This window comes from Podarcis filfolensis, assembly GCF_964270895.1.
Source record: "Podarcis filfolensis genome assembly, chromosome: 6".
NCBI lineage: Eukaryota > Metazoa > Chordata > Lepidosauria > Squamata > Lacertidae > Podarcis > Podarcis filfolensis.
The window spans coordinates 77848805-77992983 of NC_139609.1; the positions used below are offsets into that span (position 1 = coordinate 77848805).

The following is a 144179-nucleotide window of genomic DNA, read 5'->3' on the forward strand; positions in this document are numbered from 1 at the left end:
CAAAGGAGAACAGTTGTCAAGAGTAGCATTGAAAAGGGGATTTCAGAAAGTGAAGCTTTTGGGACTTTGCAAGTTGGCTAACAACATCTGGGGCCAGGCAGAATAAACCTGCACCTAACAAAAGCCCTTCCTTCTACACAACGATTGCCGCCAATCATTTCGCCACATGATTTCGCTCACTCAGGGCCGGCCCTAACATTAAGCAAGAGTGGGCAGCTGGGGTGAGGCAACTGTGCAAAGCGAACACTTTTGTGCACACAGCGCCACAGGCAATTGTGCATGTTAAGAGTGCAACCTCTCCTACTCTTCCTTTTTAAAATTCATTTACTTATTAGAGAATCCTGCTCCTCCTATACATGCTTACTCAACGACAACCTCCACCTAAATCTTAACAGCAGTGAACACCTAAGCGTGACGAAATCAGGCCAGGGGTATTCAGCAGGCGCAGACGGGAGGTGCCTAAAGTGACGGTTAGGATTCGCCGCGCGCGGGAGGCAGCGGCATGCGCAACCCGAGAAGGCGCCTGCGCAGTTGGGAGGGGAAAGGACAGGCCGACTTGCGGCGGGGCGGGGCCCGAGCGACGCGCGGCTGTGACGCAGCACGTCCGCCGGGCGTCCTCTTGGCCGGCGGTCACCGGCTGGCCGCCCTCTGCAGCGGCGTCGAGTCCTCCTCGGAGCCTTGGCGATGGAGTACATGGACCGCTCGGCGCGCTTCTTGCGCCCTTACCTGGTGCGCGACGCGGCGCGGAGGACGATGCCTTTGGGGCTGTTGGGCCTCATGCTGGGCGGCTGCGTCATCAAGGAGTGGGCGCCGCTGCCGGAGACCTACATGAGCAACAAGCGCAACCTGCTTAACATGTGAGGGGATGTGAGGAGAAGGAGGAGGGGCCTGGCGTTGATTGACAGGGCGGGGAGGGGGCTGAGAGGATGGGGCAGCTTGACATGGGGGGGCACTTTAACCGGGGGGGGAATCTGAAGGGAGGGCAGGGCAAGGGGCGTATCTTACCAGGAGCTGTTGCATGAGGAGGTTGTTGCCCTTCTGCAAATAAGCGTGAGACCCTGTCAGAAAAAGCGGCTTTTGTTTACTGGGGTTTGATTTTATTAGTGCGAGTAGCAATGTAGCCAGCAGTGAAGCAAAAACCAATAAATGCAGTAACCGCTTGCCTAATCCCAGATGTGGAGAAAGCAAGCTGTCCTGAATAAACGGATTATCTTTCTAGGTGTGGCAGTAATTTTCGTGATGGTAGTGGATTCTCTCCTGGCCACGTGCATTTAGGAAGCTGAGTCCATCTAGTTCATCCATGGCTGGGGGGGACTTTGGCCCTCCAGATGTTGCAGTCCAACAACATCTGGAGGGCCCAGGGGTTTCCTTTTCAGTAGCTTTCCAGGTTTCGGACAAGGGTCTTTCCCAGCCCCACCTGGAGATGGTGCAGATTGAATTTGGGAACTTCTGCATGCATGTGCTCTGCCACTAAACTCCAGCCCAAATTTAGAAGCATTAGCTGGGATGCTGGACCCTCTTGCAGATGTCCCTCTTGCTGCAGGTCATTCTTGATCTGTTTCCTAGCTTGCTCCTCCTAGATACCTTTAGCTTCCTTTGAACTAATTTAATTTCTGAGAAATAGTTCATTTTGAATTTTCAGATTTAAATAAATAAATTTTATTGGGTTTTATTGTGGTAGCCAAAGGCCATGGCAGCATCCAAAGAAAGTAAAGGAAAGCAACAACAACACAACATTTGCTACATATGCAGTAAAGCTTTGGTCAGTTTTCAAATTAAACAGGGCACTTCGATTTTCGAGGCTGTTTACAACTTGCACCTGTATCAAATATGATAGTTTTGTGATCACTCAAGAGTTTTTTAAGGCTTGTACCAGATCCTGGACACTACTTTAGTGCCTCTTGTGTGGGAGGATCCATAAGTGTTTGGTACAAGCCTTGTCCAAAAGATTATGAGAATTAAGTAGGATGAATTTGGCAATATGCAGATGGTATAATTTTGTAACTTCTTTGAGCACATGTCTCTTACCTCCCTGGAGCTTAGAATATTTCTTTTCAATTTCTCCCTGGCAGGTATTTTGTTAAAGTTGCCTGGGCCTGGACCCTTTGTCTGCTGCTGCCTTTTATCGGCATCACTACCTACCACGTCACCCGGAGCGTTGCGGTGGTGGTTCGACGTCTCAGTGCTTTGCTGGTTGGCACTGCCATTTGGTATTCATGCACTGGGGTGTTCCTGTACATTGAGGACCTGACAGGCAGCTGCTACAAATCTGTGGCCCTTGATGTACCACTGAAGGAACATCCCAACAAACTACAGTGTCTAAAAGCTGGTGGCTTCTGGAATGGCTTTGACATCTCGGGACACTCCTTCCTTCTCTCATACTGTGCCCTGATTACTATAGAGGAGATGGCCGTGTTGCACATTGTGAACATCTCCCAGAACTCCAGAATGCACACTGTGGTAAATGGCTTTTTCCTGGCCCTGAGTTTCTTGACCATGATTTGGTTGTGGATGTTTTTTACCACGGCTGTGTATTTCCATGACTTCTCCCAAAAGTTATTTGGCACGTTGGCGGGTCTCTTGGCTTGGTATGGAACATACAGGTACTGGTACCTAACTCCTTTGTCTCCTGGACTTCCTCCGGAAAGAACTAGTTGGAGTTCCCGAAAGTCCAACCGTAGCCTATAAAAAAAAGAGTGCCTATGAGTCAGATTTTGTTTTAAAGAAAATTCTTTGCTTGATAACTAATTTTTAAAATAATTATTTTCAGTATATTTAAAGAGAGGAGTTGAAGACAAAATATTTTTTGATTCTGTGTAGAGGTTTGGATTTATTTCCTCATAAAAGAAGGCTGCTGTTGGAGTCCTACTAATCATATGACAGTTAACCGTTTTCACTAATTCAATGACAGCGTTAGTGATTGTGTTGGCAATGAAGTCTAAATTCCTTTAACTGGTGGGGCAGGGGAATGCATTCTCAAGGTTGGTTCGTTGGCTATGGAAGAAGCTAACATCTTAAACTACACAAAAAAATAGAACTTGTTAGAAAAATATTAACAAACAGCAAGGGAGAACCCATTGTTGGTTTGGGCAGATTACTGGCTAATGGAGCTCCCTGGACCTGTCCTGGTCATGACACACCACAGTTTTATTTTTTATCATTGCTGTTATGCCCCTAAGTCAAGGATAGCTTGATGCAGACAAAGCTTTCTGTTAGTATGAACCAATATGTTAGGGTAAGGGAGGGCTCTCTGCTGAGTCAGCGATAGTTTGAGCCACTTGTGGATTAACAATACAGAAATGTGGCTATAAAACAACTCTTAATTCTGTGAATAAGCATCTGTTCCAGCTGTTAGATGCCTTTAGTCTCCAGTTCTGCCGATCCATCCTTTCAGACTACCACGAAATGCATTTCCAGATCATTTTCTTTAGACAAAACAGCTTGCATAATCCAACCTTTGTGTTGGTATTTATTTTTTCCATGTAATTAAAAGCCTTTGAGTATCTTGACATTTACTACAGTAGCAGTGTAATATCCTTGATTATTGCAACACACTTTATATTAGTAAAGAAGGGTGTTGGCTGCAAGATTGCTGCACTCACATTCTTCCCTCTTGCCTTAATCTGTTTAATGCTGTAAGATGTCCACAGTCTGCAGCAGAAAGGCAGTTTGTTCTTTTATGGGGACTAATGTTCTTTTTATATTGATTCCATCAGCCGTTTCTTGGCATTGGGGAAAATTTATAAATGATCTTGTTTCAAATGAAATTTTGTAGGTGCTTTATCTGTCCCCACCCCTCAATGACACTAACTTTAAAACACAATCTACTTTTACATAGTTTTACTACATTGCTTGCTTCAGCTCTGTGACTTGGCTGTCTGCTTTGAAGAAGAAATGCAATTATTTTTAATTCTGATTTTAAACAAACAAACAAACTTGCATCTTAGCAAATGGTACTGCTTTGTACGTTAATACCTGGGGGTCTACTATCCTTTTGGACCAAAGTCTGCAGTCCTGCAATGGAATTTTCAAGAAGTGGTTTGAATCTTCATATTAAGTATATGATGTTTAAGCTACTTAAGGTGGTATACTTAACACTAACAGCTCAATCCTAAACAAATTTACTTACTTTGTAAGTACCTTCTTTTTTCACAGTACCCGCAAGAATAATTAGATGGAAGTTACTCCAGAAATAATCCAGTGGTGCTTATTTGGATTTTTAGATCCAAAATCCCTTTAGCAGTTTCTGTGCATGAAACTCCAGGATGCTTTAAAAAAATTCTTCCCAAGTTAAAACATGTCTTGCATGAAAGAACACGTAGAATGCAAATGTTCATCTCATTGACTTCTGTGGGGTTGAGATGACTTTTGCAAATATGTCAAATTTAAATGACTTCCAAATGGCAGATTGGGGTTGATACATACCACAGTATTCCCACGTATAAAAACAGTTTGGTGCCTTCCTCAGTTGTTTGAATATCCGTCAAGAATAACTTTAATGAATAACTGTAGCAAACAATTAACAGTCAGCAGTTAGACTGAACTAAGATAAAATGACTGCAATTCCCCAAAAGAGAATTGGGAGATGGCTATCTGATGGCATGTGTCATTTAGAGGACATGGAAGCAGCCTCACTTGATTGTATTTTTAAGTTGTCCTGTGGATCCTTCTGGATCAAACATCAGAGTATAATTCAGATATTAATAAATGTGACTTTACGCACACATGAAGGGCAATTTCCATGCCTGTGGGAGCCCTTTTTCCCTGCCAGTGTAATCATGGCAACCATTATTGCTATAACCAGTTTAGCAGCCAAGTTCATGCTGACTTTCCACTCAAGGAAATTAGTCTCCTGAGGATGGTTCAAGGCAGCTTGCGGGTGGTAGAAAAGTGCTAAGTGAGAACAGATCCCAAGTATTATTTGTTTCTTTTGTTGGCATCTTGTAAAAGTTCTATAAGCTGTAAGATTCGGTACATTTATTTTTTATGTAATATTAATGTTTTAGTGTTTTGCATTTGTATTATTTTTTTAAAAAGACAGCATGCACTGATATATTTGATTGCTATTATTTATCTGCATGCATTTTATATGTGTGCATACTTTCTGCTGACTGTATGTGCTAAACATTGTCGGTTGCATGGCTGAGTTTCATTACACACAGCATCAATGTTGGTAGTAAGCAAAAACCCTCCTGTGGTTTATGTTCTCTTTTGTCCTCCATGGAGTAATTATTTGGAATTCACATTCACTTCATATCATATTTTCTTCTTGTCTACTCAGACATGAAGACCTGCTTCAATGGCTATTGACAATGAGCAGAAATATCTAGCAGCCTTCATTATTTATCATTATCTTTAATAAACTGCTATCTCCACTAGCATTAAGTAGAAGTGACTAACCTATGGCCCCTGAGATGAGTTGGACTCCAACTCCCATCATCTCTGATAATTGGCCTTGCTGGCTGAGGCTGATGGAAGTTGGAGTCCAACAGTGAAGGGCTACAGGTTAGCCACCTCTTCATTAAAGCAGCGTCTTCGTCATACATTAAAAAATGTTTATGTAGGAGGATTTCATTCCATGTAAAGGATCAGAAGCACTGGAACTAAATATTTTGCTGCATTTCAACCAGCAGCTTGTGCCACAAACAGCTGCTTCTTGTCTTTTTACTGTCTTCAATGGAGAGCAGGTTTGTGGTCCTGTTGACACTGACTCTCTATAAAGCTCTGGGTATCTCATAATTTAGGTTCTTTGGTGCAGATTCATGACTTGGAAGTAAACAAACATACGGTACTTGCATTCTGAGTTGTTGTGCCAAAGCACCTTTGAGCTGCCTTTTCTGAGTATGACATGAGTTGAGGCTGCATGCAGCTTGTTTGCTTTTTAAAGCCTATTGACAACTGCTGTTATATAGTTCTGATCTATGAAAACAATTTAAAGGTTTTTCCATTGAATTCCTCAGGAGTGGGCTGCATCCTAATTTTGCATGGCTCACATTGACAAATATTTGCTGGTTTGGGAATCTTACCTGGTTTAATCAGCTGAAATATGAACCAGCCTTCAAACCATGGCATCATATCCTGGTTTGTTCCAAAGTGGTTAACCATCGTTTCACTGTTAGAATTACATAAGAAATTTATTGTTAACTGAAGATTTTGGGGCTTGTTTGCTCCCCTGAAAGGAAGAACAAAGGGGCTATGCACACATTTACAATCCCCATTCACATGTCAGCGTATTAAGCCAAAATAATGATTGGCCAAATTCAGGCATTGTATGCATAAAATGTAAGTAAGGGATGGGGAACTTGGGACCTTCCACATGTTGGACTACCAGTTCTGTCAGCCTCAGCTAGCATGGCCGATGGTCAGGGATGATGGGAGTTGTAGTCCAGCCACATCTGGAGGTCACCAGTTCCTTATGCCTGATGTAGATCATATTGCTTTTTTAGCTTTTAACAACATGCATAAAATATTCTAAATAAAAAATGGTACTTAAAAAATAACACTATATATAATATATAGATGCGTTATTGACAATGTATTAAGCAAGTGCCTATTGCAAACCTTTAAAGGAAAAAAATGGGTTTTGGAAAGGTCATGCTTGCTTGTATGTAGTCATGAGTAGTAATTACTTCTGATTCTAACCACAATTTGGGACTAGGCCCCAGTGATGTAACTGGGATTTACTTGCAAATGTACACATTCAAGATTGCATCATTAAAAGAGCCATGCCATGAGGTAGGCAGGTCACGTGGTTAGTTTTTGGAGAGGAGCACTGGGGTTCAAATAGTTTTTAAAAATAAAAAGCTATGGGGAAGTTAGAATGAATTACGTTGAGATTAACTGCTTCTTTGAGCAAAATGTATGGATTTAAATTATCCAGACATTTTTTGAGAGTGCCCAGCTTTGGTCTAGTTTTAGTGAACATTTGAACAGCCGCATGATGCTGATTCATCTGGGTGCATTCATGTGAAAATTGCTCATTTGGACAAAATGCAGCATCCCAAAAAACACTCCTGTGAATTGTAACGATTGTTGTACCCTCTGCAGATAACTCTGCCTGGATAGTTCAGATGAACAAAACATCTTCATTTGTACGTGAGCCTGGGAGTTGCTTCCAGAGCCATCCATGCATTGTAACCATTATACTGGAAGTAGTCTTCAGTTTCCTATCTCAAAACAATAGGACAGCATGACAGACAGCTCTATATAATATAAATTGAGGGTGGGGGAGCTGGTATTCTTCAGGAAGAAGTCGTTCCATTTATACATTATTGCAGAAGACCTGGCATGAGGAAGGATGTGTGCACTTTTTTCTTGGTTTGCAGACAACCGCCTGATTTGTGAACACACCTAGTCTTGGTATATGGAGCTATAGTATTCAGTGGACTGGTGAAATGCTGGATGATTGTTCTCTTGTGTCTTTGCTTGCATTTGAGTCAGATAATTCCAGCTGGCTTATACTATGCATTATGCTAATAACAATCTCTGGAATTCAAGGGCACTGAACCTTCTGCCCAATGGTCTGTTTCTTTGTAGGAGGAGGGATACTTAATACAATATAATTCTAACCACTGAAGTATAAATAAATTCACCCCAGGATCGGAAGGATTTGACATATTTGGCAAAGCAAAAGGCTGGATTTGAAATGGATTTTTGTTAAAGACCTTGTTGCCGATACCTGGTTTTTTTTCCTTTTAAAAGAACTGATGTATTTTGAATGGAATGATGGAAACAGAGCAAGTGTAATCGTGACAATACTGGGCAAAAACAACATTGTCTTGTCTCAATAAAGTTAGTTCAATGTAACTCCTGTCATTTTCATTTGTGCAGAAATTATGAAATGTAAAAAAAGTTTTGAGATTGCAAAATATATCCCATATTCTAATAGCAAGCACATTCTCTTGATGTTGCTCTTTATGCAGCCAAAATAGCACATTCACTTATAAGAGACATGTTTTTGTAGAAGTGCAAACCATCTATGGGGGGGGGGGGCTAAGCGGAAGATGCCCCCTGCACAAGAAAAACCCAACTCTGGACTAAGCATGTTGAATGGATATGGAATTTCGACTGACTGGGTTTGGGACCTGAACACAGCAACATTTTGTTGGAAGTCCCACAATTTTGCTTCAAATGTAGTTTATTTTGTAAACATGACACTATATATTAAAGGTGTAACACAGTAACATTTCAATGCCTGCAAGCCCAAAAGCAATTAAGGAAACCCTGTTGAATTAGTCTTACATGCACATGTTTAGCAGGTTGCATATTTTGATTGGCTTTAGTTAATTCGGTAGGTAAGGTTGATAGACAAAATATCATTCTAGTCATTGAGTAGGCAGTTGAATCTTGTTTGGATTTTCACTGATTTCACTCCCTTTTGTCCCAGTTTATTGGATTTATGAATGTCATACGAAGCAGATGGGTGTCCCTAGATGCACAGCCAAATTTTCTAGGGACAGAAATCTGCTTCTTTTCTCTTTGGGGTATGTTGCTTGATTGAGTGCTGATTGGTGGCCTGGCCTTTTTGGATTGTGTATTATCTGCCTTTGTATTGCATCCTGTAGGAATGAAAGCTTAACATCGCTCAAGCTGGCAGTAGAACATTGAATTGTTCCCTAGAAAATCAGGAGGCTGCCAGAAAACTAGAACAGGGCACGTCCGGAATGTATGGTGGTTGGAGCGGCTTTCTAAACAGAAGATGCTTAAAAAAAACACACAGTTTTTGTCCTTCCTACAATGTAGTGTGCTGTTAAGGGAGTCAGGAGGGGGTATTGCATGACTCTACAGATTCTCTGGTGATCAGGTTGCTAAAATGGATGAGAATCTTGGATAACCAGAATGCAGTACAACTGAATTCCACATAAAGGCTTGAGGGGTGGAAAATACCTAAAATGTTAAGATGATTAGAATGGTGATTTAATGGAAGATTTGTTAATAAATCAGGCCCCTGAAAAGTCTCTCTCTGGAAGGTGGGGACCCCTCCTGAACAATGTGGGTGGGGTGTGAGGCTCAAAACGACTGACAGCTGGGGGAGAGGGTGGAAGAAACCTTTCTTCCATGAACTTCCTTAAGTTCACACTGGCTTGGAGATTCCTGCATTGTAGGGGGTTGGATTAGATGAACCTCGGGATTCCTTCCAACTCTACATTTCTATAATGTTTAGAGTGGCAGCGAGCAAGTTCCCCTAGGTTCGGATAACCTATGGTCAGCTAATAGGATGTAACCAAAAATGCAAAGGAGTAACTAAGATGGATTTTAAGCTATCTTTGACTGGATCAGCATTTGCTTGCAGGAAGCATGTTTCTCAGCCATCTACAGACTTGCAAACTGGGTCCCCTCACCCCGCCAAGTTACATTTATGGTACTGGGTTGTTGCAGTACTGGTGTGGCTGAAACAGCTAAATACTTGATCTAAACATCATTGGTTAATAGGCTATGATGTAGAAAACTGTCATCACACATGGACATGTGTGTGTACAAACACATCTGCTTAGTTCCAACCACCCTAAAAATAGAGATGCAGCTGGTGGTGGATTAGCATGCGCAAAAAAAATGTGTTTATTTCTGTTCACATGGTGTCTTATATCTTGAAGAGGGGAATAAATGCCTCTGGTCTTGGTACTGCATCTCAAGGTATCAGCATGTGATCCAGTCTGCATAGCGCTCCACACCGAATAGATAAAAAAAGCTTGGTTCTGCACATCTAAAGCTATGAAACTTTTTTTCCATTTCTCAAACCTTGCCACAAACAGTAGTTCTAAATCTCTTAAACCAGGCTTCCTGAAACTCGGCCCTCCAGATTCCCATCATCCCTGACCACTGGTCCTGCTAGCTAGGGATTATGGGAGTTGTAGTCCCAAAACATCTGGAGGGCCGAGGTTGAGGAAGTCTGTCTTAAACTGAGGCTGCGTATACACACCATATATTTACAGCCCTCCACCCTGAATACAGGGGGAAGTATAGTTTCCCCCTCAAAGCTATAATTCCAGCACCCTTAAAATAGAGTTCCCAGGATTCAGGGTGTGTAATTTAAATATATGGTGTGCATTCAGCCTTCAGCTTAGTAAGCTGTTTGCCCTTCCCAATCTAACTTTAGTTCTCTGTAACAATGGTTAAATTATATGTGATGCTTGCTAATCTAGGGATGGGGAGCTGTTTTCTATTTCTGGATTACTCAAAAGAAACACCTGTTGTTTCTTGCTGTTCAGAATTGGTTTACAGGTTATTTGTAGTTCTAGGAGCTCTGTTAAGTCTCCTCCATTTCAACCACTGTTCTGGTGCATTACTGTGGTTTTAGCGTGCCCATTATTTTAAATAAAGAAATATCAGTGTGGGACAATAATGTAATAGATTTGCATGCACTGCTCCATCAGTTTTGAGTGAACGTTTAGAAAGTTTGAAATGTAGAAGAGGACAGTTTAGAGACAGATTTTTGAAGTGTGTGTGTGTAAGTGTATTATGAGAGATTTGGCTGTTATTCCCAGCGGAGCCTTTTGATAGTATGTGCTTTTGGGTATGGTACTTAAGAGCTCTTCACAGTTAGATGAACAAACCAGTTAAACAAGTTTTTATAACTTCTTTATCCATTAAAAGTAGTGGGAGTAACAGTTGGAGCCTATGCATGTTTACTCAATCCCACTCAATTTAATAGGATTTAACTCCTAAACAAGAGTACAGGTAACCCCCAATTTGTGCAGGGGTTGCATTCCAGGTGCACATACTGAACGCATGTAAATCAGTCGTTGCCTGTACATATAGCCATAATGTTAGCCCATTTGAACTCAGTGGGATTAATGTCTGAACGTGCATGTATCAGATCCCACTGTTAATGGCCACCAAGATCATATTTTAAAAGAGTGCTATTCTTAGCAAGAATGTCATGTTAACCCCTAGTCCCAATTAAGGTGGCCATGGGGCCATATCTTGCATGGCATAATGGTTAGGGGAGGGCAAGCAGTCTTGCTTGGGCTTGGGAGCCTGGGAGAGGGAAAATAAAAAATTCTCTTAGGGTTTCACTGCTTTAAAAAATGTGTGTCGCAGTATATATGCCAGAAATGCCATGACAGTCAGTGGGCATTCAGGTGGCCGTGCTGCTAATTTGAGATGAAGACCGTTGCCTTAAGTAGCTTTCTTGCACATCTCACCAATCACACAAGGGCTCCAGCAACTGCAGCTGACTGAAGAACAAAGGCAGGCTGAAGCTGACCTAGCATTCAGGAGGGCCAAAGGAAAACCAGGAGCTAATTGGTATTCAGAGCCCTGGCACTCAATTGGGCAGTCCTCCAGATGGGGCAGGAAGTGCAAAGAAGATCAAATTAAGCCCCTGCTCCCGGAAGTGAGGTTGTCTGCGAGGGTCAGAAGATGGCAATAACATTGAAATGGAAGCTGCACTGAAGCTGGAAGGCAAAGCAGGGACGAGCACAAGTTCAGATGGGGCTAAGGATGATTCGAGGATCTGCTGCAGCAGTTTGCCTGATTCCTGGAGTGAAGAACAGAAAACTATACCAAATGTGGGTGGGTGGGGAGGTTGCAATGGAGAAAGCAACTATAATTTATACAAAGCTGAATCAGACCATCTGGCTGAGTTTTGTGTACGCTAACTTGCAGTGGGCCTCCAGCATTTCAGGCAGGTCTTCCCCAACCCTACCCAGAGATGGCAGAGAATGAACCTGGAACTTTTTGCATTCAATGCATGTGCTGTACTGTTGAGCAACCGTTCTTCTCCCAGCTAATTAAAAGAACTTCAAGAAATTTTGCAAAGCTTTGTACAGTGGTACCTCGGGTTACATACGCTTCAGGTTACAGACGCTTCAGGTTATAGACTCCGCTAACCCAGAAATAGTACCCCGAGTTAAGCACTTTGCTTCAGGGTGAGAACAGAAATCGTGCTCCTGCAGCACAGCGGCAGCAGGAAACCCCATTAGCTAAAGTGGTGCTTCAGGTTAAGAACAGTTTCAGGTTAAGAACGGACCTCCAGAACGAATTAAGTTCTTAACCCGAGGTAACACGGTATTTGTGGGAGGGGTGTGTGGGGAGAGCAGTATGAGGGTTTACAAGTTTTAAATGCAGTTAATGTCTCTATCAATCGCTGGTAGGAGGAGAGAGACACAACCCACACAAACTGTTAGCAAAAAATGGCCTACATTTTTTTCTTCACAATTCACAATGCATTCAAAATAACTGGAAAATCAGCCTTTCAGGCCTGTGTCAACATGTTCTCCTAAATATATCCTGGAGGGAAACAGCAGGTGTGAAATTTAAGACTAGAGATCTTTAGCGAAATGGGTAACAATGCAATGGCTGGCTTGTCAACTAGCTTGTCGTGCTGTTATGGACCGGCTGGATGTAGAGGAATGGTGGGAGGCACCAGCTGGGGAAAAGACAACTTCCTTCCCTACAAACCCTCTCAGATGCTAAGATGGGCAGAGGGGTCCCTGTTGGTGGCAGCGGTGGAGCATATGCCTGACGGCTCGGGGTAGGCTTGGGAGTCGCAGGCGTGCGGTGCACCAAATGTCACCCCCCTCAGTGATTGGTGGTTCATCTGTTCTCAAAGGCACTACAAAACAACAGCAACTGACTTTTTGCAGTGAGGGAGCTGACACGGTCACATCCACACCATATGTTAAAAGCACTTAGCTTCCACCAAAGAATCTCAGAAACCATAGTTTGTTAAGAGTACTGGGAATTGTCGCCCTGTGAAGGGAAAACCATGGTTCCCAGGATTTGGGCAGGGGTGGGGGGAAGCCCTGGCTGTTAAAGTGGTATAAATGTGCTTTCAGTGTATGGTACAGAGGTGACCCATGGAAATGCATGGAAAAGTGGGGAAGGACGAATGATTTAAGAGTAACATGTATAAGCACTCTGCAAGCAACTAGGGATGAATGCAGGGTGAATGCCCTGCAAACAAATCAGAATGAATGCTCAATAGAGAGCATTCCCCATGCAATCTAACCCCTGTGTAAGGTTTCTGCAAGCTAACCAACAAGAATGCTTAATAATTGCCTGGAAGAGCACTGAAGTCGAGGAAAAAACATGCATCTCTTTGTTAATACAGTCGTACCTTGGAAGTCGAACAGAATCCATTCCGGAAGTCCGTTCGACTTCCAAAACGTTCGGAAACCAAAGCGTGGCTTCTGATTGGCTGCAGGAAGCTTCTGCAGCCAATCGGAAGCCGCAGAAGCCCCGTCAGATGTTCAACTTCCAAAAATAGTTTGCAAGCCGGAACAGTCACTTCCGGGTTTGCGGCGTTTGGGAGCCAAAACAATCGAGGACTAAGCTGTTCGAAAACCAAGATACGACTCTACTTCCTATTCATGGAGTAAAGCATGGCAAATTCTGAGGCTAAGCCAACCCCTGACTATATTAAAGTAGAAAAAAGGCACAGTCAGTGTGTGCAGACACATTTACTCCGGGAAATGAGTCAACTGATGCTAAACACATTTAGAAATGTAAAGCCATTACTCCTCCCATATGGTTTATTTAGGTTCTCAGAGGGTTTTTAAGCATGAGAAGCAAGTGATGCTCATTACTCTTTCCAACATGCAAAAGGCACAAGAAAGTGAGAAAGGTGATTTTCTGTGCAAAGTGTTTCTAAGAAAATACACAGCAAAAAAGTGACTTTAAAAAAAAATGCTCCTCAAGGAAGGAATGGCGGGGGAAAAGGAAGAAAGAAATGAAAACACATCCTTTGGAAATGGCTTGAAACTTATGAAAACAGTCCTGTTGTTAGAGTCCGGCAAGGCTCCTTTGGTGAACGATGCTTGGCAACTTCATGAAAGGAACTCGAGGCAAACACCTCAGTAAGACAGAAATTCATCTGTGAAATCAAGGATACAATCAGAAGAAGCCCACTGGCTGTCAACAATTAAAAAAGCAAATTAAAAAAATATAGAAGTAGAAAGTGGATACATTCTAAGCGCAAGTCGATTAAAAATGCTTGATTGAATGGAAATGATGGTATACAAAGAGAGAAAGAGACACAAATAATTCATTTCCACCTTAAGCTAGAACTTCACAAACTACTGTGGTCTGACTGTGTTCATTCTATTTCTGTTGTGTGCGTGTCTGTGTTTTGTTAAAAAATAAGCCTATGTCATCATCACACCACCACAACAGCTCTTATGAGAGAAAAGTCCCCGCAATTTGCACCTGTGGGAAAAAATGTGCTATGTGGCCAACAAACATTGGAAAAAATGTAAAGGTGCAGAAGATAACCCCGTCTTTCCATTTTGTGTTGTTGGGGGTATTGTTGCTTCTCTTCTAATGGCGCTTTCCTGTGCTAGAGGGCAGTTTTGCTCCACAGCGGTTGTGTAAGCATTAACACAACCACTGTTTACAGTTGTATAATACTTAAACCTAAAAAAAAGGCATTGTACAAGTTGAATTTTTGTTGTTGTCGTTGATTCGCTTTCCTTGCAGTATAGGTTTTTCTACTTCTAGACTATGGAATGTTACATTAACAGTATAGTTATTCATATTGGTTTCAAATTTCATTACAGTTACTGAAGATTCATCATGGTTTCACACAGCACAGAGACACCAAACTAAACACCAGAACAGCCAGCATTAGATGTATTTTTTCTTTAGATACCAATACGCAAAATACCCCATCCCCCCTAGAGATCCCATGAGGAAGGAGGCTCCGAAAAAGGATGGTGGTTTCCGCTTGACCAGCCTAAAGGCATTGGGTACCACTGCCGAGAGGAGGGTGGTGTGTATGTCTCCCAAAACTTTCCTGAAGGCAAAGCGTTTTTGTATCCTTTCAAAGAAGTTCTGTAGGTTGGGTCTACTGCCATCTTCCCAGTATTTCTTAGAGAGTCCTAGAAACTTGAGGCGATGCAGCGTGGCTCCCAACAAGATGTCAGCCAAGGTGAAGACACACCCACAAAGCCAGAGTTCACACTTCTGCCCTGGAGAGCAAAGACAACACAGAAGCAATATATCAGAAAAGTTTTGTCACACCTAAACACTTAGGAATGGAGACAAAGTCCAATCTTGGAGCTTATTGACTTCCATTTTTGGCTGATGTAATGCATACCCTCCAGTTTTGTTGTTGTTTACTTGTATGCATTTTGTCAACTCTACACTTGTTTTCCAGTGGATAGCCTTGTGTCCTACTTTACAGAGGACAGTCCTCTGTAAGGGTGCCAAAGGGCAGTTCTCCATTCCAAGGTCCATCTGCTATAAAGTAGGCAAAGCAGAGGCCAAATCAACTGAGCAGGGACATAGGGCACCCAGTTATGGTTAGATGTACTCGATTGCTATCTGAATTACTAAATTTGCATATATGCATATCAATCAACACAGAGATTTTATGTAAATTGACACCCACTTTTGTCTTCTTTTCGGCGAAGCCTAACTGGCCACTCTAGATTTTCACCAAATTTGGTACAGAGAAAGAGAAAACCAGCCATTCCTTGCAGCCTACATGGTGGGCAGCTCTTCAGTTTGGGGCCAGTTGAAAAATGCAGGGGCAGAGACAGAGGGATTTTAATTTGCAATTAAAATTTAAATTTAATCAGAGGTCATTTGTCTGGTGTGAAAACTCCTTTAACCCGTACTAGAACAAGAAGATAGGCAGGGCAAGGCTTCCCTTTCCTGCTGTGTTGCCTCTTCCCCTGCTGATCTTAGCAGAATTTGATGAATCTAACGTGAATGAAAAACCTATAGCAACAGCATTTGCAGCAGACTTTGAAACTGTGAAGTCATCCATCATCAAAATCTTTGTGGCGTCCGGTGGCAATTCTGAAGGTTATGGGCCTTCCTAATCCCCCAAAAAGGTGGGATGTAATTTCAAAAAATTGCAACACCTTGCTTGTTTGTTTTGGTTCTCCAAGCTAATCTTCAGCCCAAAGAAAAACCTGCAGTGAGGCAGTGGAGAGGGGAGCCTTCAGGGTGAGTCATACGAGGACTCAATAACGTTTCCTTTCTTTGGAATGGAGCAATTAACCCCACTGTGCTGGCGAATTTGTTAGGCTCTTTTCTCCCAGCCCAACCTTGGCAGCTGGAATCCAAGGTCTCTGTCGGTTGCCAATTAGCTCCCCACCCCCTGCAAAAGTGAATACTAGCCTACTGCCTGCATAGTGAAGCCTGTTGTCAGGTTTCATTCCCAAAGGGAGAAAATTCACCATGTGATACACAGACACCCCACTTCCTGAGATTAAGGGTGCCTCCGTACTGTACTTTAAAGCAAGTTGCTTTCTCCAAATAAACCTTAGAATCCTTAACAAGCTGCACTTTCCTTCTGTTTCAATTTATTAATATTTTGCAATTTACATCAATGTCTCTAGAAAGGAGATATAAATACTTGATGATGGTGGTGATACTAATGATGTTATGAGTTTGGTGTAGGGAGAAAGCTGTATGCCTAGACCCTTCTAATTCCTGGATCCAGCAACTGTGAAAATTTAAGCAAAGGTTCAAATTCCTGGAATAGCCGGACTAGCTTCCTAGTGGAGGTGGTAGCTTGGGTATTGGGCCATTAAGGAAACAAAGGGAGTGGCTCAGTGCCAGGAGAAAAATGGGTGGAGCCCCCTTCTTTAGCTGGCTGGTATCTAGAAAGACAAAGGCCAGAGTTGAGAGTGGAGTGATGTGAGCTAGAAGCAAGGAAGTAGCAGGCTGGGAAGCCAGAGAGCCAGAGCGATGCTTGATTTCTTATTGAATCCAAGGTTGCAAGCTATGGGGGAAGCAAGGCCCTCTTTGGGTGATTATGCTGTGAACCCCTCCATCATGGGCTCAGGTTGTATATATGTGTAAATAAACCATATATCATAAAGACACCACAGTCTCTGCTGTGCCTCATTCCAAAAGGAAACACGAACCCTGAGTGTTTGTCTGGAATCCCTGGAATCTCGCACCACTTGAAGATTGGGTAGCAAGCCACAACAATGATAATCAGCCAGCTGTCACAGGTGGCATCTGTCACCTTTTTCTAAAGAACCTTTCAAGCAACCCTCTAGGTCTAATGCCCCACATTAACACAATGCATATGCAGGTAATTGAAGTAGCTGCACCTTCTTTCCCAGTTTACTCCTGCCTGCACGTCTCACTGCTTCTTCTGTAAAGTCCGTGCATTAACACGGATGCCCGCTGGATGCAACATTTATCCACCGCCCACTCCAGAATTTAACTTCTAGAGACAATAAGGAAGAAGCTGGACACTGAAGAATGAAAACATGAGCAGCTCTCGTTATTATAACAATGGCACATTTTTATGCATAAAATGTCGTACCCAAAAATAGCTCTTTCTCTGCCTCCTAATTTGCAGCATATTGCACTCATAATTACTGGGTGCCTCGCACTGTCATGTCTGTCACCTTGGCACTTTTGCATGTGGCTCGACCAAGCCTGCTAGGATACTGTATATTTTTTCTTTCCAAGCATAGCCTCTGAGAGAATAAGAAGCGGCTTGAGAGATTAGAACCTGGCTGACTTTCAAAGCCAAAGAGAAAACCCCTCTGCAGGCCAGCCCTGGGATACATTGGCAGGTGCAGTTATTAGAAATGTCAGTCTTCTGCAGAGAAGGACTTGTTTTTAATAGCCATTCTCTCTACCAGAAAGGCTGTTAAAAATGTCTCTCCTATGTGAAAAGTTCCCTGCTGCTATTTATTGGGCAGATATGTATTCACAAACTCTCTTCAGGTCAAAACTACCCACATCTTTTCCCCAGTGGGAGCAAAAGCAGCAGGGGGTGGGTGGGGTTTTCAACAGAAAAATTGTGCTGATCTTCAACCTCAGACTGCAAGCTCAGTGGGTACATTGTGTTAGGAAAAAACAAACACGCCATAAACTGTAAGATTCTAGGAGTGTGAAGGGAGCTGGCAGAGATAATTTTTATTTCAGAACTTCTGTTTCCACTTGGCTTTGGGTGCTGTTTTTTCTCGATCTGAAGTCACTTGCCGTATTCATATGAATCCCTGCCCCAATAGTCCTCTTGAACCCAGTGCTTTGTTCTTCCTCTTCCTTTCTCTTTTCTGTTTGTCCTGCCTCTTTTGATGCCTTTGATTCTCCAGATATGCCTCTGTTTCTTATTCCAAGTGAGTCAGTTGTCAGGCCCTAAATTTACACAGCTGTCTATGACATCAGAGAATCAATGCCAGGGTTGTCATATGTCTGGGATTTCCCAGACACATCCAGTTTTTTGGGGCCAGCACCATCATCTGGGCGGATTTTTGCATTTTGGATTAAATGTCCAGGTTTGGGTTTTTTCTGTTTCTGTTTTTGTTGTTTTTTGGGGGGGGGACCTGCATGCTCAGAAGGCGCTGTGCCCCAGAACAAGAAGCAGGCATTGGGTGGCCTGGAGCGGCTTGCTGGGGGTCGTGCTAGGCCTGGTGTTGTTCCTGGCGGTCGCCTGGCCTTGCATGACCTTCCTGGGGCCACTCAGCCTCCCATCATGAGCAGGAGGCTGAAAACAGCAAAGGTAAGAGGGGAGGGAAGAACGGGGGAACAGGCAGGCGAGGAAGGGGTTAGCAGCAGGGAGGGGGCGAGTGATGGAGAAGCGGGATGGTGAGTGGAGTAACACGGTGGGGTGTCTGGGTTTTGATCCCCAGAATATGGAAACCTTAATCAATGCTGCACTAGGGTGTCAGCACATCTTTGGCTTCAATTGGCTCAGGTGACATGACATACTGTAACATCACAGCCACCAGAGCTTTGATGTCATATGGAACCCTGCAAGCTTTGGAGCTGAAGTGAACAGAGGCAATGGGCAGAAAGCAGAAAGTTAGACTGATTGATTTAAAAAAGCAAAACCCTTCAACAAGAAGTAATTGTTTCATGAGGTTCTTCTTGTCCCTCTAGTACTATGAATTTTGGAAATGGTGCGTGCAAGCTCCCTAACATTATGATTAAATTAGAAGAACCACTAAGGAAATAACCACCCATAGAACGTTCATGTTGCAAAACATAGTATAAACTCCTGCCTGAGTATATATCACTGTTTTTTTTATCCAGATCAAGGTAGTCACACTTAGGTCCCACTGAAATAAACAGAACAAGTTAGTCACAACTAGCATTTCAAACTGATTTTGTTGCAACTAAAGTGTGACTAACTGGGTGTGGATTCAGCAGTATGGCAGGCATAGCTGGCATTAATTTAGCACTTGGGATGGGTAGATCTGTCAATTCTGGCTTCCTATATATATATATATATATATATATATATATATACCGGTATATATGTTTTTTAACATATCCTTTTCAATAGTAATTAAACATACATATATATATATATATATATATATATATATATATATAATCAATTTTTTAACACTGTCAATTCTGGCTTCTCATTTTTTCCAGTGTTAAGTACGGTTCTCCATATTTCCATATCAGTTTGCAAAGTATTTTTCTTAAGGCTTCATGAAAATTCTTCAGCAAATTTATCCTAATATACAATTTTTGCAAAGAAATTTTGGGAAATATGCACCTTTTTTGCAAAGCGATTTTGCCTAATATGACTTTAAGTTTGTTTGTTTTTTTACAATCAAGCAGTGCATGAATTTTATGAAATAAAATGAATAAAAAAATATGATGCATTTTTGTAGTTTTCACCAACATAGGCATTTTTATGCACCTTTTACCCTAGTGTATGCATTTTTGTACACGTTACATGGGTGGGGAACTACACCGCAATATTTGGTGAACTGCGAAAATTCTGAAGGGCGGTTGTGTTTCAGTTCATATATGGTTTTGTAAAGTGCAAATAAGGTAGTTTTGCCTTTAAATGTGAATTGAATCAAACTTATCCCTGTACTTACTTAGCACATTAACAGAAGTGTACATTTGTACAGGAAACTCTCACGGTGTGCCTTCCATCTCTGGGCTTGAGCCTTTAGCTGGTTCACTATGTTAGGGTTGCAATATTTCAAAAAGTAAAAACCAGGACACCCCAAAAGCGCTGCTCTTTGGAAATCCCCCCGGACATTAATTCCGCCTTTCAAATCCCAGTAATGTCCGGGAAAATCCGGATGTCTGGCAGCCCTAACTAAGTATTATAGGTGCCCTCTTTGAAGCATGATATGACAATGCGTTAAAGAGTTGCTGCAGTCAGTGCAACAGTCAAGGTTCATCTGGGAAAAGTAGCAGGACCCTTATAGAACATGGAACCCTTCTGAGCCATTCTCAGCAGGAGATTTTCAAAGCATACTCATTGCTCTCTCTCTCTCTCTCTCTCTCTCTCTTTCTCTCTTTCTCTCTTGTTCCTAATGTATTTTTCTTGGCACAAATACACAGTCAAACCTGACTCACAGCTGGACGCAAACAAAACAAATGCCTGCTGGTCTTGATCGAAGGAGATGTGGGCCTGAACTGAGGAAGAGGCTTCAAATGGTTTTGATGTTGCGGAGGGAAGCAGCGCTAGCTTAATGCAACTATATTGTCCTTGAGATGTCTACGTCAGAGAGGGATTTAGGGCAACACGGCTGGTTCCCCCATATCGGGTGCCAAGCTTAGGGGGTGCTGCAAGGTGTTGAAGTATGATGTAGTGAATTGAATTGGACTGAATGGAAGGTGAGAGGTGTCGGGGGGGGGGGGGGAGCCGAATTTTGGCCTTGCACAGGGCACCACACACACACACACACACACCCCTCCTCCATTCAGGCAAGCAAAAGCCGTGGTTCAATTACGTTTTCCAACCAGGCAAAAGTACTAAAGGAGGGCACAAAGCAAGGTGGTGAAGGGAATGACTTGGGGAGAGAGGGTGCAGCCTGGAGAACTCCAAGCATGGCATTTAGCCCCAGGGTCTGAGGTTCCTAGCCGCTACCTTCAGTCTTTCTTTAGATGCAGCCTCTGCACTGCCTGTTTCTTTGTTCCGTGAGTCCCTTTGTCCAGTCGTCTGCTATGGCCAGCTGGACTTGCCAAGCCTTAGTGATGATAACATCACAGCAGATAAATGATACTACTGCTACTAATAATCATTAATAGTTGACAGCAAAATATAACATCCTTCTGATAATGGATTGTATCTCATCTAACAAAATCTGCTCTAGCTTTACCTGCCAAATAAGGTTTGCTCTCCAACAGTCTCTCACAGCAGACTTAGAAAATAATGTCCCCAACAGCAATGATGCCTACCTTGGTATTCAATTTTTCTTTTCTCCAGCTCAGCTTCAATCTGATCTAGCACCATTCCCAGATCACCCAGGATTTTCTTCAAGTAGTTCACATTGTCATGTTCCAGGATCTTGGCCTAGATATAAACAGTAAATGTTTACATCAAAATTGAACACGAAGAATGTGTTTCCACACAATTTGAACGTAGTGGATATTTTACAAACAAACGACTTTGAAAAGCCTCATCATTGTTTTGATCAATCTTGTCAGGGAACTGCCATCAGCTCAGACGTGAGAGGTGGAAGGGCAGTTTTGTTATAGGGAACCTCTGAAAGTCCTGCAAAGCAGTTCCTCCTCTGGTGAGGAGGAAAGCCCCACCTCCAGTGGGGAGGAGCTGGTGGGACCAGGGGATGCTAGGGAGAGCCTCAACTCCGACCCTGAGCAAGCCGGAGAGGAGGGAAGTACCCCTTTGCCAGCGCCCATTCTGCGCAGTAGGTTTCGGCGCAGGGAGGGGAGGAGAGGGTTGGGGGCCAAGCAACTGTTATGCTGGGGGAGATACAAGGACCGCCCACTCCCAGATTCTGCTAGCGACTGAGCCAGACATGAACTTGCGACGCTCTTCACTGTAAATAGTTTTGCATTAAGAATAAAGCCTGGAAAAGACAGGTCGGAGTCTTGCTTGTTTGCTCTCGAGCAACCACACCACCATCTGACAAATCTGTTGTGAGAAGAGGTGCTCGGAAGGCCAAATATTCAGGGTTGTGTTCATAAAAGCAACTTCCAACCTGTGCCAGGACTGCACTAACAGAGGCATTGTGTCTAGGTCATGAGAAGCAATAACTCCGCTTTATTATGTGCTGGTCAGGTGCTATCTAGAGTACTGGGCCCAGTTATGGGCACCACATGTTAAAGAGGATATTGGCAAGCTGGAGCATGTCCAGAGGAAGACAACTGGGATGGTGAGGGGTCTGGAAATGGAAGTCCTATGAGGAATGGTTGCATGAGCTGGGTGTGTTTAGCTTGGAAAAGAGAATATTAAGGCAGGAGAGCGGTCTTCAAATCTCTGAAGGGCTGCCAAAGATGGAGCAGACTTGTTTGCTGCTGCTTCAGAAAGCAGAACTAGAACCAGTGGGTGGGAATAGCACGGAAACAGATTTCAGCCCAACCTTAGATATTCTTCTGCCTGAAACATCACAGCGACCGATGCCAACAGATATCGGCACACTTAGGGATCCACAGAGTTTGCGCAGTTGCGTAACAGACCTCAGCAACTCAGCATTTTGGCTAATCTATTTTATTTACATATAAACACACGCGGAGCACTGCAACATGGCTCCCTCTCTCTCTGGCATCAGACAGCAAAGAGAAAAAGAACAAAGGACAATACTTCCACTTCATGGAACACAGTAACACAAACATCCTGTCTCCGTCACTTCTCACTCTGCGGAGTCAAAACATACACCATCATGTGATAGACAACAATCCCATGACTGCAATCACAGAGCGGAAATTCTAACAGGAACTTCCTAATGGTAAAAACTGTTCAACAGTGGAGCAAACTGCCTTGGGTAGTCGGCCCTCCTTCACTGGAAGTATTTAAGCAAAAGTTGGTCAACCACCTGTCAGGGATACTGTAGTTGCATCCTGTGTTGTAGATCCTGCATTGAGAAGGTAGCTGGACTAGACCTCCAAGGTCCCTTCCTTCCAACTCCAAAATTCCTTCTTACGTACATCAGAAATCCCCCCTTCTGTACAGCTATTAAAGTGCAGGAGCCTTGTCCTCTTTTGAATCTGGTCGCCCTGTTAGGGTAGCGATGGCAGGCAAAATGGCAAGCAGCAGCACTGGTAATGGATCTGAACTGACAACCCCATTTGTGAAGCTTTAGTTTGCTAGAAAACACTCAACTCCAGCACAACTGGATTCGGTTAAACATCTGCCGTCTTCAGTACCAACAGCCATCCAAATCCGCATGCCACTTTATTGTTTAAAAAACCCCAACACACCTCATAGAAGTTTATGAAAACAATAAAAGTATTATTTAAAACAGTTATTTAAAACACTCAAAAAAGAATTAAAAACAATGATAAACTAAAAACAGATTGAAACAGATTAAATGTTGTGTGTGTGCTGCTATGAGCATCTCACCATGAGCTTCTTCTGTTTGGAAAGGTATGGCTCTGATAGCTGTGGCTCCTCTTCATGGTCTAATTTCATCAGGTCTGAGCTGGCATTAACTAAATGTCCTGTGGAAGTAGGAGAGAATGGATTGGGGTTAATTAGTGACCAATCTTGCCTAGACCCATGGTTCCCAAAATTCCCCTTCCCCACAGACTGCATGAAAATTGCTGAGGGTCTCGGTAGACCACTTAATGATTTTGTTTCTGCCTGTTGCAGCAATTGTAATGTGTTGTACCAAATACAGTGGTACCTCAGGTTAAGTACTTAATTCGTTCTGGAGGTCTGTTCTTAACCTGAAACTGTTCTTAACCTGAAGCACCACTTTAGCTAATGGGGCCTCCTGCTGCTGCCGTGCCACCGGAGCACGATTTCTGTTCTCATCCTGAAGCAAAGTTCTTAACCTGAAGCACTATTTCTGGGTTAGCGGAGTCTGTAACCTGAAGCGTATGTAACCTGAAGTGTATGTAACCCGAGGTACCACTGTAATCTTCTAATTGTGTCCTTTTTGCTTCTTTTATTTATTATATGGAATTGCATGCATTTTATTGTGTTACAATTTGATTTCTACAGAATTCAAATTGTAAGCTTTCTTCACAAACACACTGTGGTCCACCTACGTGAAACTCATGTGGTTTGCAGACCACAGTTTGGGAACCTCTGCTCTAGACACATGGCTATCTTTAACAAAAATGTTAAGTGTCTAAAAATGTCTCACCCTTCTAAGAATCTGCCTTACTGACTTTAATTACGGTCTTCAGACAACAATACAGTTTGAAGGCACATGGGGCTACCACCTTTCTAAAGCTAAGCAGATCTGGGTCTGGGCAGTGGGTTCCTTGATGGGAACAAGATGGGATATAAATATATTTTATTTCTTGCAGTATTTTCACTGTCAAGGGGTGGGAAAAGTGCTTGTGGGATTTTCTGCCCCAGCAGGTTCCCAAAGTAACTTGACCAGCCTTGAAGAGCAGGGTTCGTATATTGTTTTGGAAAGTGCAGATCTGGTAGATTTGCCTTTAAATGCAGACAGAATCAAATTTCTTCCACAATACCATTCAGATGAAAAACTTAAACGTTACAGAAATAATCTCCAGGTTGGGACCTGGTAGCTCTACCTCTAATAAGTGCAAAAGCACAGATGTGTCCTGATTTTGGTTTGTTTGATATTTATAAGCAGCAAACACCAGTATAGCACCTTGCCTCAGCCTAAATCCTTGTGACTGGGTCTCACATTCAGGACTGGGAGGGCTATTGCACTAGGACTAGGCTATGGTTGGAAGATTCACTCATCACCTTAGAAAAGTCCTTTGCATATGATTTTTTTAAAAAAATAAATCTTGAGACCTACCCTCTTCTTTCCAAAGTCTTTATTTTTCCATTGTGAATTAATATATTAATAGCTGCTACCATTTTACAGAAGCTTTTCTGTTGTTGTTGTTTAGTCGTTTAGTCATGTCAGACTCTTCGTGACCCCATGGACCAGAGCACGCCAGGCACTCCTGTCTTCCACTGCCTCCTGCAGTTTGGTCAAACTCATGTTGGTAGCTTCGAGAACACTATCCAACCATCTCGTCCTCTGTCGTCCCCTTCTCCTTGTGCCCTCCATCTTTCCCAACATCAGGGTCTTTTCCAGGGAGTTTTTTCTTCTCATGAGGTGGCCAAAGTATTGGAGCCTCAGCTTCAGGATCTGTCCTTCCAGTGAGCACTCAGGGCTGATTTCCTTCAGAATGGATAGGTTTGATCTTCTTGCAGTCCATGGGACTCTCAAGAGTCTCCTCCAGCTCCATAATTCAAAAGCATCAATTCTTCGGCGATCAGCCTTCTTTATTGTCCAGCTCTCACTTCCATACATCACTACTGGGAAAACCATAGCTTTAACTATATACACCTTTGTCGGCAAGGTGATGTCTCCTTACTGTGACCTTATCCCAGACTCAGCAAAGCATTTGCAGGCCGCGGGTTAGCCAATGTGTTTGTGCCAACATAGGGCACCATTTTCAACTGTCATTTGCAGCAGCTAAATGAAACTATGGCACCTTGCGGCCTTGGCTTAATGATACCCACCCTGGCTGGATGCCATTTCAAGTCAGAACAGGGGGGAGAGACAGATGCTTCATGCTCGGTTGGTTCAGCTAAGAATCCAGAAATTTATGTTCATTTCCCAGCACATTACTCTGGCCTTCTCTTTATCTTTCCCTATGTTCCTTATTAATCTTCTTTCCCTACTCCAGCTACCAAGTGTCTCACTTAAGCACCTCTCCATTCTGTTCGGCTGGCTACTTGAACAAGGACATGAAGGAATCTTATTGTCTAATTCCCCATCTAGCTGGTTATGCAAGAAGCTGGAACCCATGATGCAGTGTAGGAACTCACCAAATGTTACTTGGGAGTAGCAATGTAGGATAAAGTTCGTTTGCTGTGAATTTTAACGCTAAGCTACCTAATCCAAATCAATATTTCAACTGAAAATCAGCTAACCTTTCAAAATTCACACTTCCCCAAATTTCTTGATGCAGATACCTGACTATATGTGTACAAAAATGCATGTATTAATGGAAAGTGTGCATGAAAATGCATGTAATATTAGTAAAAATAACATGCAAAAATATGTTAAAGGCAAAGGGACCCCTAACCATTAGGTCCAGTCGTGATCGACTGTGAGGTTGCGGCGCTCATCTCGCTTTAGTGGCCGAGGGAGCCGGCGTACAGCTTCCAGGTCATGTGGCCAGCATGACTAAGCCGCTTCTGACGAACCAGAGCAGCACTCGGAAACACCGTTTACCTTCCCGTCGAAGCGGTACCTATTTATCTACTTGCAATTTGACCTGGTTTCGAACTGCTAGGTGGGCAGGAGCAGGGACCGAGCAACGGGAGCTCACCCCGTTGCAGGGATTCGAACCGCCAACCTTCAGATCAGCAAGCCCTAGGCTCTGTGGTTTAACCCACAGTGCCACCCGCATCCTCCAAAAATCTGTTATAAAAGGAGAATTGCTTGCAAAACTATACAGACTTGTCAAAATTTCATCCAAACACGTGTTTATTTGGCTGCTAAATGTATGCAAAGATGATGATGGGTAGCTCTGGAGAGACTGGTTATGTTATGGAATATGGATAGGAGTTAAGATTAAACTTTCATGTTAGGGTATTATGTCCATATCTGTCTAGCACTGGCACTGCTTTGCCAGGAGGAGACAGCACGAAGTGTACCTCAGTTCTGATCCAGTCTGGCACTGCAGAAATTCAGCAGAACTTTAAGAGACAGCATGATAAGGTTGGCCCTGAAGCTACAGGGAAACCTTTTTGTAAAAGACCTATCATCAAAGAGACTCGTGACAAAATAAGATACAGATTGAAGGACCTCTGATTAAAACAATTCATTACCTTCCACTCTAATTCTGAACTGGGAAAGGATGTGGTATAGTTATTTGACACCACCCATTGCAGTCCTGGCTGAGCATTCATTTGCTTGGCTAGATGTGGATATTCACAGGGCAGAGGTGCTGCAATTTATGTTTGATATGGACAAGGCAAATGAGAGGGTAGTCTAGAAAATCCAGTTTGCATTCTCGCTTTGCTGTGGGTGAAGTGCCCCCTGTCAAAATGACCTGTGAGGTTTGGGCAGGGGCACCCACTTGCCCCCCTACATTGAGGGGGCGTGGTAATGTATAACACGTCATGTCATGCGGTGTGCAGAGGGTGATCTCCGCGCTTGCTTTACTCAGCCCCTGCCTTGCTCCTGGGCTGCAACTGGGATGAGCGAAGCAAAGCTCTCCTGTGCCAGGCCTCCTGTGCCAGGCGGAGACTGGGGCTGGGGCTGGGGCTGGGGCTGGGGTGTGTGGAGGGTGCCTGGTGGGGGTGTGTGGCTGCTCCTTCAATATTGGGAGAGCTTAAGCCCCCTCCACCCCCTACACCTGGCACCGCTGGGTTTGGGTATCCTAAACATCCGGCCTGCTCCCTGGAAATGGTTCCCCACCCCTGGTATACACAATACTTTCAGAATGGGTTAAGGGAACACAAATACAGTGGTACCTCGGGTTAAGAACTTAATTCATTTTGGAGGTCTGTTCTTAACCTGAAACTGTTCTTAACCTGAAGCACCACTTTAGTTAATGGGGCCTCCTGCTGCTGCCGCTGCACCGCTGCTGCACAATTTCTGTTCTCATCCTGAAGCAAAGTTCTTAACCTGAGGTAATATTTCTGGGTTAGCGGAGTCTGTAACCTGAAGTGTATGTAACCTGAAGCGTATGTAACCCGAGGTACCACTGTAGGCATAAAATTAATACCTGGGCAGTATTTAGCTGTATTCACACTACTGTGCCAAAGTGGAGTTTTCTTGCCATAATGAATGAGAGGTAGATTGGAGCAACTTTTGGCTTCTTGGGGCTATCTTCCTTTCTCCAGCAGCTATTATAGATTCTCAAAATAAACACCCCAAATTGATCAACTGCAACCCACCTGAATGATTTTAACTTGCACAGAGACATCAGCTTTTATGATATCTCAATAATGCTTTAAGATCAGAGGAGTTACAAATTGTGCATTTAAAATTTGCTTTCGCATTTATTGTGAGCCCAGAGATACCATACTTTTGTATAGTGTGAAGGTGATTGCTTCACGTCCCCCTGGCAATGGATGTTTGCTGGCATAGCATCACCTCCGTGTGGAGCTCCTTAGGTTCTGCGGTCACTAGTCAGATTCAGAAACTGACTAGATCATCAAGGTTTCCTATCATGCAACAACAACTCAGTTGAGATGTCATCCCTATAGCTTCAAGCTTCTCCTGACACCAAAGCTACAGCAAATTTCTACAAATGCCACTATCATGCTCATTCATCATCTCTCTCTCTCTTATAAAAGCCCATTGACCTCATCTGTGAAAACTGCAAGGCTAAATTGGAAAAGCTGTGTTCTCTGGCCTGATTCAATCAAGTTCACCATGGAGAAAAAAAGAGAGTAACAGGGCTGCTCTAGTCCTTAATTACTTTGGCAATGTTGAGAAATAAAGGGCAACTAGGAGGCTGATTTACAGCCCATTCCTTGGTTTTGCTGAGCCAATGATGCTGTGATAATTAAAACTGATTACTTAAGGGAGGTGCAATGTCAGGACAGGAGAAGGATAAACATTGGTCATTATTGGCCTAATTAATCTGCTCTTTAGCCTGGAGAGAAGACGCTTGCTAATTCATTCACTCACTGCTCACTGAGCATTTTCCTTTGTCTAGAACTAGACATTGCTGTACACTTGTTGACTACTGCAATTGCACCATACATGGGGCTACCCTTGAAGGCTCCTCTGAAAATGAAAGCAAATGCAAATTACAGCTGCCTGTTTCCTGGAGGGAAGGGCAGCTAAGATCACATGACACCAGGAGAGGTATTGCTAGTAATTAAAATACTTGGCGCACAGGCCCATGATGCTAATTTGCATATAAGGGCTGGGTACAACTTTGGTGGCTAGGGGCCTTCTCAGTAGTGGCACCCGCCTTGTGGAATGCCCTCCCATCAGATGTCAAGGAAATAAACAACTATCTGACTTTTAGAAGACACCTGAAGGCAGCCCTGTTTAGGGAAGTTTTTAATATTTGATGTTATATTGTATTTTTAATATTTTGTTGGAAGCTGCCCAGGGTGGCTGGGGAAACCCAGCCAGATGGGCGAGGTATAGGTAATAAATTGTTGTTGTTGTTGTTATACAATCACTTGTAGCTGAGTAAGATTTTCTTCCATGAACATGGTTTTAACAGTGAGTCCATAAGTGACTGTGGAGGCCAATTTTAAATCCTTCCACAGTGGGGACATAGGTTTCCGGGTGGGAGTTGATCACGGTGAGGGTTTGCCAAGCGTGTCTTCCTCTTTGCACATTTCTCCCTTTTGTCCTGAGTTTGAGCGTCTTCAGGTCTCCACACAAAGGAATCTCTCCATTCTTCCTTCACCAATTTAAACCAGAATTTCATCATCCAGTACTTATTTTCCTTTGTAATCATCCTGTCAGGCCTTTGGTTTGATTTCTTGTTTCCCTTTTTGAGCATGAAGTCAGGCCTCTGGCTCTCCTTTGTCATTTGCAAGGTTACAGCTCCTCCTTCCTTCTCCTCAGGAACAACATATATCTCTTTCTCCACACTTTCAGAATTCTCAAAGTCCTCTTTTTGTCCAGCTGCATGGGCTTCCTGAGTCAAGTCCTTATCAAGTTCCGTAATGTTATTTACTTTTAAATTCAAGGTTGTTACATTTGTAGACAAAACCTCAATTTGGCCATGTAACTTTCCCAGGAGAACAAATATTCTGTCCAGCCCAGCCTGAATTTTCCCTTTTCCAGCCATTCTTGCAGTGTCCCAAATCCTCCTCTAGAGGGATTTAGTAACTTAGTATTCTTTCCAGTTAAGATCCAAAAGTCAGGTTAATTTGTATCAGTTCTTACTTATTTTCAACAAAATATAACCAGGTTGCAGCAACTGTATCCAGCAGAGACAGCAGAAACAAAGTTCTCTTTTTCCTTTTTGACAGCTAAATTTGACAGCTGTCAAACTTCTCTATGTCTCCTCAGCAGGCTCTCTCGCGAATCACTCCTGGGTCGGGGGGGGGGTGGAACTTCAACTCTCAAAATTAACTCTTATCCTCCAGCACAATTACTTATACTTGTATCGCCAAATCGTGAAATTGATATCTTTTATCGAAAAGACAAGTCTCTCGACTTTAGTTAACTAGTCCTTGCTTTAGATCTTTTACAAGGCGGGGAGGCGGACTTCCTGTTTGCACCTTCCCCGATCATGCCAAATTCCAAAGAAATTTCCTTAAAAAGTCCAATTTCCATACTACTCACGGGTTGTTACTTTTAGGGTCCAATTGTTCACAGGAAAAAGTCAGCGCCCTCCGACCATGGCTCGCGGCTTCACTCCCCAGGAGAAGCAGTCGACTCTCAGCACCGCGCCACTCACCCCGTCCCCCATTCCAAAGCCTTTAAAAAGGCTTCTTCACGGATCAGGGGGGACGCAAATGGTGCCCGCCGAGTCACCAAGTTCACAGGCTTCCCTGCCTGTGATTTCTAAGGGTCCCCGCATCGCCGCAGCGGCAAGACCCCGCTCCTGAAGAGCCAATTCCCTCCGGAGCTCGGAGGGAATCCGCCATTAGTCGTTCGCGCTAACCCTATGGATTACAAATCTGATTAAAGTGGAAGCTGGAGTCTTGGTGACAATTGGACTTTTGGACCTTGCTTTTAAGTATGGAGGCCTGGCTGGAAGAAATTTGGATCTTATTGAGACAGAGCTCCTCCGAAATTTGGAGTTTAATATTAAGGACTATCAAAAAAACCGGCAGAGAGGGACTGAGAGAGAATTAAGAGCCTCGGACGTGAGATCTCCAGGCTGATAGAAAATTAAGACTGGACATTTGTTGGGGATCAAAACCGGGAAAGGGGGTGGTGGGGTTTGAGAATCCAAAGGGTGTATAATTATGATCTGTCTTACTTTTTTTTTGTTTGGTTATTAATATGAAAATTGGGAAATTCATGGAATGGAACTAGGGTCGACTTTAGGAAAAAGATTTGTGTATTGAGGTACAAATATTGATGTTTATAAGTTAAAATAAGTTAAAAAAATGAATTAAATATAAAAAGGTTAAAAATTGGGGATAGGAACTTGTTGAACAAACAACTTGAATTGGAATGCAAGAAGGGAGGTGTGGGGAAGTCTGGGAAATATGGCAATGAAAATATGCCATGTATCGGTGATGCCACCCCACCCCCTGGTTTTTCTTTTTTTGCATTTTTTGTTCTGTTAGTTTTTTTTTCTTTGAATTGAATTTGAAAAACCCTAATAAATATTTCATTAAAAAAAAAAAGAGTTTGAGCATCTTCAAACCCCATGACACCTTTGGTAAAGGTTGCTCTCCAATTGGAGCACTCGCAGGCCAATGTTTCCCAGTTGTCAGTGTTTATACTACATTTCTTTAGATTTGCCTTGAGAAAGTCTTTGAACCTCTTCTGTTGACCACCAGCATTACGCTTTACATTTTTAAGTTCGGAATAGAGTAGTTGCTTTGGAAGACGATCACCAGGCATCCGCACAACATGACCAGTCCAACGAAGTTGATGTTGAAGAATCATTGCTTTGACACTGGTGATCTTTGCTTCTTTGGCACAAAATCAGACTATATTGTGTATAATGTATATGTGTGTGGCCATGCAGCCCCACTGTTGCAGCAAGATTAAATGTGGAAGAAGCCTCCTGTGCTTCTTGCACCATGGCACAAAGGCGTGCATTTTTTTTTTTTATTTATTTTTTTTTGCCCTTCCTCCTCGCCTTGCCTTCACTCTGGATGCTTCAAATACCTGGGTCATGTAAAATGCAGTAATTTCTAATGTGGCTATTGTAGTAAAGTGCCTTTTTTCAGGGGGTGGGGTGGCATCACCGATACAGCTCCTTGCCAAGGGCACAAGGGACCCTAGGTACACCTCTGTTTATCAGTAGCAGGTGATGACCACTGGACTTGATGGTTTGGCCAAGAGAGTTTCCGTAGGGTGTGACTGAAGGAATCCTGAGGCAGAGCCAAATTTTTTCTGGTTTTCTGACTCCGCTCTCCTTCTCCCTTCCAAAGGTTTTGTAGACATGTAAGCGATAAAGTACTGGCACAATTACAGTGGTACCTCGGGTTAAGAACTTAATTCGTTCTGGAGGTCTGTTCTTAACCTGAAACTGTTCTTAATCTGAAGCACCACTTTAGCTAATGAGGCCTCCTGCTGCCGCTGCTGCACAATTTCTGTTCTCATCCTGAAGCAAAGTTCTTAACCCGAGGTAATATTTCTGGGTTAGCGGAGTCTGTAACCTGAAGTGTATGCAACCTGAAGCGTATGTAACCTGAGGTACCACTGTACTTAGCATCTAACAGAACTTAATCCTGGGAGGTAGGTTAGGCTGAGGGAGTCTGTTTTGAGAATCCTCAGCTTTTAAGTATATCGTGGTACATTTGTGCCCACATTCTTGTGGGCTTCAGGAGGCACTATCTGTTCTTCTGGGGAACAGGGAATTGTACCCAGGCCCAGAACAGGTGACTAAGTGGTAACGAAAGGCATTCCCGTGGAAATCTGGTTCAGGTATAAGGCAAGCCTAGTTTCATTTTCAAATCTCAAGCCAACTTTAGGGACATTTTTAAAAAATGCAGCTGTAAATTGAGCAGTTGGATCCAGAGTTATCTGGAGCCGCTAAAGTGCAAGACCCTGCGGTGACATTGTGACAAAGTCACTGTCCAGAGCAGAAGTGCATATTTAAAGAGACGTCCTTGTGGAGGAGTTATATTAGGCATTGTCAATGTTTCATGAATGCTTGTAGGTCAAGTACAGAGTCTGGTGCCAATTCGTCCTGTCTCTGAAACCTAATCTGCATAAATTTTCATGCCAGAGAGGCCAAAATCCAGTCAAAGACCCTCAGCCCAGCTCTCGTATACGACATGATCCATCAAAAAGTTAAGTATCTTCCAAGTCCAATTGATTTTACAGAGATAAAATGATATAGAGTTGTTGAGTTGGAAGGGACCAAACGGGAATCTTTTGCTCAACGTGGGGCTCAGACCCACAGCCCTGAGATTAAGAATGTCATGCTCTACCAAGTTACAGATAGGTAGCCGTGTTGGTCTGCCATAGTCTCTGAAGAAGTGTGCATGCACATGAAAGCTCAAACCAAGAACTAACTTAGTTGGTCTTTAAGGTGCTACTGGAAGGAAAAAATTTTTTTTTATGCTCTACCAACTGAACTATCTATAATTGGATGTGGGGGGCAGAACAGCTGCAAGGTGGGGGGGATCTGGCCCCCTGCAATACCAAGGAGCAGTGCAAGAGCATTTCCTCACAGGAACACTGATGGCATCATAAGAGACTTAATTCCAGAGAAGAACCGCAGTACAATGGTACCTCGGGTTAAGTACTTATGTAATTCGTTCCGGAGGTCCGTTCTTAACCTGAAACTGTTCTTAACTTGAAGCACCACTTTAGCTAATGGGGCCTCCTGCTGCAGCTGCGCTGCTAGAGCACGATTTCTGTTCTCATCCTGAAGCAAAGTTCTTAACCCGAGGTACTATTTCTGGGTTAGAAGAGTCTGTAACCTGAAGCGTATGTAACCTGAAGCGTATGTAACCCGAGGTACCACTGTAGTGGTTTATTGTACAAGAAAGAATACAGTCTTGTACAACTATCGCATACTGGAAAAAGGTTACTCCCTCCATCATTTATAATAAAATGGAGGCCTTCCACCCAGGGGCAGCACATCCTTTTTCACTGCTTGGTGAAATGGGGAGTGCTACCTGACCATGCTTCTGCTGCCGCCATACCAACTACCCCTCTTCCTCTGCCACCAGGCTAACTGACCCAACTGAGCTAACTGTCTCAATTACCATTTCCACACAGTCCTATTCCCTTGGCAACAATTGTGAAGATTGTCGGGAACTATCTCAACCACAACTAGACACATTTTACTTAATCCCCCATTTCCCCCAGGAAACAAGACTTGTGAAACATATTAAAACCAAAGCAACATACAAACATCACATCACATCACAAACCACCTGATCTGTACAGATATTTGTAGATTTTTTTTCGCCTCAAAGAACTATGGTTCCCAGAGTCTTCCCTTGGAACTGCTGCTCTGTTGGGGGGGGGGGAATAGGGGTATCCTAACAACTCAAGACGCGGGTGGTGCTGTGGTCTAAACCACTGAGCCTTGGGCTTGCCAATCAGGAGGTCGGCGGTTCGAATCCCTGCGATGGGGTGAGCTCAGGTTGCTCGGTCCCTGCTCCTGCCAACCTAGCAGTTCAAAAGCACGTCAAAGTGCGAATAGATAAATAGGTACCGCTCCGGCGGGAAGGTAAACGGCGTTTCCGTGCACTGCTCTGGTTCACCAGAAGCGGCTTAGTCATGCTGGCCACATGACCCAGAAAAACTGTCTGTGGACAAACGTCGGCTCCCTCGGCCAGTAAAGCGAGATGAGAGCCGCAACCCCAGAGTCGTTCACAACTGGCCTTAACTGTCAGGGGTCCTTTACCTTTTAACAACTCTCAGCACCTTTAACAAACTACAGTTTCCATATTTATTTTGGAGAAGCCAGGACTGCTTAAAATGGTATGATACTGCTATAAATATATAGTGCAGATGGAGCCAAATATACATACATGCATCTACCATGCAAGCTCAGCTGAACGCTTTTTCTACGGTAACACCCACTGGGTTAGAAATTACTTTTTAGAAGCGTCAACAATTCACCAATAACAATCCCAGCAGCATTAAATCATAATGCCTTTTATATGATGACAAAAGAGGTGTCTTTCAAAGTCTCTTTCCCCACGGATAAAACTTTTGCAAATATGCCCTGTAACTGAAAGCAAAGGGCATATCTCTGCACACACAAACACAGACCAGCTTTACTAACCTGCTGCTTCCAGAGAAGCTGGTGGAAATTAAGGGGTTCTGAGGAGACTTTTCAGAGATTCCTAGCTCTTCCAGTTGGAATAACTATCAAATAACTTCCAAGCCATTAGCATAATGCAACCTGCAAATGTGCTACTCCTGAGTGTATAGAGGTTTTTGTTCTCTCCGTCATACTGTGATGGTCTATTATTCTTAACTCTCCCTGCAGACTTGCAGTTCAGCTCTTTTGTCTCCCTTCCAATTATTTATTTATTTTATCCTGTTACTGCTTTGGCCATTCGCAATCTGGATTCTTCAAACTGTAATTGTCTTTAATTAATTACAAGAGCTGCCAGCATGCATAAACAAACATCTTTAATGGCTGAATGCCTAGGATGTAGGTAAAATGATGTAATAATAATACTACAAGTCATTCAAGGCTTTGAATTGAGTTTTCACAAGACAATGGCTATGCACACATTAGTAGCTTAAAACGCAGTGAGGTCATTTGCACCCGCTGTGTTTTAAGTTGCATTTTTATGCTGTTGTGCACGCCAGAGAGGGAGCAGGGATGTCTTCACCTAATGTGCATTATCTGGCTTGTTTCCCTGTGCCAAATTCTTATTCAGTGAAGCCAGTGGCGTAGCGTGGGGGGTGCAGGGGGGGCGGGCCGCACCGGGCGCAACATCTGGGGTTAGGGCAAATCCATGGGTTAGGGGGCGCAAATCCACGGGTTAGGGGGCGCAAATTACTTGCCTTGCCCCGGGTGCTGACAACCCACGCTACGCCACTGAGTGAAGCTGTCATCTGCACATGCACAGCCACCTGCATGTGCAATGGCATTCTCAAATGCGCATACCTCAGCTTAACCTTGGCTCACGTTTTCAAATTTGACAGAAGCTGGTTTGAGGGGAAATGCCTCAAACAGCAGTATTTCTTAAGAAACTATGGGACACATATGGGTTGTGGCTAATGCAACGTATATGTTAAAACTTCAAACACCAGTGGTGGAAGCATGCTGGAGCTAGAATAAATGGGAATGTGTACACAGCCTAACATTTCCTACTAGCCACAGTACTTGCATGCAGAAAACTGCACATGTGCTTTGTTGGAAATGACAAATGTATACATGCTGATTACTTCATGCAACAATTGCATTCCCTGTGTGCATGTGCGCTTTCCATGATGGCAGTGCTCACTGCTGGCGATGTTCACTGCTCACATGCTGCCACTGGACACTTGCTCAAGAGGAAATGTGGTCCTAGGCTGAAAACATCTCCCCACCCCTGCTCTATTTATTATTTATTATTATATTTACATACCACCTTTATCTTCCAAGGATCTCAAGGTGGTGCATGTGGTTCTCCTCCTTCCCATTTTGTCCTCACAACAAGGTAGGTTAGGCTAAGAGGTGGTGACTGGCCCAAGGTCAGACAGAGAGCTTCATGGCTGAGTGGGGATTTGAACCCTGCTCTCCCAGGTCCTAGTCCAATGCTCTAACCATTACGCCACACTGCTCTACTCCATCTCTTCCATTTAATATGCCCACTTATAATTTTGTAAGCAATTTATGCTGTTGGGTGCTAAGGGGGATCTTGCATAATTTCAAATGGATCAACGGATGCAACACGTTGCAAAGGCCACTTACTTCGGATCTCGGCTGTAGCATACTTTGGAATCATAGAGTCCATGGTGAGCTCTGGGTGGAGAATGCATCCGTGTGTATAGGCATCCATGGGCAGGGAATCCAGGATCTCTCTGTACTGCATCACTCTGGAATGAAGGACGCTCCCCGCCTCCGGAATTAGCTGGGTAACGTGCTCTGAAATGTAGCAAGAAAAACTAAAATAAATGCATTCTTTAGTTACACGCAGCACTTATATGAGGGTTTTCTCTTTTACTTCAGATTTTCTATTCTTAAAAAAGAGAGGACACAATTTGAGTACAGTCATACCTCGGAAGTCAAACGGAATCCATTCCAGAAGTCTGTTTGACTGCCAAATGTTCGGAAACCAAGGACCGGCTTCCGACTGGCTGCAGGAAACTCCTGCAGCCAATCAGAAGCCACAGAAGCTGCATCGGACATTCAGCTTCCAAAGAACGTTTGCAAACCGGAACACTCACTTGGCATTCGGGAGCCAAAACGTACAACTCACAAGGCATTCGGGATCCAAGGTACATTTGTTGCATTTGCTTAGTTCTTACGGGTTGTTTTGCATCCAATATTTAAAATGTCAAGGAACTGGGACTTTTGGCAAAGACTAAGAAGGTAACATAGAAGAAACAGGCAGCACAGAGACAGTAGTCATATGTGGGATAGCTTAGTTGGTAGAGCAGGAGACTCTTAATCTCAGGGTTGTGGGTTTGAGTCCCATGTTGGGCAAAATGATTCCTGCATTCACCCTTGCGGTTCCTTCCAACTCTACAATTCTAAACCTCCAAATCCTGCACCAACAGCCTGAAATCATAACCTTCAATAATGATGGTACCTAAATTTGAAATTTTAATAATAATAATAATAATAATAATAATAATAATAATAATAATGTGCTTGAGCCCAGCCAGGGACACTATAACATTACAAGGATTTCAACTAGGGCTGGGGAAAAATTAATACAAATTAGAAATGCAAGACATTATCTGCATTTGTGTGTATGTTCACTACAGAATGGTCTTGAACATTTATGCCCGGGTTTGGGCTGCAATGAGTCTGATTCCAAAGCTTGGAAAAGAAATCTAACATTTTTTGGGGGAGGGGAGGGATTCAAATCTTGTAACTAACTGTGAGTTTCTTGAGCATAAGCCCCATAATTCAGTACTTTTAAGTGTCCGTATTAACTACATGATTCGGGATTGCGCATTTGATTTGGTAACGAAAGACTTGTTACGATTCAACATGAATTTGAGTCCAGGTCTCCAAATTTATCTTTTGCTGCCTCGCATCCAAGACCTCGAGAGTTCCTACATCAACTCATCACTTGCAAGATCTTCTCTGTCAGGTTTGTACATGCACTGTCTCTGTGTCTCATCCATTCAGCCCTTGTTCGGATGTCAAGTGTCCCTACAGTTGCTGGCCTTATTTCTCCCAAGTCATTCCACGACAGCAAGCATCCATCTTTCAATTACAGTTACTTCTAAAAGCGCAGCGGGGACAATGCTGGAAGAAGGAAGATGGCATTTCTCTTCAGAATATCTGGGCCATGTTTTACAGAGGCATTCATTTTTATCGGCTCAAGAGATAGTACTTAATGGACAGTGAGTAAATTTACTGGCATGTTTCAGTGGTGCAGTATTTTTTGGGTAGGGGCGGTTAGGTCTTGCTGTTGTTTGCCAGGGCCCAAGCGTGGAGGGAGCAGGTTGGAGGCGCAGGGAAGAAAGGGGATGTTGTTGTTTTTTCTAGACCTGGAGGTCAGTGGCATCTGATCTGGGCTGTAAGCTCATTACTGCGAGCAAGAGAATGCGGCTAAATCATACAGCATGCTTTTCGGTATGTTTATGCAGATACGTTTTCCTGCATCTATATGGGGTGCCCAGACTTTGTGAGCTTTGCTGGAGCCAACAGCCCCCTTGATGTGTTCTACATGTGAAGAGAGCTCTGTCTTGTGATCAAGGGGCAGCCTTGCCCCTGGGCTCACATGGCTTTTGACAACTGGGTGGCAAGAACAAATTTGGCTGAAGATGCTTTTGTGAGTCTGCAAGGGGAAACCTTCCCTTCTGAATTTCTGCTTGTAATGCGTCTTCTGAAGATAGAGAAGTGGAGCAGCTTTAGGGAGCTCTCTCGTGCACCCAGACTTGCTGCGTTTGGCTCCACACACAAGGTGTGGGAAGGATTTTTTCTTCGAGATGTTTCCTCCCTTAAATATTTATTTCAGGTTAACACATGCAGAATATCAATGCATACCTTAACAGATAAACAACTACTGAGCATTTAATTGGGTGGAAGGCCCCTGTTTATTTTTCTCTTATTATACCTTTCTAGTTTAGAGATCTCCTGGCTCTAATCCTAATAGAATATTGCAATTCCTCACCCTAAGCCTCTTGATTGAATTGGCCCATATAAGGTTTATTCAACGCCAAAACCCTTTAATGGATCGTTTATAAGACTGCTGATAGCAAATAAAGTGTCTCAGTTGTAAATAATACCAATATAACAAAAGCTTTTTCTTTCCAATCTTTCCCCTTTTCTCATTAAAAGAGAGTGCTCAATTTACCAAAATAAGGAGTTAAATAAGGACATCTCTTTGCTAATAGAAGGGAGGCATTCGAAAAATGGCTGTGTACACACTCTCATTTACTCTACATCCAGTGAGCTCTACACCACAGATTTGGGAAGAGGCATACACATTATGTTAACCCCAATCCATATATCTATCTTGTTATTTCTTGTGAATATTGCATGTTGATGTGTGTGTGCCCCCCCCCCCCGGTTTGTTCCAAATTGAGAAAAACAATAACAACCACCTAGGTGTGTGAGGCCAATAAGGTGTACACTGACTTTGAAGTGGTAGGAAACACTCCATTCTTAACACCTTAGGGTCCTGTCATGCCATTCTGCTACAATGTGCAGAGCAGGCTTTAGAGTTCGGTGTGGGACCTCTAGATGTTGCTAGACTACCATTACCATCCTCCCTGACCTGGAGCTCACTGAATGGGGCCAATGGAAGTTGGAGCCCAAGGACACCTAGTGGAGGGTCACAGGTCAGTCATCACTGCTTTAGAGCCTAAGGTTTAGGCTCTAAATAGATCTATTGGCCCAGCAGGCCAATAGACTTTGCCCTCCTGGACATGGGACTCTGATCCAGTGACCATTTGACATGGTGACCCACAGGGAACTTTGACAAATGGATCAGACTGGGTTCCGGACCGCAACACTTGCTTCACAAAAGCAAGGGGAACAATCACCGGTACTGATTTACTGATTTATATAAAGACATAAAATACAACACAGTCCTTAAATTGTGGAGTGTGGTGTGATTAGGCAGTGTAGCCACCAGAGCATGATGTTGGCGGTGAGAAACTGTGCTGTTCCACCCTCTGCATTGGCAAGGAACCTTCTTTTGGCTTAAGATACATTTTACACATCCCAACAAACAACTGAAACAGGAAGCACAAGTGAGTTGCACCTCACGCTTTCACGCTTTTTCTGCGTGAGATTTTGCACTCCCCAGATAGATCAATGTTGGCACCCTTGCTGCAGAGAAAGCGCATAAGTAATCTAAACATGTTTACTCAGAGGTGGGGGTGGGGGAGAAATTTTATCAAGGTTGTGCGATTGGTTTTGATGTTTTATTAGGGTTGCCATATTTCAAAAAGTGAAAATCCAGACACACGAGTTGAAGTTTTGGAGCTATTTTAAAGAAAATTTGCCAAAATATAGACATAGATTGCCATATGTCCAGATTTTCCCAGACATTTCAGCAATTTCCGCCTGGACACTGTTTACGACTACCATATTCTGGCTGTGTCCAGGAAATTCTGGATATATGACAACTCCAGATTCGTAAGTCGCTTGAGAATTACCTTAGCATTAAGCAGTATATAAAATTATCATTAATTTTTTAAAAAATATTATTATTACCACCACCCACCCTTCACCCTAAGGTTGCCACAACAATAACAAGGAGCACCCAACCTCTGAAGAACTGTTTTGTTTCATGGGAGGGAAAAGCATGTTTTGACTGAATCCCAAAAGCCATTTCCAAACTGGTCCCACAGTTTTTTTTAAAATGTGTCTGTCTCCATGTTTACATCCAGGTAAGTATATGTAGAATTGGAGCCTCAGTTGTATTTTTAAGGGGGACTCGGCAAAAAGCAACTCCTTCTACTAATCCAAGATCTCATATATCATGGGCAGTGTTTCCTACCCCTGCTAAAATTTGCTGAATGCAAGAAAGGGCGGGGGAAGTTCATTTGGATGCAAAGTACTTGAACACAGAAGCTGCCAAGGCTCCTTTTTCACGGATCTATTTTAAGGCCATTCTTAAAGCTTCTGCTTGCATGGCTGACAGGATCTGTGATATCAGCTGTAAGACCCCATTGAAATGTCCCTCTTAAGCCTTTGAAGCCTGACAATTCTTTGGAAACAGAAATAAAAACTGGGAACGGAGGCCATAGTGATGACATTAACACAGAGAAGTAGATACAGCTCCCTTGTAAAATCAGCTCTCATGCCCTCCAACATTTCTCTGATGAAAATAGATGTCCTATTCCATAATGATGTTGATGATGATGATAAATAATAATTTATACCCCATCCATTTGACTTGCCCCAGCCACTCTGGGTGGCTTCCAACATATATAAAAACCATAATAAAACAATAAACATTAAAAAATGTCCCTTTTGCTGGGCTGCCTTCAGATGTCTTCTAAAGGTTGTATAGTTACTTATCTCCTTGACTCGGGGGTTGCATAACCTCATACCCTCCAATATTTCTTTGATGGAAATCAGGATGTCCTAAGGAAAAGTGGGACGTGCCAGGGTCAAATCAGAAACCAGGGCGGCTTCTGTAAATTAGAGACTGTCCCTGGAAAATAGGGGCACTTGGAGGGTCTGAGTTCTTCCGCCAAAATTAAAAATGAGACTGTGGTTGTCACCTTCCTTAAACAATGACCGGATTCACAGATAACACAAATCCATGGTCGAAACAAAACAAAAAAAATTCCTTCCAGTAGCACCTTAGAGACCAACTAAGTTTGTTATTGGTATGAGCTTTCGTGTGCATGCACACTTCTTCAGATACACTGAAACAGAAGTTACCAGACCCTTATATATAGTGGGAGGGTGGGGAGGGGTATTACTCAGAAGGGTGGTGGGAACGGGTGATTGGATGATAGTGTGGTAAACCTGTGGACAACTGTTAACGACTGCAAGGGGTGAGATGGCTAAAAATAGCTTAATCATGTATAATGAGATAAGAATCCAATGTCTCTATTCAGACTAGGTCTCTCCATGGTTTTAAGTTTGGTAATAAGTTGCAATTCAGCAACTTTTCTTTCCACTCTGTTTCTGAAATTCTTTTGTAATAAGACAGTTACTTTGAGATCTTGTATAGAATGTCCTGGGAGATTGAAGTATTCTCCTACTGGTTTCTCTGTCTTGTGATTCCTAATGTCAGATTTATGTCCATTTATCCTTTGGCGTAGGGTTTGTCCTGTTTGTCAAATATAGAGAGCTGAAGGGCACTGTTGGCATTTGATGGCATACACAATGTTAGAAGATGAGCAGTTAAATAGTCCTGAGATGGTATGTTTGATGTTGTTGGGGCCAGTAATGGTGTTGTCCGGGTGTATGTGGCAGCAAAGTTGGCATCTGGGTTTATTGCAGACTCTGGTACCAGTGTCCATGTTAAGTCTGGTTGTTGTATTATTGTGGGTGAGGAGTTGTTTAAGATAGGGTGGCTGTCTGTAGGCATCCATGGGTTGCTTAAGCCATGGGTTGTTTTAACTAACCACAAATTGTCTCACAACAATTAAGCAAACTATGGCTTGTTTCTCCAAAGTTGGTTGGTTTCCCAGCTGCTCTTGCCTCATACCTTTGTAGATCAGTGAGCATTTAAGGTGAGGTGGCCAAAGAAACTGTGCTTAAGGAAGTGTACTGAGCTTGCAAGAGATAGGAAAAGCAAAACAATGTCTATAAATCAGCAGCAAACCATGTGGTTTGTTGGTATTATAATTATCAAAAGGGAATTCTAGCCGGAAAAAGTTTCTAGAATGTTACCTCCTGTGAAGTTCTTCTCCATGTAATCGATGATCTGATTATAGTCACTGATGATGTTGTCACCGTGGATGATCACAGGGACCTCTTCCCCAAGATTGAGACGCATAAACCATGGCTCTTTGTGCTCAGTCAGTGGCATGCTCACATCCCGCTCTTCACAGGGTAACCCCTTTTCTGCGATGACCAGGCGGACCTAGAGCAAGAAATAAGTGGAGATATGACTCAGGGCTGCCTCCCAACCTCCTGAAGCATACGCAACGAAGACTTAGGGCTGCTCCACATGACCTGTATCTTGAGCATTGCTTACACAGCACTTACATGGAGGTTGGATTATATTGTTGGATAAATTTAAAAGGGGGTGTCTTAGACTGGAGGTTACCCTTGCAGAAACCCAAATAAAAAGGATGCAGGCTCCAAGTGAAAAGATGGGCATTTATTGAAGTATAAATGCACATAGGGACAACCTCAGAAATAAGGCGGAGGCTGCAAAGAACCACATCCAAAGCAATGTTATTGATACACTTCCAGATCACACATACATCAGTTCATTTTGCCAATCAAAGGATCACAACAATCTTCATAGCTGCAACCCAATGTCATTATCTTGATCCAATCAAAATTATTTAGCTCTTTAGATCATCGTAACATCATGTGATTACCGGTACATATAACCGTTTTTTCAGTATAAGTCTTTGACTAATTTTCCTGTTCATTAAAAGTCTTCCAATGTCCTCTTTCATCTGTCTGCAAAACAATACAAGACCAGTCACAATTGCCATGCCCAGCTGATTCTCTTTTCATGCATACAATGACCACCATAGAGCTGAACGGTTTGTTCTTCTCAGTATTCTGGAACAGACATTCACTATGTACAGTACCTAAAAGCAGCTAGTTCTGTACTATAAAAGTCAGGTACAGGTCCTTTTAGTTCAGCTAGGCCACAGACTCAAAAGAAAACAGAATAATCAGGATACAGTTTTATGAAATTATTATTTTCTCCAACAATGTATCTTGTCTTACTCGTGCATTTGTTCTGATTTGTTTGCATGGCGGTTATACAACAATGATTAACTTTTTTCCTACATTTATTCTGATTTGCTTGTGGGGTGCTTATACACTGTCCTGTTAATTAATCATTTGTTCATTGCACACTTCTTTAAATGCATTGTCCCATCACTTTCCAAAAGGCAAAAGGTCCAGTTCTTAACCAAAGTGAATTTATTGTGCTAGGACCACAGAGCCCTTTAATACTTTTAGATGTGCAAACCTAGGCTTGTATCCAATGCGGCACTATATAAGCATCCCATCAACACAAGGATTCCCGCTTCTGCAATGGGACTCCTTCTTCTCTTCTCCCAGTGCAGTCCCTAAATCTGTTTTGGGTCCCCCCCCCACCCTCTGGAACCCTTTGGGTATGGCGTGTGGGGGCATCGGTGGGAAGTCCTGTGGCTGAAGCAGAAATCCTTGTGCTGATTGGATGCTTATGTAATGCTGCATTGAAAACAAGCCTGAAAGTTTTGATATGCATTTGAATTTCTCCCACAAAATTCCAACAGACAGTCTGGAAGCTCCCTTATCCATTGGGGAACACTGATTTAGACCATGTGGTCTTTATAAAGATCCCATTATGCATTTTTGTTTGTTGGGATTTTAGGGTAAAGAGTGAGTAAGGTAAAGGGACCCCTGACCATTAGGTCCAGTCGTGACCGACTCTGGGGTTGCGGCGCTCATCTTGCTTTATTGGCCGAGGGAGCTGGTGTACAGCTTCCGGGTCATGTGGCCAGCATGACTAAGCTGCTTCTGGCAAACCAGAGCAGCGCATGGAAACGCCGTTTACCTTCCCGACGGAGCGGTACCTATTTACCTACTTGCACTTTGACATGCTTTCGAACTGTTAGGTTGGCAGGAGCAGGGACCAACCAACGGGAGCTCACCCCGTCGTGGGGTTTCAAACTGCCGACCTTCTGATCGGCAAGTCCTAGGCTCTGTGGTTTAACCCACAGTGCCACCCACGTCCCTAAAGAGTGAGTAAATAACAACAATAACTATAATAATTATTTTAAAACCTTTAAGTCCCTTGTACCCCCAGTCATTTTGTGTGTAGTTGATGCAACTACAGTAGTATTCTTTAAATTGTTCATAGTTGTACATCATGCACTAACCATGATCTCAGTTCTCTGAGTGCCAAACTCAGAATGACGTATCATTGGAGTTTGCAGATGTACGAAAAATCATTAGGAAAAAAGCTTAAGGAGTGTGGGGGGAGGTGGACCCAAAACCAGAAAAACTGGTCGAAGAGGGAATGGAATGGAATGTCCTAAAAACACCGCTGTGTTTGGTTGCAAGTCATGAGACCCCCTAAAGCATTTCAAAGGAATAAAAATGGAGTAAAAATATATATGTGCCATAAAATCATAATGAAACACACCAAAAAATAAATACATAATCAACACAAACAATGATGCAATTTTTAGCAAAAGGAGAAAAAAGTCATTTCAACTCAACCGCTATAGAGAAAATTAAGCTTCTTATGAAGCTAGTATTATTCAGATTTTTCTGCAGGTAGGGGAGCAATAAGCTAGCCTGGAGACAAAGGGCTATATTCAGCATAGCGCTAGCGTTAAGGTTCCATTAGTGCAGGGATTTCCCTTGTGTGACAGAACCTTCTCTCACTCTCCTCACCCCATGCACCCCCTAAATCTGTTCCAGGGGTTCTCCGAACCCTTCAGAACAGAACTGAGGATTGCACAGGTCATGCATGTGGAGAGGAGAAAAAGGAATTACATCAGTGGGAATCCTTGCAATGGCTTCTACTATTGTAATGATTTAGGTGAAAGGGGATCAAAGGTTTTGAAAATGCTTTGAGAAAGCTCTCATTCTAGGGGGGTCATCCGTGGCAGCCAACAGGGCACAGCTGGGCATGATGGCATCACAGAGGCAGAGTGGGGGGTCAGTAGGGAGGGCAGTGCAGTGGAAGGAGTGCCGGATTAGCTCTGCCACTGTGCCCACACTGCCCCAACCTCTCCATCACTTTCCTACTCTTCCTCTCTGTTACCAGCAAGTGACCTCTGTGCTGGGAAGCCAAAAATGCCATCCCACTCCACGAGCTGCTATTGGTGGCCCCATGCAGAGGACAATCCTTTATTTATAAGGGCTATCAGAGGACAGTCCTTTCCTTTGATGGGCTGTCTGGTTGGTCCACATCCAGTTTAGAGATAAAGAACTATAATAGCAAGGGCACTGGAATCACCCATTAGCTGCTAGACCTGGCTAGCAGACTGAGGAAGCACACAGGTCACCCAGCCACAGCCTTCCCCACTGTGGCAAGAGGTATTTTATTTCTATTTAAACTGTCATTGTTATTTCTCTATTGGCACCAAGACCCGGCAGAGAGGAAGGTGCCATTTTGTGGATCACCTCAGGTGCCAAAATGTCTTGGGCTGGCTCTGGGTGGGTGATTCTAAAAGAGAATGCTCCCCCAAGACCAAAATTCCCACAGTGGATAATTAGTACACCGAGGTGAAGGCTTAGGCTAGAATCCTTCTTCCTAACAGCAGCTTTTCTAGGCAAGAATTGTTTTATATTATTTCTTTGCAATGGGGTAGCATTCAAATATGCAACAGTCTCTGCCCTGAATCCTGAAGTGGTACAGACCCTGAAGGACTGTACCACATGATTTTTCCAATTCAGCCTTCTGCTCATAGAGCTGATGATACCTGGTGTCAGGGAACTGTCATCGGAAGAACTGGGGGTGCAAGGGCTCCCAGAGGTTGAGAGAGACTTATCAGCGGAGGAGGGAACCAGCAGGGGGGGAGAAAGAGCTCCAAGGGAAAGCGAGTCAGAAGAATGGCTCAGAGACAATTCCAGCGAGAACAGCGAGGAGGTTTCAGGACCTCCTATAGGGACACCCACTCCTCGCCGGAAATTGTCACGTAGAGAGTCCAGAAGACGTGTTTCCGTTAAGGAGCTGTTATGCTGGAAGAAATTCCGTAAACGCCCACTGTCGGATTCTGCCAGCGACTGACGGAGCCATGCTTATGGCGCTCCGTTACAGACAGTGGTTTGTGGACTTAGCCAAACACTGAGGGACTAGGAACTTTACGCACAAGCAGCTCAACATCCCATCACAGCAATCCGACAGTCCCTGAAAGCAGCTTGTGCAGAGAAGGCATCATGAGCAACCCAGCCGGAACCGCAGATGCAGGAGGAGCTGGAGCCGGTCCAAGCCTGGAAGAAAGGTACCGGGTGTTGGAGGTCCAGCTAGCGCTGCAAACGGCGAGGCTCGATGAGAGGAGGGCTCAGGATGCAGAAAAGGCAAAGGCCCCCCCACAAGCAAGAAAGATGCCAGGATTGGTGCAGAAGTTTGGGGGGGATCCCAGGAACTATCAAGCCTTTAGGACAGAGATGCAGTATGCTCTTAATCTGCAGTTTGATGACTTTCCCAACGAGGAATCGCGAGTGGCGTTTGTGGTTAGCCATCTCGAAGGAGGGGCGAGAGACTGGGTTAGACCCCTGATGGCAGGGCATAATGAAGTCTTGAAAGACGCACGGAAGTTTTTTCGCGCCATGGACCTGATGTTTTCCAGCGACATTGAACAGGGAGTGGTGCGCAGACAGTTGATGGCTTGTAAACAGGGGAGCCGATCTGTCCGTGAGTACTGGACTGAGTTTACTATGTTGATACACAAATTGGGGTGGGATTTGTCAGCGGAACCCATTCAAATGCTTTTCGAAGAGGGACTTTCTTCGGCTGTGAAAGATGAACTTTCCCGGGTGCCCAGGGCGGAGTCTATGGACCAGCTGACCAAATCAGCGCTGACCATTGGAGCACGCCAGGAGGCTAGAGCCTTGGAGAAGCGGGAAGGGAAAGGGGAGCGTTGGAGGGATTTCCGCATTCCAGAGATTCCGGAGCCAACTTTCCCGCCCGCAGAGCCGATGGAAGATGGAACAGCGCGCGCGCGGGCAGTTTCAAATCCCAGTGAAGGGCGGAAGAAGGTGGGGAAGAGCCCCAAGAAATGTTATCTCTGCCAGCAGCCAGGTCATTTTGCCAGAGTCTGTCCACAAAGAAAGGAATGGCAAGGGATGGCAGGAGCTGTTGGGGGGAAGGAGGAAGAAGGGCAGGACCAAGTAAAAGCCAGCGCCTGACTGCCACCATCAGGGCACAGCAGTCAGGCCAAGGAGCAGTAAAAGTGCCCACGCCGGAACCTCCGAGACCAGCCTTAGTGATAGAGGTGTTGCTAGAGCTGCCAAACGGACATCCCTTAAAGATAAGGGCGCTATTGGACTCAGACAGCTCCTGTAATTTTATGAGCAAGGAGTTTGCAGCAGAACACCAGATACAGACTATCCCTTTAAGCAACCCTTTGCAGGTGACCACGATCGATGGGAGAGAGCTGTTGGGAGGAGGAGTCAGCTTACAGACCGTCCCAATGGTAATGAGGGTAGCCAGGCACACCGAAAGAATAGCGTTCCATGTGGCCACCTTGGGAGGGACTCCCATTATTTTGGGGATGAGCTGGCTAGCGTTGCATGATCCGCTAGTGGGTTGGCATCAGAGAGTGGTCTCCTTTGGGTCAGCACATTGCCTAGAACATTGCAAAGAGGGCAAGGCTCCAGAAGGGGCAAAGGCCTTTCTAGCAGGAACAGAAGTAACGGACAAAGGAAAGGTGCCCAAACAATACGCTGACCTGAGCAATGTCTTCAGCGAAAGGGAAGCAGACAAACTACCACCGCATAGACCCTTTGACTGCCAGATCAATCTAGTCCCTGGAGCCCAGCTCCCTGTGGGCAAGCTGTATGCCATGTCAGACAGGGAAATGCAGGAGTTGAGGGAGTTTATTGACAAAAACCTGAAGAGAGGTTTCTTCAGAGAGTCCAGAGCGGTGGGGGGCAGCCCAGTGTTTTTTGTGGACAAAAAAAACACGGATAAACCTAGACTTGTAGTGGACTTCCGGAGCATAAATGCAGTGTCGGAACCAGTGGCTTTTCCCATGCCCAGGATTGATGACATTTTGACCCGGGTGAGGAAGGGAAAAATTTTCACTAAACTGGACCTAAGGGGGGCATACAACCTGATACGGATAAGGAAGGGGGATGAATGGAAGACAACGATGTTCACCCCCCTAGGGGCTTTCGAATATCTCGTTATGCCCTTTGGATTACAAGCAGGCTCAGCATGTTTTCAATCGTTCATGAACCACGTCCTGGGACCTCTGCTCTACAAGAATTGTGTGGCCTTCCTAGATGACGTATTAGTCTATTCAGAGAATGAGGAGCAGCATGTAAAGGACGTCAGAGAAGTGTTGAGCCGACTACAAGCAAACCAACTGTGGGTGAAATTAGAGAAGTGTCAGTTTCACACCAAGGAGGTGGAATTCCTGTGGTACCGCTTGTCAGACAAGGGATTAGCCATGGATCCAGGCAAGGTCCAGGCAGTACTGGAATGGAAGACACCGAAAACGAAAAAAGATGTGCAAAGATTCTTAGGGTTTGGGAACTTTTATCGGAAGTTCATCAAGAACTTTGCCCATTTAACGGCTCCCATCATGGACTGTCTCAGCAGCAAGAAGAAATTTGTTTGGACAGCAGAAGCGGAGCAAGCATTCGAAGAATTGAAAAAGGCCTTCGCTTCGGAAGAACAGCTCCTGCACGTGGATTTACAAAAACCCATGAGAGTGGAAACTGACGCATCAGACCGAGCGGTGGGGGCGGTGCTTCTTCAGCCGGGGAAGGATAAGTCGGAGTGGAGACCGTGTGCCTTCTTCTCGCGGAAGTTAAACAAATCCGAGAAGAACTACACGGTATATGACCGAGAACTACTCGCCATTCACGAAGTGTTCCGGAAATGGAGACACTTACTAATTGGTGCACAACACAAGGTGCAAGTATGCACGGACCACAAGAATTTAGAGTACTGGAGAACGGCACGAGTGCTCAACCAACGGCAAGTGAGATGGGCACAGGAGTTCTCCAAATTTTATTTTGAAATTTGCTATGTGCCAGGCCCAGAAAACGTCAGGGCGGACGCTCTCTCACGCAAACCAGAGTATTTGGAGGGGGAGGGAGCACCCGAAGAGAGACATATCATCCCAGAGGACCGCTGGGTGTGTGGGGCGGCGTTGGTGGGGCAAAGGGAACTGGTAGAGGAGACGCAGAATGATGAATACGCCCAGAATAAGCTCCAAGGTCTAAGGAGGGAGGGAGAAAACTCCGGAGGTTTTGAAGAAAGAAACGGGGCATTGTATTACAAAGGGGCACTATATATACCTGAAGGGGAATTGAGAGGGAGAGTACTCAAACAGATGCACGACAGCCCTACAGCAGGGCATTTTGGGCAACACAAAACCATGTGGTTGGTTACCAGGGAATTTTGGTGGCCCAGGGTGAGGGAAGATGTAAGGGAGTATGTAAGAGGGTGTGACCAATGCCAGCGAGCCAAGGGAGAAAGGCGGGCGCCGGCAGGGTTGTTAGAACCGTTGCCCACACCAGAGAGGCCATGGGAGGCGGTATCGATAGATTTTATGACTGATCTGCCGAAATCCAAGGGGAAAACCGCCATACTGGTAGTAATAGACCTGTTAACTAAGATGGGCCACTTTGTAGCTTGCTCACATGCAGTCACGGCGGAAGAGACAGCTAAATTGTTTGTAGAACATATTTTTAGACTGCATGGCGCCCCCTTGAGGGTGGTCTCAGACTGGGGCAAACAATTCACGTCCAGGTTCTGGAGGAAGCTCATGAGCTTACTGCACGTGGAGGTCAATTTTTCGACTGCCCGGCACCCAGAAACCAACGGGCAGGCGGAAAGAGCAAACGGTATCCTCCAACAATATCTGAGGTGTTATGTCAATGACAGAGAGAACGATTGGGTGGAAAAGTTGGCGCTGGCGGAATTTGCCTACAATAATGCGGAGAATGTGTCCACCGGGATGAGCCCCTTTTTGGCTAATTATGGGTGCCACCCCAGGGCATTTCCAGGGGGAGGAGGGGAGAGATGGAGCGTCCCAGCCGCAGAACTTTTTGTAGAAGAAATGGAAGCGATCCATCGTCAACTCCAACTCAACTTAGAAAGGGCCAAAGAACAATATAAGAAGCAGGCAGACAAGAACAGAAGGGAAGGTGAAACCATAAGGGTGGGGGATCAGGTGTGGCTGTCCACCCAAGGACTGCCGTTCAAGGGGGGTTGCAAGAAATTGAGACCCAAAAGATTGGGACCATTTGAGGTCATTCAACAGGTTAACCCCGTAGCTTTCAGACTCCGGTTACCGAACCACATGAAACTGCACCCAGTATTCCACAGGTCATTACTGTCACCGTATAGGGGGGGGAAAAGAAGGGGTTTCCCCACAGGGACCAGTCTTAGAAGAGAGGGAAAGCAGCAACCATGTGGCGGAAATCCTCGACTCCAGGTGGAAGGGTAATCAGGTGGAGTATTTGGTAGCGTGGGAAGGGGAACCGGAGTCAGAAAACACCTGGGTAACGGCAGAGGAAGTCAATGACGAGGTCTTGATCGAAGCTTTCCATCAAAGGTTCCCCAGGAAACCTCAGTCAGTAGCGAGGTTCCGGAGGGAGTACTTTGGCACCACCGACGAGGAGGAGGAATTGGAAGGATTCACGGGGTCAGAGTGGGAAGAAGGAATAGATTCCGAGGAGAATGAGTACTTAGAAACCCGAAACAGCAACCGGTGGAGGAAAATGTTCGAGACTTCGGAAGATGAGGGAAGTTCTTTCAGGGGTTTTGCTCCCTCGCCTCCAGCAGAGGAAGGGAGGGGAGGGGGTGGAGGGGGCCCTGGAGGGGAGGTGGATGTCAGGGAACTGTCATCGGAAGAACTGGGGGTGCAAGGGCTCCCAGAGGTTGAGAGAGACTTATCAGCGGAGGAGGGAACCAGCAGGGGGGGAGAAAGAGCTCCAAGGGAAAGCGAGTCAGAAGAATGGCTCAGAGACAATTCCAGCGAGAACAGCGAGGAGGTTTCAGGACCTCCTATAGGGACACCCACTCCTCGCCGGAAATTGTCACGTAGAGAGTCCAGAAGACGCGTTTCCGTTAAGGAGCTGTTATGCTGGAAGAAATTCCGTAAACGCCCACTGTCGGATTCTGCCAGCGACTGACGGAGCCATGCTTATGGCGCTCCGTTACAGACAGTGGTTTGTGGACTTAGCCAAACACTGAGGGACTAGGAACTTTACGCACAAGCAGCTCAACATCCCATCACACCTGGCACCAGGCTGAGATATTCTAAATGCATAGACGGCTCTCAATAAGAAACGTGTGGGGAGGGGAAGGGTTTGTAGATGAGATGTGCAAGGAATTGCATTATATAGAGCAAGTACCTTGCTAAGAGCCAAATTCACTCTGTTTAATGCCTTTATCACACCAAAGGGATTGGCTCTTTCCGTTTCCTGAGCTGTTTTCATTCCAACCATGGTTGGTTTGCTGCCTTTAGCTGTCAAAAGCCAGAAATGTGCTTAAGACCCTTAAGCTTCCATCTGATTGGATTGAGGGCCTCAATGCCAGATTATCTAGCTGCAGGACAGTGAGAGAGGCAGTTACTTTGGCTTAGCCGGATGGTGAATCCCTCCAGCAGGTGCTGGGATCTGCTGAGCGAAGGAAGATATAGCATGCAGTCCTTCATCGCCCACGCTGCTCAGAGGGAGGGATAGGAAGCACAACTTGGCTGCCTCAGCAAGACCCCTCCTCCCCCTCCCTCCGCTTGCGTATATAAGAGTCAGAGAGTCACTAGCACATGGGTAGGCAAACTAAGGCCCAATCGCCTTCTAAATCCAGCCTGCAGACGGTCCGGGAATCAGTGTGTTTTTACATGAATAGAATGTGTGCTTTAATTTAAATTGCATCTCTAGATTATTTGTGGGGCATAGGAATTCGTTCTCCCCCCCCCTTCAAAATATAGTCCGTCCCCCCACAAGGTCTGAGGGACAGTGGAGAAAGTTTGGTGACCCCTGCACTAGCAAGAGAAAGCACAACTCAGGCTTACTGACTTGTAGATGCTGTACATTTTCACAGTGTTGGCCCAAAACATTTGGCTGCCCAAGGGAAAAGGACACAGTGGTCGTCTCCATTCTTCACACAGAAGTTCATTAGACTGGCAATTGTACCTGGTAACAGGACAGCACACCACACCTGAGGGCAGCAGGCTAGTTAAAGGTATGCAATGATAGCCTGTGCACGGATCTCCATCAGAAGGGAGTGGCCAGCGACTCAGGAGGAAGCTCAAAGTTATTGAGCTTTTTTTTTTTAGTAAATCCTCTCAAAAGAGGACATTACAGCAGGCTTTGGTTGCCAGGGCAAGTTTCTCTGGAGGGACTGGGCAGAACCTCAGTTAATTGAGTATTTTCAATGCTTTTTATAATTTTTGTGGATCTGATTTGGTAATTTTTGTCCATCCCCTACTTGGCTACACCCATGGGAAGATATGCACGTCCTGATTTAAAATCTCCACTGGGGTGAAGACCCCACAATCCCTCAGCACAACTGATTGCCAACCAATGGAATAAGTGGTGTTTGCTGTTTAAAATGCACTACGGCTTATTCTTTCCCACCCCCACACATCAAGCGCTGCAGCAAAAGCTGCATTATTTTGGTGCTGTTGGTTTCTCACAGCTCTCGAGGCACACAGAACAAAAAGCCAATTATGGGGAGTTGAACGAAAGGTAATGAACCGAAAGAGACGAGCCTGCAAGCACCGTTTGGGCAGCGCACTTTGCACACTACCCGGCGACACTACTGGTTTCAGACCTGCATTGGCCACAGGCATGTTTGGAAACCTAACAGTGTAATATTGGCTTTCCCATTTATTCTGGGGGGAAAGCTCATCAAAACACAGGATGGCTATATTTTGTCTTTTCTGAATCTTCAAACATTTAGCTTCACTGGATGCGCCTAAGTTCTAGTGCTACAAGAAATGGAGAAAAACTTCCTTCTATCCACTTTCTCCACACTGTGCAAAATTTTATATGCCTCTATCATGTTTCCTCTTGCTCACTCTACACTTTGAAAATGCTGATGTGTTACAGCCAGTCAAGAGGAAGCCCCTTTCAGGCCTGAGAGAGGACTTAAACCCACCAAGATATGTAAGGAAGGGCCAGTTCAGATAGGAAGCAGAAATGTGATTCCCATTTCATGTCCACATCTCATTTGATATGCTGAAAAAAGCAGGTAATTATCATGGGGAGATTTTCCTCCTCCTGTGGGCAATTTGTATCTCCCCGGGGAAAACACACGTGTCTCACGCTCTGGCACTTCAACTGTGCTGCAGAAGCACAGCTGGAGGATGCGTGAGTCACAAAAGCTATCACTCATATATTATAAGGCTGAAACTAACTGTGGAGTCACCTCACAGCTTCACGACACAATTTGCCGGTTAATATGTTATTGATAGCCCTGGGGGGCGGGGAGCCAGTCAAATGGATGGGGAGGGAAAGAGATCTACTTCTTCTGAATATGAAGGATCTAAAGCCCTACAGATATGGAAAAGGCATACATTGGAACTGGACTTCATAAAGCGGTCGGTTGGGGAGTGTGAACACACACCCCTTACACCATCGGGCTCCAATGAGACCTTCTATTGGGTAGGGGCATTTATTCTGTATAACTTCCCCCATTTAGTATCAGTAGTTCTCATTTGTCTATATCGGGTGCCTTTTAAGACACAGAAAATCAAGAGACACACTACTAACATTAAAAAAATTAAATAAAATCCTACAGCACAAATACAAATAGCATCAGTACTGCTATTACCAGGGCTGGCCCAAGGCATTTTGGCACCTAAGGAGAACCACTAAATGTGACTTCTGCCAGGGAAAAAGAGGACAGTGAAGTTCTGCATCAGGAATGGAGTGAGGAAATAAAGATCAACATCAGGAACTGGGGGGAGGACAGCAGCAATGCCTCTATTCACTGAGAGACTGCCGTGGTGGCAGGTTTAGGAGGTGGGCTGTGGAGGAGGCTGCAGATCCGGCCTCCAAGGACTGTGCTGTAGCTGCTGCTGACACTGTGGTGGCAGCAGTGGGTGATGCATCCCTTGGAAGCTGGGTTTGCCACCCCTGTGGATCCTGCCACCTGAGGCGGTCACCTCACCTTTCCTCATTGGTGGGCCGGCCCTCACTATTACTTCTACTACTGTTATTGTTGTTTTTATTGAATACCACAAATTTTCTAAGTTCTGTGTATATATTAAAAGGTAATTTGGTATCTGCCCACAAGCTTACAATCTAATACAAATAGAAAGTATTGCAGCAGCTGCTCCTTTACTGAAACAGGTAGAGTGATGTTGGTCTCCCTCTTGCCAGGATGTTGTTGCTGAGAGGCGAAGGGTGCAGCCCTAGGCCTCTTGGCTGGCAGCAGAGATCAGAGCACGACCTCCCCTCAGGCTTCTACAGTCCCAGGGATCTACCATGGTATTAAGTTACAACTCGGATATTACAGAACACAAGAATGGTACATAAATCACAATGCACTCCAACTGTCAAAACCTGCAACATAAATCTGTCTGTCAGCTGGAGGCACTGCATTTGTGGTGATTCTGTTCCTACCAGGTAGGCAGTGCACAGAAGGTGCTAGAAGCTTGAGGCCCTCTGCTCCACCTCATGATAGGTTCTATCTTGCCCTCTGTGCTGTTCAAAACACCTACTTCAATGTAGTCACAGGATTTCAAGTGGCATATTATGACACCCAGCTCTGCTTCTCCTTTTCATCTGAATTGGGTGAAATGCTAAACCAATGCCTAGTGATGGACCGGATGAGAACAAATAAAGGTCACATTGGCACACCACCATTTAAAGCACATGGCTTCTCTCTAAGAATCCTGGGAGCTGTAGTTTATCCCTCACAGGGCTGCAATTCCCAGCACCCTTAATGAACAAAGGTTCCCAGGATTCTCATGTGCTTTAAATGTATGGTGTGGATGTGATCAAAGCGAGAATCAAAATAAAAGACAATAACTTAATGTAGGTGGGGAGGCAACTGACTCTGGAGTACAGTGGTACCTCAGGTTAAGTACTTAATTCATTCTGGAGGTCCGTACTTAACCTGAAACTGTTCTTAACCTGAAGCACCACTTTAGCTAATGGGGCCTCCTGCTGCTGCCGCGCCGCCAGAGCATGATTTCTGTTCTCCTCCTGAAGCAAAGTTCTTAACCTGAAGCACTATTTCTGGGTTAGCGAATTCTGTAACCTGAAGCGTATGTAACCTGAGGTACCACTGTAGTGATAAGCAAGGCTCCCTGGGCTCTATCTAGAATAGACCCACCTAATATAGGCTAACCTGGCCTTGATTTGGATTGGTCTTGAATTAGATTACTTTAAAATCAGGCTCATATCATAATTCAGATCTTGCCATGTCCCTGAAGTAACAGGGGGCATGAAGAGGTCTGGATGTCTCACCTCCCTAATATTCTTATAAGCTGTCCCCCACTGGAGAACATAATGAGGCAGGAAGGCCTCTCCAGCTCGTGCCACTACCCCCTAAACTTTCATGATGGAGGAAATGAAAAGAATGTTGCAATGCATGTGACAGACATATTCTTTGATTCAAGCCAGCACTTCACAGTGCCCTGGGTTAGTCGCAGCTGAGTCCATCCCAGGACATATGCTAGCTAGGCTGTGGAAGACATTATGTTATCAGCAGTTTTATTTTCAGTTCCTTTCCTAATGATCCCCAGCATGAAATTTTCCTTTTTTCACAGCTGCTATGAAAACACCACAACAGTACTGCATGAGGAGGCCTAAGAGGAGAAAGTAGGAGACAGATGATGATGCCTACATCAGGGCCTGCTCCAGTTGGAGTTTCCATTTCCTGCTCCTCCTCATGCGAATGATTGATTGATAATATTTCTATGCCGCATTTCATCCACATGAACCGCAAAGTGGCTTACAAACAATAAATAACAATAACAGAACAGAGCATCGCAAATACAGCATAAACCAGATAGAATAATTACCAAGCCATCAGTAAAATCATTACGATCTATAAAACACTGTTAAGAAAACAACTGCAAAAATAAGCTACACAGCACAATTGCAACAAAAGTCATAGGATTCACTAAGTACTACACTAGTAATGATGTAGAAAACAATCTTAACATTAACAAAATAGCAACCAAATAAAAAATAAATAAAAAAGGCTAAGCACTGTTGAATTCATGCACACACTCTCCCTACCGCCATGACTCATAATCTTCCATTCAACTGTCCTGTGGGAAGCGTTCTTGGAAAAGGAGGCAGGCAAGCAAAAACCACTTCAAGGCCTACTCAGGCCAGACTTCTCTCCCACTCCTGCAATGGCCCTTGGTGTCCATTGGGACTGGTAAGGTAGAAGGCAAGGAGACCAACAGTAGGTGGAGGTAGAGCCAATGAAAGGCAGTGCCACCCCCTGGAAATAAAGAAAGCAGGCAGGTGGGGACTGACTGAAGTCTGTGCCCCATTTGCCCTTATTGACCAGGATCCACTGCACCCCTGTGAGAAGGATCCGTGCATATTTTAAAAATATGTAAGTCAATGTTACTTCTCCACCTTAGAACTAGACCTATCCTCAAGGCCTACGCGGTCATTAGGCAAGGTGAGGCCACCGCCTCAGGTGTCAGAAGACCCTGAGGTGGCACCACTTGAGGTGAAATGGGAAGTGCTTGCCCTGTCATTGCTGCTGTCACCTGCACCACCCACCACCTCTGGCCACCTCAGCGCTGATTTCCAACAAGATCTTGCCGAACTCACACAAGAACTTGCAAAGTGTATGAGATCTCACCTGAAATGGGTGCAATCTTGCCCAAAATTGGCACTGACGCTGGTGTGGCAGAGGTGGTAGGGTGAGTAGCTGTGGCAGTGGCAGACAGCACAGCACTTCTCGTTTCGCCTCAAGCGGTGAAACGGGATGTGCTGCCGCTGTCTATCCTGGAAAGCAGGATAGAAATAGTTGTAATAAACACAGGCCAAAATAGAAATTACACTTCAAACATGTGAAACAGTCTCCTGAGACGGAATGAAATTCCAGTGACTGCAACTCTGCAAGAGGCATTGTTTCTAAGCTTCTGAACATAGATTCAGGAACTCCATCTAAAGAGTTAAAAACAGCACCCATTATGCAGCAGGTGGCTAACAAGCAACTCTTAATGTCACATTATGTTCTTAAAATTCCAGCCTGCTAAAACAAAATAATAAATATGTTTACAAGAGAACCCCTAAAACAAAATTAGCCATATGAGATTAGCATTTAATTTATACATGGGGCTGTCAATTTAGATTATAATGAAATGTAAACAAGGCAAACAAACTAATTAAACAAAGAGGTGGCAATTGCCCCGAAAAAGTGATACTTATATCCAATAGTTTTATCCACATCCAGTCAATGAGCTGTGAACTTCATAGTCACAGATGGAAGTCAACAGAACTCATGAAAAGGTTTATGCTGATCCCACCATCAGCTGAGGTGCTTCCCAGTCAAAGGCCTGATCATTCCTTTTAACAATACTGGCAGTAGATTTGGGACAGTCAAAAGAAAGGGCTTCTTCACATAGTATAACATTAAATTATGGAATAACAACAACAACAACCAGCCCTTCACCAACAGGTCCCAGGGTGGGTTACAACAATTTAAAATTTAGAATTAAGTTAAATCAGGTGGGCCCTGAAAACACATATCTCAGTTGTCAGAGGCCAGGGTAAAGAGGGGTATATTCAGTATTCAATGAAAGCTGTATAGTGAACAAATCAGACACACCTCTGTAATGAGGGAATTCCACAATTTAGGGGTTGCCACAGAGAAGGACCTCCCCAGGACCCCCCCCCAAAAAAACCCTTCTGTGGGATGATGCAAACTGTGCTGATAGCTGCTGGCTTTAGAAGATTTTGAAAGGGGAGCAGACAAATTCACAAAGAAGGTTATTAGCCACACCAGCTTCAATTAGCTGTTGCCAGCTTGATGGTCTTCAGTTATTTTGGACTACATGGCTTTGCTGGCCAGAGTTGGTGGGAGTTGTAGTGCAAAGCAGCTGGAGGGCACTAGGTAGGGCTGCCATATGTCCAGAATTTCCTGGACATAGCCGGGATCAGTGGCATAGCGTGGGGGGTGCAGGGGGGGCTGGCCGCACCGGGCGCAACATCTGGGGGGTGCGCGCTCGCACTCGCAGCTCTCTGCCCCTACTAAAACCCACGGGTTAGGGGGCGCAAATTACTTGCCTTGCCCTGGGTGCTGACAACCCACGCTACACCACTGGCCGGGATTCAGCCACTGGAAACAGTATCTGGACGGAAATCGCCAGAGCCAGGGCTTTTTCAGCCGTAGCTCCGATCTGGTGGAACGCTCTGTCACAAGAGACTAGGGCCCTGCGGGACTTGACATCTTTCTGCAGGGCCCACAAGACAGAGCTGTTCCACCAGGCCTTTGGCCAGGGCACAGCCTGACTCCTTCCTTTGGCAATCCTCACAGAACTCTAGCCCAATGATTGCCATTAATTTGATTGGAATTAATTTTATAATGAAATGATTTTAGAATGTTTTATCATTTTACTGTTGTTAGCCGCTCTGAGCCCGGCTTCAGCTGGGGAGGGCGGGATGTAAATAAATTTTATTATTATTATTATTATTATTATTATTATTAAATGTCTGGGAAGATCCAGATGTTAGGCAGCCCATATCGGAAGTGTAGATTTCGGCGAATTTCCTTTAAAACTTCATTTATTATTAGTATTAGTTTTGCAGCAACAACATTGGACAAAACCAGATTTTCACTTTTTGAAATATGGCGACCCTACACTAAGTGAGTGAAGCCTGTCTGAAATGGACCTCTCTGAATACCAATTGCTAGGTGCTGTACAATGGAGGAAGACTATGGCTATGGCCTTCATTTCCTGCTTGCAGACTTCTCGGAAGCATCTGCCTGGAAATGGTTCAAAAACAATGACCAGCCTACATCAGGAGTGGGGACCCTCCGGCCCATGGGCCAAATGAGCAAGTCTCCTTCCCTCTGGTTTCCTTCCATAGATACAGGGCTACATTTGTCCTCACATCTATCATGACATGTAGGCCCTGATTCCATCTTTTCCCCACTCCCAGTTTCAATCCTCCTTCTTCCCAGGACTCTGCAACTGTCCTTTATGCTCAGGTAACATCACAGTAACACTGCCACAGACTCGCTGAATGACTGGTAACAGCCAACCTCTCTTTATTACCTATTAGCTTCCAATGAAAGGGAAGGTATCACCAGAGAAGACACCTAAGGAGGACCAGAACTCTCCTGGTCTGAAACTCGAGAGAGAGAAGTGGTTGTGACTTGAAAGTAGGGCTAGCATCCCCAGAAGCTGAGGGTCTAGCGCTAACCTGCCCAAATTAAGGCGCGCGTGCACACACACAATGGAGCATTCTCCTCACAATCCTTTCAGGAGTAAGTAGATTTCTACGTATACTTTGGTGTTGTAATTACTGAATGGAGGAAGTTTTGTTTGAAGGTGGGAAATAAATGGAGGAGGAAGTTTTATTTGTTGAATGTGGCCTCGATTTTTGGCCCATGTGCATTTTTCTGTGAATCAGAATGCCAAACATTTTCAGCCAAAACAACTTCCCCTGGGAGTACATCTTCATACTTATTTGTTCAACCTAGCTGGAATTTCTTAAAGAAAAATAGGAAATGAAAATCAGGAATGGGCAAGATTTTGCAAAAAGCCTAATTTCAGATTTTTAAAAATTCACATCACAGTTAATGCATTGACTAGGGAATGTGAAACGTCTCATTAATGTGAAATTTATAACCCTGAGTATCACACATTTCCTTTTTAAAAATAAAGGATCTAATTCTCTTGAGAAACCCAAAACTGTGTTGCTAGTTTCTGCTCAGTTAGAAAACAGATGGCAGTCTTAGCCTTCTCTAGCTGTCACAGCTTTCAGTTGTTTCTTTTGTCTTCTAGCTCTTTTTTCAGATATGGTTTATAATTTGTAGCATTCTATCTTTCCTAGACATGTTTTATGCCAGGTAGGAAAATAATATTTTAAAAAAATGGATATTGCATTTACAGAGATAGCATAAACGACTATGATTAATGTAATGGAAGCAAATTTTCATTTGAATATTTTATTCCTCTCGCAGAAGTTGTACTTTATGGTTGCAGAATTTAGGGCAGAATTCCAGGTGTCCTGTATATAATTTATGGAGTATAAGAAAAAAGGTCCAGAGCTTTGTTTTAGAGCCTGTAAGACTATTTATCTCTGGCGTTTTTGGTTTATACAAGAAGTGGAATTGACTCCTTAGTTTGCAGTGGTTTTTCTCTTCTCTATTTGTTGAGAGAAAATTGGCTTTTGGAGAATATTGGCATATTCATTGTATGCTCTGGCCATGGTACTGAAAGAAAAGGAAGAAAAGCTACAAGTCACTCCCTTAGTGACACTCTGATCCACTGTGGCATCTCAGCCCTGTACATGCTCTGCAAAGAGGAATTAAATCTTAAATGTTCTGAATGCATGAAGATTTGAGTTTTGATCCCTGTTCTGATATACAGTAATATAGGGAGTGGAGCTTTTTTGTACATGCATGGAGGCTGAATTCTAATTGCTTCTACAGCAGGGGTGAGGAACCTGTGGTCCTCCAGATGCTGCTGGACTACAACTCCCATCATCCTTGACCATTGACTGTGCTGGCTGGGGCTGATGGGAGTTGGAGTGCAATATCATCATGAGTTCCCCAACCTTGTGCTGGAAGAATAAAACTATTAGAATGAGGGTGTTCTGTTCTGAAACACACCTTGAATTATTTTTCTTCTACCCTTTGCCACACTGAGCATTCCTCATATGCTCTGTTTATGCACTTGCAACTCCAGATTTCACCAGGAAGCAGGCATGTACCTGGGAGTGGTGGGAACCCTTCCTTCTCTGCAATCAACTAAACAACAACAACACCAAGTGGGGGGACTTGGATACGAATGGCACATTTATGTGCTGTCACTTTAAGGGTTCATTCTGCTGCCCCGTGGAGTCCCATCAATTATGGCAGAGGTGGGGCTAGCACTGGATTAGTTGTAGAAAAGCATGTATGTGTAGCTATTTAACTGTTTCCTTGCCCAAGCAGAGAGACAAAGGCACAAAGTAAGTTGCTGAATGGGGGTGTTACCAGGAGATAAAATAAAAGGGGAAGAGCTGTGTTAGCTTGTTTCTCAGGCAGAGCAACTAACCTTATGTATGACTCACCTATCCAAAAAGAAAGAGAGCATTTGCCTCCATTCTTCCCTGGTGTTTTTTTTTTTTTTTTAGATGGCTGAAATAGATTTCTTCCTTTCCGAAACATTCCAGATTCCCTGTTGATTGGTGTGGGGTTGCTTTGAGATTACATGTGTACTGGGCCCTTGCTCCACCTAGCTTTCTGCTCCTGGAGAAATGAGAGGCCCTCACGCCTTGAGGAAACCTGCCCATTCATCATCTTCCCCATGCATAATTCAACCCCCATGTATAATGAATGCTGAAAGAAATGGCTGTGTGTGAATGTGTACCTAAGAAAGATAAAGGTCAGATGTGTTTCATCCTTTGTTCACAACTACCCTGAGCTGCCCAGGGAGCATGCAGACTCTGGGGTTGGGGTTGGGGTGCTGCCACATGCTCTCGGTTTGAAAGACAAAAGCTGACTCCATCTGTGCACCGACTCCAAGAGTCCAGGAAGCAGGATTTCAATCCTAGTGCTGCAGTGTCAGAAGTCAATGGATTGTTTGGTACAGGTTCTTCAAAGACGATATGCCCAGTCCAGCCCTACAGAGCATATACAAGGACCCAGATCCTTCTCTCCATCGTTATAGGAGACAGATGACCAGGATTCGTTTTCCCCCTCCCTATGCTTCTGTCTCCCTCCATTCATCCCATCCTTGGCCCACAGAAACCAAGGAGCCTCTCCAAACACAACATGCAAATCTGACCCCCAAACCAGACAGAGGCAGCCAGGGCTCCCCTCCCCCTGCTTTAGGCAAATGCTGTTGGAAAATGCAGAAATGCAGACACAAAGCACACCTCCGCTGGAGCACACCGCTCCCTCGTGCATCCTCGGGGAAAAGCGACCTGGTCTCCCCCATCCCCGCTGCCTGCATGATTGTCAGGAGGGCAACATCCAGGAATTTGCCTTGCCATAATATTGGCTGTCACAAAAGCCCTCCCTTCCGAGCCCAGCGTAGCGTTTACCTTCTGTGAGCTGAATGACTGGGTCCAATGGTACAAAACCAGCCTGTCCTTGGATCTGAAGGCAGGGTGTGCCGGGTCCTGGTTCGCCTCGTCCTCCATGGATTTGCCTGCATCGTTCTCCAGGGCTGAAATGGGCCACCAGCTGCAGTTGGTGGGAGTAACATTGTTGGGAGTCGCCATGACAGCCTGTGCTTATGGAAGAGCAGGAGAAGGAGAGAGCTGCAGCCGCTGTACTATCGGAGCATCACATGGGCTCATGGAAACAGCATCACTCCCGGAGCCAAGGGGGTTCGGTTTCATTACTCACCCCAGATTTGCATGGCGAGCCCAGGGCAGCTGGATCAGAAGCCGCATCCAGCTTGAGGAAGAGAAGGTGTATAGCTCTTTCTCTCTGTGTGTGTGTGTGCGTGCGCGCGCGCGCTAAATCACAGCCCCTTTACATCCATGGCAAGCTTGCGAGTGAGGCACATTGCTGCACTGCTCATGCATTGTTCTAAATCACAGACACAACAGAGCGTCGATGCCACCTGACGGCGAACCTGAGACTCCACATGCAACGGGAGATCCTGCATCTTATTAGTAACAGAGTGCATGCAGCCTCCTTTATCGGGATGGTTTGCGGAGGGTGCCCGGATAATCCAGATAAATAAGACTGACAATGAACTCTTAGGGAAGCATGGTTTTGCTTATAGGAAGAGTCAGGTCCTACAAATCTGATCTCATTTCCCCTCTCCCTCAACCCCACAGGCAGGTTAGGCAAATTGCCGAGACTTTGTGCTGAAGATGAATGCATTGATGAAGGCTTGCTAACTTTTGAACTTAAAACGTTTCGGCTTCCAGCTTCAATATCTGGTGAAAGGAGAAGGCAGCTTCCAGCTGTGGTAGGCAGAGCCATCATTATTCTCCCTGCAAAGCAAGCCCCCAGCAGCACTGAGGACTGGGGCACAGCTGAAGGAGGGAGAAAACCTCATTGAAAACATTTTGCTCAAGGGTCTATCAAATTCTGGACCTCACACTCCTAACAAATGGCCTGATTTGGGATCTCTCTTTTCTGATCCTGAAGAGGTCTTTCAGTCCTGAGCACATATAATCCTATAGGTAAGGTAAAGGGACCCCTGACCATTAGGTCCAGTCATGGCCAACTCTGGGGTTGCGGCGCTCATCTTGCTTTATTGGCCAAGGAAGCCGGCGTACAGCTTCCGGGTCATGTGGCCAACATGACTAAGTCACTTCTGGCGAACCAGAGCAGCGCACGGAAACGCCATTTACCTTCCCGCTGGAGTGGTACCTATTTATCTACTTGCACTTTGAGGTGCTTTCAAACTGCTAGGTTGGCAGGAGCAGGGACTGAGCAACGGGAGCATCACGGGGATTTGAACTGCCAACCTTCTGATCGGCAAGTCCTAGGCTTTGTGGTTTAACCCACAGTGCCACCCGCGTCCCAATATATAATCCTATACTTATAGCCTTATACTTGGGTGGAAGTTCATGTAAAGAGTCCATCAGGGTCAATACAAATTTGTGGTTTTTTGGGTTTTTAAAAAGTGGTTGCTCTTATAAAATGCATAGAAACCAAAACCCAGAGAGGACCAAGCTTCAACTTTTTGCCTCCTACATTGCTGGAGGAAGTATATGGATCTTCCCAGAAAGTGAAATCCGAAATAGTTGTTTAGAAATGAGTAGAGAATTGGAAAGTTGAAAATTGGAGGTTCAGAATCTTAAGTGGAATAGAGTTGGAGAGTTCCATTCAACTAAGTCAATGGAAAGTTGCTTTAGCATCTATATTTAGTGTTTCTTTAGATTTAAAATTGAGATTGAACAGTAACTGATGTTCTGGATATATTGGACTCCACAGTATCTTTATAGGAAGGAATTGGCTAGTTCAGATAGAGAATGGTGGTGGTGATGATGATCATGATGATGATGATGATGATGATGATAATAATAATAATAATTTATTTATATCCTGCCCATCTGGCCGGGTTTCCCCAGCCACTCTTGGTGGCTCCCAACAGAATATTAATAATATGGTGATGTAATGCATTTGAAGCGTATGTTGTAGGCGTATCCTGTAGTGTCTTGTTTCTGATCAGAAATCCAGTTGTACCTTGGAAGTTGAACGAAATCCATTCTGGAAGTCCATTCGACTTCCAAAACCAAATCGTGGCTTCTGATTGGCAGCAGGAAGCTCCGTGGAAGCCCCATCGGACGTTCGCGTTCCAAAAGAACGTTCACAAACCAGAACAATCACTTCCGGGTTTGCGGCATTTGGGAGCCAAAACATCCAAGTTCCAGGGCGCTGGGGATCCAAGGTACAACTGGATTGCTTTGCTTTGGAGACATCTTTGATATTTGTGGATGTTTACTCCCTTCTCCTTGCCAACAGAAGTATATTAAATGTCTTTCTTTTTAAAACTGCATTGTTCAGGCAGCCTTTTTGAACATTAAAAAAAAAATTTCTGCTAGTTTTTATGCAATATTTTCCAGGTTGTTTTTTTAAAGAACATGATAGAATCTGGAGTACTTTCATCCCAAGCTTTATTTATGGCTGTGTCTCCACAGTCTAATCTCATACATCTCGTTCTGCATTGCCCTTTGTAGCAGCTCAGCCCCCAATGTTTGCATGAAAGGCCCAAATGTCAGTGGAAGAGCGTTTGATTGGCATGCAGAAGATCCCAGGTTTGAACCTAGAATTCCCAGGCAGGACCTGGAGAGAACCAGGCCTGAAAACCTGGAGAGCCACAGCCAGTCTGTGTAGACAATACTGAGCTAAATGGACCAATTGTTTGACTCATTATATGGCAGTTTCCTAGGTTCCTAACACCTCTTTATAGTGTCCTACATCCATGGAGCAGTTGACACCAGCAAAATGCTGTGGCTAACGTTCTCATGCCACTTAAAACCACAAACTTCTTATTCTTTGCTAGCTCATCTTCTTTACTCTTAACAACAGAGCTGTAGTTTTTGTGGGAAACTTTGTTTTCTTCCGTTTTGCCTTTAAGCATTATTTGCAAAGTGGTCCTGGATTGTTGGCATCCGTCTGTCTTGAGAGACAATGGAGTGCGTCTCCAGGGGTGAAGTCTGGAGCACCAAAGTGACCTCCCCGGGGTGCAAGCCGGGCAATGTGTATGGAGGTCCTGGGCTGCCCAGATGACAAGACCCCCTCTCAGCCTCACTGAGGTGGTCCAAAGGAAAGGAGATGTTTGGTTGCAAGAGTTGCCAGAAAGAGGTGTATAAGGCAACATCGTCTTAGGGACTCTGATCCAGATTTGTTTACTCCTTGGCCTTTTCTTCTCCCGAAGATACCCCACAAGGCAGGTTTAGGATCAAAGTTTTCCTTCTTCCAGATGGCCTACCTTCCCAGGTTGATGAGCCTCATGTGCCCCTCATTTCTCTCTACAGCAGAAATGGCCTTCTTGACCATTGGACCCACTATTGGTCTTGTCTGCTCGATCTGCCAGAGCCTGTCTTCACATACAGGGGATGTCCCTAACTCAACTGAGGGTTTGAGACCCACTGTCTGCCCTCACCTGGTTTAGCCAGCCAGTCGAAGCCGTATCCTAGGGTGTGGCCACTGTCGCATGCTGACAGCTTCTAGGAGCCACAGGTGAGAGCTGAGTGCAGGATAGGGATCAAAGACAGACAAACTACCCCAGCAGCATGACATGCCCCCCACCAAAGGTAGTACCTGTTGGAGTGTTGTGGGTATCAAGGAATCAAACTAATTGGGAATGCTGACTCAGCAGCATGTGATGACTAAGCATCAGGAGACATGGGGCGTTGCCTAATTGTTCCATTGCCAGCTAGTATAAAGAGGCATGGTTGGCTTCCCACTTCAGTTGGTAGGGGTGGGAAGAGGTGACGACTTCTCCTTTGAATGTAATTCCACCTGTATGCTGTGTATCCTGAATGTAGAAAGACTGCTTTACAATGCTGCAAGACTGCAACTGAATAAAGCCTTACTGAAAATACAGCTTGCCTCCTGAACGCTTCCTGTGGGGCTCTTGTACATCACAACAGTAAAAAGCAAAGGGACCCCTGACCATTAGGTCCAGTCGTGGCCGACTCTGGGGTTGTGGCGCTCATCTCGCTTTATTGGCCGAGGGAGCCAACATACAGCTTCCGGGTCATGTGGCCAGCATGACTAAGCCCCTTCTGGCGAACCAGAGCAGCGCACGGAAACGCTGTTTACCTTCCCACTGGAGCGGTCCCTATTTATCTACTTGCACTTTGACGTGCTTCCGAACTGCTAGGTTGGCAGGAGCAGGGACTGAGCAACGGGAGCTCACCCCATTGCGGGGATTCGAACCGCTGACCTTCTGATCGGCAAGTCCTAGGCTCTGTGGTTTAACCCACAGCGCCACCCCTCCCCTAATACCCCATACACCCCGGATTTTACCAATAACACACAGGCATGCAACAGTGTATTATTCCAATGGGGGTAGGGGGAGAGGATGTTTTCCTAAGACCAAAATTTTCATATGGCCTGCTCAACTACTGGGAAAGGTGGTGAGAAGGGCAGAGCAGTTTGCTGTGGGAGGACTGTGCTCCCTCCCTCCCCTGGGCCAACAACTCTGTGGAAAGGATGGCAAAAAGAGAGAACTAGACTGGCAAAGAAAACATCAGAAACTAGATCCTGCTCCAGCTGGACTGCCCCCTCCACCCACAGGACCATCTACCATCACCTGTGCCCTGTGGGAAGGATCCCGATGAGTTGATATATGTGCGTGCAAGCCAAATGGAAAAATCTGTATCCTGAAAGGTGAGGTGCTCAAGACAACATGAACGAATAAAGACTTTACACATACATATGCACTGGCGTGTTAGATACGCTGGAGTCAGAAAGATCTAGGTTCACATTTTTGTTAGTGAGGATGCTCATCGCATGACCTTGAACCAGTCTTTGGCCCTGTTTGTACATAACATTAAGCCCAACCATAGTTTAGTGCAAACATGCAGGTTCCTGGAATGAAGATTGTGGCTGTTGCTCTGCTCCTGTTGCTTCCTCTGCTCCTGCAGTGCTACCAAAGGCCAAGCCATGGTTTGGCTTAGCATTCTATTTGAATTCAGGCTTGTGGTTTGACTCCATCAACACAGAAATCTTTTATAGAATTTCCTTGAAATATAGCTTTGACAAATCAGTTTTGAAAACTTGGGATTTCAATGCCAAATTTTTAACTATTGACACCACTTTCTCAGATCTTGCTCCAGGCTTTGTGTTTTCAAAACCCAATTTTTGCATTTAACTAGGAAATGGATACTGTAGCACTGACATTTTTTATTGTTTTTACTAGCTATTTCCAAAACTCAGAGACTTCATCCTTCTCCTTTGACCAACAATGCCTGCAAAATAAGGGACAGACAATTCTCCTTTTTGCCTAATATTTGACATTTTCTTCCCCCACACAATGTTAGGATAGGTTTTCATTGCCTGCAACAGTGTGTCCGGACACTGTTCTTTTGAAGCTTCTTATGCAAACACTACTAATTAAATGGCGCAGCTTTAGATTTAGGTCATCTGGAAAAAACCCAAAGAGCTACAATTCTGAGTACGGTAAGTTCTGTTGTTGGGACTAGAAAAAAATAAATCTTAAGCACTGTTCTGAAAGCTCCATCTAGTGGCTATTTATTAGACACAGTAGTGTAGGAAGTTGAATTCTGAATGACTGCTTCATTTGTCCTCTAGAATGCTGTAGGTATTCTTGTCTCCACACTTTCTGATATTTAGTTAGGGCTAAGGAGAAGAACTTGCTTAACCAAACCAGGGGAAGTTAGCTGTACTGCATTGTATCCTTGGTTCCAGAACTGTTTTTTCTTGCCCTCCTTCTGTCCTAAAATGGGAAAGAGACAATAAATCTAAAGCAGATTATGTGCTTGAGACACTCCTTTCAAGTAGCACTGGTTATCTTTTAATCATACAATAGCAAGGCAGACTTCCTCTCGAGAAAAATGGGAATGGAAGGGCCATCTGGTCAGTGCTTTTGGCAGTGGTTTGATTTGATTTCCACTTTGGCTAGGTGTAAAACAGGCTTGATTTCTATGGCTACAAAGTCAAGTTTTCTCTCAAAGCAATGGTTCTGCTTTCCATCCTAGTGTATATTTCCCCTATAGTGTAGGAGATGCTCAAATACAGCGGAAATTTGCTAATCAGAAAGAAATAAAAGAAGTTAATTCAATCCTTTTTCTCTCACATACATTAGCATATGGAGGCCCCATGGTTCCCTACCGCTGAACAAAATGGCACTAGTTGAGAAACCAATAGTAAAAATTCATGGCAAGCATGCAAAAAGCAATATGTATTCACTAAAGTGTGGGGTGGGAGGTAACTGGGGGGGAAATCAAGGGATCTTGACTTTAGTCAGCTATCCCGACTTAATAATTTGCAACTTATAATTTCTATTCCTTTTTAAAGGTGCTAATAGAAAAGCATAGCAGATCTCTCAAATTGTAAATAGCTTTCAAGAGCCAACTGATTAAGCATATGTGTTATGTGCAATTGATTTTTTCATCTGTTCTCAGTCATTTTAAAAGCATCTATCTTCATGCATGACCGTTAGAAGGCTACTGGGAGAAAGCCCGTGCTTGCTTACGCAAAATGTCTTCTTAGAGTTCCCTATTAGTAACTTTTTGTATTTTCACTTTTGGCCCTCACAAATTAAGTATATGAATAATTTTAAAGGAGTACAAATGCTCTAAAAAGTAAAGTTACAGTGGGACAATGGCTTGAAGGATTACTGCATACTTTCCAGACCTGTGCAAGGAAAATTTGTATCACTTCAAAATTATTTGCAAGAAACTTCAGGTGTGGACTGCTAAACAGAAATGGGTGGCAGATTGGGGGAGTGTGAGAAAAATCTTATGCAAAGCAAAACAAAAAACTGATTTGGGGGATCCTCCACAGGACAAACATCTAAGGATTTAAGGAAATCTAGAAGAGTTTCAAACTAGCAAAAGTTGCTTAGAGGAGTGTTACACATCCCTGACTTACGCTAAACCATTTCTTAGGTATTCCTGTTCAAGATGGTGTAGCAGTATGCTCTACCTAAATTTTTTTTTTTAAAAAAACCCCCTGCAAAGACGAAGTTCAGCATTTCAATCCTTTGAAATGGGTTGGCTAAAACATAATCCAAGTCACAGTAAATGTTATTTTAAAGAGAGCAATATTTAAAAGATGGCTACTTTGAAAACAAAAGAATTAATAAAGGGTAAAACTCTGTCCAAGATCATTCTTGAAGATAATCTTATGCACCTTTCAGCCAGAGGATATTATCTCTTTTTCACTTTATTTAAAAAACTACACTGTATGGCGCAAATAAACATTTGATCAAACACACAGCAATGACAACTGACACATTTCCAACTATGGCACTGAGGGAGCATCTCACTACCACCACTGAATTTCCAACTCATGATTCTTATGTCAAGTGTACATCATCTCTGCCATGTGGGACATTTTCTTGGGAATATATAAGTAATACTCCATGTACCCTGAAAGATCTTCAATAGTCACATCATCCACAAAGACTCGAGCTTGCTCAGAACAAGACCGGGCAGAGCTTGATGAACCCATCCCAGAATGCGATCGGTTTGGCAAAGATTGCGAATGTGCTTCCAGGACTGCCTTTTCACATTCCGAAAGGACACTCCGCAAACCAGAAAAGGAGTATGCTTCTATTGCTTGCCATGGTTTGCACTGACATTCTTTGTCCACGCAAGGGCATTGCTTCTCGTAACTCAGCTTGGAGAGTGACTGGAAATCTGAGGGTTGGCTAGGATCCAGGCTGGTTTCAAAGGTCAAAGAGAAAGCAGGACAACTCTTTTGCAAATTCTCTGAAGGTTGCTCCCTTGAGAAAGTGCTCCGCTGTTCTGCTCTGGCCCTCCTGCAGTTGCTGCTATCGAAAAGGGGGCATCTCTTTCCTCCCAAATATGGCTCTTCTGTAACACTGGGGTCTGGACTGATTTTGTGCTTTGAAGAATCCATCTGGCTTTTGTGCTTCAGCTGGTTACTTGCGGAAGATGCCTTCATGCTGCAATATGTAAACTTGGGAGGATGAAGGACAGGAGATTTAGAACGCCTGCGGCGCTGCGGTCTTGTCGCCCCTCTCAAGGGTTTCCTTGCACACCTGGAGTAGAGAGCAGCAATGTTAGCAGAAACTGACTCTGGAACAAAATGCACTCCAAAATAAGGTAGTGTTGTCTGTTAAAATTATTTGCTGCAGTTCTGTGGAAGAAACAGCTGCATCTCATGCTTTCTCCTGATAATTTCCCCCTGATATATATCAAATCCAGAAGAAGACTGTGATGCAACTGTAAACTAATCAGAAACTGCATTATCTTTTTCAGCCTTAACTGCAAACCTTGGCTTTTCTTCCTGTCATGTATAAGCTAAACTTATCATCAAACTAAACATTAGACGAAGGCAGCCACATAAGATAAGAGAAATGGAGTACAGTAGGCTATACCCTATTGGCTAAACATTCATTATAGCCAAATACTGGGAGATAAAAGAAGGGTTTAACTCAAAGGTGTTGAACATAATTACTAGTGAAGTGTCTTACCCATGCCAGTTCTCTCTCGAACAGACGGTTTGATGCCTGCCTCCATCAACAGCAGCTCTGACTGGAGCTCTCAATCCCATGCTGTCACTCACAGATGTAGAAGTTCTGATTTAAGAGGCAAATGACATATTAAAGTATGATTCTAACACAAAGTATCTACAGGCTGATTCCCATACGGTGTCCCCCTTAGGATTATCCACCTATATTAGCAAACAAAATGGAATATCTCCCCACCATTTTCTTGCTTATCTACAGACAAACAGATAAAGGAAAAGGCTGCCGCTCAGTGGTATTCTATGCAAAAGATCCCAGGTTAAACCCCTGACATCTCTAAGTAGGGCTGGAAAAGATCCCTGCCCTAAAGTCAGGATAGCTGCTGTCAGTCAGTGTAGACCCTGAGTGGGGAATCTGGCCTGCAGGCCAATACTGGTCCATAAATTTGGTTCACAAGGCCATTTTCTCCAAGCCACACCCATCAGCTGACAGGAGGCTGGGGTTCGGTTCTGCATTGCTGTGGGTACCTGATCGCAGCAGGATTTAACCCCCACTCAACAGCTGATAATCCTGCTCAGTTTGGCTGTGTGCATCTGTTCCCTGCTAAAATCTCCTGCTAGACCATCATTTTGGCAGGGGATTCCATGCAAACCTGGATCCGCTGCTAAGATGATGAGGGAAAATCCATCCCTTTCAAGTGGAGAATCCCAATACACACAGACCTCCCTAAGTCAGGATCAGACTCTTCTGCTAAAACTGATGGGTGTTTTTTTACCATGTTGTAGCAGGGAACTGCTGCTAAAGTGAAGGAAGAGAGATTCCCTTTTGGCAGCACCTTGCACGTGACATCACTGTGATATTATGTGACTGACAAGTGGGTGGCTTCACTGTTAGGGTTCAAATCCCCATTCAGTCATAAAGCTCATTGGGTGACCTTGGGCCAGTCACAGCCTCTTAACCTACCTCACAGGGTCGTTGTAGGGATTAATTGAGGAGGGGAGTGAACCATGTACTCCTTGGAGAAAAAGGTGGGATATAAATACAATAAATCTCCACATAGCTGCAACTGCACCTGAGCCAGTCACAAAATGTGCCTAGGGAATTTCTAACACTGCTTGGCATGCCATTCTCCTTGCAAACAAAAAAGTAGCCACAATACTAGCTATTCTACAGGTACAACAGCCCAAACACCAATAAGAATATCAGACCCATATTGTTCATAGATGCATAGAAGTAATGTAATGCTGATGCCTTTCTTCAGAGTCAATTCTATAAAAATGGAAAGACACTAATACAATGCTAAAATAGTCAAATACACAGGAAGAGTAAACAGGACTGCTGTTACCTACCCAGTTGGATCCACTCTCAGCTTTTTGAAAGCTGTTTGCAGGCTTTCTTCCTCTCCTTCTTTAGTTTCTGAGTCCATTTGCAGAATGCTAGAATGTTATTGGGCCTGCCATATAATGAATACTAACAAAAAATAAATCAATTAAATTTGTGTTGATGTGGAGAACACCAAGTGTAGTAAGCATATAGTAAAACTCTACACAACTGAAATTAAATATATTGCCTCATTCGCCATCATCCAGCACTCAGACCACATTTTGACTCACATCAATAGTTATTTGATAAAAGGATTCCATGGGCAATTTCTACTGGAAACTCAAGACAACCAAGGCACACATTTTCTGCTTTACTTTGAAACCTTTTGCCACATGGGTTGATTTCCAGCAGAGAATAGTGGAATGAACTACGCGAATATTAAGTAAAGAGTTGCCTGATGTAAAGGGACAATTAAAGTGAATTAACAATAGGGCCTACTCCCAAATAAGTGGGATTTGAATTAGGATTGCAGCCTAAAGGATTTCTCCCTTCGTGTAAAGCTAGATTGTAGCAAACCAAATCCTACTCAGAGTAGACCCATGTCCATTAATTTAAATGAATCTACCTTGAGTAGGACCAGCATTAGCTGCAACTCAGTTTTTCTACACAGCACTAAGGATAGGCTAGAATCAACAGACAATATTTCCCCCCTTTTCCCAAACCAATCTTTAGCCACAAATTAATTGCACTGGAGAGAGGATCTATTTAATAGATTAATAAAATATTTATCATACAAGCCAACATTCAAGGCAATCTATGATTAGAACCGGGGCTGAAAAAATAGATGCTTCAAAAACTGGAAAGATTGAAGCTACTAAGCAGAAAGATTTTTCACAGGTCAGATGGGCACTACTCACATATATGGGGGGGGGGGAACGGGACGACGACGACAGGGGACCCTATATTGCTCAGTACAAGGAGACAATTGAAAATACTCAACAGAATGCCCTAACCAAAACACAAATACCCTTACGTGAATTTTGTTGATATTGATTTTGAGGACACCATGGCCCAGATCTGAAGCTGTGGTACACAGAGGGTGACTAAAAAGCCAGGGCCTGAGATGAAGACCTGGTAGGTTCATATGGGTAGAGTCCAGTTGTTCCCAAATGTTCCCCAGAACAGACCACTTGAAAAATGCTGAGGATTCTAGCAAACCACTTAATGAAGCTTCAAGTTGTATTTAAGCAAAACCCCACATAGAGGGCATTGCAGTACTGTACCCCAATTTGAATGTGAAAGAGACCAAGTCTACACTAAGTTTAGGAAGGAGCCCCACCCCCATTGTGTAGTTAATCCTTTAAGTCTAATTCACCAGCAAAACTAAATGTGTTTCCATGAGCATTTCCCCATTCTGACTGTTTAGATGCCATCCTAGCTAAGTATGAAATAAACACACAAGACGTATTATTCATGTTATTGTAATTTGGAATGGCTCCATGTGACTGTCATGTAGAGCAGAATGGAAGGCATCATGGGATTCAGAGGCATAGAAGTGGGAATGAACAAAGCTTACTTGATTGGAGGCTCTGAAAAAGTACAGTGATTTATATCCATGCAAAATGACATCCACACAGTGCTTTTGCAGCCGCTTCTCACAGCGATGAACACACAATTACATCAGGATCAGGGTGCTGGTGCTTTCTGAAGGACTGATTATTATATACAACACCACTGCTAACTTAAGGAACACTTTAATCTACAAAAGCATGCTGCATTTTATACGCTAAATGAAATTGCTGAAGATTAATTAATGACAAAGTATCAAGCCCTGTCATCTTATTTGACCTTTGTCCTACCTGCCTTCTTTGGGTTCTAAGCCCTTTGGGCAAGGATTATGCCCCATTTGCATGCTGTATTCTAAGCAAATAGCTAGTCCTACTAAACATAGTCGTACATGATTAACAAGGCTGTTATGAAGTCAGGGGTGTAAAATTCACACACAGAGAAAATGGACACCACACTTCTTGAAGCAAGCACCCTCTATTTTTCAAGAAACTGCAAACCATACGAATACCGACTCTTTACAGCTAACACATGGGCACATAATGAACTTTGAGCCAACACACAGGGTTTGAAATGTACTTAATGGGTTTATTTTATGGTCATAGAGTATATATAGCAGCTCAAAGAAACAATGATTTGCCGTAGAAGGAAGTTATTTGAATTTTGCAGCTGAGGACACCCAAGCTGAAATTATATTTCTGTAAGCAAACAAGTACAGAAATAACATTTAATACTTGTGTAAATCTTAAACGACCAGTAAGGCTGTCAACTAAGAAGTTTTGCAAACTTTAGTGATTATCTTTCAGAATGAAAATATAGTGATTCATTTATATTAGAAGAGTTCCCAAAACCCATCAAGGAACCAATAGTGTAAGAGTCTTGAGAAATTTCTAGCAACCCATGCATGAAGAACTTCTATTAGTTTCCATTAAATGTTTCCTCCTGTGAATATTTTTAGTTTAGCGGAGAATTTATTGGGTTCCCAGATATTGTTGGAGAGCAATGTCTATGCTGGCTTGGTCATGTCCACAGAATGAAAGATAGCAGAATCCCCAAAGATGTGCTCTATGGGCCACTGGCTTTAGGCACTAGGCACTTTAGCAGACCGATTATGCATTACAAAGATGTCTGCAAACAAAGATATCTACAAATGTGACATGAAGACTGGCAACATCAACGCTGCTGTGGGGGAATCCCTTGCCTGCGACTGCAGTGCCTGGAAACAGGCAGTCAGGTTGTGAATTAGTAACAGGGACCAGAGGAGAAATGACCGCTGGGAGGAGTGGAGAGAGAAGAAACATCATGGTACATCTACAGCAGTACAACCAGGCACCTTCATCTGCCCCAGGTGCAACGAAACATGTCTCTCCCGTATTGTTCTCAACTACCACAGCAAGTGCTGCAACCTTCCAAAAGTTTGATTTCATCCCCAAAGGGGCACTCCTCCAGTGCCTCCCAAGACAGATGGATGCAAACAGGAACAACTCCCATCATCTCTGACCACTAGTACTGAAGGCTAGGGATGACAGGATTTGTAGTCCCAACAACATCTGGGGACCCCAGGTTGGGAAAGACTAATTTAATGCACTATTTTTATTGGTGGTTTATTACTTCTTTATAAGTTTATAGTAGTTGTTTATGAACTTGTGGGGATGAGTTCTGCTGCTTCTCATTGTCAACCTGCAGTGACAGTGTATGCCAGACTCCACTCTGCTTCGTGCTGATGGACAAAGTGGGCCATTTGATGCATGGGTCAAACTACCCTAACTTTCAAGTGCTTAGTATGCCAGACATTGCAGACTTCTTGGAAAGAGGTGCCATATGGTGTACTGGAATATTCCACCAGAAAAAAGCACTGCTCCTTGCCTGCAGGGATGCAGCCATCATTTCTGCTCCCCTACCTCCAAATCCTTTTTCATAAAACTGTTACAAATATTTTGATCTTCATGGATTTCGTTTATCAATCTCTTATATAGAAGAAGGGGAAGACAAAACTCTTTAAGTAGGGAATAAACTTAGATTACAAACTTTTAATTTTTAAACTTTATTTTTGAGTGGAACAGGGTAAATCTGTTTCAGCAAAAACAACAGTTTTATACCTTTGTTACAGCATGTTATGTGCCAACTCCTCATAACCTGATGCCCTCCAGGTAACTTTGAACTACAACCCCCTTCAGCCCATCAGTTTGGCCACTTGTCAGGGATGCTGAGGAGTGTGGTAAAAACAAACAAACACCAAGAGGGCATCAGACTATGAAAAGCTAGCACGTAACATGCCGTAACAAAGGTTTCAGGGTCTTTGTGACAATGTGAGCCACCTTAAAGGCTGTTTTTAACCTGGTGCCTTGCAATGTTTGCTAGAGCAGTGGTTCCCAATTAACTAAGTACTGCGGATACACATACTATAAAATTCACACGCTATAAAAACATGTTTTTCCCCTGAAGTCATCACAACTTAGGAATTCAGACTTAGGCTTAACTGGAAGCCTAGCAGCGTGATCTTTGCATGCGTACTCAGAAATAAGTACCATCGAATTCTTACCAGCAACAGGGTAGTAGCTAGAGGAGCACCAGACTAAGATATGGAAGATCCAGGTTCAAATTCACACTCTGCCATGAACCAGTTACTCTTTATCAGTCCAACTTAACTCAACAAGGAACTAAATTAGTTGGGCGTGGGTTGTGGGGGGGGGGGAACCAACAATTTATAATGACCCTCTACCAAAGAGCAGCATAAAAATGAAATTAAGCTGTAGGCCAAACCCTACAAGACTTCTGAAATGAAGGGTGGTGGTAACCCAGGACAGGACCTATTTCTCTTCGGGCGCCCTGCTTTTACAGCACACTCTCCAGGGAAATTTGCCTAGAACCCTCTCAAACCACTTATGCTGCACTGCATTCTTTTTTACTGAGAGGATTATTATTTTATAGAACTTTGTAAACCAATTCGGGTACTGTATACCTAAAAAAAAGGAGGGGGAATATATAGGTGCTTAAAATAAGAGAGCTTTTTAAAACGTCAGGATAAATCGGCAAGTACTTTAGATCTAGCAAACAGATGAGGCAAGCAATCGTCAATATGTTTCCCCCCTCCATCCCCACAACGCCCCTTTACTTGTTTTAAACCAGATGAGCAGCTAAAAGAGCAGATCTAGGCTTTAAGTAGGAATTCTGTGGATATGAAGGGCTACTGAGGGGAATAAGAGAACAGGCACAGTGGACGGTAGTGGCGTTCGGTCGGGGTCTTGCCCTCCGCCCGTCCCCCGTTCGGCTCCCCTGAAGGCGGCTCCGCTGAGGCGAAAGGCGCAGGAGACCGACAAGGGACGACTGAGACCCGCCGGAGTAGATCCTGTCGAGGAAGAAGCCTTCACGCCCAACAACCTCTTCCCGCCTCAGGCTCCCAGAAACGCCTGAAGCGACGCGAACCTGTTTCCCTCGTCGCACCCCCTCCCCGCTTTCAGGTACCCACTCACCCGATCAGCCAAGGGAGCCACTGCCGGAAGTGAACAAAAAATCAACAGGAAGTGATGACACTGCGGGCGCATGCGCTCAGCAGCCGCGGGGCTTTCCCGCGCGTTTGCAGCCGTCCTAGTGGGCATTCCGGCGCCTTCGCTTGTGTAACCGAGGACGCGCTCGGCGACGCGGCGCATGCGCAACGCTGCCGCCAGGTCCGAGTTTGCTTTCTAGCGCCCTTACCGGTTCCTAAAGGAAGGCTCGTCTGCATCCGGGTCACTCGCGCGTCGCTCCCTCAGGAAAAGCGGCGGCGCTCGCCGCGCGGGAAACGAAACGTCCGAAGTTCTGTTTCGGGGAGCGGTGGGGCCTCCGCGTTTCCTCGTTTGCCGAGTAAGTATGGTCCTTTCCGGCCGCCTTCCCCTCCCTCCCGTCTCTCCTCAGGGGAAGCGAAGCTCCGCGGCGCCGGGTCCTGTCTGCCGAGGGCGGCTCTTTTCTGCTGAGTCACTGCGCCGGGTGCTCGGCGACGACTTTTCGTGGCCCCGGAGGCCTCGACGGGGCTCCTCGACCGCCTTGCCTCGCTAGTCCAGCTTCGCCGCCGCCGCTCCTTACAGAGCAGGCAGATGTTCCACTGGCAAAGCTTTCCCTTACGGTTTCGGGAATGTTAATGTGCCGTTTAGCGCTCATCAGTACAGTGGTACCTCTGGTTAAGTACTTAATTCGTTCCGGAGGTCTGTTCTTACCTGAAGCACCACTTTAGCTAATGGGGCCTCCTGCTGCTGCCGTGCCGCCAGAGCACGATTTCAGTTCTCATCCTGAAGCAAAGTTCTTAACCTGAGGTGCTATTTCTGGTTTAGTGGAGTCTGTAACCTGAAGCGTATGTAACCCGACGTACCACTTTAGTGCGTTAAAAGTAAGAACCGTCAACGCAGAAACCTTAAAACGCAGAACCTTAAAAGGCTTAGACTGTTGAGCTTCCATTGCACACTGAGGTGCTCCAAAGACACGGAAGTATTGGCACGTTTACAGGTGCCGCATGATACCCGCACCCGGATCTGTAAGAAGAATTCGACGTTTCAAAATTATGCTTGTCCTTTTTAAAAATGTTTTCTCTTTTTTTTTCTAAACTGCTTTGAGGTTCCATGAGTACTTCCGTTAGCAGTGTTGGTCTACCAGCGAATGGGGACAGGCAGATTGAGTGGACTGAGATCTTCTGTGGGACTAGCTTCTCACTTTGAATTTTGTTAGCTATTAATGACTGACATTCTCACTGTGGCATTTTTTAAATGTTTGCCACAGATCTAATCTGACAAATAGCCTTTTATGGCCAAAACTCATGCCTCCAATAGGAGCCACAAGGGCCTTCAGTGTTTGGGGGCTGCAACAGGCTAGCACAGTTATTCCTTGTTCTTGGTGCAGTATAAGCATTCAGAGCAATTGTGAAACGAAGATTAGGAGGTGTTAACCTGCTATGTCTAGGACAGGCATATCCGACTTAAAGTCGGCTTTGATCTACGATCCAATATAAAAACGTAGTGATCTACCACCCAGGGGTGGGCGGGTGGGCACTGGCTGCTTCCCCTGAGGGGGCAGGGATGGGTGCAGGGTGGGTGGGTGCTGGCTGCTTCCCCTGAGGGGGCAATTGTGCACAGTGGCAAACGTCCCCTCTTGTGAGAGGGGCTTGCCTGCTGCTTTTCTAATGCCTGGTTCTCCGACAGGGCAGGCGCGTGCAGCGGCTAAACATTTCCTCTTGTGAGAGGAGCTTGCCAGCTGCTTTCCCGACTGCGCATGCATGGTGTCAAAACAGGCCTACGATCGACCAACATTCATCCTGTGGTGCCCTGATCAATCATGATCAACGCATTGGACATTCCTGGTCTAGGATATTCTTAGTGGTTTGTCTCAATTAAAGGTCGGGCTTCACTTGGTCTTCATTCTGTTATTACAGAAATTGGCCCAACTTGCCAGATGGTTATCTCCACCTGCTGTGGGCCAAGTTTGACAGGTAGGTGGAACCCCCCCACCTATCAGTCAGTTGATAGCAAGTGACTTTTAAAAGCCTACTTTAAAGCAAAATAAAAAAAATCCGTCCAGTAGCACATTAGAGACCAACTAAGTTTGTTATTGGTATGAGCTTTCATATCTGAAGAAGTGTGCATGCACACGAAAGCTCATACCAATAACAAACTTAGTTGGTCTCTAAGGTGCTACTGGATGGAATTTTTTTTTTATTTTGTTTCGACTACGGCAGACCAACACGGCTACCTACCTGTTACTTTAAAGCACTAACTTGATAAGGGCTTCTTGGAGTATTGCTGACAGCCTTCAAAGGGCTATCTTTGGAATGCTTTGCATAGGGCTTTTCAGGCACCATCAGTCAGCTGGCTGGTGGTGCCTGCAAACCTTTTTAGGCTGAGCCGGGTTTTACCTGCCCTTGCCTGTTATGGCAGGTGGGCATGGCTAGGCTGAAAAGACCCTGGCCAGTTGCGGGGTCCTGTCAGGCCCAGTTTGGCCTGTGAGCCAGAACATAACTTGTGTCGTTTGGGTCTGAGTGTGATTGTTTGGCTTTCTGTTTTTGAAAACATTTGGAAAAAGATAGGTGAATGTATCAGGTAGTGGTAATGCAGAGAAAAGCAATTAGAATAAGCAAAGTTTTTGTTACAATGTGGAAAGTGTCTATTTTTTTAAAAAAATACCAAACATTTCTTTGATTAGGAAATCAACCTTTCTGCAGCAAAAATCATATACAGTTATATCATGGTTCTCTTCAGTATCAGACCACATGTTAACTTGCTAGAAACTACATTCCCCCCCTCCCATTTTTTAAATCTAGCCATATACATTTTCCACACTTTATGGGTCTGGATAAAAGTCAGATCTATCAAATACAAAATGAATAATTTTGTTTTCACATGATTTTTGCAGACAATATCCCTCAAACAACTATCAGATTCAGATCCCATCTGTCCTCACATATGGAATGGTAAAAATTACAGTTGCTGGAGAGTGCTCTTGTGCTTAGGTCCTGTTTGTGGGTTTTCCACAGGTATCTGGTTGGTCACTATGTGAACAGGATGCTGAACTAGATGGGTTGTTGGCCTGATTCTGTATGCTTTTCTTAGATCTGTGACTTTTTAGTGCAACCTTGATGCAAAAACATGATTCTGGCTTTTTACACGGGATCTTCTAACCACTGTCAAAACACACCTAACAATTGTTAATAATGTTTGGGGTTGAATGTGCTCCTTCCTTTTCAACTTAATGATGTATCACAATATATTGTGATGTTTAGCTGGTGATACATTGCGATGTTGAAAAGTTTATATCGCCCAACCCTAACAGCTGTACAGGCAGTAGGGCAAAAAATGTTATCTTGCAAATGAAGAGGTACTGCTTAAAAATAATGAATTAGGTTTCAATCCCAATCCCATTGGCCTCGGTGTAAACCCTTTTGAATTCAGTAGTATCCATTTCTGTGTAGAAATGGTTAGGACTGTGCTGTTAGGGCTGTTTTTCCAAGAATTTTTATATAACAGACATATTTAACTGACTGCAGTACTTGCTGAAGCTGCAGCATAACATTTTGGGCTAAGAGATACACACACACACACACATGCAAACATAACAGAATTTATAAATACTTACGGTTGGCCACTATTGCTGAGGCTGAGCACCGTTTAGTTTGTGGTGTCCAATTAAGAACTGTTTTGAAAAAAATAAATGGAAAGTGCTGCTGCATTGGGTAAAAATGGTGACTAGCCATTCTGTTTTTGTTTCTGTTACCCAGGTTTCAGGAGCCATTTGGCTCCTAGTGTTTATATCTCAGTTTCTAACATGGCTGCTGAAACAAACCATAGTTGTCACTAAATCACAATTCAGCTTAGGGTGAAAGTCCAGAGCTTGCTCATGGTGCCACATCAGCCCATTGTGTGAGGGTTTAGTTTAAATTATCTGGAAGTTGATATATTATTAACTTTTAACTTCTAATTTCTGTCTCTCCTTTTCCTTCATCTATAATTATTTTTTATTGTAACCCCCCCACACAGGATTTGTTCTCATTTTAACAGTACAGTACCTAATATTTGAGACGCTTCATAAAGTATTATTACTGCTACTAACCATGATTTGCACAAAGTATATACACTTCTGTTTTTATATCTTCATTGTGAATAATAAAAAGTGCGAGCTTGCCTCAGGCTTTCAGAGGGTCTAGTATGCAATTAAGTTTTCTGTGAAAGAAGCTGTTTTATGTACCTTTGTAATCCATCTGTGTGGCGGATTGGAATTCAGAAAGCAGTCTTGTAGTTCATCACTTCCTTTTGTGTCTTCCTTGTTGCCTGAGTCAACACTTAATACGTACATCAAATGCATTATGACACACTTCCATCCTTCTCGATGTGTCACAATGACATCTGTCAAGCAAGTAGCTAAGGCACATGTCTGAATGAAATCATTTCAGAGCAAACAAACATCAGCTGAGTGGAGCAGGGAGGGAGTTCTGTCCAAGTGAGCATTTTTCTGCCACTTTCATTTTATTGCCTTTATCTTAGTTTTTCAACAAATGTGAGGGCTGCAAACTTTGAACACCCCAGCATTTTCATTTTAGAGCATATGTAGGTAGCTTAGGTGTGTCAACCTAATATTCGTTTTAGTAATTTTTAAAATAGTTTTTGTATGCCTTCTGCATGGAAAAATTAGAGCTGATATCTATGGTCAGTTCCGTAGATTATATTTATACCACCTTGTTTTTAGTTTCTATGTGAGACATCCAGTGTTGTCTACCTAATGCAATGGAAATCTACTTGCACAACAAGCTAGCTTTCTTCTCTTCCTGTGTGCTGCCAAAATCTCCAGAGGTTCCCCAACTCTGGAGCAGGTTTGGAGGGCTGCAGGGAAGAGGAGAGCAAGGAGAAGAGAAGCCCTGTTGCACATGCTACATTGGATCATGCCCTATGCATGGCTATTAATATAAAAGGTATCTTGCATAGGGTCTCAATATAAGACACTGAGTTTCAGTGACACTTGCTTCTTTCTTTCTAAGTTAGTTATATTGTGGTTATTTTTTTTTACTTGAAATTAAAGTTTTGTTTTCACTGAGAGACTAACCATATGTTGGATCTGTACTCTGCAAATGAGGGCTCAAATGACTTATGTTTGCCACTGGTAGGCTTAAGGAACCCACTCTCTGAGATCTAGTTTTCCATACCAACTGAACTGTATGAGTTAGCATTTCATCATGTGTGTCTCAGCCTACTGTCTAAGGTGTTTTACCACATCGGTGAGATTTAGAGTTACGGTAATAATCAAAATCACTGGCTTAGGAAGGTCTTAATCTCTCCTGTAAACAGGATTGTCTTTATTACCTGTATAGTAATATAGTGTTTCTAAAGTAGTATCAATATGCACCAGTTGTTTGGAAAATATTGACAAACTAGAAGGGAATATGAATGTAGCAGTGCAATCACTACAAGGTAATGGAATTGCAACTATTTCCAGCAACGCTGGCTGCAGATTTATGCATGCTTATTTTGAAGTAAGCCTTGTCAAATTTAGCGAGATTTGCTTCACAGTAAACATACACAGAGCTGGATTGTTGCAAGAAGCGATAACGCCAGATCGATACAAGATATGATGTCCTGCATCCCAGTGTCTTGTCTGTGGTGCTTAAACAGCTTTGAGGAGAGCCTTGGATTGTCTATTCCCTTTTGGTGCTAATAGCAACTTGTTGGGTTGGGTTGAATTGGGTGGGTGATTTAAGTTGGGGAGAAATGATAGAGGAAGAAATGTTGGTTTGTGTTTTTTTTAAATCCCATCCCTAGCATTGAAGCCCAATCCAAATCCCTCTCTATGGCTGCTTCTAACCTAAGAAAAGGTTTGATTTAGATATAGCAACATAATATAGTTCAGCACTGTGAAGGAGTGAGGCAGGTCTCAGGTTTGGCTGCTTCCCTGCCTTGTGACCTGACACCCGATCCCTCTGGTGCAGCTGTGAGGAACAGATTTGAAGCTTCCACTTCTGAGTTTAAAAAACCAGCTGTGGTTTGTCATAATCTCAGATAAGGACAATCTGTGGCTGGTTTAAAATATGGCTTATTGAAGTAAGCCAAGATCATTCTAGTTGCTTATTCTACTTTGTTCCAATAAATCAATAGTTTGATTAATGGAAGTTCCTTGTTTTAATAAAATTGCAAACTGCAGTTAGTTTTAAACCAGGAAGCGTGTGCTTCCTGCATTTTCCTGGCATGTGTTGAACAAAGAGAGGTAAACATTTAAGCCTGAGATTTGTGTAGTTTTTAAATGGGCTTATACTGTTAGGTTTGAATTGGGCCACTAGGAGATCTGACCATATGTAGTCTGCAAAACTTCAGAAATAAGCACTAAGCTCAGTAGAAGATTGGAATATTTATGGTAATCAACACTGCAAGAAAGAAACATACTTCTAGTTTATATTTTTTGTTTAAAGAAGGGGATGAACGTTACCACACAGGACCTGTGACAGATGTTCAGATCTCGATAAAGGATTACCAAATGAATATTTTTGCTTCATAATATGGTATTTGTATAGCGTTGCTTTTCTGAACTACCTTATCCTTTAAAAAAACCCTGCTCCTCAAAATGGTATTTGGGAAAACTGATAAGGACAATGATGGCCTTTTCTGTCAGGAGGCGTTCAAAGAATACCAACAGTGTAGTCATATGTGTGCTCAAGATTTCAACAAAATGGAGAACAGCCTCTTGCTCTGGGCTTCAGTTAGATGGAGATCACAAGCCAAACTGACTGCACAGCAGCTCCACCTCCACAGGCTTGCCAGGAAAGCTCTGAATTCGGTGGGACTCCTTAATAAATGTACGTAGGACTAGGGCCCTCCAGATGTTTTGGGGCTACAACTCGCATCATCCCTGACCACTGGTCCTGTCAGGAGTGCTCTGATGGTGTTTCCTGCTTGGCAGGGGGTTGGACTCGATGGCCCTTGTGGTCTCTTCCAACTCTATGATTCTATGATTCTAACATCTGGAGGGCCAAGTTTGCCTATACCTGGACTGGAGTCTCAAGGCTCTTTTCTGTATTATCCCCCCCCCCCCAACTATAGAAGTGTCCACACAACTGAACATTCTATGCATTAACTTCTTACACTGCAAAATTCCAGAATGGGACAATACCTAGATAGGAATTAGGAAGTTAAACATTTGTAGGATTATTGTATCGTATGTCCTATATATGCATAACATGTTAATTCCTACACATAATTGCCTTTCCTGTAGGAATGGTGAAGCAGCCCTACAAGTAATGTATGAAGTGATCCTTTGAGGTGTCATTTTTTCCCCTGGAGAAGTTTGGTCTGCTCTTGCACAGCAACCAGAACTTAAAACTGTTGGTCAGTGTAGTAGATTGGTGTATAAGCCTTCTGACAACTTTGGCTTCTCCAACAGGATTTGAGTGCCTTGTGTGAAAACACTATTAAATTGCTATTTATAAGTCTTGTTGCATTTCCTGATAATACCATGGAGCCAGGATCGCCGTCACTAGTCAAATCTAGTATGAATTTCTGTACAACATTAGTTGCCTCCATTTTATTCTCACATGCTTATTTTTCTTCTTTTCTTTAGCTTGCAGAGAGGAAGCAGTGGGTCGTTCTCTAACAATGTTGGAGATAGAAGAGAATCTCCAGGCAGCTTTCAAAAAGCTAAGAGTAGACTCAGAAGGGTAAGTTAATGTAATTTTTAGTATTAAGAGCAAAACTTGGCTGCACAATGTGGGAAATGAAATGGCTTTGTGATTGCAGTTTGTTTTGAAAAAATTCTTGCTGCCATGGTTTTTGAGTGAAGTTTGATATTGGTCTAGTTGGCACATAACACCAAGCCATGGTTTGTTGAGCCAAAGCGTAATCTTGTTTTTAACTGTAGTCTAGCTTATTTCCAAGCCCAATAGCCTCGTTTAACCATGGTTTGCCCATTCTGCCCCAGACTCTCATCAAGCTACAGTGCATAGGACAAAGAGCTGCTGGACAACGAGCCAAGGTCTCAAGTAACAAACTGTAGCCTGTTCTTCTGAGAGTTGATTTGTGGTTTGTTGAACAAACAATGGTTAAAACAAACCATGGCTTAGCATTATGTGAATGTAGCTGATTATTATCATTAGCTGCTTTACTCCTAAAAATGACTCAAAGCGACTTACAATCACAAGCGACATAGGGAGCATACAGGGCAGTCCCATTTACTGGATACACATCAACTGTAAGCAGTACTCACTGGTAGTAATATCACCAATTTTTAGTTTGTAATACACTCCTCATTGGAGGAGATTAGTGGCCTTCATGAGACAGTTTCATCTTAATTGACCTGGTTTAGGTTTTACAACTATGTGATAAACGTATTGTCCATCCCTAGCTTTTCCATTGTGTTTGGATGATTTGTAGAAATGGAATAAGATGAGGCCAGTTGGGGTGAACCATGAAATTACTGAAGAAGCATGACACGCATAGTGAAATAGGGAGTACTGAAGAGTTTTTGTGAATGAGACATAGTGTCTTGATGGATTTTATGATAGAGCTTAGAACTGCAGTTTTTTAATACCACCATACACTTTTCATTGGCTAAGTAATTACCCATCTGCTCCATGATCTCTTTTGCTTCCTTTGAGTACAGTGATTGGGTAAATCCCTGGAAAGCTTAGAAAGGTTTACTTGGTTAGGCCAGCAGTTTTTGCCTTTTAAGTGCAGTAGCAGGAAAGTGTAATGGGGTATGCAGGTTGGCTCCATGCTTTCTCGGGGTATGGCTATCTAGTCACACTTGATTGCTCCTTCTGCGTATTCAGGGAATGAACCCTTCTGGATCACACATGATTGGGGGAATTTAACTCATATGTTATGGCAGGGGTAGGCAATGTGGTGTCCTCCAGATGCTGTTGGAATTCCATCAGCCCCAGCCAGCAAGGCTGGTGGTCAGGGATGATGGGAGTTGTGATTGAACATCTGTAGGGCACCTTTTATTATGGGACTTCTTCCCCTTGCATCCTGGCTTTACACTGTTGGTCAGGTTGTTCTTGTCCAAACTAGCATGCTGGCCAAAATACAAAAAGGAGCCAAGTGTGGGTAATATATTGATGATTTAGTGTGGGTATTGGAATGCCCTCATAAGTTAGCCAAGGAGCAATGGAAGACAAGGTCAGAACTTTTAACAGAAATTAAGCTCTATTGAGGGAAATAGAACAAACTTATGACAGCCTGTATTTTTCCTGGTTTTAGATCCACTGCTTCTCTTCCTGTAAATGAGGGGGTGCCTCCAAGAGCACTTGTAAAAACTACAGATGAAACCAAGGTGAAGTCCGTGTGTGCATCTAAAGAGAGCTGGCATTGGTAAGATGAATTGGTTCTGATTAATGGAACTACGTCAAATGTGGAAATGCTAAAGTGTTCTGCTGAACATGGCCTCCTGGAGCTGCTTATAAATATCAAGAGGCTGGAGCTTGAAGATGACGACTTGGGAGCAAAGAAGAGATGTGAAAGAGGTTTCATCAAGTAGTAGCACACTTGACCACTGCAGCTGAGGCATGTTCCTGTTCCCCAGGAGGAGGGCAGGGCAAACTGCCACGTGTCTTATTGTTCAGATAATCTCTAGCCCTTCACGTAATTGTAAAACAGATAACTGGTTTTTACATGTCCATTGGCAAAAAGGGCAGAAAAGTTGCTGTTATCAGGGTGGTGTCTTCTTCCAAATCAGGGCACTGCTACTTACACAACACATTATTGCCTCAACGGGATTGGAAGGGGAGCTGCAGAAACATCCCGTGTTGCATTCAGATTCTAGAAGGATATATATTTATGTGTAAAATGTATGCCTCCCACCAACCCTTCAAAAGAAACGAGCAACCCTACATTGCACAAGGAGAAATCCTTGCATTGATGAACGAATGCCTTGGCACTGCATTGGATCCCATTCTTAAATGTGTTAAGTGTGGTGATAGGGGCTCTTCTTAGGCCCACAGCTCCGAGCTGTGTAAACTATACCCTACTAGGACTAACATGCAGCTGAGTTTTCTTACCTGTCTTAGAATAGTGCTAGGTAGGTATTAAAACTATAGGTATGCTGTGGCATGATGACCCCCTCATCCTGCCGTTTAGGTGTTTGATCATCATCATCACTTTTAATTTGTATACCGCTTTTCTATCTTACGATACTCAAGGCGGTTTACAAGATGAAGAAACAAAAAATGTACATCTTATAACAACCACTGCAATACAAAAATGTGATAATAAAACATAACTTTAAAATAGGCAACCTCCGTCAAAAAAGTAACATTCAACAATCATTAGAATAGTTTAAAATAATAATATAAACATATAAATAATAATATAAACATATAAAAGTTAAACAGAAATTCCTTCAACAGTTGCAATAATATCTAAACTATAATCAATAAAACAAAGACAAGTCACAGTATATAAAACAATACAATACACATTGAGAAGCAGAGGGTGGGGCAAGGCAGATGGAAGGCAGCCTTGCCTGATGGAGTCTCCCCCCTCAATAATAAATGATGACATTATTTGCACATGGGTCTGGATGTATAATGTAGGCACATTCCATTTGTTCTACATTCCATGTGGTCAATCATGATCTTCTGGACCATCGCCTCGCCGACGTAGGGATACAGGGCCCGACAATGGCTGTTCTCCTTTATCTCTGGTCGGGAACAGAGGGTGGCGCTAGGGAGGGAGATGTCATCACGCCATTCCTTGGTGTGTGGAGTGCTGCAGGGCACAATCCTCTCTCCGATGCTTTTTAACATCTTTATGCGCCCCCTTGCCCAGATTGTCTGGAGCTTTGGGCTGGGTTGTCACCAATACGCTGATGACACTCAGCTCTATGTGCTGATGGATGGCCACGCCGACTCTGCCCCAGACACACTGACCAGATGCTTGGAGGCTGTGGCTGGATGGTTTTGTGGAAGCCGATTGAAACTAAATCCTTCGAAGACAGAGGTTCTTTGGCTGGGTCGGGATGGCATGGGGATGAGGGACCAACTCCCTTCTCTTGTGGGGGCCCAGTTAGTGCCAGTGCCTTCCGTTAAGAGTTTGGGTGTAATCCTTGACGCCTCCCTTTCCATGGAGGCGCAGGTTACAGCAACAGCTAAGGCGACATTTTTCCATCTTCGCCGCATTAAGCAGTTGGTCCCTTAACCTTTCTCGCCCCGATCTGGCCACAGTGATCCATGTGACAGTCACCTCCAGGCTTGAATACTGTAATTCGCTCTACGCGGGGCTGCCCTTGAAACTGTCCCAGAAACTCCAGCGGGTGCAGAATGCTGCAGTGAGGCTCCTCACGGAGTCTCTGCCATGGGAGCATATTCACCCGGTGCTTTTCCAGCTGCACTGCCTCCCGGTGGAGTATAGGGTCAGGTTCAAGGAGCTGGTTCTGACCTTTAAAGCCCTTTGTGGCTTAGGGCCCTCGTACTTATGGGACCGCCTCGCCTGGTATGCCCCACAGAGGACCTTAAGGTCCATGAATAACCATAGTTTGGAGGTTCCGGACCCTAAGGAGGAGTCAGACTATCTTCTACTAGGGCCAGGGCCTTTTCAGTGATGGCTCCAACCTGGTGGAATGCTCTGTCCCATGAGACTAGGGCCTTTCAGGATTTAACTTACTTCCGTAGGGCCTGTAAAACTTCCGCCTGGCCTTTAATCTGAATTCAGCCTGATCTTTTATTTCCCTTCTCTTCCCTCCCCCTCCCCTTTTATGAAGATTACCCGCTCTGAGACCCCACAGCTTAATTCTCCCCTGGCCTCCTCCTCGCTGGCCCAAGTAGGACTAATTCAGCCAGCTAGCCCTGGTGACTATCTAATGCTTCTTAGATGGATTTCCCCCAAATTGATTTTTGAACTTTGAATTTTATTGTTATTCATGTTTTTATACTGTATTTTATGCTGTTTCTACAACTAAGTGTTTTAAATTCGTTGTTAGCTGCCCTGAGCCTGGTTTTCTGAACCGGGAAGGGCGGGGTATAAATAAAATTATTATTATTATTATTATTATTATTATTATTATTATTATTATTATTATCATCTATAGAATAAAGTTGAAAAGTTGTTAAACACTATCACTTCTTCGTAAATTGCAGGATAGAGTGACTAGACAGAGCTGGATGATCATTTATGCCGTATTAACTTTCGCATTTTCACCTTCTAGGTGTTTGAGGAAACCTTTGAGAGGAACAGTGAGAACACAGCGTCGGCGGCGGTCTAAGTCTCCAGTACTCCATCCTCCTAAGTTTATCCATTATACCACGAAAATCCTGCCTTGTAACCAGCCAGTGCACAAGAACCCAGCTGACACTTCTGAAAGCAGCAGTGACCCAGATGTGTCAACCCCAAAGGAGTTCTCTAAGAATGAACAGGCCAGTCACCCCCTCAATGATGTTGGCGAGAAACAAAAGGGTGCTCAGCATTCTGTGGCATCCATGGTTGAAATGCCTAAGAACAAACTTGAAAGTGGTGTTTTTCCTACTTCAGCAGTTCTAAAGGCCACAGATCTTTCTGATTTCCAATCTGTGTCTGAGCAAAATAAAGGGAAACTCTGTGCATGTGTAGACAGGGCCTGCCAGTGTAAGCGATGGCAGGACATGAAAGTGTACATGTTTTCTGGCCCACAAAATTCTCCCCAGTCTGCACCTAAAAGACCACCACATGTGCAGGACAGTTCCCAAACTTTGCCATCAAGAACTCCCTCCAGCTCTCTCAGGTCTTGCTCTGAGCAAGCCAGGGCTCATGTGGATGATGTGACTATTGAAGATCTTTCAGGGTACATGGAGTATTTCCTGTATATCCCTAAGAAAATGTCCCACATGGCAGAAATGATGTACACCTGACAACAGTGGGCTCTACTGAACAAAGGGTTTTGGTATCTGCCCTTGGTCACACTCCATCTCAGAAGCAGTTGCTCTCTGTGCTTGTAATAAAGACACTTTGCATCACAGCCAATTCTTTTATTTTTCATACTCATTAATTTATTACTACTGTTTATTTATTTCAGCAATTGATATACTGCTAAACACCTTCATATCTCAGCATTGTACAGTAAGAATAAAAAGATACAATAAAGATCAGTTAAAACTAATAAAACAAAATAAGAAAACTTAAAATGTCAGCTGAAATGAAAAGGTCTTCACTAAGCACTGGGGAAGGGGGGGTGCTGGCCTCAGCTAATTTAATGGTAATCATAATTCCAAATCAAGACTACAAAGGTGAATGGCAAGACCAGGGAATTCTACTGTCTTGTACAGGGCATAAGACCAGTTATTGGGGTAGTTTGGATTAACTGGCAAAGAACATTCAGAATCAAGAGTAGCAAAATCACTCCATGGGGAAACCAGTATAATCTACATTTGGGGTGAAATAAAACATCTTGCTGTACTTTCTGGTGAAATATTTATGTACATCCCACAGATACTCTAAGCTGTGGGAGGACACAGTACTTGAAAACCATAACTTATTTTCTTCTGCCTATATTCCTAGTATTTGGGTCTTCCCCAGAAATCTTACTATTTGTGAAACATAGTACTTACCAGCTAACTCTGGCGGTGTCTTGAGGTAAACATTTCCCATTTCAGTGAGAGAAGCGAATTGCATTTCATTTTCTTACTGAGCATTGCTTTAATTACAGCATGAAGGCTTTTAGCTAGCTTGTTTTATAGGAAATTGAATTCAGGGTGAACAATCAAAATGTAGTTTACCTATTAATCTGTGGATAAAGATTAAAATATGAAGTAATTTATATTTGGCCGCTAGATGTCAGCCTTGTTTCATAACTTTGATTTGATGCAGCCTGTGCTGTACTTGCACATCAACTAAGTTCTGTTGAGGAACTCCACTTCATAAACCATCCCACTTGGCATCAAGGTGGTCAGCCTCTGGGTGTTCATATTTTTTTAATAGAAACAACCCACAGAACTATGTTTAAAATGTTGAGTTCTTATGAGTTGGTGCAGGGGACCAATGATGTAATTATGTAAATAAGATGCAAGTTGGATTCTCTTAAAAAGCAGTAATGGCAAACTAAGGAAACTGCCTTCAGGCAGTATGAACTAGGACTGAAGGCTTTTGCCATTTTATTTTTATTTGCATGTTCCTTTGGTTTGGCTTTCTTGCCATTTGCAATGTGTGAAAGCAGTTTTCAACCAAGCAAGTATGCAAAGCTAAAAGCCATGTTGGCAATATACCCAGTTCCTTGCATCTTGGGTGGCAATGAACAAAGATTTCATAATATATTCTCATAGCATATGCTCTGAGACATCTTGTCCCTTGCCAGCTAACCTCCCTGCGCTATGGAGGCAGCCCACTCTGCCAGGGAAGCAGGGACCCAAAACCTCCAGGAAATAAGCTGCTCTGAGATGTGCTTCTGCTTGTATACCTTAAATTTAGCCAGTGTTTTGCATTGCCTTTACGGTCAGAGGAAGCTTGTAGCTTTTCCTGCTTTGTGAATGGTGTTTGGTCCTTCTCCAGCTTAGAACTTTCAGAAATACCAATCAAGAGCATTCACTAGACACAAAATCCAGAGATTTTGTGCTTAAAAAGAGATGTCTTTAAAATAACCCTGCCAGATGAATGTTGTTCACCTTACTGAGGCTGTGAGAGTTGTGGATTATTGCAACTTATATTTCCAAGCATGGCGATTTATAAAATGTTTAGGGCATGCTCTATTTTGTATGTATGTATGTAAATTAGTATGCATTTCTATTGCAAAGTGCTAATTTTTTTTTTATTAAGATGTGTGTGCTTGTGTGAATATTAAGGCACAAAACCTGGGCACTGAGTTAATTTGGAAATTTCTGACACTTAACAATTGTAATGGCTGCATAATGTGTCAGAAGTTACACAGATTAGCTCTGTATTTGTCTTTGTTTCTGTATAATGAGCACCTGTTCCCTGTAATGTGCTCAGGAAATAGCACACATTTTGCCTTCCAGTGTTGATCTTCTGCATAATAAGAGACAGGTGTGGCTGAAGGAGCTGAAAGCTTAACTGAGTTTGCTGTGCTTGCCCTCGATCTCCTCCCCCCCTTCTCATGCACTTCAGTTCTTTCTTGGAATATAGACTGTTTTGAGAGAGACCACAGTGCTTCCCTCTTTAGTCTTAAGTGCATATGGAAGTGCTACTTATAGCCAGTGGATTTATTTAGCAGTAATAATTAAGCAGTGTTTTCACAGTACTAATATCTCTTACATGGGAAGAAAACAAGCACAAGGGAGTAGGATGTAGACGGAGTTGATGAGAGACTTTGGGGATGGGGCAGGCAGCAGCACTAGAGTGTCCTTTCCTTTCTCCTGCAGCAGCCTTAAATTGCCTGTGTCGAATAGAATAGCACTTAATTGAAATGAGACTTGGAGCTTCCCACTTATTAGCAAAGCACATATTCATGAATAGTTGGCGTGTTGATGGTGAGTGCCATTTTCTGGCTTTTAAAAGAAATGTTTCTATTGCATCTATCCTCAAAGCCTCAAGGTGGGTAATAAGTAAAATATATAATAACTAGAAAAGTTAAGCGTACAAAGCAAAAAAACAACACTGAAGTACCCCTTAGAACCATAACATTTGCAGCAGAATTTTAAAATCATTTAAGACTCAAAAGTTCTCTTTAAAAGTAAAGGTATTATTGTGTGTAGTGAAAAGCCATTAATGAGAGACAACACAAGCTTTCCTTTTGAGGTTGTTCCAGAGCCTGTGGGTGCAGCCACTGAAAAAGGCGTTTTCCCAGATCCCAACCTGATGTATTTATTGGAACCAGGAGAGGGCCCCCCCAAACCTGAGATTTTTTTGGGGGGGAGCAACTAGCCAAAGCTGTGCTGCACACCACCTCCAACACAAAGCACTGAGCACCTTGACAAGAAACGGCACCGCAACACTACAGAGGTGCCGGAACACACAAAAGAGGTGCCGGAACTTTGTTCCAGCTGAAAAAAAGCCCTAATGATGATGTGGTCGTTGAAATACTGAATGCATCCAGAAAGATGTGGAGTTATAACTTATTGGCTTTCTGTAGCAAATGGACCATATTTTTTTAAAAATACTTTATTTCTCCAGGCATTTCAGCTCACTCACTGGCAACTTCAGGAAGTTCAACCTGTGATTGTAAAGCAAAAAAGAAACCCAAAGGTACATACATTATACTGAAGTTACTACCAATATAAATGCAGGCAAAGAACTTAAATTTCTTAATCCAGATCTTTGTAATTCGTGAAAATTGGAAGTTCAGACATCCCTATTAACCATGGTTTAAATAAAATTAAGTTAACAAGCCATGGCTTAGCATTGCATCAGAGCCCAGTACAGTGCCTTAACTATGGTTTGTTTAACTATGGCTTGTTCATGTTATTGGTTTACTAACCTGAACAATGACTTGGTGTAGGTACTTCATTTACTGTGGTTAAAGTTTTTGCTCCCAAATTGCTAGCCAAGCAACAGTGACATTAGACAGGAATGATGAAAAGTGAACCTGCTCTTGGCACCCAGCTCCTCTTTCTAATCTTTTCCCCAAAGCTGATGTTGCTGCTAACTCTGCCTGGTAACAGGATCCTGGAAAAATGATTGATTTTTAAGAGCGTTCCTCCCTTAAATTTGAGCAGGTGTTGAGTAAGGGGTGGGAGGGTTCCAAAATTAAATTCCATTCCTGACAGTCATTACAATTAACATGCTTAAACTACTAAAACATTCATTACTGAAACGGCCTTTCAAACTCCCTGCCAGCAGAGACACAGGTGACACCAGCATAGGTAATGTTGACTAAATGTAAAGCATAACATTCACATTAACAGCCTAATGCCAGTTGGTGGGTGGGTGTGGTTGCAGTCTAGGGGCATAGAATAAAAAGGTTAAACACCTACAAGCTGCAAAATGGTATGGGTGCTTCTTTCTCGGGTGAAGGGATGAAGATACCTGCTGTTCCATGACAGGTGCTGATGAAGATCACTGAGAATCTTTCACATCCTCTCTTGCAGGTGAAGCAATGATAGCAATTTGGCACCACAAAAGAGCCGAGGGTAGGAAATAAGGAGGGCAGAGTATGACAAAACCATAATTACATTGCATGTAGAATGTCCTTTGGCTTTGAGCATGGTTTGTTCAATAAAGCATTATTTGAATAAACCATGGTTTCATGTGATGTAAGAATGGGCTGCTGTCAAGAAATCAAAAGTGAGGAATGATCTTTTCAGCATCTGCTACCTGTGTTCTTGGATTTTTATCACAAGCACTTGCTGGTTAGTTGTGCAACTCGAACCACAAATACTCCAAGGTAAGTCCTATTGAATTCAGTGAGACTTGCTCCAGGGTAAATGAAATTAGGATTGTAGCCTCAGTGTATGTGCAGGTACCAGTAATTTGGGAGCACCAAATTAATGTTTGCTTCTGAATAATAAAACTCAAGACTTTGCCTAAATAGTTTGCAGTAGTTTAGTTCTGTTAAAATAAAGGAAGAGTTTGTCATTTCACTATGCACTTCATTTTCATTGGAATAAGGTAAATTTGTAGCTCAGATGTAAGCCCCTATTTTACACACAAAAGACCTCAGTCTTTAAAATAGGGAATCTTCAGGTAAGGCTGGCAAAGACTCCCATCCTAAAACACAGCAGAGAAGAGCTCCCCAACATTTTTAGCCCTAGAGGCACTTCTGGAAATTAAACCTGTGGGCATCACAAAATAACCATTTCACTCGAAAAACAGGAAATGCTATCAAAGCCCCCTAAAATGGATCAAAACCCCACACCCCAAAACAGACAAAAAGCAGGCAGCCTGCACAACAACAATGAAAATACAAAATGGGAGGGACAGGTGCCAAAGGCTATATATGCGGTGGCTATGCTGCCTGTGAACACATTGGGGACCCCTTTACATTGTGGTAGATCAGTGTTTCCCAAACTTGGGTCTCCAATGTTAAAACTGCCACAGTTTTAAGTAGGAGTAGAAAACTGCAAGGGCATGTTGTCACAAGTGTAACATATTCACACACACCAAGACCATCTGTTTAATAATAAACTTTAAAACTATACCTTGCCATGCTCTCTATAATACAAAGAAGGTCAACAAGCAAGGAAGGAAGGCCAGCCTCACTGGGAGGAGAGACTTCCTCCAGCGACAAAACCTGACAAAGGCTATTGGTTTACACATTTCACATGCAATTCTTTTAATGGACAACCCTGTATATAATAATCTTGAACACTGGGATTCTAAAGAAACCTATGCCTGTCTGGCAAGTAATTATGCTGGTCCACTAATTAATCTTCAGAAGCAAGTTAATATTAATATTAATAATAAACTATGAGAATTTTGAAAGCTCTCACAAGCTGTGACAAGGCCTGGCTTACTTGTTACAGCAAGCCAAACTGTGGCTGGCAAGGGCCGCGAATATGTGTGCAGCCTACCAAACAGGAGGGTGTTTTTTTAAAAAAGTGTTATAGTCTAAATGTTATATTTTACCAATTTAAATTGAGAAACCTGCGTTATTGGGTGACTGATATAGATACCACACTAATAGCGTCCCCTAATTAGCTGCAGAAAAGGGTGGGGCCTAACATGCACTGCTTCTGTAGGCAGACTCCCACCTGAAGCCCCGATCCTGCCCCCTCCCCGTTCGCCTCGCCTCGTGCCTTTAGCACCTTCATTCATGGTCTCTCCCATTCATTCTCGCTCGCTCACTCCCTTTCCTTTTCCTTGCTCCGTAACTAGCAGAAGTTCCTCCCATGCCCGTTGCAAAGTTCGGAGCAAACGACCTGGCGGAGCTCTCGCCCGCGCCTCCCTCCTTTTCCCAGGGTGCTATTTTTAAATAGGACACTTGCTCCGTCTCTCCCTCGTTTTCATCCCAGCCCGAAAGGGGGTGGCGGCGGTGGGTGTCTCTGTCCTCCATAAAAGGGTCCTGCAAAGTGGGCAGGGCTACGTGGGTTTATTTTCGGAGCAGCTCCAGGGATCCGATGGCCTTGTTAGGGCAGCTGTGACCTTTCTTCCCGGAGGAGGGTAGAAGGAAGGAGGCTGCGGGAGGAGGACAGCCGGAGAAGCTCGCCTGTCCAATGGGGCTTTGAAGAAGAGCCTGGCACCGCCCGCGCAACTAGCCGCGGGGGCCGCAGGAGCCCCGGGAGGGCGGAAGAGGCGAGGGCGCAAAGCGCGCCATAGGGGAGGGGGTCGCGGCGGTGGCGGCGGCGGCTGGGGAAGGTTCAGCAAGGATCTTTACCCTTCTTGGCTCATAAAGGGGCCGGATGCTGCCGGCGTTTAGAAGAGGCTGCGAGGATGGTGTAGCAGAGAAAGGTTACCTTGCAACTAAGGTCTTGCAAAGGTTTGCCTCTTGCCCATCAGGGCGCTTGGAGAGAGCGCACGGGATGGGGAGGCCCGCGCCTTGCAGCTGAGCAGGAGTTTAGCCTTCTCTGCTACCTCCAAGGCCGGTTGGTACAGTTTTCCTTCCATGCCTCCACACCTGACAGGCTAGCGTTGCCAAGCCTTGGGGGTCCCTGAGTTTTCTGAGCCTAGGAACAGCTTACTTGCCACCTCCTCGCAGCCTCTTCCCTAGTTGCACCTTTCTGGGCGAGGACACTGCGCCTGACCCCAAAGGTGGCCCTCCAGCATAGCTTGGCTATGCACCCCCACCTGCCGCTTCCACTAATGGAGAAGTGATCTGGCCACATAGGAAGGAGGGAGCGAGCCAGAGAAGAGTACAGACCCCTGGCTTGACAGCATGAGCGGTGGCAGGTTTGACTTTGACGATGGAGGGGCCTACTGCGGGGGCTGGGAAGGGGGCAAAGCCCACGGGCACGGCATCTGCACCGGGCCCAAGGGCCAGGGCGAATACTCGGGCTCCTGGAACTACGGCTTCGAAGTGGTGGGAGTCTACACCTGGCCCAGCGGCAACACCTACGAGGGCTACTGGTCTCAAGGCAAGAGGCATGGCTTAGGGATCGAGACCAAAGGGCGGTGGCTTTACAAGGGCGAATGGACACATGGCTTCAAAGGAAGGTATGGGGTCAGGCAGAACGTCAGCAGCGGGGCAAAATACGAAGGCACCTGGAATAACGGGCTGCAGGACGGTTATGGCACCGAGACCTATGCTGATGGAGGTAAGCCTGGGCGGAAGGAAGTCGCTAGCCAGTGGGCTGTTTTCTCTCTGGGCTGCAGGGTGGAAAGTAGGGCAGGGCAGGGTCCTGGGAACCAGGGAATGTGATATGTGAGCTAATGGCTGTGGCTCAGCGGGCAAAGAATTCAGTTCTGATCCCTAAACTGATGCTGGACAGGTGAGACTAAGGCCCTGTCCCCATCTTTCCAGCAATGCATGCTTTATACAAAATCTCAGCCCAGCATGCCTGTTTGTGCACAAGGGCTCCTAGGTGCATAGGCATTAGTGGGCACACTTGCTGTTCTGCTAATGTAGCTGCTGAATGAACCATGCTATCTACGTGCTTAAAAGAAAAAAGGCTTCAGGTCAAAAATAGCCCATTCCCAGTGGCGCTCTTTAGTGCTCAGAGGTTGACGTCACAATGGGACCATTGCTTGGATTCTTCTGCAGTGCGAGTTGTGTGCCAGCCAGTTGTTCACTGGATGTGTGGTCATTCCACAGCCAGATCTTGCTGCTTGGTTGACCATCTAGTGTGCAACACCGAATGCATCCAGAAGTGGCCGGCAGCTTCTGCCCGTGGCAGAGGAGGTAGAAGGTGCTGTTGAGATAGTACTGCTTGCAAAAAGGCAACTTACTGGATTCCAAACCTGATGGTTGTCTTTATGTTGTTTGTAAGAAAAGTCTGCTGGACCAGGCCAGTGGCCCACTAGACCAGTAACCTGTTCTCATAGTGGTCAACCAGATGCCTATGGAAAGGCCGGCAGCAAAAGTACATGTGTGTGCACTTATAACCAGTCACAGAGTCTACCCTGGTCTAGGGACATTCCTCTTTCAGACATTGTATAGGTGGCTCAGAAATCACTTTTTAGAACAGTAGTTCAGTTTTCCCTTTAGGAAAAGCTGGTGCAAACTTAAGAGCTTAAATACCTTCCTTAACATGGTGGTTCCTGAAAAGAAATAGATAAATCTGAGACTAATGGAGATATGTTTGGCCATTCTAAAGCAGACTGTGGCCTAATTAGACAACTATTAGTACTTTTAATACATAATCTGATGGGGATTTATTGACTGTTGTAATGACTCAAGATCTTCGTTCAGCCCAATTTGTCCTTTCTGTTTAGCAAGCTCATTTTTTCAGGGCAAGCATGGAGGGAGGGGAGAGCCCTTGTGGAACAAATGCTCGGCAATTGGTGACAAATAGGGAGAAACTGTTCAGCAGCAGGTGATAAGATGCTGTTATTGCTAATGTGTCCCCCCCCCCCCCCCGTGCAAGTTCATCTGAAATCTTAGGTCCTGTTTGATTTCATGTATGTGAATCTATGTGGTATGCATTGTATTAGATATTCCATATGCTGTGGTGGGCCTGTGTAGCTCTCCTATATTGTGGACAAGCAAAATGCCTGCCGTAGTGATGGATTGTGATGTGAATGGAGGGCTTATATGCTGCTGTGGGTTGGAGATAACATTGCACTTCCTGCATGAGTGTCCTTTGCAAAGACTGGGTCATGCCATGCCAGGAGTGGAGGTTGGGTTTTGCTCTCCTTGCCTTGCTCTCCCCAAGCGGAGAGCTTAACTTTCCTATGGGACTGAATGGAAGACATTCACTTTTACCGAAAGAATGCATTTAGGGGTACCATTGGGGGAAGGGCTAAGACTGTTCCCAGTTGCTGATGTTTCTGTCCTGGGAATCAAGCCAAGTCCTAGCTGTGTTCCTATCCTGCTCTTGGTTTTGTTTCTTGGTCACGCTAGCAGGGCCCAAGCAGATGGGGCTGGAGGAACACTTTATGTGGGCTCACCAGTCTATGGTTGCAGACCCCAAGCCCATAACCATGCAGCAAAAACTGGCAACTGAATTGCAAATCATGTTTGAGGATGCTTATGCAGTTTTATTATTCTGTACCTGTTCAAGATGCCTATATCTTATGAGATTGGCTGGAGCCAATCAGAAGCAGTGTTAGAATAGCAAGCAATATTAATGTGCTGCAAGCCCATGCCCTCCTCCAGAACAGAAAGTTCTAGGACTCACCGACAGAAGTAGGCCGCCCTACCCTATGCAATATGATCTCTCAAGAACTACAAGTCCCAGAGTTTCTTAGCTCCTGATGGCATATCCTCTATAGATAGGGAGGAGGAGCCAACAGGGTGCAGCATCTGAATGGCAAGACATAAAAAATCCAGGGGCAGCTGGAGCTAGTGCTGTTGTTTCGGATTTACAGGCCCCCAAGCACCTGGTCTCTAGACTGGGGTGGCAAAACTTTTTTTCCTCAAGGGCCACTTTGTCTCCTGGTGAACTTTCTAGGGGCCACATTCCAGTGGTGGGTGGAGCCAGAGGCAAAAGTGGGTGGAGCAACAGGTATGCATTTTCTTCCAGCCTTCCCTCTCCTGGAATAGAAGTACGGTGGTACCTCGGGTTAAGTACTTAATTCGTTCCAGAGGTCCGTACTTAACCTGAAACTGTTATTAACCTGAAGCACCACTTTAGCTAATGGGGCCTCCTGCTTCCGTGCCGCCAGAGCATGATTTCTGTTCTCATCCTGAAGCAAAGTTCTTAACCTGAAGCACTATTTCTGGGTTAGCGGAGTCTGTAACCTGAAGCGTATGTAACCTGAAGCGTATGTAACCTGAAGCGTATATAACCCGAGGTACCACTGTACTTACATCTTAGGGTTGTATGCAATGAATACAGATATTTTACATCAGGCAGAAACGTAAGGAATTACAACAAAGAGACTGAAGATTGTTTGGCAAAGACTTCTGTTGGAGGGAGAAGGAGGATAATGTTTGTACCATTCCCAGATAAACATTGTCTGTACACACAATTATGTTATAAACTGGCTGTAATCTATTAACAAATCTGTTATATGCCCCCTTTTGCCAGAATGACTACGGGGTAGTTTACAAAAATAAGAGCAATACAATAAAAATGTGCAGATACAACAGATTAAAACAAAATATAGAGAAGCTACCTGGGTCTTTTGTCATGGTGCAAACATGCACTGCATATCCAGCACCTCCCGTTTCAAAGCTTAAATGCAAACCAAAACTGAACTTGCTTTAATTTAAGAGTGAGGAGTTTTATATGGCAATACAAGCAGTTCATCAGGGTGTCAAGCAAACAATGTCAATTGTTGGGAGCGGCACAAATGGGTCTGAAGCTGTAGGTTTCGGAATGACAACTTTTGTTCCCATTCCTAGAGATGTGTGTTAGCAAGGGTTACTTAGTGGCAGGGGGAAATGCACTTTGTACGTGCCCAGAGGTGCTGCCTTACTCTCATGTTCCAGCCATTCAAAATCAGTTCTGGAGTTGAGGTCTGGCAAGTTCTCTTTGCTCAAACACCGTCAATATGTGCATATGTTTGTTTTTGAGATAATAATGTGCTGCATTACTGGGAATTCAGAAAGCGAGTCCATGCACAAAGCTGTTTGGAATCTGCAGAACTCCAAGGAGATTGAATGGTGAAGCTGCAGCGGCTGCATATTTCTTACAGTGGTTGAATATTTCCTTTTCTAGTCTACCATAATGATTGCTGTACTTCATTTTTGTGCTCTTGTCCAGTAGGTGGAGGTGGCTATTTTTTCTGTTTAATTACTTAACTTGCATAAAATAACCAAATAAAACTGAGCTTGCAGAATAATAGTAATAATTTTTTTCTGCATACTTTCTGTGGGTTACAGGCTTTTGAATGTTTTCTGTCTTCACACACTTGTAATTTTGTTCTGTGAGTTATCTTTCTTTTATAGGAGACCATTTCTTCCAGATGTCTTTTGGACTGCTTTGTAAACTAGCTTCCATGGTGATTGATGGCTTCAACCAGCACTAAAACCAGTGGGGGTAGATTTGGCATTGAGATTTTGCAGGTGCTCATATGGCTCCTGCCAGCTCCTTCAATAGGAGAAGCCAGAGAAGAAGCGGTGGAATGTAATTGCATGACTGTTTTCCCCCTCAAAATACTAATAAGATCTTTAATGGGTGTCTTTGGTAACAAGCAGTATTATGAGAGGTATACCGTCCAATGAGTGCTATTAATAAGTATTGCATAGTGGCTAAGGGACTGAACAAGGACATCTTGGCTTCACATCTCATCTCGGCTGCAAACCCACTACGTGGCCTTAGGGAAGCCACTATCTCTCAGCCTCAGCATCCCTGCGCAGAACCTGAAAATAACGAGTAGAATGCTGCGACAAAATGTTGTAGCTTATCCCTGGTGTGTGTGTTACCTGAACTGGAAGTGTGAGTCGTTGGCACCTAAGAGAGAAGTCCCTGCTTCTACTTGGAGTCTTACTTCATCTGCAAAATTTGTTTTGTTTTATTTTCAGTTTTTGAACATTTAAAATGGCAACTAGTCGTCATGTCTGCATGCAAGTCAATGGAGCGTGAGGATTCTGCATGCAGCTGAGTGCTTGATTTGGTCTGGGGGAGGTCTGAGGGGACAGTTTTAAGTAGATTTATCTTAGTTGCAGCCTGAGATGTCCCAATAATTTTTTACTTTCAGTCTGAATTAGCTCCTCCTCTGAGCTCAGTATTAACAATGTACTACATAGTAGGGCTATCATAAGCTGCTCTTTCTCAACACAGCCTTGAAACCTGCAATAGGATTATGGCAGTGAACAACACCTTAGAGTTCTTGTATATTATACTCAGCCCAACCTGCAAAGTGAGGATAAAAACTTTGTTGTAAGACATTCTCTCGGTTTCAGACCAAGCTGCGATAGGGGCTAATACTTCTGAAAACCACTCAGTGTTCAGTGTGAATCACCCTGCAGAGCTGCCATAAACCAATCTCTTAGACACAGCTCCTTCTAAACTTGTATTGTGAGGAGAGTTAAAAGGTAAAGGGACCCCTGACCGTTAGGTGCAGTCGTGGCCGACTCTGGGGTTGCAGCGCTCATCTCGCTTTATAGGCCGAGGGAGCTGGCGTACAGCTTCCAGGTCATGTGGCCAGCATGACTAAGTCACTTGGTGAACCAGAGCAGCGCATGGAAACACCGTTTACCTTCCCACCGGAGCAGTACCTATTTATCTACTTGCACTTTGACTTGCTTTTGAACTGCTAGGTTGGCAGGAGCAGGGACTGAGCAATGGGAGCTCACCCACCACGGGGATTCGAACCACTGACCACCTGATCAGCAAGTCCTAGGCTCCGTGGTTTAGACCACAGCTCCACCCGCATCTTGAGTTGTTAGAATACCCCTATTCTCCCCCAGGTTCAATCCAGGCATGCCCAGGTTGCCCAGGTTGAGGGGGGGGGCAGAGATCCCAGTCTGAAACCCAGGAGAGATGCTATCAGCCGCTGACTGTATTGGCTGGCACATAACACCATAAAATTATTAAATTATACTCTGCACAAGCAGGAATCGTGGTTTCTTTTGCCCTAACAAGCAATGATTGTTAAGCTACCTTGAAGCCATGATTTGTGGTTGGATTAGTGATGGTGGTTTTGTTAGGGTAGAGGAAACCACAACCCCAGGTTCGCATGTCATGCCAAGCTAGCCACTTTGTGGTTTCCCTGCTTGCAAAGTAGGAGGGCTTCAGTTGCCAGCATTTAGCTCATGTGCTTTCTGGCTAGCTTAGTGCTACATGCAAACACAACCAGCATTTACCAGTGTAGGGGTGCCTTTTGCCCTCCGGATGTTCCCAAACTACAACTCCCATCCACTTCACCAAGCATGACCAATGGCTAGGGATGATAGGTGTTGCAGTTCAGTAATGCCTGGAGAGCCAAAGGTTCTCCATACCTCAGATACACCCAGTGCCTGATTTACGTATAAGCTAAGCAAGTTATAACCTAGGACCCACTCTCTTGGGGGGCCCCAAAAAAATTAATGGAAAAACAACAACAATGTACATTTCCAGAATATGATAAAAATAAAATAAAACCTATATACAGCAACAGTGTTTTGTGTTGTGTAGGCTCCTATGATGTAAGTAATGGGCCCCACCTGCTAGCCTGCTCCCTAAAATATCACTGGTTTGCTCATTTCTATATATAGGGTGCCTACAGTCTGCATGGACTGGTTGCATGGCCACATGTGCAAATGGCTTTAGATACCTATTAGTTCCATAAATGACCATATCGCATATGTTCAACACAAAGAACAGCGACAATTAGTTGTTGACAAAGGACAGTTGGACACATAATGGGCCCCATTACCTTCAGTAGCTTAGGGCCTCATCAAACCTAAATCCGGCCCTGGATACACCAATAATCTGGTGATATAAGGGAGCTTCTAACATTTCTGATTCCCAATTTTCCCCTTTCATTCTCTTCCATGGGATATTTCCTGACATCAGATGTACAGTGCTTAAGTTTATAATGGTGCGAGGGTTTGGTCGTTCTTCTAATTAGGAAGTTTTTCCAACTCCTTGTTTACTCGCTTTGCTTGTCCCCACGCTCCCCACAAGCTGTCTTCAAGTGATCTCTGGGATGCTTCTCTAGGACACTTGGGAATTTTCTAATGGTAAAGTGATTCATTAAGTTGACAGTTAAATATTTCACCCTTGGAGATCTCTGCTGCTATTTTGAAGCGGTTCTCATGGGAATGAAAAAGAAAGAAATTCTAGTGCTTATACTAAAGAAATCAGTCTCCCCAAAGACACCTGTATAGGGGAGAAATTTTACATTTGTGACAGGAGAAGGAGATACTATAACATATCACAACTGAGGGAGTGTAGGAATTCCTGTGGGAACGTTTTCATAACTTTATGATTTGTTTATTTATTTGTTACATTTATACCCCAGCTTTTCTCCTCAAGGTAGTCTACATAGGTCTCCTCCTCCCCATTTTATCCGCACAACAACCCTGTGGGGTAGGCTAGGCTGAGAGTGAGTGACTGGCCCAGTCAGCTTCATGGCCGAATGGGGATTTGAACCCTGGTCTCCCAGGTTCTTGTCAGGCATTGAAACTTCTACACCACACTGGTTTCATTTTTTAAAAAAACACACACATATAGGGCTCAGATTAACAGCACCATCCTATACATGCCTATGCAGAAGTTAGCTGCATTGAATTCAGTGGTGCTTAATCCAAGGTAAGTTTGTGTAGTCACAATAGCTAGCTCATAATCTGAGCCTTTTAGCGATATGTGGGACACTGGAGTGTTTGAGAAGCTTAGGAAAGGGAAAATAGAGTTTCCCTTTCCCACTCTACTGAAACGTCCCCCTCGATTTTCCTTTTTTAAGAGAAGAAAATGCTCAGCTAACGCTCTTGGCATTCTGCGATTCAACCCTCTTCAATATTCCTTAAGTCCTAAGGCTGGAGGAATGAAGCTTCCGGAAGTTGCTTGTTGGGCTTTTCTCAGGGGTTCACTTGTGAATTTGTTCACAAATCATTACAAATTGTTATTTAAAAATGAATATACTTTCCTCATTTGAATCAGTGTCCTACCCTTTCCTTTGTCAATAGTTTCACCTAAACACTGATTCTGATAGTACTGATAACAATAATTTTATTATTTATACCCTGCCCATCTGGCTGTGTTGCCAAGTAGGTCAGGCTGAGAGACTGTGACTGGTCCAAGGTCACCTCCCCAGTGAGCTCCATGGTTAGGAGTGAGGATTAGAAACTGGGTCTCCTAGGTCCACTACACCACACTGCCATTAAAATTGTCAGCACACAAACAGACAAGGAAGGTTTCTCTCACATCTGCATTATTTGCAGGGATTGATTTAGAGCTGAAACACAATTCAACAGCCAGCAGGAATTAAGGTTCGAAGAAGCTGACTTAGGCCCGTGTTCCCCTTGGCTCGGCCTTGTCTACCAAAAGGCTTTCACAAGGAAAGGATTTCCTCAGAGATGCTTTTAAATGCAGAGAGCAGGGTTTAAGGCCAGGACTCTCAAAGTGTGTGCTCTGCCACTGAGCAAGTGTCTTTTCCCATCCAGAGCTATTTAACCTTAGGTGACCATTTTATGTTTTCGTGCCTTTCTTTCTGGGCTCTTTCTTGTCCTTTGGCTTCTTAGCTTCCCTAAGGATTATTGTGCTTTACTAACATGACAGAAATCGCTGGCAGTCTGTGGCTATAAAAATACCCCATGGCCATTTGCCTGTGAGAAAGCAAATCCTTGGGGGAGCTAATTCTTTTATACTGGTAATAAATATTTGTATTTCTCCAGCATGTTTCGTCCCAGGATACTCTAGCTGAATGGGGATTTGGGTGGTTGGTTGCAGAGCTGGTGGTTTACAAATTTGGGGGGTGAGGCTCCTAATAGCGAGTGATGGATTGAGCCAAAGCGGGTTTCTTTGGGTAGGTTGCTAGTTACTGAGGTAACCACATCAACAAAAGGACGACAATCAAGGGAGAGAGAAACTCTGCTGTGAGGGAAATTAATGTTCTGAGGCAATTGGTGGGAAGCAACTAGCTTCCTTCTGGGGAAGCGTTCAACTTGGCTCCAGTGAGGGAGCTTTTGCTGTATTTCAATTAGTTTGGTATTAGGAATACACAAACTTGCAACAAAAAGTTGCTCAGGGTTCCCCCCCCCTTCACATCCACCCTTTCCCTCTGGCTTGTTGGTATCCCTCCTTGAAATGTTGGGCATGAACAACAAATACACTCATGAATGACACACGTCTTTCTGTTAGTCTTTATCCTTCGCAATTGCATATTGCATTCCAGTTTAGTTCTAATTTCATTTGTACAATAATGTATGCTCTGATTGTCCCTATTTATCGGGTAAAACACTATTGATTCCTTCCAGAGAAATGTTAGCCCCAAAGTATCTGAATGACTTTGCCCCCAAATATCTGAAAGACTGCCTCTTCCCCTTCAGACTCTTGAGCAGGGGTTGATAACAAGTGGCCCACAGGAGTCATTTAAACAGCCCCCGAGCCACCCCCGAACTGAGCCGCCCGCTTGGTGAGTCCTCGCACGCTGATCTAAACCAGCACAGAGCGGGAACTTGCTTGCGCGGCGCCAAAAATCGCATCTGTGGAGATGCAGAAGCCAAAAATCACATCTGCGCAGACCCAATCCGGCCCACGGAGCAATCTCCGTGGGGGTGAACCAGCCCAGGTGAGGTAAACCTTGCTGAACCCTGCTCTTGAGTGTTCAGCTTAGCAATGGTGCCCCTCTTAGTTGTTCCACCACCCACAGAAGTTTGGGGGTTGGCAGTCTGGGAGAGGGCATTCTCTGGCAGTCTTAGGAGGGCAGCTCCTAAGTTGTGAAATTCCCTCCCTACATAAGCGCGCCTGGCACCTTCATTACCATCGTATGTTGACAACATCCTTCTGGATGTCTAAAAAGAGAGGAGCCCAGGATTGGAGAGCAAATATTCAGATGCCCTATTCTGGCAAAAAAATAGCAGGGGTTTGCAGCACCCATACTCAGCCTCTCCTGAAACTTGCAAAACTGCCCATGGTGAGTAACATCTCTGGGTAGTTCCCTCATGCCACCAGAGAACATCTCCAGCCACAGAGGCAGTGTACAGATGCTACCTTTGGACTCATGGTGGAGGGAAAATTGTATTTGCTGAATGGGAAATGAGCACACAGTTCATTTCCTGCTCAGCCAACATAAGGGACCATTTTGTGGGTGATTTTGGGAAGGCTATTGATTGCTGCCTGAATAACCATGATTTCAACCGTGTTCTTCAGGAAATGTGGTGTAACTAACTTCACTATTGCTCTTGATTGTAGGTACATACCAAGGCCAGTTCACCAATGGAATGCGCCATGGTTATGGCGTCCGGCAGAGCGTCCCATATGGCATAGCAGCTGTAGTCCGCAACCCTCTAAGGACCTCCCTTACTTCCCTCCGTAGTGAGCACAGCAATGGCACCCTGTTGCAACATGACTCCCCGTCAGCAAACCTGGAGAACTTTCCCATGACACCTACGATCACCCGTGGTGGCTTTGCTCTCAGCCTGTACGCGGATGCTGATGCGGGCAAGCTGAAGAAGGGAGGGCTCTTCAGGCGGAGTTCCTTGTTTGGGAAGTTGAAGAAATCCGACTCTAAGACTTCCTTGGCCAGCCAAAGGAGCCGACTCAGCTTTCTCAAGAGCGAGAGCGGGATGAGCTCCACTGGTAGCGATGCCACCTCCACAGCTAGCCTAGGAGAAGGAGCCGAGGGAGAGGACTTCCCGCCTTTTGACGCTGATATTGATGCCACCACGACAGAGTCCTATATGGGTGAGTGGAAGAATGACAAGCGCTCTGGGTTTGGCGTGAGTGAGAGATCAAGTGGCCTGAAGTATGAGGGTGAATGGCTGGATAATGTACGGCATGGATACGGTTGCACCACTTTGCCTGACGGTAAGAAGGAAGAAGGGAAATACCGAATGAACGTCCTGATCAAAGGCATGAAGAAGAGGGTGATACCTCTGAAAAGTGCCAAGATAAGGCAGAAGGTGGACAGGAGCCTGGAAGGGGCTCAGAGGGCAGCAGCCATCGCCAGACAGAAATCTGAGATTGCAGCTTCTAGGTAAGAGCCTGAGGCTTGACATTTACTATGTGAAAGTAGAAGGAATCATCCGAAGTTTCATTTTTAATTGAATAAGTGATGATTAAGACAGGGATGGGCAACCTTTGGCCCTCCAGATGTTGTTGGATTCCAACTCCCCATCACCCCTAGCAGCATAATCAGGGGTGGTGGGAGATGTAGTCTAGGAACATTTAGAAGGTCACAGATTCCCCATCTTTTGTTTAAGAAATATTTGTAGATAAGGTGTACATTAAAATAAATCTCCATTTCTGGCAAATTCTAGTTTTGGGCAGATGAGGAAATCTAAAGTTCCGAGAAACTAAATAACATAGTTAATTACTGCTAGGACATGAAAGTTACTGTCTTTTGACATATCCGCTGCACAATGATGGATGAGGAAAGATAAATCCATTTTGTATCTATTAAATATACTTGTGTACAAATAAGATGTATAAACCTCAATTTCTGGCAAATTCTATTTCTGGGCAGGTTTAAAATTCTGGTAAATGGAGCAACATAGTCAATTACATCCATGAGATAAAACCTACTATATTCTGACATGTCCACTACACATTGATGTGTGAGGAACTTAAGAAGGATAACAAAGAACAATCTGTTTGGTGTGATTGATTTTAGATATGTCTCATGACTGATATGGCTGATTACATATAGATCAAGAATTGTGTATCATCAAGGAGCAATCGTTTTGGGAATGATGCATTTGGTGAGATCTGCCAAAATGTGAGAATAGAAGCTGTGCATTTTAGGCAGACCTTGGTTCCTGTGTCAACACCATCCTGATGGGACAGGCGGCACCAGCATTATATCTAGCCAGGTTATCTACCTTGGATCGTTCCTTTGCAGCTGTGTCTTTAACCTACCCTATATCTGATGTCATAGGAGGCAAGTTATTGTGACTTGGGAAAACCTTGCAAGATTAACTAGGACCCCTGCTGGGCCTAGTTTGGCCCATGGGCAAAAGGTACATCATGCCTGCTTTGTCTCCAATCTTAAGGCAGGGAAAGGCACCATTTGTGTGAATAGGACTTTTTAAAATTAACAGTAGGATTTTCAGTGGGACGCTGTTTTAATCTGTCTCATCTTAACTGCCATCACCTCTCCAGGGGTGGCGGGGGCGGGGGGGGGGGAGATACACTTACACACAACAAATTAGGTTTAGGAAAAAAGTTCCTATTCAACGTGACTGAGGAGGAACTTGACACTGGATCTAAAGGTGTCATGGGCTGGATAACTACTAAAAGCCCAAGTAGGAGGCCGTACAACCTAAGTGGACCAGTGGGCTAAAGCAGATTTATATGTTCATTCCCTTGATATTAGATTTAGAGCACCCACCCACCACACACACTGAGTCAGTACTTAACTTTTCTTTTATATTGGCGGGCTTCCATCATCCATAGCAAAAGTAGTCATAAACAATAAATACAACATTAAGAATGCTCAACCAAACTGGGTAATTTCCACATAAACCACAAGATCTAAAAACAACAATAGCAACCCCCTAACAAAACACCACAAACACCCCAGCCTAGGAGTCTGTTTATTCTTGGCACCTGATGATGGTTTGTTTAGTGAGAAACATCCCACAATCCTGGATCTGGGCAACATGGAAAGCCAAGGTTCCTGGTTTGTTGCTCTAGCTCATAGCTGGGAAAATAGCAAAGTGGAAGCATGCATTGACACACTGCTCATTTCTGGCCAATGAGAAATAAACCCCATTAAAATTAAGGAGCTACATGAGAGCACTACCACACTATTGCAATGCTCCCTTTGATTTCAGTGGGGGTTGGGTGGGCAAGATAATTTCCCAGTTGATTGTGCTCTTTAGGATGAAATCCTATACCCACTTACTTTAGAGTAAGAACTCATTGAACTCAATAGGACTTAGTTTTGTGTAGACATGTATAGAATCACACAGTAATGTTACCTATAAAGTGCTGTGAACACTGAGATACATAGGTTTATGGTGTTATTTGGCATGTAAAATACTATGCACACTGCTGGCGGTATAGAAATAAATCACGGCCACCCACCAGATTTGCCTAGTAGAAATTTATGCGTCTTGGCATGGTGTTAAATGAAGGGTAGCACATCTCCAAGGTAATAGATCTTGCCACAGAAAAGGTCATTGCAGGTTCTTTTCTGCCAAAGGCACTAATATTCCCATGAAGCATAAATGAGGAATTATAGTCTGGGGTAAGCTTTATCTTACTTTGATGTTTGTTTTTGGCTCTAGTTACCCATGCAAGTGGACACGGGTGGCGCTGTGGGTTAAACCACAGAGCCTAGGACTTGCCGATCAGAAGGTTGGCGGTTCGAATCCCCGCGACGGTGTGAGCTCCCATTGTTCGGTCCCTGCTCCTGCCAACCTAGCAGTTTGAAAACACATCAAAGTGCAAGTAGATAAATAGGTGCCGCTCTGGTGGGTAGGTAAACGGCGTTTCCATGCGCTGCTCTGGTCCACCATAAGCGGCTTAGTCATGCTGGCCACATGACCCAGAAGCTGTACGCCGGCTCCCTCGGCCAATAAAGCGAGATGAGCGCTGCAACCCTAGAGTCGGCCACGACTGGACCTGATGGTCAGGGGCCCCTTTACCTTTACCCATGCAAGTACAAAGCAAACATGCCTTACATGGTTGTGAATGACATGTGTGCATTAAATGGCACTTTTCTTAGGAAAATACATGGAAAAGAAAATACTGTTTTTCTGTGTGCTAAAAAATAGGAGTGCACCACTCACAACCAATACTACTCATAGAAACATGGAGTTGGAGAAGGTCTTGTAGGTTATCTAGTCCTGTTCTTCCTAAACTATCTGATGTAGTGGACCAAAAAATCTCCCCCTCCTCCATGTGCTAGTGATTGGTACAGTGTTTGGACTCTGAAGCATCCTACCCAACCTAGGCTGGGTTAAGTAGCCATGGTCTTTGGACCACCGTTTTGAGTATCACTGACCTAGTCAAACCCTGCGCAATGCAGGAATTTCGGGACACCCTCGCACTTTCTATGGTTTGCCTCTTTTGTAGCCTGAACTCCTTTCCCTTCCAACCAGGAAGAAGAAAACATGTACAGGTGCCCCTCCCATGCATTTGACTTGTACGCGACTGTGCATATGTGCGGTGCTGGGAAATATGTAAATACAATGGTACCTCGGGTTACATACGCTTCAGGTTACATACGCTTCAGGTTACAGACTCTGCTAACCCAGAAATATTACCTCGGGTTAAGAACTTTGCTTCAGGATGAGAACAGAAATTGTGCTCTGGCGGCGTGGCAGCAGCAGCAGCAGGAGGTCCCATTAGCTAAAGTGATGCTTCCGGTGAAGAACAGTTTCAGGTTAAGAACGGACCTCCAGAACGAATTAAGTACTTAAGCCAAGGTACCGCTGTAATTCAATTCATACTCAGAAGTGGCGGAACAGAGCTGGAAAGTTCTTGTGGCTTGTGTGGAGCCCGAAGAGGACTTAAGTGAGGGTGAAGGAAGCCCCGAAGAGACTGAAGGCACAGCAGGGCTTTGTTTAGCCTGCTCAGCTTCCCTATCTAGAAGCTGATGTGTAGGGCAGCGCAGCTGCAGTTGCCACTTTCCTGCATGTCCTTCAGCCTCAGAGGTTCAATTCTATTTGTGGATATTTTTGGATATGGTATTTTTGATTTGGACTGAACAGAAGTGAAAGAGAGGGTGTTTAAAGAATGTTTAGAGGGTGCTCCCCACTTTACGCAATTTCACTTATGCGCATGGAGGCTCAGAACTTAAACCCCATGTAAGTGGGGAGTTGCCTATATCTGGTCTACAGGAGAGTTAAAATGTGGGTAGGGGTGGTTGAAGGGACGTGGGTGGCGCTGTGGTCTAAACCATAGGGCCTAGGGCTTGCCGATCAGAAGGTCGGCGGTTCAAATCCCCACGATGGGGTGAGCTCCTGTTGTTCAGTCCCAGCTCCTGCCCACCTAGCAGTTCGAAAGCACATCAAAGTGCAAGTAGATAAATAGGTACCGCTCTGGCGGGAAGGTAAACGGCGTTTCTGTGCACTGCTCTGGTTCGTCAGAAGCGGCTTAGTCATGGTGGCCCCATGACCCAGAAGCTGTACACTGGCTCCCTCAGCCAGTAAAGCGAGATGAGCGCTGCAACCCCAGAGTCGTCTGCGACTGGATCTAACGGTCAGGGGTCCCTTTACCTTTACCTTTAGGGGTGGTAGAGAAACTGAATTCAGATTCTCTTCAAGGCAAATCTATCTAATTCACAATTTCCAAAATAATATGCAAACGGAAACACAGCCATCTTTCAAAATTTGCACATCTCAGTTTGCAGGGCAATTCTCTGGCAAAGTATTGTGTACAAAAAAGCATATACTCGGGTAAAATGTGTACTGAAATGCATAGGTTAGTGAAAATAACATTAAAATATATTACTTTTGGGAAATTGCTTTGCCAAAATGTGTATCTTAAGGAACATTGCATAAAAATGTATATTGTAGGAGAAATTCTCTGGTGAATTTTCATGAAAGTTTTCCGTATTTTTTTTCTAATTGCAAACTGATGGGGAAATGTGGAGAACTAGAGACTGGAAGAATAAGAAACTGAGAGAAACCAAAACAGACAGAATTGCTGTTTTCATTTATTATGTTTCTATGCCGTGATTCCACAAATCACAAAGCAGCTCACAAATAATAAATAAACAATAATGTAATGGAACATCACAACGACAACATAAATCCTATATAATAATTAATGAACAAATCATCAGTGAAACAATTACAAATCATCAGTAAAATAGCCACATTCTATAAAACACAATTAACTAGACAACTAAAAAAATAAGCTAAACAGCAAAAGCACAACAAAAGTCATATTATAAGATTCACAAAGCACTACAGCACTCCTAGTCCACAAAATAATATCGACATTAGCAACCAAAACCAAACTAAGCACTGTTGAGTTGGCACACAGATGCACACTCCTCACCCCTAAGTGTGCATTCAGCTTCCTTATCCTTTTGACCCTTTAACTCTTAAAGTTGAGCCCTCATTTCTGCTTCTTCTATGTTTGGAATAGGCCTGGGCTCTGATTAACATGGGCAAGAATGGTTTAGGTAATTTTTGAAGAATCTGTAGCTGTGGGATGTGATGATCTACATCCATATTAGCACAGGAGATGCTGTCTGATTTTGCCGATTCTTTGCTTGTGGTCTCTTCCACAGCATGCTGGAAAAGTCATGCATATAAAGTGTTGCAAGGCTATAAATAATGGTGTTGGAGCTGTTGAACTGCTGCACAAATGCTCGGCAGTTTATAAAAGGATCTTTTTATTATACACTATTTACACTTCAAATCAAAGGGGGAACTCTGGTGGTTTACATCAGAGATTGGAATGCACTCCTGGTGGAGCGGGGGCACTCCATCCCTCCCTTATTGCTGCTTGGACATAATTTCCTATTAAGGAAACTTTTGAGCAAGGGGAAATAGACACGTAGAGCCATTTTCCTCCTCCTTGTGTGTTGCACAAATGCAGCTGCTTGAGACACTTGGAAAGGAGGCTTGCAATTTCCATGCTAGCAGATCCTGCTCATCTCACTCTCTTGTGAATTACCCCTTGAGTTTCGAGACCAGGCATGTTTCCCTTGAGAAATGTAGCCAAATGTTCTGTTTATTTGCTTTCATTTTAGGTTATCACAACAAACAAAACAACTTGCCCCAAGACATTGTGTAATAAATTAGTTGGAGTCAATCAAAAGAGATACCACAAAGGCAAGACGAGCAAACGAAAAGCAGTGTAAATCAGCCTTGAATTCAATAGTAGCTACAGGTGACAAGGTGAGTGCGTGGAATTCCATGCAGAATCAGGTGAATGCTTCCAGAGCAGAAACAAAGTGAGCAGCTAGAGAATGGAAGTTCTCTTCCTCTGTGCCCAGCATAGAAAAACAGTAGGCTGCTGCAGGACAGTCAGAGCAGTTTGATTCTCTCTGCCAGCCTCCAGCAGGCTAGCAACATTTATGCAGGCTAGTATATTTTGTGGGCTTATTTACAAGACTGGTATAAATTCTTAGCAGCTAACTAGATTTAAATAAAATCCTCATCATTCCTAAAAAATAGAGACCAGCTCAGACAGGCCTCATTTGGAAAAAAGCTCTGCAGGATAGACTTCAGGATAGATAAGGTTTTAACTGGCATCCTCAACAACCTAGCATCAGGAAAGGATGGGACAGAAAGCCAGGCTTTCCCTGATGATTTAAACTCAGGTGAGAGGAATATCTGGCCTTCCATATGTTGCTGAACTGCAATTCCCATCAACCCTATCAAGCATGGTCAATGGCTGGGGATGATGGGACTCATAGTGCAGCAACATCTGGAGGGCCAGGGTTCCCTAACCAGCTTTAACATGTGTTTGTGTATTATGTAGCCAAATGGTCTGCTCTGGATATTATTATTAATAGGTAAAGGTAAAGGACCCCTGGATGGTTAAGTCCAGTCAAAGGTGACTATGGGGTTGCGGCGTTCAACTCGCTTCCAGGCCGAGGGAGCCGGCGTTTGTCCACAGACAGCTTTCTGGGTCATGTGGCCAGCATGACTGAACCTCTTCTGGCGTGACGGAATACTGTGACGGAAACCAGAGCGCACAGAAAGCCGTTTACCTTCCCACCACAGTGGTACCTATTTATCTATTTGTACTGGTGTGCTTTTGAACTGCTAGGTTGGCAGGAGCTGGGACAGAGCAACGGGAGCTCACTCCGTCGTGGGGATTCGAATTGCTGACCTTCCAATCGGCAAAACCAAGAGCCTCAGTGGTTTAGACCACAGTGCCACCTGACAGTCAACGCCACTCCAACTTACTGGTTGTAAGTAAGAAAGCAGGCAGGTGGGGGCTGACTGAGGGCACATCTGGTTGGTGGTAAAAGTAAAGGTACCCCTGACCATTAGGTCCAGTCACGGACGAGTCTGGGGTTGCGGCACTCATCTTGCAATATAGGTTGAGGGAGCTGGCGTTTGTCCGCAGACTGTTTCGAGGTCATGTGGCCAGCATGACTAAGCCACTTCTGGCGAACCAGAGCAGCGCACGGAAACACCGTTTACCTTCCCACCAGAGCGGTACCTATTTCTCTACTTGTGCTTTGACGTGCTTTCGAACTGCTAGGTTGGCAGGAGCAGAGACCGAGCAACGGGAGCTCACCCCGTCGCGGGGATTCGAACCGCCGACCTTCTGATCGGCAAGCCCTAGGCTCTGTGGTTTAACCCACAGCGCCACCCACAGTGTGCAATTTGCCCTGTTGGGCCAGCTTCTACTGCCATCTAGCTCATTACCATCTACCTGGGACTGGCAGCAGCTCTCCAAGTTTTCCAACCAAGGTTTTCTCAGCCTTACTTGAAGATGCTGGGGATTGAACCTGTGACCTTCTGCATGCAAAGCGGACTCTCTTTCACTGCCCGTTATCAATCATCTTGCAGCCTTTCTCTCTACCATTTTCTGCCCTTCAGGAAAAAAAAATCAGGTATAATATAAAAACATGTCTACGGACACCAGACCTCTGCTGCCCAGTTTGTATGCTTGTTTTTTGTCTGTTTGAAGCAAGATGTTTAAAAGGATCGAGTTTTAAATCCTAGCCAGCTTTTCCGTCCGTTGGTGTTGCCTGTCTCCATGGGACACGTTGCACCCGCCCTTAAAATAACAGAGCCGCTCATCTGCTGAGACTTGAACTGCAGCCCTCCCTCGTATCACTTTCCTTTACTCTCCTGGCCAATCATGCTCTTAAGCAATGTTAACTTATATCTCCAGTGTGCTCAGCATTTCAAATCTACATTACATAGGCAGGAATGAGAGTCTCCTTGGGGGACACTGGTGGAGCATGGTGTAAATGACGTGTTGAAAGTGCTGGAGTCAGCAGAGAAGGCCCTGACTAAATAAGGGTATGCATTGCAGTAGTTTACCTAACCGACAGGAGAATGCAACAACCAAGAGCCTACTTGCTTATCCACTAAGTAGAAACCTGTTCAGGTGGATTTTAACTCTATGTTTCCAAAGTACTAAAGTACTAATGGCTTTGGGTAGATTCTGTGCTGTGCTCATAGAATAACATGACAAAACATTCAGCTTCCTAAGAAATTTGTGCTTCTTTGTCTTTTTCTCCTGGAAAAGGAAGTTTCTACTGCTTATTGCAAACAACAAGTTGGAATTTTATTAATTCTGGGGGCTAATGGTTGGGAAATTAAAAATGGAAGTTCTTAATAAAGGTTCTGCCTCTGCTGTCCTTCCCTTCTCTTGTTTTTCCTTGCCTGCCCTTTCCCCTCCTGTTCCTTTCCAATAAATGCTAATTCATAAGAAAAGCTGAATATTGCACTCAGAATAAATTATGCAAATCCATGTTATCTATACACATTTATAGGCCTTCTTGTGACTGCACAGTTTGGATTTTCCTAAGGCAGAAATATGGTTGTTTTTTGGTATAGATTAAGGCATCCCTTAAATCAGCCGCAGGGAACCTCGCCCCCCTTCATCTGAGTGCCACATTCCCTTCTGGGGTGCCAAGTACCAGTGGGACGGTGCCAGAGGCAAAAGTAACTAGGCAAAAGTGACTAGAGCAATGGATGTGATTTCTATCCTCTGCCCAAGCAAACAAAAAGCACTATCAGAATTCCAGGACAAATTCTAGCAAGGCAAAAACATTCAAGGTAGATGCAGGGCTGTTGAGGGGCAGTGTGGCCTGATGGGGGTGTGTGGCCTAGGGAGTCCCTCCCAAGGGACAAGTAGAAGAGTCTGGGGGACTACATTTGGCCTCTGGGCCTGACTTTCCCCACTGCTGCTTTAAATAGCCACTCCAAACTCTTTTTGAAGATGTGTGTTTGGAAGCTTTCTTCTAAACACACTACTGACCCAAGTGTCCATTGACATCCATGCCATGATGCTCAATCAGGTCCAGTTGAGTGGATTTTCATGTAGAAAAGGGTCACTATAGGCCATGAACAGCTGGGCTGATTCAGGGCCAGGGTTTCTGACAATTCATGTTCTTACAAACCACACCCATATCCAACAGTTCTACTCTTGTCATGGAGCTTTCAAAGGAACTATTTTAGCAAGGGGAGAAATACAGCAGCCAGAGGAATGCCTTTTAGGCTTTGTCTGCACCAGCTTTCTTATTCTGGGCCAGTGGTGATATGAGACCCATGGAATGTGCACTCCACTTTTGATGTCTTCATGGGGCTCATCCATAGGGCTCTCTGTGTAGGCAGGCGTGTGCAGAATGCTTCAGCCTACACTGATCCCCACTAGTACGTGTGGCTGGCAGGGACAGGTGCAATCTGCACGGCACAAGTCTGAGCAGAAAGAGTCTGCATGACTTGTTCCTCAGTGCACCATGGAGTTCTAGGGAGAAGCAGACCTCCATCATTCCATTCATTTATTCTGCTGGAATTCCATTCCGCGTAGCATTCCACTCCTAAATTCCAGTTTGACTTGGAGTATTTCCAAAATTAATTCTGGGATTGGACACTTTGCTGTAGCTTTATGCTCATTCTGCACATTTTCCTCTCTCTGCATTGCCAATACAGTGGTACCTCGGGTTAAGTACTTAATTCGTTCCGGAGGTCTGTTCTTAACCTGAAACTGTTCTTAAACTGCAGCACCACTTTAGCTAATGGGGCCTCCTGCTGCTGCAGCGCCGCCAGAGCAAGATTTTTGTTCTTACCCTGAAGCAAAGTTCTTAACCTGAAGCACTATTTCTGGGTTAGTGGAGTCTGTAACCTGAAGCGTATGTAACCTGAGGTACCACTGTATGTCTGTACATAGCGGGGTCTCCCCCGCCCTTTTACTTTGCAGTTTTTAAAGGTGTACACTGGTCATTCTCACACATGATACTGGCTGCAAAGCACAATAAGGCAAATTAGCCTGTGTAAGAGCTGTCTGCTGCTGCATGTGACATGAGCAGCCCCTGCTTAGCTCCTAACTTTCTAGAGCAGGGCAACAAACCATAGAGTGGTGCAGGATTATACCTATAGATATATGCTGCCTTCCCTCTTCCTTTATTCGCCTTTCCTCCGTATTGATGATTCCCTTACTCCTAGCAGCTGGTTGCTCACCTCATTCCCTCTCTGCAAGTCCAGCAGACAGAAAAAAATACCCTAGCTGTACAAGAACTGAGCCAACCCTGTGCCATTCATTCATTTGTGCTTCAGTTTCTGTGCCTGAGGCTAGCGGCATACTCTGCATATATCCTTAAGTCTCTTTCTAATGGAAGCTTCTCTATGAATGCCAGCCTCTCAAACTCTCTGTTGTCACTACCCACATTAGAGCAGGAGGTGTGAGAAAGGATTGTGAGGCACACTGTACTTGCTAAAGTGGTGTGCAATAGACAAAGGTCAAAAAATCATAGCTGGGCTTGATAGCCAGCCAGAATATGCTCCTGTCTGAATCTTTCTCCCTGCCAGTGAAAGGGGACAGGATCTGAGATGGTGCTCAGCTCATGTCCTAGCCCAGCTTGTGTGAATGGCGTATGTGACTAGAGTACCGTATGTATGAGTATCCCATGTGAGTAGTGTGAATGGGTGCATGTGAGCAAAAGTGAATGGGGGACCCAAATAAGTTCTTACACATGCACACTACCCTGAAACCCATCCACTAGTTTCTGTGGATCTCTACCTATCATACGCTTTGTATCTCTTGGGACAAGAGAGTGTGTTTTGGAAGCCCTTCCTTTTCTGAAAAGTCAGGGATAAAGCATCTTCATGGAATTGGCACAGACTTCTAGCCCCATGCAATTTAATCACTGAAATGAACAAAGGTCAAGGGTTGACAAAATTCTATGACCGTGAGTGAACATATTAAGTTACCTTATACCAAGTCAGACCACTGGTCCATGTAGCTCAGTATTGTCTACTTGAGGGTTTTGGACAGGAGTCTTTTCCAACTCTGCCTGGAAATACTAGTGGTCAGTAGCTCAGTAAGAAAAATAGTTTCCCCAGGGACCACTGGATTTCTTAATGAGATTAGAGCAGCCTTTATTTTTCCCATGTGACATGTCCTGGCAGGAAGTTTGCAGATGCTCGCCTCTTGATCCCATTTTTCCAGCCTGTTGTATTTCTGAATGGATGTAAATGTCACTTTCTCAGTTAAGGTCAGCCTTGCTGGCTGTGGGACAGCTTTTCTCTTCTTTGTCTCTACCCTGGTCATTAACCTACGGAGTCTCTTGTTTGTCCCTTGTTTACCCATCCTTGACAACAATCGTTTCTTGTCAAATAAGAACACAACACAAATCTGAGCATTTACATAATGCTTAATATTTTTTATTTTTTACAGTGCTTCATTGTTCCCATTGCCTCACGTACACTATCACAATAAGCCTTGCAAGGGAGGAAAGATTGGTATCTTTACATATGGGGGAGGATACTAAGGTTGAGAGATGGTGGCTTACTTATGGCCATAGAGCAGGGGAGAGGAACCGTTGGCCTTCCAGATGTTGTTGGACTCCAACTCCCGTCAGCCCCAGCCAGTATGGCTAATGGCCAGGAAGTTGTAGTCCACCGACATCTGGAGGGCCGTAGAGAGTTCATAGCTGAGCTGAGATTTGAACCAGTAATTTATTGGATGACACTCTGTAAGTCAGTGGTAGACAAGGTCTGGACACTGTGAGTCCACTCTTGCTCTCCAGATCACTGCCTTAGGAATGGCTTCCTCTTTTGTGTCGTGTGTGTGTGTGTGTGTATAAGTGTAAGTAAGAGACAGAGAGGGAGATGGGGTGGCACAGAGAAAGGGTCGCCCAGCAGAAAACTCTCCCCTATTGGCTGACCCAATCCACTGCTGGCATGTTGCTCCTGACAGTTTACCACTGAGGGACTGTGACCATCAATAAGAAGGGGTGTGTGTGCTGTAAGCCATTGTTCTTAATTTGGTGAGCCCCAGGACCCACCGAATATGGCCATACCCAGATCTAAGGTGGCTCGCACAAATGTCTCCTTTTTGGAGTTTCATTTTAAACAGAAAGGGTGGGAAGGAGACACACACACACATGCAGGGAGAGAGTTCTTTTTATCTTTAATTGTTGAGTAGGAGAAGATATTATGGCAGATATGCCTTTTTCACAAAGCACCCAAGAAATCTTAAAACAATCAAATACATATCCTGTTGGGCTAACTACATTTCACTCAGCTTTGATGAGCTGCAGAATTAAAGTTTTCCCAAGCAATTTTTACAAAGGAGTTTACAATCATTTGTCCATGATTTTAGTGCACCCCGGAACTCTTTGTACAGCTATTTTTGTGTGTGGGGGTTTTCACCCCCTTTCTCAGTAACAAGAGCCTTTTTCTATACAACTGTTTAAAGTTATCCTGCCCTCCTTAGCTCTTGTTACTTTAAACAAGGAAAAAGAAAAATGTGCATATACAGTAAAAAATAATCATTAAAACTGGAAATAGTTCTTACATTGCATGTAGGGATCAATGCTCATGTTTCAGGAGAAGTTAAGGGCAAACTAGATGTGACATTAGATTTGCCAAAATTCCAAAGCCACATTGCTAGAAATCAAGCTGTATTTGCATATTTCATTTAAACAGCATGACATCTGAGGTTTGCTTATTGGTCTTGTTTGGTCATGTTAACTTGCCTGGAACGTGGTGATTCATGGGGCACTGAATGTGCTGTAAGGATGCAGTCCTATGTCCAATCAGAAGCAAGTTCAGTGGGACTTTCTCAGTGCTTTTTTTCCTAAAAAAATTATATGTTTAGGGGTACTCTCATTTTGACTCAAGAAAACCACCATTTTATAGTTCAAATCAGGAAAAATAAATACAGTAAATGGACAAAAGTACAAAGATTCAAAAAATGTTTAGGGGTATGCGTACCCCTGCATACCCCCCCAAAAAGCACCAGACTTACTCTTCGGTAAGTGAGTATACTATACACACTTAAGATGTTCACTATATGCAACTGACTGTACCTCACAGTGTTGTCATGAGGATAAATGGAGTGCAGGAAGAATAATGTATGCTGCTTTGAGCTCCTTGGAAGTTCCTTTGTTATTTAATAAAGTTACCCCACCTGGTAAGGCAGCAACAACCCTGAACTTATATTCTTTGAGTTAGATGTGTACGTGTTACAGGGATGTTTCAGTAGCTTGTTATACCAGAGGGTTAAGATGAGAAGTTGCCTTTTGGCCATGGTGGGTGAACATCATATGCAGGGATTTAGATGGAGCGGATTTTGTTTCCTTCCAGCTGCCTGCTAGATGATGTTTCACCACCTGTGCAACTAAAACTCTGTCTCTGAGCCACTTATTCCCTTGGCTCCTTCCGGACTCCTGCAGCTTTAGGCAACTGTATGGGTGCATCCTCAATACGCATGTAAACCAGTTTCAAACTGGCTTGACAACAGTTGACTTCCTCCCCCAAAGTTCATGGGAAATATGCTTTGGGGAGGGTGCCAATGTTTCTTAGTTTGAACATATGGCAGTTAAACGAGCTTGAAACTGGTTTTTAAATGCAGCAGAGTTATACCATTGCAAGAGAGCATGGAGTTTGTTGTGCTAATGCTCACAATTGCTATTACAGACCTTAATATGCATCAAACTACCAGAAAATGACATTACGACACTGAAGACATCATGTTTGCAGCATTTGAGGCAAGCATTACAAATGGTCCTTGTTGTGCATCTCTAAATACAGGTCTGCAGAACCTAGTATGTCAATCTCTCATTTTATATGAGAGGGGTAAGTCATACAGTAGTACCTCGGGTTACATACGCTTTAGGTTACACACTCCACTAACCCAGAAATAGTACCTCGGGTTAAGAACTTTGCTTCAGGATGAGAACAGAAATCATGCTCCAGTGGCGCGGCGGCAGCAGGAGGCCCCATTAGCTAAAGTGGTCTTCCGGTTAAGAACAGTTTCAGGTTAAGAACGGACCTCTGGAACGAATTAAGTACTTAACCCGAGGTACCACTGTATATGGAAATCAGGGGTGGGCAGACCTATCAATTTCGGTTTCTCTCAGTATCTCATTTTTTCAGTCCTTAAGTTTGCTTCATTATATTTCCATCTCGGGTTGTGATTTGAAAAAAATAAATAAACAGTAATTCAAACAAAAATACAGGCTGTACACACACCAACCTATTTATAGCCAAAAAGGTTGTGTTTTTCAATCTCCAATTATTCCTGCACATAGTCAACATGCTGCTTTCAGCCTAGATTGACTCTTGATCCTGGTGTTCACAAGGATGGGTGTCATTATTTGAAAACCCTCCCCTTGATTAGGTTACCTACAGTGTTAGGAATTGAGATATGAAGGCTAGGAGCTAAATGGCACCTTAAACCTAAGTTTATGGGTGCAACAACAGAATGTCTAGGCACACTTTTTTTTTATAACAAGAATACAAGTCCTTCTCCTGACCACCCCAGTAATTATTATTAAGAGGGTCTCTTTTCCAGTCTTCAGAGAGTAGCTGGAAGTGGGGAGGCAGAAAAATATCCTCCTTTCCTTCCACTGCAGTTTTAATATGAAATCCTAGGCGCAGTACTGTGCCCAGAGCTCAGAAACTGCTTGCGCTAATGAAATTCCCTGTTGCAAAATGCGCCTAGAACAATGGGAGTTTCAAAAACTGGTTACCCATGCCTTCTCCTCCCTGCACATGCTCCAGGTGAATGAAGAAGGAAGTGGCGAATGCAGTCTTGTTATATGCCCACTCATAACCTCATTGAGTAGGTGTGGCTAACGCCCCCTCCCATTGCTGCAACTGCATACATCTGTTTTGAAAGGAACACACTGAGCGGTAAAGCAGAACAAATCTTTAACAAGCTCTTACATTCAGAATGAAACCAGTTTCTCAGAAGTGCTTTTCAGGGGCAAAAATGAATGAATGAATGAATGAATGAATGAATGAATCTAGATTTTGTGTGGACTATGTAGAAAAACCCCCCAAATACTCAGTCTCCATTGATTTTAGAATAAAATGTCTGTGCGCAGCCACAGTACATCCATCCCACCAGAGTGGAGAAGCCTGTGATCAGGTGACCTTTGCGCCTGCTCAGTCTGCTATTCAGGTGCTAACTGCTGATGGGCAACTTCAAAGCACCTGTTCACCTTTCTTAGGGTCCTTTATCTGGATTTGGGTAGGATAGCCTTTCAAAAAGAGCCTTTCTTCAAGTAAAGGACAGATGGCGTGATAGGAATAGTGGTGCTAGGGAGTCTGGACAGTTGTGCTTCTTGGATTCATGACATTTTCTCACTTCCCATAGCATGAACCTACTAATTGGTGGCTCCCAGCCAGAATCTCAGCTTTGACCACTGTGTCTATTCCTTTGCTATGGCAACCGGTTAAGCAGCAGCAACTCGCTTATGATGGCTTGTGCCAACAACACCATGGTTCGCCAAATCATCCAAGCCCTTTCCTTTCCCGTCTAGCGGTGGGTGTGGCTGTCTGAGGACAGGGAATAGTGGCTTGTTTGTGTGTTGCTGAGAGCCACAGGTTGGCAGCCAACTGCTTCTATGAAGGCAGCAGTAGGGAAGAATGTGGAAGGGAATAAATAACTTATTTTATTATGGATTCTACAGCTGACCTTAGAGTCACTGAACTTAAACAAAAAGAGTTCATAGAGTGAGGTTAGAACGTGAACAGGCTGAGTTAGAATTCATTAGCAAATCTGATAATGTTTCCCTTGAGCTGAAGAGGGGATTACAAATAGTGTAATTGTTGGCCCATGCAACCAGGAATAATACTGTCTGCAGCTACGTAAGATTTTCACTTCTGGCTGTGAGTTGGGAACACTTTCTGTAGCAGCTGAAAAAGAGGACAAGACCTCTTTCACCTTTAGTAGTTGGGTAGAAAAGGGGATTCCAGCAGCTACACCTCCCTCAAAGTTATCCCTTCTGATAGTTCTTTACTTTTAAACCAAACTCGATAGCCCACCTTCAAATTGAGGACTGCCCTCTGCAAGTAGAATACATGAGCACTCTACCCATTAGCTCTTATATAAGGACATCCATTAATAATTAAGGAACAGTAATTCATTGTTTGACTGTCAACTCTGCTTTGTCCATACCACAGACTCATTTACAGCAATTAGATAGTAAACGCACCATACCTGATTTCCAGGCCACATCAGGTTGTAGCCTACAATACTTTATGGCACAATAAGCCTGTTTGTTTTTATAGTGTAAGGTAGCCCTTTATTGTTTCTACTATATGGTATGAGATCCTGCCTGGTCCAGAGTATGCAAGAGGAAAAGTCAAGGGATAGTTTTCTTTCCTTAAGAAAAATTCACCAATCTGATATGAGCTGGAAGGCCAACCTACAAAGGGATCGATATTTGCTAATTCAAGGCATGTGTAATGCTAACCTGTGCTGAAACTGTGCGTTTTAATTCCGTAAAAGAAGGGATGGGGTGGGGAATTACAAACTTTAGTATAGGTGGTGCAGCCCACATAAGGAAAAACCAGCCGTTTTCCTCCTCTGCTCTTCCCATATTTGCAGTTTATTTACAGGAAGTTCCACGTCAGTTTTTAATTAAGCATTTTACTGCTTATATCAGTAGCTCATCAGTGATGTCACAGGCATTATCCAATATGTACCTATAACAGTCAGGATGCAACCTACAGTAGAATTTTTTTATTTTGCCAGGTGCTTCCCCAGACACTATGAAAACTGGAAGGAGTGGTTTGTTGCTGATGGCACTGCAAACAGAAAGTCATTAAGTGTGCATTGTACATAACAGGAACAGGTCAATAATACATCCACTTATTTGAAAATATATTATCTAGCAAGTGGTAACAGCAGGGCTTGCGTCTTTTTTCTCTAGGCTTTATTCACTAATGCCTTTGGATTGAAAGCATTAAAAGGCAAAAGGCTCATTCTTATTCTTATAGTTAAATTTATTACTTGCCCTTCACCAGCAGCTCCCATGGCAGGGTACAACAATTTGCCTGCCTCAAAATCCCATGTCAGTTAAACAAGACCTGTCATCATCTAAAAAGACAAAACTTGCTAAGGAAAAGATGTTGACATGTTTCTTGACCAGTTCAATTCTCAACTGAGCCAGATTTTCATTTTTCACAGCCACTATGAAGGTTGAAAAGTTGGCTTGGTTGAAAATTATGCTGGTGCAGGAGGATGTCAAAATCTTTTGTTTTGCACAGAAGATATAGCAAGGTTTGCATCTTGTGATGCTTCTGCTTGTACTCAGCAGGGCCTTTTTATTCTATGTCATTAAAAGAGGAAATCTCTCCAGCTTCCTATCTACCTTTATGGTGTGTGTTCACTGCCGGTGAGTTCTTTTGCTCCACAAACCTCAGCACCTGTCAGATACATACATATCTGGTTATTTATGGTAGGGATCATTTAGAAGCTCAGAGCTGCAAGATAGGAAAGAGAGAATCTCCTGTGGATGAGAAATGTACTGGCTGAACTACTGAAAAGTTGTGTCTTCCTGGAAGTTAAACAGCAGCTTATTTTAGTAGAAGTAAATAGGAACTCGAAGAAAGAAAGGGCACTTTTTTAAAAGGACAAAATAAAGAAGAAAAAAAGTATATATTTGACTTTTTAAAGTGTGACTTTTTAAAGGCTAAGAAATGTGACAGTGTTGAAACAAAAACAGGATAGTTTCAATAGAATTACATTGGCTTTGTGAATTAATCTTGCCTACTCATGCTTACTTTTTCTTACTAACAGGAGGACTTTCCTTTATAATTGGAAGAAATAGCTAGGAAGAACCCACTGACTAGGAACAGAGCAACACTTATATGAAGCTCCCTATGTTTGTAAATAATTAGATGGGGCCCTTTAAGTGCCATGATGCTCGGAAGATTTTTGAAAGTCAGGAAGACCTTTTCAGTAGTTGCGCCTTCTCAGTGGAACTCCCTGACAAAGGTTTTGTGCTTCATTTATGCTTTAAATTGCATAAGTTGGGTCATTTTAATTGCATGTTTTATGATTTGAATACTTCATTATTTTATTACTGCATTGGGAATATTTTTGGATTGAAAGGTGAGGTAGAATTAGTATATCATTATACAACATACTGGGCTGGAACACCTCTACCTGCTGTAAATCTGTGCAATTTACCTGCGCATAAGCAGAGGTTAGATGGCCATCTGTCACGGATGCTTTAGCTGAGATTCCTGCATTGCAGGGGGTTGGACTTTATTAACCCTCTAGGTCCCTTCCCACTCTACAATTCTGTGATTCTATAAATTCCATTGAACTCAAAGGGACATACTTCTGAGTATGCACGTGTAATAGATAATTTTAAAATTACATAGTGTCAATTTGTGATCTTTTAAAATATCTTAGTCACTGGTATCTATGCACTCTGGTGATCTGTGACTGTCATTAGAGGCTTAAAAGCTAGACAATAAACCAGGCATAGGCAAACTCTGGCCCTCCAGATGTTTGGGACTACAATTTCCATCATCCCTGACCACTGGTCCTGTTAGCTAGGGATGATGGGAATTGTAGTCCCAAAAATCTGGAGGGCCAGAGTTTGCCTATGCCTGCAATAAACCTTTATTGTCTCTCTTAAACAAGAAAATAACAGCAACAGTGGAGCAACTACAGATGTTCTTGGCTGGGGCTGATTATCTAGATCTACTGCAATCAGGTCCAGATCTGCTTTTGGAACTGAATCAGCCAAATTTCTTAAATTACTGATGTTCAATAATTGACATATCTTTATATCTCAAGAGGTTGTATGTAGCAGCCTGCTTGTATCTTTGTTGTGCATGACTTTTGGAGACTGCAGAACTATAAATGCAGTTTGCAAGTCTAAGAGCAGCTATATATGATTGGGAGAAGCATGGGGTATGGTCCTCTTGAAAATGTACAGCTTCAGAATGCAGGTAGAGGACCATGAAGTTGAAAACCAGTACTTTGCCATCTCAAAAACGTGCCACCTGTGAAAATCTGTCATGGGAATGAGGAGGGTTCTAATGTGGTCACATAAGTTTCAGGATGTGCAATGGAGCTAATTCCGTAGTATGCATGTTTAAGATTGCAGCCTTAAAGTGTTTTTTTATTATAATTTTTGTGTGTGTGCTAGAGTGGGACTTTTAGGTAAAGATACATTATCATGGAGACAGTGGCAGATTGTCTCAGTCCTATGATTGTTCCATGGGGCAATATCCTTCAAGGAAGGATGCAAATGGCCTTGAGCTATTTAGGGCTGAGGATAATGTTTCAGCATTTAAAAAATTCACCAAGTAATCATGAAGGCTAAGGCAGTGCTGACCTCGTTGGAGCTCAGTGAACCCCGACGACCATTCCTAACTGAGAGAAAACGGTTGGCCAGAAAGAGGCAGTAGGGTGGGAGACAGTTTCTCCCAGCTCTGTGGATTTCAAACTTCCTCCCTTCCAAGGAATTTTCCCATATCAGTCGCTATACACAGAGGAACCCCTCTGGACCTGCCATTGAGCCCTTGCATGTTGCTGACCATGCTAGGATACGCTCTCTGGTCATGCCCAGTGCCAGCCAGGTCAGTTGGGCCTTGCTGCCCACTCAAACCTAGAGCTTGCCCTAGAATGTGCCTAATGTTCCCTCATGTAGTTGCAGCAGAAGATAAGTAAAGGCGATAAGCTGCCTGTCACAGAAGCTTGTGTGCCATTGCTAATCTTCTTATTGAGGACCCTCCAATAAGCTTCGTAGGAATTCCTGGATTCCCAGGAAGATACTTTGCAGATCCCTGTTTTTTAGACAAGATGATATATATAGGACACTTTTGACTGTCCCGAATTCTCCTCTCCATACGTATGACATGAAATAGCCCCAAAGAGAAAATGCATAAATTGTGGCTGTCCTGGATGCATTCTGGGATAGCATTCAGGAATTTAAGTGTGTGTAGAAATGTCCTTGGACTAAAGCTGTGACCATGTTAGCACCAGATCAAAAGAATGCCCAAACAAGTGCCAGGAATAAACAGATGACATCATAGGAACACTATGAGCTGTTTTCCTTTGCCATATCACTGGGGTAAAAGTGAGGTCTGAAAGTGCCCTCAGTCATAATATCCTTGGTTAGGTGTGTCTGGTTCCAGGGCATCATAAACAATGACCCTGATGTGAGAATTTACAGTCTAAATTGGATGAAGCCCAAACTATGCTGACAAAACAGAGTCATGCATGGTCATTGTTGATTGGTTTATATTGTGTTAGCAATGGAATTAAAAATGATGTCTCAGCTGATGCGCTTCCAGCATTCTGGAAATTAATTTAATGCTCAAAACCAGGAGTCAGCAAACATTTTCAGCAGGGGGCCATTCCACTGTCCCTCAGACCTTGTGGGGGGGCCGGACTATATTTTTTTGGGGGAAATGAACTAATTCCTATGCCCCACAAATAACCCAGAGATGCATTTTAAAGAAAAGCTCACATTCTACTCATGTAAAAACATGATTTCTGGACCGTCCGTGGGCCAGATTTAGAAGGCGATTGGGCCGGATCTGGCCCCTGGGCCTTAGTTTGCCTACCCATGCTCAAAACATTCCCCAGTAGGCAGTGAAGCAGAAGCTAATATTGACTTAATAAAATCTACATATGCTAAAATGTTAATGCAAAATGTAGTGATGGGTGGATTAGCAGTTAGCAAAGTCAGCATTTTAGTTTTGATAAAAGTACTTTTAATTGTCAATCTTAAACTTGTTAGAGTTGTTTCGCATAAAACTACATGCTTGCAAGAAAACAATCCCAATCTGCTGCATGACAGCTTCATACATGCACGCTCATGATTCTGTGAACAAATGTAACATCAGGTCAGATTATTTGTCCAGCTCGCTGAATTTTTTCCATGCCTTGTCAGGTGGCTGCAAAGATGCCTGTTTGTCCCCTACTGAAATTAGGCTTGAAAGAGGCATTCTGTTGTAGCCAGCAGAGAGTACATTATGGTATGTGCTTGGTTGCAGAGTGTTTGTCATCCCCATGGACATTTCTTTGGTTTGCAAATGTGCCCTTGGTTACAAAAAGATGGACCCTTGAGGGGTCTCAGGCAGAAGTTCTTCACATCACCTCCAGGATTCTGTTTCTCACAGTGGCAGCCAGATCTTTTGAAAAACTTCTTCAGACCTTTGTGCTACTCGTGCAGAGGTTTAGACAGCAACTGTCATGCCCAGGAACATTGGGGCCAGGGATTGCATGTATGCCCCTTCACCTGTTTTACGCTTTGCATGTTCAAGCAAACTCCTAAACCGAACTTGTGTTTCTGATTTTAAGCAAAGGAAGGTAGATAACAGATGGGTCTGGTAGGTGTGGGATCCCAGAATGCAAATTTTCAAGGGTCATTCATGATCTTTTAATCAAAGGTCTACAAATGTGTTCACCAGCCTACCACCAGTGGCAATCTTAAACTGCATTTGTGACATGCACACAAACACACACACACAAAGTGAGAGACAGCTAGGTTCTGACTTTGTATTGGATTTTGGAGGCACTTGTTAGCCATAAGTAGTCATACTGCTTCCAAGTGCCTCTGAAGGCAAACATTATCTCAGGGCTGAGTCATTGCCCTTCTGCCATACAGAAAGCACAGGAACATTGAACATTGCACAGGACCAACATTTGTGGATTCCAGCTTTTAATCTTACATTGATAAGAGTTTCAGTATTCTGCTGGGCTGGGCTGCAGATTCAGCCTGGCATCTGTTCACTGTGCAGAGCTCTTACATGTTTTCCAAGTAACATTTGCAGGACTCTGCTAATCCAAATCTCATTTACAGTCTAATGAAACCTGGATGCCGAAAATCCCATAAACAATCCAAGGGGGACATGTTTGTTGGCCAGTTGTCACAGCTACACTGGCTTCCACTCTTGTCAAGGGAGGAAGAGAAGACAGAGCCTGTCTCAGTACCCATTGCGAATAGGGAGCCCACATCCATCATTTTCCCAGAAGGGGAGCCCTGTTCATCTATTGTAGGAAAGCCTATAATGATGCTTGTGCTACCTTAAATTCTAACAAATACAGTATGGTATAAGATTCATCAGATTTGTTTCCTTGAGTTGCTGGTGTGAGAGAATTTGTAAACAGAAAGGTCAGAGGGCAATGGAATGCAGACAGTTCAGACAGTGACAATTACTTTTAACAGCATCTCTTCACAAAGGATGTGTAGGTGATGAGAGAAACATCCTGGCATTGGATAGCTAATTAAAACAAATTGTGACCCATTATCTGAATTCAAGCCACAAATGATAGAACTTAGCCCCTTGACAAGCCTACATGCGTATTAGTAATGTTCTTCTGCATATCCTCCAACTTTTTGTGACAAAAATTCAGGGCACCCCCCACCATCACCGTCGTTGACCCCTTCCTTGCCTGCCTGCCTCAACCTTCTCGCTTGTCCCCTCCTCTCTCCCTCTCTCTTATCTTTGCTGTCTTCTGCCTCCTGCCTCCTGCTCTGCAGCCTCACAAGATGTGGTGTGGCCTTTGGGAAGGTTGCCCCTCTCCATGCTGCATCTGAAAAACCAGGGCATCCCGGATTGGGATCAGAAGCTGGGGCAGCTTCTGTCAGTTCAGGATGTCCTGATTTAATCAGGACACTTGAGGGGTATGCTTCTGATACACATCTTCCTCCATACATATAGACATCAGGGGTGTCCAAACTTTTTTCAAAGAGGGCCAGATTTGATGAAGTGAAGGGCCGTAAGGGCCGACCAAAGTTGTTGATCCTTTTTTAGATTTGAAGCTGTTGAGGGTTTTTTTAGGATTTTACCCCAAGAAATAAACTGCCACAGGGGGCGGATTAGGCCCCCAAAATGGACTTTGGACATGTCTGCTATACATACTACAACTGAGTTTTGTAACTAAAGTTCAATCTGTTATGTAGGAGATGGAGCAGGGTGTCAGACAGTCGTCACCCCCCGCCATGTTAGATATGGTTCCTGTGCAGGGTGTTTGCTCTGATACTTCCATGTATAATAGAACCAGTTGCAGAGATTGAAAATGGAGATAAAATCTTTCTTTCCCTTTCATTCAGGCTCTCTCTTTTCCACACAGCAGTGATGCAGAGAGCAGAGATACTAGCCAGCCACGAGCAGACAGTTTTTTCATGATTATCTCTAGGCCAGCAGTAGGAATGTGGGAGAAAATTGATTCAGTTTGCATTTATAGGTGAATCTACCTAATCCACACTTTCTGAAACTATGTGTGCAAACCAAAACACAGCGATCCTTGGAAATTCACACTTTTTGCACTGCAGTTTTCCTGAAAAGTAATGTGGAAAGCATGCACGAAATGGATGGGGTGGGGAGGAATTCAGTTTGTGGTATGGCAATCATTCTATCAGAACAAGCATTTCAGCTTGCTGGATGGAAGAATCTCCCTCAACTGGTCCCACACATTGTTCTGTATGTTCTCCCCGCAACTCCTAGCCAATTTGAAGGTGGGGGGAGGGGAAAGCCCCATTGTGTGGTGCTTCTATTAGCAGGACTTGTTAGTTGAATCTGGCCCTACCATTAGTAAAAATAGCATACAGAAACCAATTACCGGTATATAAGGGGAAATGGCTTTGTATATTAGACAAAGTTACATACAGACATTAGGAGAAATTTGTACTAAATGCTGCTGAATTTTCATGAAGACATTTTTTTAAGCAAAACAATATGGAGATGTAGAGAACTTAATTTAAGAGTGGGGAAATGAGAAACAGAGAGAAAACTAAACTGATGGATTTGCCTATCCCTATCTAGCAGTGGGCAGAATTAAGAAGTATGAGATCTTGGGTTCTGCTGCACTGTGGATATAACCTCCATATGTAAAAGAATATTGTTTTTTCATTAGGTATATGTTTAGTCTGTGAGTTTTTTCTTCTTCTTTCTGTTCACATCGAAAGCCATAATTCAACCGTCCCCCATTCTCATTTGTCTTCTTTTTGATAATTCACTATTGTTTTAAGCATCTGGCTAGAGTTCAGATGCCTCTTAGGAAACCTAGTTAAGGTTGTAATCTTCCTTGCTAACTCAACCGCGTGCAGGAGTATGTTGCCTACTGCATCTCAGATCAGGACGTTCCAAAGGGACATCAATCATTCAATCTCTTCCACAATTAATGATCTAAGTAGCTGTGGGGTTTCATGCCAAGAAGATATTGATGTCCTTGTAGGGCTTGATTTATGTTTAGTTTAATTATGTTAAAGTGCAGTGCCTCAGCTAAACTGGAGCATTTGATCATGTGTTAATTATCTGAGCGATCCTAGGTGTTGATCCTTGGGCAGTCGTTCTTTAAACAGATCCACTGTTCAGAACCTGCCTCTTTATTAAATGATAAGAAAATAGCGACAGTAGGTTTCTAATGGGGGGGGGGGATTCAAAATGATCTGTGTGAAAGACTGCCAGGGTCCATGAAGGAAGGATAGACAGAATCACTCAACAGGTAAATAGATGCTCTTGTTAAGTATGTGTTTAGGTATCAGATCTCAGTGAGTGTTACTTTTTCTCAGTATTGGCCTGGGGCCCATTTGTCCAAGACTCTCTTAATAGAAATGCAGCTCATCCCCTGGCTTACTGTGAAGTGTGGCCCTCCATTTTCATTCAGGGAAAGGTGAGCTCTGCCTGTGAATCCTGACCCAGTTATCTGGAATAGGCAGGACTGTGAGGGAATGTGAAGGCTGTCATTCTTATATCTAGAGACTCATCATAGCCTCATGCCTTTCCCCACACCTCCCTCCTCTCAGTGCATCTGACACATGGTTGCGACCCTGACCCTTCATCTCACCCCTGCCTCCTAGGCTGCCTGCCCCTTTCTCTGTTACTAGTTTGATCTGTGATGGTACCTACTGTTGTAAATTTCATGGCATGACACTGAAAGTCTGTCCAATCCAAGCCTGGTTTAAAAATAAATATCCCTAAGAAGGGAGAGCAGGAGGGGCCATGACGTTGCCCATCCTCATTTGTCTCTCCCTTGGTGATGCATTTTCTTTTTCTTTTTTGGCAATGTGTAAGCGGTCACCAGCAGTGGAGATTGAAATGCATGACTCACATTCCTGCAAGATGCCAATGCCTTGTTGGCTTGAATTCCCATTGCAATCGTACTGAATGTAGTGTCCTTCACTTCCTGCAAGGGTGGCCATGAGTCTTATTTTACAGAAGACAGTCCTATATTTGAAAGGTTGTCCAGTTCAAGTCCAAACAAGTTCTTTTAAGAGCCGTAAGAATAGAGATCAGGCACTTTGAAGTTTGCCCATCAACAGTTAGCATCAGGACTGGATGAGCAGGCACGCCAGTCTACCTAGGGTTTCTCCAGGTGACATGGTTATTCAGCATTTATCCTGATTTGCTTCCAGAAAGCTTTCATAGTGGCTAGACTATTGTACTGCCTTTGTTGAGCTTTTGTTATGATTTGGTTTATAGTGAAATTATACAACAATGACTGTTCATCTTGCGTTTATCATGACTTGCTTGCAAGGCATCTATATATCTTCCCATTGATCACTTGTTCATCCCAGACTTCTCAGTGGATTTCCCTGTCACTTTCCTAACCACATAAGCCTGTTGTTGTTTCTTATGTCAACTTGTTGTGCTGGGGCAGCAGAGCACTTTAATCCACTTTTAACTGTGCAAACCTAAATGTTTGCCATGCTCTTGAGTCCCTCCTGCAAAATAGTGAGAGTTTGAAGGTGCCCTAGTCACTATGGTGAAATGTAATATATTTCTGTTGAAAGTATAGTGATTATTCCTAAATTTTGCCTATGTGGCCATCCTACTAGCTGCCCCCAAACCATTCATAGAGGTCTCATTCACACTTCTCTTGTCCCACTGTTTTCACTTGGGAAAACCCACTCTTTACAGCTAAATTGGAGCAAACATCCATCAGGTTTTCCGTGGATTGACGTTTGTTCTGATTCAGCGATAAGGGGCAGGTTTCCCAGGGAAAGCAGTGGGGCAAACAGAAAACTGCTCAGACCCTTGCCTTCGAAAGCACAGGACAAGTGTGGGTCCATCACATAAGTGGCTCCATCACATAAGAAGAGATAAACAGCATTTTGATCTCATACCAATTCAAGTTCCAGTTTACCCCACCCAATTTATTACAAAGCTGTTTGCTCCCATCACTACTCATTCCTTGTATGAACACAAACAAGTATTTCAGGTGTGTTTATCTTAGGAGGACCAACTCTGGTTAACTTCTTCATCCATCCCTGGCTTTGTTGGTGTTTTTTGTGCTTAAAAGGAAGGTACTGCTTAAGATGGGCTGATGCAATCATGCTAAAGTTCTAGACAGCAGCCTTTGAGGGAAGACCCTTGTGCACGGAGACGCCTGAAGATTAGCATGATGAGGGGTTGTCTGATGTTATTGCCAAGTTGTTCCTTTGATCTCATTTTTCTGGAGTCACGAATGACTGAGGAGGGCTGAGCTTATAGCTGTCAGTGGAGAAAGATGTTAGCTGATATTTGAACTTCCATTGAGGTAGCCATGTTACATAGCTGTGACAGGAGAGGTTTCGAATAAAAGGAAAATAAGTTTTTCCACCATAGCACAGCCTCATCTTTTTGTTAAAGAATAGAGTCGATGATAATAGGTGCTATTGGAATGTTGCTGCTTGTGAAGACTACTGGAGAAAGAATATTGAATTGTTTGCTATATCCCTATATTGCTACCATTAATCACTATAAGTCATTTTCTACATTACACTGAGGGTAGTGGCTTGTATTGCAAACATAAATAATTGTCCCCAGGGACAATGCAGGCACAAGTTAATGGGTGAGCCAGCAACATATATATTGGCAACTTCCACAATTTTCTATGCTCATATTTTCGTGTTGAAGGATACAGATTTCAGCCCCGTTCCTTTGAAATGAGGGAAAGGTCATAGCTCAGTGGTAGAACACATGCTTGTGTACGAAAGGTCCTAGGTTCAATCCTCAACATTTTTAGATTGGCCCAGGGAAATCTCCTGTCTTGAAACCCCAGAGAGCCTCTGCCAGTTGGACTAGATAATACTGAATTAGACATACCAATATTTGGACTAGAGATAAGGCAACTTCCTTATGTTCCTAATTCTCCATAAACAGACACACATCAAGTGCATTAATGAAGGAACATTAATCCTACATCTCTTCCCAGACACTCCTTGCCCATTAGCTGCTTTGATTGGGTTTTCCCCGCTGTGCCTCTTCTCAGTGAGTTCTTCTGGAGAGTTAAAGCTTTTGTGGTTAAAGATCTGGTTAAAGATTGATTTTACCTTGTGCTGCATATTCTGGACACTTTGCTTCCAACATCAGTTCTTTAGGCACAATAAGACATAAATATGCCTTTGGGCCTCCCACAGATTACAGTGGAATTAATCACACTGATTATATGCTACCAAAAAAGGAGATGCTGTGTCTGTTTACAGCTTCTTGGGGGCCTTCTGTGAGCTGTCAGGGCTTAAAACTGCAGATTTCTACCTCCTCGGCCAAATGTCTCCAAATGGTCGTGGAGCCGGAGATCTGCTTAACAGGATGCAGGGTGCTAAAAACATTCCCCCACAGAACAGCCCTCAAAGGATAGGGATCTCTCTGGATGAGTTAATAGGAAGAATCGTACTTTCAATACAAAGGAGGTTGAAGCGTGGTGGGATTTGTGCATCAAGAAACAGAATGTCCTGTGGGTTATCTAAATAGCATTGCTGGAGGGAGGGCAGAGAGTGCTGTGTACACACTAAGTGACTCATGTGAGATTCTTGAAATGTTTCATTGGGATGTAGATACTTAAGTGCCTTTGAAAGATTCACTTCTTCATACAGCACATAGTTAACCTGTGGCAGACGTAGCCAAACCTTCAGATACTGTTGGGCTCCAGTTCTGTCAGCCCTGGCCAGCATAACTAGTGGTCAGGGATGATGGGAGTGGCAACAACATCTGAGGAGCAACTTGTTGGCTACCCTGACTTAAGGATTCTTTGCTGCCACAAGATATGGTGAAGGGCACTTGGTTAGATGGCTTTAGAGGGGGATTAGACAAATTCATGGAGGAGAAGGTTATCAATTGCTAATAGCCATGGTGTGTGTGTGTGTGTGTGTGTGTGTGTGTGTGTGTGTGTGTATGCTCTTTCAAGGTTCAGGGGCAGAATGCCTCTAAGTACCAGATGCTGGGGAGCAGCAGAGAGAAGGGTCATGCCCTATTTCTCAATTTCCCAGGTTTATTTGCTTGGCCACTGTGGGACTTGATGTTGGATACTGTTATTGGAAGGACATGGAGGGGGCTTCTCCCAGAACTTTGTACCAATGGATACAGCAGATTGCCTCGAATGAGAAATTTCCCCATAAACTGAGGATGGCAAGAGGGGGAAAAGAACACAGACACATTTACAGCAGAATGGTACAGTGGTACCTCGGGTTAAGTACTTAATTCGTTCTGAAGGTCCGTTCTTAACCTGAAACTGTTCTTACCCTGAAGCATCACTTTAGCTAATGGGGCCTCCTGCTGCCACCACGCCGCCGGAGCACGATTTCTGTTCTCATTCTGAAGCAAAGTTCTTAACCCGAGGTACTATTTCTAGGTTAACAGAGTCTGTAACCTGAAGCGAATGTAACCCGAGGTACCACTGTATTGTTTTATTGCTTGCGTGGCTAAGATGGACAACAAGAGCCTTCCTATAGCATTCAGGATCTTCTGGCTGGTCCAACAGCTGGACACACTTCATTTTGCAGATTGAAACAGACTTTATGCTCTGTGCTGCATGTCTTGACTTTGTGCTTTGTTTCTTGCTGCATCCTTGTTATTGTTTATATTGTGAAAACTAAAATAAAAAGTATCAAAAAGAAAATAAAGAAATATGTTTTATTAGTTTTCCTTGGCATACCTTGCATGGAGAAGAACTAGATATAGGTAGGGAGCCGTAGTCGAAACAAAATAAAAAAATTCCTTGCACACGAAAGCTCATACCAATAACAAACTTAGTTGGTCTCTAAGGTGCTACTGGAAGGAATTTTTTTATTTTATGGAGAAGAACTGTGCAAGATCAACTCTGCTTCCTTGCTAAAAAGCCTTCTCAGACTATCACTTTACAGCACAACAGTCACACAGTTGTTACTCGTATGCTGCACCCAAATGCCTCCTTTCAAGGTAGCACTTTTGTTGTGGAGCTACCGTGTTTTCTCACAACTCGGACTGCCATATATTATCATAGGTGCTTCTTCCACCAGCTGGTGTATTTTGACAGCAGAGGAAATGTGCTAGATCTGGAAAGCTGCAACACTGCAATTACTGAGCAAAAAATCTGGTTGTGCAGAAAGGGTATCTTCAGTAAATGCCCATGACTGTTGCACAAACGTCACACTTTATCCACAATAGCAATAGCAGATAACATACATCACCAAAGTAACGGGGCAGGGGCAGGGGCAGGACTGAATTGAATTTTGTCAGTGACAACAATTTTCTTGGTCCTGGTAAAATTGGTTATCTCAATGATGATTGCTTAATGTGAACAGAAGAAATCTGTAATCTTCATAATAAAAAGAGTCTGGGAGTTTTGATTTAAAAGGTAAAGGGACCCCTGACCATTAGGTCTAGTCATGACTGACTCTGGGGTAACGCCGCTCATCTCTCTTTATTGGCCAAGGGAGCCGGCATACAGCTTCCGGGTCATGTGGCCAGCATGACTAAGCCGCTTCTGGCGAACCAGAGCAGCGCACGGAAACGGCATTTACCTTCCTGCCGGACTGGTACCTATTTATCTACTTGCACTTTGACGTGCTTTCAAACTGCTAGGTTGGCAGGAGCAGGGACTGAGCAACAGGAGCTCACCTCATCACGGGGATTCGAACCGCCGACCTTCTGATCGGCAAGTCCTAGGCTCTGTGGTTTAACCCACAGCGCCACCCGCGTCCCTAAACATTTTGATTTAAAAGAGGATTAGGCAAATTCATGAAGGATAAGACTATCAGTGACTACTAGGCATGATGGCTATGTTTTGCCTCCACAGCTTCTGAATACTGGTTGCTGGAAACTGCAGAAGGTGAGAGTGGTGTTGGGCTCAGCTCTTGCTTGCATGCTTCCCACAGGCATCTAGTTGGCCACTGTGAGAACAGGATGTTGCACTACACGGGCCTGATCTAGCTGGGCTCTCCTTATGTTCTTTTGACTTCAGTGGTTTTTCAAGCAACCTGCTACTGCAAGCAGACTATATATACCATATTTTTTGCTCTATAAGACTCACTTTTCCCCTTCTAAAAAGTAAGGGGAAATGTGTGTGCGTCTTATAGAGCGAATGCAGGCTGCACAGCTATCACAGAAGCCAGAACAGCAAGAGGGATTGCTGCTTTCACTGCGCAACGATCCTTCTTGCTGTTCTGGCTTCTGAGATTCAGAATATTTTTTTTCTTGTTTTCCTCCTCCTCCTCCTCCAGGTGCATCTTGTGGTCTGATGTGTCTTATAGAGCAAAAAATACAGTAGGTGTCATAAATCTTTTAGGGATCAAATTTTCAAAATAAGACAAATAAGAAATTGTAGGAACTTGGAGCTTATTTTTGCTTCATGGACAATAAGCAAGGTAACTATATTAGTGGAAACTGAGAGTATAACAGTATATAATTTACCAGGAAATCTGTGCTTTTGAGATATGTAAAAGTTTTTGTTTTCCCTCAAGGTGGATCAACAATTTCACATTTATTGACTGTTGCCCATATGGTCATTAATCATTGTTGGAGAAAAGTAAATTCTCCAACATTGCAGGACTGGATAATGAAGATATGGGAAGTGGTCCATATGGTCAAGCTGCCCAATACAGTAGAATACAGGAGGGGAGACAAATTATTAACCAGCTTATGGAGAAGTGGAGTTTATTTTATGATGTACTGGTGTAATAAAACAGAAGAAAATGATGAATTCTATACTTTGCTAAGAACACTGCAACATAAATATAAATACAAAAGCTGGATCTACTAATCAACGAGCTAGTAAAATGTATATCATGACAATATGTATTTTTCATTCCTCCTTACTCCTTTTATTTTATGTTTTAAAACAATTAATTACAAAGCAAGGTCATCTATATTAAGGAACTGAGCATCATGCAAGGCTGTCATTATGAAACCACTTATTAAGGAAGAGTCCTATTCGCATCAGAAGAGCCACCTTGGAATAAATGGCTGAGGAACTCAGCCTAAGACAGCCTTGGCAACAAATGGAAATACTAATTGCCATGATGGATGTTCTCTCCACAGGACTGCCCATGCCAAAGCCAAGTCAGAAGGGGCTGAGCAAGCAGCAGTGGCAGCTAACAATGAATCCACTTTAGCCAGGTCGATGGCCAGGGAACTATCTCCGGATTTCTATCAGCCAGGTAGGAAATGAAATCAGCCCAGCTTTGATTTGCTGACTTTCAGTAGTGGTGAGATACTAAGCAGAGTAAAGCCAAAAGCCAAAGTTGACATTACTGTAGCACAGTCCATAAGTTGAAGTCCTATGAAGTGCTCGAGTGGAGGGCATTTAAAACGCAGCATGCATGAGTTGGAGAGGGGGTGCTGAACCAAGTGGCTTTGCTGTCAGATGACTTGAAACATTGCATAAGCCTAGGCATTGAGTGAGGAAAACCATGCAATTGGCCCATGTCATATGTCATAATTCTATACTTTTCATGATTTCACAGCCAAGAATAGTATTTAATCAGAGAACTACATACCAACAACACTTATTTTACATGGTGGTTATGTTCCAGGGATAGAATGTAAAGCCAAAATTGCGTACAGTGGTACCTTGGTTTGCAACCGTTTTGGATTACAACCACGTCAAATCCGGAAGTGTGTGTCCCTTTTTTTGGATTACAACCCATTTTTTTATTATTACAACCCCCTTTTTTTTGGAGGCCCCCTTGGCAAAAGTGCACCTTGGGTTACAACCTGTTTTCGTTTACAGCCGGACCTCTGGAACGGATTATGGTTGTAAACCAAGATATAACTGTACAGTCAAAAGACATTGGGTTCAATGGTAGGTGGGATTGCCAAAATCTTTTTTCCCAGATGTCTGCCCCCGTTTTTGTTTAATTTTTTTTTTTTACCAAGTGCATAAAGCTGAATGTGTGCAAGCTAAGCGCATGTAAGTTTCAACATATTTTTAGCAAATGAATTTAAGGTTAACCCCTTAGCACTTTAACGTTAACCCCTAGTCCTGAATGTTACATTGGTATGTGTACGCATGTATGTATATACAGACACACATACAGATATATATAATTGCAATCTTTACTTGATTTAGCATGCAGTTCTATACATCTCTACTCAGAACTAAGTCCCACTGAGATCAGTGGGGCTTACTCTCAGATAAGCGTGTATAGGCCTTTCTCACTGGGAAGTGTGCACAGGATTGCAACCTAACAAGACTTCAGTTGATTAATCTGAGGGAAAATACTCATTAAAAATATGTATTCTGAGGCAATAGGAGGATTTCATAGAAATCAGTGGAGGCCATAAAAAGTAGCCTTAGTAGTATAATAATATACCAAAGCCCACTGATTTGTATTTGTATCAGTGTGGTGGTATTTGTGTGATTTATTTAGACGAAGATGTCACAAACAGTCAAGAGACTACGAATGGTCAGTCTGCTGCTGAGTGCTATTTTGAGGAGCTTGAGCAACTGGTGAAATAGCTTCCAAATAGCCTCCTTGCAGCCAGAAATAAATGGCCCTGAATGGGTCTTTTTATGATTGACGGGAGCCTGCAGGCAGGGCAGGATGGCTAAAATAAATGTTTTACAGTTCTCCTCCTCTTGAGCCCCTTTGGTATAGAACTGTATAGAACAGATATTAGCATCCAATTTATACCATTGCTTTGTCAGAATGATTGAACAGATTTGCAGCTCAGTCCTATGTATAATTTCTCAGGAGTGAGTTCCACTGAATTCAGTTGCGTAGGAATCCAGCCTTAAAGATGATTCTCACATTTCTGAAATAGCAACTATATGCTAATACCCCTCGTATTTCCTGTAACCCTTTGTTTTAACCACATGAATGCTGTATTTGTACATGGTATAGTGAGGCACAGGTGCCCATGGTTTGCATTAGTGGAGAACATATGGGCCTCCAGATATTCTTAGACTCCAGTTCCATCAGCCCCAGTCAGTGTGCGTAATGATCTGGGGTGATGGGATTTATAGTCCCAACAGCATCTAAAAGGCCACAGGTTCCCCATTTCTCCATTAGTGTGTAGTACTGTACACCTTAAGTCTGTTAACTGGATTTTTTTTAAAAAAACAACCCAGTGAGATTTGGTCTGCTTTTGTCCCTTTATCAAAGGTTTAAGACCATAAGCGCCCAAGAAGACCTTTGATGGATTAGTCCAGAGGTCCATTAGCTCAGTATCCTGCTCCCCAAGTAGAGCGATCCTCCTAGGAAGCTCACAAGCAGGGGATGAAGACACAAAACATCCCTCATCCTTTGCTCTAATGCAAAGTGTACTTCTTCTATAGTGGTTCCATTGAACTGTCATGGCTAATAGCAATTGATAGACCTTTCCACCATGAATTTGTCCAATTCCCTTTTAAACCCTAGTGCTGTATCTAGTTCTGTTCCACTCGCGCGACCTATTTCTGTGCACACAATGGAACTTCCTTTTTTTTCTCCTGTTCCCTCCAGCCCACTATGCACCCTGAAAATGTTTTCTGGGTGGCTTTGAAAATAAAAAAATCAATATTTCAAATTGATCTGTTGGAAAGCAGAGGCAAATTATTATCTAAGATGTACAATTTGTTGTTAGAATGGTATACTAAAGATGAGCAAGTCAAAGAAGTGATGATAAAATGGGCAATAGATTTTGGGCATAATATTGAGTTTGATTCTTGGACAAAACTGTGGAATGAAAATTTGAAATTTACGGCTTGTATGGCATTAAAAGAAAATGTAATGAAGATGATGTATAGATGGTATTTGACACCAGTAAAGTTAGTGGAAATGTATAGGATGAGAGATAAAACATGCTGGAAATGTAAAGAATCAGATGGAGATTTTTACCATATGTGGTGGACGTGTGACAAAGTAAAAACATTCTGGGAATTGATCTACAATGAATTAAAAAAGATGTTTAGATACACCTTTCCCAAAAAACCTGAAGCATTCTTGCTAGGTTTGATGGGAGAGGAAATTGCAAAGATAGACCAAAGACTATTTATGGACACCACAGTAGCAGCGAGAACATTTAATGGCCCCAAAGTGGAAGTTACAGGAGTTACCAATGATTGCAGAGTGGCAGGCGAAGATGATGACTTTGTAGAATTGGCCACACTGATCTGCAGGATTCGGGACCAGGACGATCAAAAATTTCAAAGGGATTGGAGTAAATTTATTGGATATTTGAATAATAATTGCAAAAACTTGAAGACACTAGCAGGATTGAAATAAATCCTACAATGTGTACAATAGAAGTTAAAGAGCTAAAGTGCGCGATAGGACTTGAAAGCGGAAAACCTACTGAAGAGAGGGAGAGAAGTCATATGCTTGGCAGAGCAGAAAGTTTTTATGTTTGTTATTGTATTGTCAAAAATATTGTTTAAGGAGAAAAATAATAAAAAATTATTTTTTTTAAAAAAGGGAAGAAAATATTTTCTGGGGGGGTTGAAGGACCCTCCAGAACAGATTCTGGTGGTGTGCAAAAGGAGGAGAGGAAATGTCTAGACCAGCCCCATAAACTAAACTTGACAGCAGTAGATCTGTCTAAATGTGGGTCTGCTCCAGCCCAGTATAAAGCAGGAGCTGTGTGGGTGTCTGTTTGAAGAGGAAGTGGGGCAAGGAAGTGCGAGGTGCTGAGTTATTCTACCTGCAGTCTGACCCCACAGGTACATCTGAGTTCTCTTCTGTTACAGGAGCCCAGCTGAAAGTTGTGGAACTAGAGGAGAGGTGTCAGGGAGATAGTTACATTTTGATCTTAAAACAGTATTCCTTCACCCCACATCTAGGGTAGAAATGCCTCATCCCATTTCTGGCATCCCAAGCGTAAGTTTTCTATAAATATTAATTTTGATTTTTTTAAAAAAGGAAGATTGACATGGAAACAGGACAAAACTGATTTATGAATGAGCACATACAAAAGTGATATAGACTGTGGACAGACAGCAGCAAAGCACAGGGCAAGTTTTACTAATAGATTTTGCTTGCACCAGTTGGCCCTCAGTGGCCTCTCCTCATATAGCACAGGCTGTGCCAGATATATCTGTCTGCCAGAAAATATTCCTTTCAGCTTCAGCAGAATCCTTCAGGATTACAAGCAGTGGGTAGGTGTCACATGGCCTAGATTCACAGCCACTAATGTACTTGATGGACACTGCTCTTTTTTATTCCTGGGACATCTGGGGGACAGTTTGGGTTTTCTCATATTCATTCACCAGTTAAAATTATCCTTGCTGATCAGTCAGGGAAAGCAGCTTGCCGTAGTCATTATTGGAAATGCAAACCAATCTCACACAGGCATAGGAGATGTACCTTTATCTAATCCCTGACCGAACACGTCGGGCAGGATTTGCTCCCTTGAATTTCAGATATTTGAACTCATTACTGGAACAAGATTCCCAGACGCTGTTTCAAAATTGACTTATGGAGGCGGAAAGTCATTCTGTTTCCTGCTGCCATCATAAAAAGCAAATGCAAATATGACATGAGTTTGGTCAGAATTCTCATTTATCATTCAGCTGAAATCATTACAGGAGATTAAATGTATGTGTTCAGCTATGTTTTAAATAGCAAGGTTCCCCCACCCTGCTTTCTTGCTCTACAGTAGAATCGCTTCGGATTTGTAAACAGTTTGGATAATTAATGAAATAGGTCCATTTTCTTGACCACCTCATTATAAAATGGTACTTCGGTTTGGCCCACATGTAATGCTAAGCCAATCTATGGCTTACTGTGAACGAGAAAGTGTGCTGATGCACAGGGAGGAAATTGCAGCTACTGTACTGGGAGCTGAGCCATGGTTTGGCTTAGAGTTACATTTCTAAGCTCATGGTTTCTCTTGCTCCTAACAAGCCATGAGCTGCAGCCAAAGTTTGTTCTTTGCTTACTTACTGCTCATGATTTGTTTGGATGATTTATCTGCATTATATTGTATATAATCTATAGGGATACATGTAGCCTTCCTGAGAAATAATAGCCACAGACATCAGTCCGCAGGCAATTCCAGACAAAACTGACCATTATCCTGCACTTTCTAGCGCAATCGCCCTGTCACTTTTCTAACCATAGAAAGTCTGATAAGAAAAATAGCAGAAAATTGCACAGAAAACTGTGGGATGAAACCCACTAGCTGGCAATGTATAACCTCCACACGCATGTCAGGTTTAGTGTTCACGATGACATCATATAACCTTTTGGCAAACTTTGGGCAAACATTTCCCCTCCCCCCAAATCTTTTTTATGGTCATAGACC

The 144179-nt window shown here is 43.8% G+C and overlaps 5 protein-coding genes and 1 long non-coding RNA gene across 14 annotated transcripts in view; 4 read left to right on the top strand and 2 right to left on the bottom strand.

Annotated features, from left to right (window-relative positions):
- Nucleotides 1-509: 509 nt before the first annotated feature.
- FITM2 (fat storage inducing transmembrane protein 2) lies at nt 510-7806 on the top strand. Its single transcript, XM_083619159.1, has 2 exons — nt 510-857; nt 2073-7806. The coding sequence occupies exons 1-2, from the start codon at nt 685-687 to the stop codon at nt 2686-2688; spliced, it is 789 nt and encodes a 262-aa protein (XP_083475285.1). The 5' UTR covers nt 510-684; the 3' UTR covers nt 2689-7806.
- A 5629-nt stretch (nt 7807-13435) lies between these two features.
- GDAP1L1 (ganglioside induced differentiation associated protein 1 like 1) lies at nt 13436-62995 on the bottom strand. The gene is made up of 6 exons (XM_083619038.1): nt 62497-62995; nt 42337-42529; nt 36268-36441; nt 23198-23295; nt 21073-21187; nt 13436-14909 (listed from the first exon to the last, which is right to left on the bottom strand). Exons 1-6 carry the CDS (start codon nt 62674-62676, stop codon nt 14566-14568), a joined length of 1104 nt encoding a protein of 367 aa, XP_083475164.1. The 5' UTR covers nt 62677-62995; the 3' UTR covers nt 13436-14565.
- LOC310765813 lies at nt 53373-56358 on the top strand. The gene is made up of 3 exons (XR_014549820.1): nt 53373-53509; nt 54643-54790; nt 56037-56358. It is a non-coding gene; the product is annotated as an uncharacterized lncRNA (long non-coding RNA).
- Nucleotides 62996-68096: 5101 nt separating the features above from the next.
- On the bottom strand, nt 68097-81765 carry LOC310764703 (oxidative stress-responsive serine-rich protein 1-like). Of its 3 annotated transcripts, none has more exons than XM_083619124.1 (5): nt 81642-81765; nt 72398-72518; nt 71055-71159; nt 69984-70619; nt 68097-68327 (listed from the first exon to the last, which is right to left on the bottom strand). In XM_083619124.1, the coding sequence occupies exons 2-5, from the start codon at nt 72472-72474 to the stop codon at nt 68249-68251; spliced, it is 897 nt and encodes a 298-aa protein (XP_083475250.1). In that variant the 5' UTR covers nt 72475-72518; nt 81642-81765; the 3' UTR covers nt 68097-68248. The 3 variants fall into 3 exon arrangements, with proteins under 3 accessions (XP_083475250.1, XP_083475252.1, XP_083475251.1); XM_083619126.1 differs by having other exon boundaries at nt 81579-81727; XM_083619125.1 differs by lacking the exon at nt 81642-81765 and adding an exon at nt 77411-77543.
- On the top strand, nt 77465-90359 carry LOC310764635 (oxidative stress-responsive serine-rich protein 1-like; the record flags this gene model as incomplete). The annotated part of the gene is made up of 4 exons (XM_083618971.1): nt 77465-77780; nt 84996-85092; nt 86633-86743; nt 89574-90359. The coding sequence occupies 4 exons, from the start codon at nt 77465-77467 to the stop codon at nt 90250-90252; spliced, it is 1203 nt and encodes a 400-aa protein (XP_083475097.1). The 3' UTR covers nt 90253-90359.
- A 5875-nt stretch (nt 90360-96234) lies between these two features.
- Nucleotides 96235-144179, top strand: part of JPH2 (junctophilin 2) — a 61321-nt gene continuing 13376 nt past the window's right edge. Inside the window, exons 1-4 of one of the 7 annotated variants that reach the window (XM_083618576.1) lie at nt 96246-97479; nt 107107-107890; nt 138996-139162; nt 139199-142304. In XM_083618576.1, the coding sequence (XP_083474702.1) occupies nt 97101-97479; nt 107107-107890; nt 138996-139125 (1293 nt within the window). In that variant the 5' untranslated portion in view covers nt 96246-97100 and the 3' untranslated portion in view covers nt 139126-139162; nt 139199-142304. Of the gene's footprint in view, nt 97480-104308; nt 105373-107106; nt 107891-138995; nt 139163-139198; nt 142305-144179 lie in introns of those variants that run through there. The other 6 variants (XR_014549168.1, XR_014549170.1, XM_083618573.1 and 3 more) reach the window with 6 other exon arrangements.

What these genes read in the sequence shown, in the direction of transcription:
- GDAP1L1 (XM_083619038.1), bottom strand. Translation starts at nt 62,676, where the DNA reads ATGGCGACTCCCAACAATGTTACTCCCACCAACTGCAGCTGGTGGCCC. An exon ending in TGCTACAGCCGAGATCCGAA is followed by an intron (nt 23,296 to 36,267) that starts GTAAGTGGCCTT and finishes CTACTTCCACAG; the next exon opens with GACATTTAGTTAATGCCAGC. An exon ending in AAGAAAAATTGAATACCAAG is followed by an intron (nt 14,910 to 21,072) that starts GTAGGCATCATT and finishes TTTGCTCTCCAG; the next exon opens with GGCAGAAGTGTGAACTCTGG.
- LOC310764703 (XM_083619124.1), bottom strand. Translation starts at nt 72,474, where the DNA reads ATGGACTCAGAAACTAAAGAAGGAGAGGAAGAAAGCCTGCAAACAGCT. An exon ending in CTGAGAGTGGATCCAACTGG is followed by an intron (nt 71,160 to 72,397) that starts GTAGGTAACAGC and finishes CTCTTAAATCAG; the next exon opens with AACTTCTACATCTGTGAGTG. An exon ending in ACTATTGAAGATCTTTCAGG is followed by an intron (nt 68,328 to 69,983) that starts GTACATGGAGTA and finishes TTCCCATTTTAG; the next exon opens with GACAGAAGGAGGGCAAGAAA.
- FITM2 (XM_083619159.1), top strand. Translation starts at nt 685, where the DNA reads ATGGAGTACATGGACCGCTCGGCGCGCTTCTTGCGCCCTTACCTGGTG. An exon ending in AAGCGCAACCTGCTTAACAT is followed by an intron (nt 858 to 2,072) that starts GTGAGGGGATGT and finishes TCTCCCTGGCAG; the next exon opens with GTATTTTGTTAAAGTTGCCT.